Consider the following 144,179-nt stretch of genomic DNA (forward strand, 5'->3'; position numbering starts at 1 on the left):
AGAGTCATTGATCGGGTGCCTCCTGCAAGCCCTTGACTGGGGATCAAGCCCACAACCCGGGCATGTTCCCTGACTGGGAATCGAATCCCAATAGCCTGGATCCTAGGTCAACCCTCAACCGCTGAGCCACGCCTGGCCAGGCAACCCACAACGTATTTTAGATGACAAAAGGCAACATATATTTTTGGAGGGAGTAAAGTGGATGTTGTGAGTGCCCCTCCCTGAGTCTCCCAGTTGCTGGGAATGCAAGCTGATCTCAATTCACAGCTGCAGTTCCTCACCCAAAGTAGCTCCTCCTCCCAGAGACAGCTAATGAAGAGATGCAGAAGCCAGACTCCCTTGCCTCAATGGGGGATAATTCTGAAAAGCCTTCCCAGCTCCCCCTTAGGATCTACTGAGGCCTCAGTTGCAACTGTTTGGAAGGTAAACTCCTGCCCAATTCTGCCTTCCTCACCAATGTACTTCTATTTCCTGAGAACTATTCCAATAAACTTTCTGTCCTGACTCTGCATCTCAGTCTGTTTCCTGGAAACTTAACCTAAGACAAAGGAGTGACAAGATGCAGAAAGGCAGAATGACTTGCTCCTGCTATACTGATAAGCAAACATAGAGTGCTGGCAAAAAATGCATAAATCACATAATGCTGCCATTAAAAGAATCCTTAGAAGCCATCAAGTACAACCCACCCTTTTCCAGATGGGGAGACTGAGGCAGAGAACCAAAGTGATTTGCTCAAGGTATTACAAGTTAATTAGGTGAGAAAGCTTCAATCAGACTCTACACTGACTGATGATACCCCAGGCAGACAATATTTGAGCATTTAATCAGCTCCCAGGAAACCCTGATAAAACATGAGAGTCAAACCAAACTGAGAATTTGGAATCAATACAAAGTGGCTTTTTAAACCCATCATCCATAAACAAAGCCTCATTGTGACCTGCTATAAGAAGCCATCTAACCTTGGGACAATAAACTATATAGAGAAGCCAGGTCTGAGTCAGGGGTGGTAGTGCACTTTATTAACAAACAAAACAGTGCCACACAGGCAAAAGTGTACTTCAATTGCAAAACAAACACATATGTATACTCCTACATGTAGCAATGGGGCACATTTCAGACAGAACATTAGGCACCAAGTTCACAATCAAACTAAAAGTAGTTCACAGTCCTGCAATATTTTTTCTTCAGTGTAGTATAAGTCTGTATTTATTGGTTGTGACAAAAAGGATACCTTTTAAAATCTAATTTTTTATGTTACAAAGGAACAAGGCCAACTCAGCCTTCAGAAGTGTGAAGCAGACACTTTAAAAGGGTGACACTCTATCAGCTACTTAAACTGACTCGTTTCTGTGGACTGGAGAAAAGACTTATGATATCTTGGTGTTGAACAATCTCATATAAGGTGGGAGTTCTCAGCTCTGATTTCATGTTTATATACATCTGGACTGACATCTATTTTGATAATCTGTAGCTTAATAGGGCTTTTCTAAGAAGTTTAAGAAGAGGGCAATTGCACACTCAGGAGTTCTTCAACATTCAAGAATTGGATATGCTATCAACCTGATTACTGTTTAAACTTGCCAGTTAAGTTTTTCCCATAAGGTGTATCAGAACCAAGTTAATCAGTAAGTGAACAGAAACAACTGAAATAGATCAGGGATGTGATTTCTCTAAGCCGTTTGGTATATGTGGTACCTCCTTATGTATCAGAGTACTCAAGACATTGCCAAAACTCCTAAGTTAGCTAAAACAATTTTCAAATGAAAGGTAAAGGTAAAAAATCTTGCTCTTTGCTCTTAGGATAGGCAAAACAAATACCTAAAATCCTTACACCAGGGTCACGACTTAATTTTGAATTTATGATAAGGTTAATTATGTAATAAATGGATTGGTTTCCTTTGGCAACCTTTAATTCTCATTCAATAAATAAAACAGATTATGTTAAGGGGTGTTAGGAGATAACTAGGATATGAAATGAAATGCTGAATATGGGAGAAGACAGAAGAAGCAGTGGACTGAATAGCTGTAAAACAATTGTGATATTTTGTAGAGAGTCAAACACAATGGTATCAACTATTATAAAAGCATAAAATAATTGAGCATAGAATAAGTGACCTGATAAATAAAATTAATTTGAGTCTAGCTTGTTTAATAATGTGTAGAAGCATGTTCTTGAAAAATTTTACTTAAAACTGTTGGCATATAAAAGAGTAAGTTTCAGCTAGCTAGAAGCTTCATTTCAAATGAAATGTTCATTCATTTATGTTGCCTGATAGGGTGTTACTGTCTATCCACCACCTATGTACCTGAGTCCACTGAATCTTCTCAACTGCTTTATTTGATCACATCTGTGTTGATATTTCCCTTAGATATTTATATTAAGAAATGAAGTGTTTTGTGGCTGAAACCTTTGGAAGAAGCTTTAAAAGTCCGATGGTTTTTAAAATGGGAAAGACATGAGGTGGGCACTGTTCTGGGTCCACATTACTCCTTAGAGAACTTAGTCTTCATATGTGAAATCACTCAATTTCATGTCTTTTATAAATCTTAATAACTAAGGCAAGTGAATTTATAATATAGAGCCCTAATTCCCTTGCTTTATCTGATAGTCTCAACAAATAAGAAATTTTTAATGTCTATTTCAGTTATTTGAGAGAAATTGGTATGTTAACATTTACTCTAAGGTAACTATGTTGAAGACATATTTAAGTTAACAGATCTGTCCAATTCTACTATGGTCATAGGAAAAAAGGAAAAAATATATGCCACTAGGAGCTTTCAGACAGCCAGGGTCTACCTAAAAAAAATGAAAATACTGCTTTACTGAAATTGGTAGAGAATGTTATCATCAATGATGAATGAAGTTATGTCTAGCCATCTTCCAGGAAGAAGAGATGATGCTTCATGTAGAGCTAGTCAGGGAGGCCTCATGGGGAGAGTCCTGGCACTAGTTCACTCTGCTCTGCTGGGGAGCTGCACAAAAGTCACAGAAAGTCAATTTAATCATTATGCCTTGGAAAACACTGTCCTCTTTAAGAAACAAAATGAGAAAGTATACAGGCAAGCTAATACTGAGACTACATGTCTAGAAACTGCAGGAATTAGAAGTGGTCAGGAGATAACTGAGGCAACTACCTACAAAATGTATTCCCCCACCCACTGGTCTGGTCTACCTCCACTGCTTTCATGTACTATTCCCTCATCCAAAGTGGGAGCTGCTTACCTCAGGAATCTGTGAGTCCCTGGACTCTGGAACCTACACCTCACCATTTCCTAAAGACTGAAAAGATCAGTCACAAGCTGGACCTTCACCTATTCAACCTCTACAAAAAGTTAAACGCTTCATTTCTGCAATCATCAGGCATTTTATGTTAAAGGGGAGAAAAACAGGACATAGAAGTTGTTTCTGAAGGGCACTTTAACTTGAAATTAAGAAACTGATCACAAAGTTTTATTCCACCAATCAACAGGAATTAGTCTACACAGACAAATAAGACAGAACATGCTCTTTACTGATTTTAATGAAGTGATTCTGTGAGTTGTTTTTACTTTAACACAGACTAAATAAGGGGTTATATCCAGTGCACTTAACAATAGTCTAATGAGACACAGCCATTAATTTGTCAACATTTTTCCTTCTGATGGTAATGGAAAAGAGTAAGCAGGGAGCATACTTTAGGGTCGTTCTAGCAGCCTAAACTTATATGCCAGAAAACACAGGGCAGTTACTGATGTGGAAAATCCAACAATCTTCATCAAGCCTGGAACGGAAGGGAGGTTTCTTTCCCAGAAGGTGTGCGTGATTTCAGTAGCTGGAACATCCTAGATGATTGAACACAGATCATTAGCAGAAGATTCCTGCACTGACAAGGAGGGGCGAAACATATCTGTAAAATCAGTGCATGAATATGCCTTGGAGAGTGGCACCTACAATTACACCAGAGGCTAGAAGATGAAAGATATGAGTTTTTCATGTCTGGTTTTACTGGTCTAAGAAGAAGTAGTTGCCACAATTACCTCCGATTCAGGCTCTTCAATGTCTTGCTTTGTCACCTTCCCCAGAGCATTCAAAATCTGAAAGAAAGAGGCAATGGTACTGTGAAATGAGGTTCTGTAGTCTTGACAGATTCCTGCCCCGCTGGACACAGGTGAGTCCTCTGAGTGCAATAAGGGGCAGAGAACTAGACATACAGAATTATCAGTGTCAAGATCTAGAAATGCCAGATACCAAAACCACTGCTGGACTGAAGAGGGAGGGTGACTTGTGTTTCTCCCTTACCGATCTAGCTGCTCGCTCTCCAGCTTCAACAGCTCCTTCCATGTATCCGCTCCAATGTGTGGCTGTCTCCGTTCCAGCAAAATAAATCCTGCCTACTGGTTCACGAATCACCCTTCAAGGAAACAGAGGTCACACAGTTACCTGAGAAGGCACTGAGGATTAATGAGTTAATTGCTGCCCTCATTTAACCCAGAGAAGACAGGGTAACTCAAATTGTTTTAAAAACTTCCATGCGACTCAGCCAAAGGTGAAAGGCTCCTCCTTGTTTCCTGGACTTGCATGCAAGGGTCTGAACTTTCAAACCAGAGAGGATCAGGCTGTCGGATCATCAATCGGTAAAGGCATCGGTAATTGGAATATAAGAGCATGCATTAAATCCACCGTCAGATTTATTTGCTGTATGTTTCCTGTTTTTAGTCCATTCTGCTCCCTACACTGTCTTTCCAAAGGAGTGCATTATGCATGAGATCACATCTGATTGCAGACCCCAGCCATGCAGGCACTCCTGGGTTGTCAGGAGGAACTGTAGTGGTGAGTGGGAAGACAGGGAGATTAAATGACTTCTGGCAAAACAATTCTTGAGGGATTATATGTCTGTCTCGTTAAAAAACAACCTCTCTACAGTTAGCATCCATGAATTTATCTGGAGACTGGCTGAGGGCAGGGGGACATTCTCTTACAAAGAGGTCTTGCGAAGAGAACCACAGAAGGGCTGGGCTGAATGGGCAACTGTCCTCTCTTACTTTGTTGGCTTTGACTCCTACCATGTCTACAGCCATTTATAAAATCTCCTAAACTGCACATCTCTACCTCAACCCACTGTCATGCCTTTTTCCAGTTCAGGAATCTTTGGCTTCATCTATTCCCGATTCTAGTCTCATCTTATAGACATCTACTTTGACTTCAGAACTACTTCAGTTAATCAGTACTGCTATCATTAACAAGGGGTATTTGATTCAATTAATAAAAAACCCAAATAAACAAAAATAGCATGTAAAGAAAGAATTAATAAATTTTTCTTCTTTCATTGACAAATGTGACCTTCATCTAACTCTCTAACTCTGTTTCTTTGGAAACCTGAGAAGGTATAAGGCCATCAATGTTCCATGCAATACTGCTTATGCTAAAAATGTCTCCCCCAGCCCCACAATGGTAAATTGCATCTGTGCTGGAAAGACTGGCATGAATTGTAAATACCTAGTAGGAGGCTATCACTCTGGGCTTCACTGAGTGTGGTGCCTCTTGTGACTGGGCATGTCCTTTGCAGGGACCCTGGATACTATGCTTCTGAGGCTGTTACAAGAGACAATGGGTCCTATTGGGCTTCTAAGCCAAGATGGACCCCCCCCCGTGTGGTTGTCACCTCCTCACATCTTAGCTGCATAGAGTGGGGATGCCTCCCTCTGAAGATGAATATATGATACTGCTCTGCTGGCAAGACATGTTTAGCCCATGTCTTTCTATGTAGGCTGGTGCCCAGAAGCCTAGAAGTAGTTGTGTCAGACTTAATGTCTAACTGAGCTCAAAAAGGCCCCTTGGAGAACACTGCAGCTTGCAGAATTCTCAGTTGTACTGCTGACATCTGAAATCCTCACCAGTGTTCTGCTATTGTTCTATGTGCTGACAGCTATCGTTCTATGTACCAACATTTTCCTATGACATACAGAAATATACAAACTGACTACTTAACACATTAGAAACAGGAATGCTGACTACTAGTTCTAAAATCCCCATTGAACTTTGCTTATATTGTAAGTTTGGTGCATGTCTTGTATCATTTGGTATAGTGTCTGGGTAGTACCTTCCATATTGAGTCATGATGCCAGGAGGAAAGTAGGCGGTGTAACAGCCCCCGGAGTACTGTTCTTCGCACCAGTTCTTTTCTTCATAATGCACTGGCTGAAGTTCAACAGGGAGAACATTCCAAAGGAAAGACAAAGCTGAAATTCTACTGGTCAACAATGAAGGATCTTGTGTATTTTACTTTAACAAAATGTTTACACTTTTTTAAAAAGGTAGACCTGTTTTTCTAGCACATTTAAGGAGAAACATGACAGAGCCAAGTAACTGTCTTTTGTGAGTTATTATGTATACTTTGAGTTTCTCAACCTCTTGACTAGGGGAGATATGAAGTATTCTAATATCTGGACACAGGGCATCTGCAGGCAGATTCTGAACTCTTTAGGCCTAAGTCTACACGATACCCATCAATAATCAGGTTCTGGAAAGGTCTGGTCAAATCTCTGAATTCTCTAAGTAACAGACTTTACTTCCTCATCTACCAACACATTATTGCTGAAAAAAAGGGTGGAATGGAGGAGGTAGAAGATAAGTAGTGTCTAAGAAAGACTTTTTTAGACCACTGGTCTAAGCTAGGAAAGTGAATGATAGGAATTCTGATAAAAAGGGGAGAATTAAAGATTAAGATGTTTCTCAAGGGACATGAGAGAACCTTCTCTGATTTCCCTAAAACATTCTGCAAATTTATTTTTGAATAGTTCAGAGATAATCCCCTAAAAGAGTGCTAAGCTATCTGGTAGGATCTTGCGAAATCATTTCATTCTCATAATTACTTTCAGTGGTGGATTGAAAGCACTGAAATTCCTAAATGAGCTATGAATTGAGTCTACAAATGGAAAAATAAATTAGTATGACTTTGACCTGGGCAGAGAGTTTAGATTCAGTTATACTGTCAAGTATATACTGCAGTGCCTTCACAACAAATGATGATATATCTGGGATTTTATTTCACAGCAGTCAGCTGATTTTGACAGGAAGGCAGGCCCTTGGTTCTGGGAACTGATCTCATCCACCAGGGAGATAATACCTGCAGCTCTAGGCTCTGACTACAAGTGGCTGCCAGTTATTCAATGAACATTTAAACAGCCCAAGGAACCACTGTATCAGAAATTTCTTGCACCTGACAGCAGCTTTTAATGGCCTTCTGTGATTGCTGAAGTTAATCTTCCAGTAAGCATATCCCTTTATACTCTTTTCATAAGATTGTCAGAAAACTAGAATCTGCTTTGCTTTATCATTTACAGCAAATAGAGCAGAATCTGCCATATATTAAAGCTGGGCATTCTTACTTGTAAAGCTTCTTCAGATCCCAGTACTTTGGAGTACAACTCACAGATTATTTTCTTTCTATAAAAAATAACCAAAAAATATTAAGGAAATAATAGCTGATGAGTATAGAATAAATGCGGTGAGTTCCAGGACTCTTGCCAATGAACCAGATTAATCAAGGAAACATTAAAATCAATCACCTTCTGTAACTACACAAAATGAACAGTTCCATGAATCCCTGCACTCCAATGAACTATGCTTCAATACAGTTATTTGATTTGAAGATTCAACAGCATTTGTTTTCTTTTTTACATGTTTGCTTCTCTTTCATTACCCAATACCATATTTATTGAAGATTAAAATGAGAAACATAATTTTCAGTTAAATTCAGTCATTTTAAAAATTGATTCTAAGTCACTTTCCTGTAGATTTCTAGAATAATTCTTATTAAAAGTGTGTAGTATGTATGATGGTGTCTTTTAACTATCGTATATTTATATTTTACAGGCACTACAAACATATAAAGCTCATTTAATCTTTTAAGCATAACATAAAATATGCTAGACCAGGAGAGACTTATGGTCATTCCAGTCTAGTAGTCTGTCACTTGAGAGAATGGTTTGTGAACACAGGACTCCAAAGGGCATCTGGGGAGTGGGCATGATGTGAAGTTACCTCAAACACAACTTTGGCTATCCTCATAATTCCTTATGCAAATGACTAGCACAGAACACCAACACACAATACAATATATGGATGATGTATTATAGAATTGTATCCCTGAAACCTATATAATCTACTAATATCATCCCAATAAATAAATGCCACAAAAATCAATAGACTAGTTTATCTAAGCACTTATTGGAAGAGATAGATTTGGAACTCACAAACACTCCTGGTGAAATTTAAAAGTTCTAATTTACTAAACTCGTCCATTTTAGAAATGAATGGTTCTATTTCAGGATTTGTTGGAATGGGTTCACACTATGCAGTTATATACTTTTGGTATTTGCCTTCTTTAGTCTTTATATAGTTTAAATATTGAAATTGCTCCAAAATATTTGTTATAAGATAACAAGCAACAGGAAAAAGAGTTGCTAAAAATGTGGTGAAGGGCTTAATTCAAATCTGTAAGGTAAGCATTAAAAGCTAAAGAGACAAATGGCCAAAAATAGGAGGAGCAGGGGAGGGAGGGAAGGAGAGGCTATACTTACTAGTAATAAAACAGATTTTAAAAGATGACAATTTTATGTTGCCAGTTACTTTAGAAAATATTTTTAAAACATGTCCCCAGTGTCTCTAAATAATATTGGACAAAATTTAACCTTATAAATTTATCTGAATGCTCATGTTTGCACCATTTATATAACTCTCAGAACTTCCAGCTTGTGGATATAGTGTTAAGGCAGGAGAAGGAGGAGAAAGAATTATAAACAGTATTTATTGCCACCATTTTACCACAGAAGGTTTTAAGGGAGAGACAAATGCCACTCCTGAGGTGATGTCACGCAACATTAGGTGGCTATTTGAGTTCCAGTACAGACAGAAAAAGTTTGTTTTCCCTTCAAGGAGCTGTTTATACTACAGATCAATAACCATACAGGAAAGGCAGAACTGGAAGAATTCTCAAAACTACTGTCCTCCTTTCTCTGCCTAATACAAGCTCCTCATTCAGAGATAAGAAGGTCGCGGCTCAGTGTGTTGAAGAGAGTTGTTCCACATCATTCAGCTAATTAATGACAAGGCTGAGGCTCAACTCTGCTGAGCATTCCACCTGTAGTAAGAGCTCAATAAAAATTTATTGAAACAAAATCATTCCTCAGCCTAGAATGGTACTCTCTATGATATAGATAGAGAGGGTTGATACTTACCTACTTGACATGAGGTTACAAGGAATAATGCTAGCATTCTGAGTCAATTAAAAAGCAAAAGTTTTGACAATCATTCTGAAAAGCTTAATGAGGTTTAACTTATTTTCAAGACATATAATAAAATATTTATTAAAAGAGAGTAAAACTCAAAATCTAATCAACCTACATTGCAGACATTTTTTCATTCATGAATGATAAACCAGTTATAATAGAAATATAAGTCATTATTTATTATATTTCATATTATTAGTTAAATCAAGAATGAGTTCATACAAATATATCAGAAAATGATCTTCCCCATTCCTTTTTCCTGTTAAAATTAAAAAAAAAAAAATTGGAAAAGTACGTAATACAAGGATGTTGGAGCAATGCACTGACTGATTAGTTGGGCTCTAAAAATGATAGAACATATTTTAATGATGGCCAGAAAAAGTCACTGTGTAAATCATTTTGTAGCTGAATTTACCGACTGGTTTCTAAACCTGACTGCTCATCACAATCACTTGAAAAGTTTGTTAAATAATATAAATACTCAGGCCCCACCCCTAACGTACCGAATTTTAAACTATCAGCCTCAGAAAAAGATATTTTCCAAACATTCTTTTTAAAAAATTTAAGTATAGTTGTTATACAATCTTATATTGGTTACATCCATTTCAGGTGTACAGTGCAGTGATTTGACATTTTTATACCTTATAATGTGATCACTCCACTAATTCTAGTAATCATCTGTCACCATGTAAACTTATCCCAATATTATTGACTATATTCCCCTTCCTCTTTATAGAGGTACCCTTACCTCTATACCCCTTCCCTCTGGAAACCATTCCTTTGGTCTCTGCTCATATGAGTCTGTTTGGTTTTGGGTTTGTTTATTTGTTTTAGATTCCACATATAAGCAAAACCATGTGATATTTGTCTTTATCTGTCTGACTTATTTCACTTAGTGTAATACCCTTTAGGTCCATTCATGTCGTCACAAATGGCAAGATTTCATTCTTTTTTATTGCTGTGTAATATTCCAGTGTGTGTGTGTATGTGTGTATGCACACCACATCAAACATTCTATGGAAGATTTTGATGCAGTCAGTTCTGGGGACTGTTGCTCCAGTCAACGGTTCAGACTTCTAAAGGTTTTGTCATATAAAAACTTTTGAGAAGTTCAGATACCATTTGGAATTATAACCAAATGTCTACACCCAGGCTGGTATTTATTTTATTATTAACAAGGAGGGGAAGCAGGAAATCCAAAAGAAAATGTCAAGCTTAGTGTGGCATAATGAAAGAAAGTATGCATTAGATGCTATTCCTGACTTTGTGATAAGCTAGATGCGGAGCCTTGGCCAAATCATTCCCCATCACTAAATCCACAATTCTTCTTCTATCAAGTGAGTAGGTGAACACTAAAGTAGTTCCCCTTCCTGACATCAAATCTCATGGTAGCTCAAATAAACTAATCCATGTGCAAATGTGGGTACTTCTGCAGCCTTTCCCTGACTTCCATGGTCATCCAAGTAATTCTCAAAGCAAGGGCTGCTAGTAGATTTGCTGTTTAATGTTTAAATTAAATGCAGAGAGAAGTATACATTGATGTGTGTATTGGTCCTCTTCAAAAGCTAGCAATTCCCAGAGGTAGCTCCCCAACAGTCAAATGACTGTATCCAGATATAATTTTATTTGAACAAATGCTTCCAAGGCAAAACAAAACAAAACAAAAATACAATAATGTGGAAAAAGAGAAAAGGAGAAATAAGGAAAAGGCTGTTGTCTTTAAATTATTTTATGCTAGGAAGCTTTTGGGAGAAGGGAACAGTGCATGTCAGAGAACCTTAGTAAAGGGATAATGATCTTGCAAGGTGATTTGGACTGAGTCTAAAACTTTTTTCACAGCTAACACCTTTATGACTTTTCTCCATTCATCTTACACAGAAACACTGACCTCTCAACCACTATAAAATAAAAACAAATATGTAAAATTAAATTAATATATGCTTATGGGTAAGTACTGTCAAGGGGCTGTAGCAAAATACAAAAGGTTGACTTATTAAGATTTCAAGAATATTAGTGAATTATTGTGTTTTTCATAATGCTATTATATTATTAGTGTAACAAGCACAATATAAAGCTAACCTGCTGCATGTATTTCAGAAATAAATTCTTACCTTTGGTCTTTTTGGAGTTTAGTTAGGTGGATAGCTTTTCGAGCAAGAATGAAGCTGGAAAGAGAGGTTACATTTCAACTATTAGGTGACAATGGTTTATCTTAAGAGTTGCCTCTTCTTTTTGAAGTGTTCTTGCCTCCACCTACTCAGCACTAATGAAATCTCTCACATCCTCTCAATATTTACCTCTATTAGAAAAAATGTCATCTTTAGCCTGCCTTTAGTCTGCCTCTGTATCCAAAACCCTTGCTAAGTTGTGGGCTTCTAAATGACAGGTGGCATCTTATTCAATATTTTACCCCAAAAATTTGGCACAGTTTTTGTCATATAGTAAGAAATCAAATGTCAGAAAAAATTAATGTTGCATAAAATGATTATCCTGGTAATGACTATTGCCTTCTGTAAAATACTTGATAAAAGCTGTAAAAACAAATATAAATAAGTGTTTGTACTGGATGCCATAGTAAGCCACCCATATTCCTCTTCAGGACCAACCACTCATTACCTACAGCTCACAATTGAACCTTTCTCCAGCAATTACACTCTGCAGCAGAAAACTGACTGCCTCAAGATCCCCTGCCCCTCCCCAGAATGACTAGCTCAGGAGTGCAGTGGGGTACCAAGGCCCACTCTCTTGCCTCAGTGCAGGATGCCTTTGAAGGATCATTCAGCTCCATAGCTCACTGTGGGATGTCAGGCCTCCATAGGATCAACATTAGAAACCAATCTCTCTCTCTCCCTAATCCTAAATTTTTGCCTTCCCCACAGGTAGTGATCCCCAGAGCACTTCCCAACAAACCTCCTGCACCCAAATCTCCGTCTCTGAGTTGACTTCTTGGGAAACTTGCCTAGCACATTCCTCAAATTTAGTAATTTAGTAAAATTAAGTTATAATCTGTCTGCTTCCCTTTAAGCAAATACATTCTTTTTTTATACTGATATTACTAATACCATGTATATTTAAAAAAATTAAATGTGACAAAAAGTCCTTAGTTATATTATACTATTACTAGAAAATATATTTTTTAAAAAAATTCTAATGAGCTAAGGTTCAACTAGGTTATATCTCCATTTAAAAAAGTTTAAAAATTGTATTTTTTTTTTGGTACTAGACAAAAAAGACAAGTAAATCAGGACTGAAAATGCAAGGTCTAAAAACATGTATTTTGTCCTCTCTCTCACCCCCAAATTAAATTGTTTCTCAGTTTGATTGGCAGTTCCTTTAGAGCTGTTATTTGAGATCATTCTGGGAAATAAAGACACAAAAATATATCTGTGTTAATCCAGAGAATGGTATTTCAGAGAAAGTTGTAGACTGTTTAAGAAATTTGAACTATTGTACTTCATGGGATATGATCATAATTTTGCTTAACACCTTATGTTATGGCTTGCTAATAATGATTTTAGTTAAATTTTAAGTTTATCAAGAATCAGTCGTTTTAGACTAAGTAATTATTTCAATGAAAATCAATTATCTGATGAAAGATTAAATAATTTAGCTGAAAACCTCTTTAGATCTTGGGTGCTTTTTACAGTTCCTTTTCTAAAGGGCAGTTAGTGTTGGCTCTTTCTGTCGAATCTCAAGTTGAGAATGAAATAACCTCTTAGATCTACTTTAATATGAACAACTGTCCTTTAGGTTTTTTTTGGTGTTTTATTGAGGAAATCAAACACCCTGGCTTTGGGTTGGGAACATTTCACAACTCAAAAGTACAAGTTCCTTTCTAGCTTCCAAAAGGCACTAATTATCACAAATGCAGTACTGGGCAATTAATACTCCTATCGTCAAGGTTTTCCTTGCCCAGAGCAAAGGGCAGGGTGGAGGCAATATAGTTTCAAGGCAAGAACAGGGTGGATGAAATTATCCAGATAAAACATTTTAGAAACTGCATAAATAACCCCATTGCTTTATGGAAAGTTTCTGCCACACGTGTCATTGTTAATAAAGCATGAAGAAAGCCAAGAAGGGCAGATGCTACAATATCTAAATCCCAGGGCAAGAAGAACATCTATGTTCTTCCATCAACAAGTGGACTGATCTTGATTGAGTCTTCTAAAATCTCTATGTTGACCTCCTGCTCTCCTTTGGCATATAGAAGGTGATGCCAAACTGCACAATCTGTATCCTTTCCTGCCCACGGTGGTTAGAGATGAGGAGGATGTATTGTTACTGTGGCTATTATGTTGTGAGTACTTGCCCTTCCCAAGGAGGCCGATGTTGTTTTTTATATTTTACAGCCAGAGAAGTGGTTACAAAATGCTCTGTTGGCAGTCTGGTAGCCCAGCCTGTTTTCTAAGTCCCTTGGGTCATGATCTGGTCCTTTTGTTTTCGTAATTTCCCTCCAAAGATGCAATAAGTATGAGTTCAATTCTCTCAGGGGGAAAGGGAAAAATCACTGGTCCCTAAAAGTCACTTGACTGCTATATATGCTGTGCTCTTTTGTTGTCATGTGGTAGAATAAATAGCCCTTTTGTTTGTATAGCTTTGAGGAGGGCTAAAAGACATGGCAACTGGGAGGCTGTGGCACTCCTTAGTAATCTGTGGGAGCCTCGTTCCCTCTCTGGACTCCTAGTTCTCTAAGGGCAGAGCAGCTGTGTGTGGAATTGGGAGGAGAAGAGCTCTCCTCTTCCAGGCACAGAGCTTCTCCCTGGACCATCCCTGGTGAAGGACAGCCATGGAGTGACCTACTAGAAAAACTGCCATTTACTTGAGGCCTAGCTCTGCTTCAAAGTACACTTCCTAATTGGTCATCAGTCTTATATCCCAGGGAAACAATGAACATATTAACATTTCCTATGTAGCAATGTTTGGAATGGAGAAAATGATAAGTCCTAGAAACCCTAACTTTGGAAGATTTTACAGGATAAAATAGTTCTCATTCCAGAATGGTTGTGGATACTCTGACTCTAGGCAGAGTTGTCTACCACACCACCTATTTAGTTGCTTCTTTCACTATCCTCAAGATATAAGTTCATGGAGGAAAAAATATATGGGCACAAATTCAAATGGTGTCAATTTTAGTAAAGCTTTCCAGTGTTCTTGTGCTAAGTACAAAATATTACTCTAATATTTTAATACGTGGAAACATGATATATTTCTATAGGGTTATTTATCATTGCTTGAGCTTGATTCCAGAACACTATGGTCTCCCAGTGTACACACCAATACACCAACACCATTTGGAAAATGCCGATCACCCAACTCTAACTTACCCCATGATAGCAGGCAGTGATCCATCTGGCTTGGTGTCATCCAGGGTTATCGAAATGGGAGCCTCCTCATCTTGGATGATCATACAACCACAGTAGTCTTAACCAGAAGAAAACCAATAGGATATTGAAACTGACCTCATCAGAGATTTAGAGGAAAATTTCCCTCTTTCTCTCTCTCTCACTCGCTCTCTGTGTGTATGTGTGTGTGTGTGTGTGTGTGTGTGTATAGCTAAGGGAATGACAAAGCTTAAACTATTGGTCTTTGCCCCAACCTTAGAATCTATTTCCTATCAAATACACACACTTGACTATACAAGATGTCTGTTCACCCAGGTACATGAAAAATGATCCATCTTGATGACCTTAACATAAAGGTCATGTATGACAAATGCATGACTAAAATTTTAAGATGATCTTGGAGCCTTGGAATACGTAGGGAAAGAGGGGGTGTGTTAGAGAGAATTACCCCTATGAACTCATGGAAGAAGTGGCAGGAAAGAATCCTCTGAGTATGAGCAGAAAGCTTATCAACAATAGTCACCAGATCTGCCCAGATCTTGCCTTATTTAATCCTCACAATAACCTGAAGTAGGTTTCATTGTTACCATTTTACACAAAGAGACTGATACTGAGAGGAGTGAAGTATCACACCACAGGCCACACAGCTAGTAAGCAAGTGAAGCCCAGGAATGTGTGAATTCAGGGCAGTGCTCTGTCCATGTTGCCTCTTTGTCTGTCTCTACTCATGAAGACTAAGTGGGAGGACATATGCCAGGAGCCAGGGTAATGGTGGCCTTGCAACTAGTGGGATCTCTTCCTTCCCTTTCACTGCCCGCAAGTGTTCTTAGGGTCATTTTGTGTTAAGAGGGGATATAGGAAATGAACAGACTGAGATTTCTGCTCCTTTCTCTACCAATTTGAAACCACTTACCTTTATGTCTATTCAGTGTCTAGTATAATGTTCCTAAAAAAATGTGCAGTTCCTTCACTCAATTCAATTTAAACATGAATAAATGCAGCCTACCCTTCTTCTTCCAAAAGGCTTCCTTGTAATACATCATACACTTAATGATAGCTCCCATTGGAAGACGTTGCACTAACTGGTTTCTCTCAGATGGCAGCTCTGGATTAAAGTGAATCTTGGCCGTCAGAGTTGGAGGGATGGCACTAATTACATATTTGCACTAAAAGACACAAACACAGAATACCACCTCAAACGTGAGTCAGAATGTTTGAAGGGTGTGAAACATAATATATATAATTTTGAGTGACACTGAGCAGTAACACCATATGAAATGAGGCCACAATGAGTCAAAAAACAAGACAGGTCAACCAAGGCTGGTCATTTGGAAGAATGAGTTGGAAACATGCCAGCATTAATTACGGCACTGCTTGGATTATATTTGGTTAGAAGCTACAGAAGACACAAGGCCTATTTAATATATGCTCCTTTTGACGAGACTCAATTACCTCATAAACGTCATGATTCAATGTCTTTATGATGATGTTGTCACCTGACTGGTCAACACAGGTAACAGGTTGACTTAGTTTCACTCTGTCCCCGAGGCGGCGCATTATCAGTTCACTCACTTGACCAGATCCACCTACGAACTTCCGTTCCTATAGGAGAAGGCAGGCAGGAAATATTATAGAAGCCCAAGAAAGGAATATAGTATTTGCTACTGCTTAGAAAACCTCCAGAATGTCAGAGGCCATACCTCCACCCTCTGTACACCTAACTGTTGGAAGAACTCATTAGGTCAGAAGCAAAGTCTACCAAGAGACCTCAATTATCATGCTCTGCAGTTTCTGGCAATGAAAAGCAGATACTAGTTTATAAAGTCACAGAATCGAAATAAATGTCCTCCTATACCAGTGGTCCCTTGACTGAATGCAAATATCAGCAAGTCTGTGGGCTTCAAATGCCCAAGAGTTCAGTGTATGGAGGGAACCCTGGGAAAGGGCTGGTGCTGTGCTTCTCCCAAGGGATATGGTTTCTTTTTGTAAAAATTAATTATGTTTTCTAGTTTTATTGAAATGAGGATACAGTTTCTAACTTCCCTTGGCTTCTCAAAGCCCTAGCCAAGGGTTGTCCAGGCAGATTAAAATGTTTTCTAAACGAACAGGCTCAAGATGCTCTTGTAAATCATCTAACCATCACCCAATGATGTTCTAAGCATTTAAATCTCAGATATTGAGTAAGTTTTTGCAAAATGTCTAAAAGTTTCCGTGTGGGGGCAGAAGGGTGAAAACTAAGCACCTGCTTATTTCTCCAGACATTGTTAAATAGTTCTCTTGAAGAGCCCTATAAGACCATGAGTGCTCTGCCCCACTGAAATCTGCTATACCTACCTTGGAAATGGTTCCAGCTTGATCTCAAAAGGTAAGTCCCTAATACAATGCATTTTGTAAGAAACAGGCATATACTTAGCCTGTTGCAGAAGATTCTCTGAATGGTTAGAAATACATGTAGGTAGACTGAAGCACAGCCCAACATTTGACAGTTAGGTACTTCAATCATGCTCCTCTAGAAAACCTTGCATGAGCAGCCACACAGTGATTTTTCAGCTTCTATAACTAGCTATTGTTCTAATGACACCACTAAAGTTCTTTATAAAAATATGCCCATAGTAGTTCAGACCTAAGTTCATGATCTGTATTTCCTCAAGAAACTGACACCATTTAATTTCGAATTTGACCTCTGTTTTCTAAGACTTACTTTGAATTTTAGTATAGTGGAAATGAAAAGACCATGGACTATTTTCAGCTTGTTCACTGTCTACCCCTCCATGTCTAGCATTGGTTGAATTAAAGTATTAAAGAGTAAATATATAAGTTCTTTATAAAGATATTGTGACAATTGTTTGAGAATCATAATATGAACTGTGCTTTCCAAAAGGTTGTGCAGCATTTGGCTAGAAGTACTTTGGCTCCTCTGAATAAATCAAGATACCCCAGAAAGTAAAATATAGGTTTAAAGGAGTAATGTGTTATTTCTGCCTGTAAGTAAAGAAAAAAATGAAACTGTCTTGCATTTGCTAAAGCTAAGGGTCAAAGAGCAATAACTCTTGGGGATACAAGAACAATTTGGGGACTTTTGGATATCTCCTAAGGAGAAGAATAATTCACTTAGCAGAGACTCTACACCTTGTACTGTGGAACACAGCAAAGTTAAAAGTAAACTTTTCTTGCCCAGCCAGGCATGGCTCAGAGGTTGAACGTCAACCTAGGATCCAGGTGATTGGGGTTTGATTCCCGGTCAAGGCACATGCCCGGGTTGCGGGCTTGATTCCCAGCCGGGGGCGTGCGGGAGGCAACCGATCAATGACTCTCATCATTGATGTTTCTCTCTCTCTCCCTCTCCTTTCCTCTCTCTGAAATCAAGAAAGATTTTTTTTTTTTTAAAGTAAACTTTTCTTAATTAAACCTCATCCTACTGAGGCATAATATTCCTAGGAAAGAGAGACCCATTTTCTTTGTAAACAGGAGAACCTTGAAACAATCTCAGAGGCTGAAAAATTGGAGAATTAGGATTCTGGCCTCACTACTGGTTTGCTGTGCATCCACCCAATCAGCTAAATGAGCCCATAATGGAAGTGGTATGCAGCCAGGCAAATTCTAGTTGGCAGTTAAACTTTAGAATCCAAAATGTAGAATTTACTATTGAAAGACTGGCCATAAATCAATATGAAAATTAGAAGAAAGAAAAATAACTTCCATTCTATAATAGTTAATGAAAAAGAATAACTAAGTTACAGAATGAGACAAAAAAGCCTTATGTCTAGAGCACAAGTGACTTTAAGTACAATAATTTTACAAGTACAGTAATCCCCTCTTTATATGTGCAGGATATGTTCTAAGACCCACATGGGTGTCTGAAACCATGGATAGAACCAAACCTAATATATATTATGTTTTTTCTATACATACATACACACACTTTACAACTTCTCTTTGGCATATCTGAATTACCAGTATCAGTACTCTTGCACTTGGGGGCTATTATTAAGTAAAATAAGGGTTACTGGAACACAAGCATTGTGATACCACAATAGTTGAGATGGCTACTAAGTGATTAACAGGTGGGGAGCATCTACAGTGTGGAGACATTTGACAAAGGGATAATTCATGTCCCAGGCCAGAGTGGGAGGATTCGAGATTTCATCTTGCTTCTCTGAACACTGCACAATTTAAACTTGTGAATTGGTTATTTCTGGAATTTTCCATTTAATATTTTCAGACTGCAATTGACTATGGATAACTGAAACCACTGAGAGAAAATCCATGGATGGGGGGCAACTGTACTCTAAATTTTTGGAAATTAGTTATTTCAGTAATTTAGCTCTCCCTTACATAAATAGCTTAATTTTACCTACCTCTAAAAGGAAAGAACTGAATTCTCAAAACCAAATTAATTCAAAATGAAACATTCATTAGCTGTGAATTTATCTTCAGGAATAAGGAAAATAAATTTTAAAAAATTGTTTTTGGAACAGTTTTTTGAGGTCATTTCAAGCTGCTAATTATTCATGTTCAAAATACAGAAGCAATTATTACAACACTGATCTGGGTGAGGGCAAAAATCTCAAATTAAGTTATATTTGCAAAAGGACACTCCATACCTGGCCCCCATTGGTAACTGAGAATATCCGAGTGGTTCCACCGCACTGCTTCACATACCACAAGAACCATAGGGCAGAAACCTCATGAGGCTCAGAGGTCACATTGATGTTCACAAAGAGATACGCAAACTGCTTAGCAGTCCTGGTCACAGAACAAGAGCAGATGTCAGAGGTAGATACATATATACTTCATAGGATATCATGGTTTTAAAACACAATTTAGTACGGTTAGAAAATATTTCTATAGCTTTTGAAAAAACAACTCATGAACTCAATTTCTGGAGGAATGCATATTTTATCTCTTGGGGAAAATAAACTTTCCCTTTGTTTTTAGGAAATTATGAGTTAGCTTCAAATATGCTAATCCCAGTGCATTCTAAAGGATCAATATGCTACTCAGGGGTAAATAAGGATATCTGTTCTCACATATTTGAATAACCACACTATATTCTCCACCTCCACTGCCCCACCCTGGCCCAGGCTACCAATGACTATCACCTGGGTTACCATGGTGACTTCTCATGGTTATCCCTAACTGGTTGTCTTATATTCACTCTTGAAGCTTCTTTAAATTATAGCCAATGAAGTATTTTTTTAAGAGAGAGAGAGAAAGGATGGGAGAGGGAGAGAGGAAGAGAAACACTGATGTGAGAGTGGAACATCCATCAGCTGCCTCCTGCACAATCCCCAAGGGGAATTCAACCTACAATCCAGGCAAAAGCCCTGGTCAGTGTGGCTCAAGGAATTTCAACCTACAATCCAGGCAAGCGCCCTGGTCAGTGTGGCTCAGTTGTTAGGCATCGTCCTGTGCATCAAACGGTTGCTCAGCTTTTATAAAAGCTGTTTGTTGTTCTCTCCACCTGGGAAAGAACTTCTCCAAACCATCCACTCTTCATAACTCCCACCATTCACTATGGCTCATTCCTGGAATATACCACCCTTCACACCATTCATCCTTTCAGGTCTGCACCCATTCACAGTGTATAATTCTTGAAAGATACCATCCCCTCACACCATCTATGTTTCCCCCAACATACCCCAACTACTGTAGTTTATTCCTGGAAGATACCATCTACAAATGCCACCCATCTTTTATGTCTCCCCCTAATCCATTGTGACTCACTCTTGGAAGACACCACCTCTCTACACCATCCCTTCTGTCGCCCTCAGGCACTGTGGCTCATTCCTGGAAGATACCATCCCCCACAGAATCTCACCTTCTTGTATACCCCCATAAAATGTGGTTTATACATGGAAGACACCATCCTTCTACATCTTATATCCTTCCTATCTCCCCCGCACAGACACTGCAGAGCATTCTCAGATTATACCACTCTTTCATAGCCTCTCTTTTTGTACCTCCCCATCCACTATGGCTTATTCCCGAAAGATACTATCCCCTCTACTATCTATCCTTCCTGTCTTCCTATGCACTGTGGCTTATTCTTAGAAGATACTTTGTACTCACATCACACAATCTTCCTGTTTCTCTCCCACCCCCGTCATTGCAGAAAAATACTATTCTCTCATTCCTGGAAGATACTTTCCCATGACTTTATCCAGTCTTCCTGTATCCCCTACCCCATTCATTAATTCATTCTTGGAAGATACCATCTGCACACAACATCCATCTTTCTTGTCTCCTTCCCATCAATTGAGGCTCGTTCCTGGAAGATACCATTCTACCAATGCATCTATCCTTATTGTCCCCCATAACCCATGTACTGTAGTTCATTTTTAGAAGATATCATCCTCCCACAATGTTCATCCTTAACCATCTACCCCCATCTATTGTGGCTCATTCCTGGGTGATACCACCCTTTTACACCATCATCTCTTCCTGTCTTCCCCAACCCCTATGGCTTATTCCTGTAAGATACCATCCCCCTACTCCATCCATCATTCATGTCTCTCACCATCTACTGTTGCTCATTCCTGGAAAGTATCATTTTCCCATACCATCCATCATTTCTGTCTCCAACCATCCACTGTGACTCAATTTTGGAAGATACCAATCCTCCACACTATCTACCCTTCATGTCTTTCTCCAATGACTATTGCTCACTCCTGGAATGTGGCATCCCACCATATCACCCATCTTTTCTGTCTCCTCTCATGCACTGAGGTTCGTTCTTGGAATATACTATCCTTCACACCATACACTATTCCTATCTACCCCTAGTAACTGGCTTGTTCTTGAAAGATACTATTCAAACACACCATCCATCTTTCATGTCTCCCTCCATCTACTGTGGCTCATTCCTCAAATGTACTATCTGCACACATCACCCACCTTTCCTGTTTCTCCCATTTACTGTCACTTATCATGGAAACACACTGTCTTATACTATCCATCTTTGCTGTCTCTTCATCCACTACAAAACATTTCTAAAAGATATCATGCCCACACACCCTTGACCTTTCCTTGTTTCCTCCCATCCTCTTTAGCTTATTTTTAGTTGATGCTCTAACTTTTTGGTTTCTGTTTAGAGATTGCCTCATCAAAGAATACCTCCTTTATTCTCTGACATTTTAGGTTCACTGTTACAGTCACTCTCCTTGCATTATGTAATTTTGTCTGTAATGCCAGTATTCTGCTAGAAGAATGTAAACTCTATGAGGGTAGGGGCCTTGTTTAACAAATTCACCACTCTTCCTCAGTGCTTGGTACAGTGCCATCACATAGCAGCCCCATATGGTGACTGAATAATCTGTAAGTAACTCAGCTAATAACACAGATTCTTATTGAAAACATTATGTAGTTTATATTATTTGTTAAAATATACTAGTGTGCCTCCAGTTTCATATTTTTGTATCTATATGGAATTACTTTAATGTCTTTTCAAATTGCTTCTATAGCTGACTGCTATATAATCTGGAAACATTGGTACTTGTTTTATTGCAAATCACACAACCTTTTCATTAAAAAAAGTTCTACTTCATTCATCTACTTTCTTCCTATGTTTTAGTTTCATTTTATGTTCAAACCTGCTCTGAAATCTCTAAGTGCCCTCAATGTTGTTACTGACTGGAAAATCATTAGGTTTCCCTTTAACTATTTTCCAATAACTTATAAAGAAAAATTCTGCAGTTCAAGATAAGGTAGAAAGAATCAGAATGGAATTTAAAAGTAAATTTTAAATAGTCAAGATTACTGTGTCCAGCAGATTTTATCAATAAGTTCTTTCATCGTAATTCTGTCCCATTCTTCAGCATGTGGGGCACTCCATGGTGCATCAGCTGGAATCTGCAGAAAAAGAAGGGCTCATATTCAGATGTGATGGTTACTTCCCACTGCCCTGCCAAGGTACCCTAAGAAGAACCTCTGAAAGCTGGTCTCTCTGTGCATGTTGGAATATGTGATTGGCATACAATTCAATGTATATTTATAGTTAGTGATAAGTTTGGGATGGATAGCATTTAGATTCTATTCCTTAATGCTGTTATCAGAATAATAATAATATATAAATGCATGTATAAATATGTAACAAATTAATATGTAATATGTATATGTAAATTAATGGTCTTTGATGATGATAATTATTATTATTGAAAGCTAACACCCATTTTAAGTCCCCAATTTAAATTTGACAGTGATGTTACAAAGCCTGAGACTAAGTAAAAAACTTTGGAGAAAAAAAATCTTTCTCTTCTTTACTACTAAAGTGGCATCACATATGGGTAAGACACCTATAAGTAGGGTACCTGGTGAACATAAGTCACATAGATTCTCAATGGCAGAGAGTGGAAAGCACACAAGCATTAGTATTAGGTGGATGTGGGTTTGAATCCTGGTTCCCTTGCTGTGTGGTCTTGGGGAAATTATGTAACTCCTTGGCACTCATTTTCCTCATTTGTAAAATGGAAATACCACCAACTTTGCAGAGCTGTTGGGTGTATTGGAAATGATATGTTTCATTATCCAGAGCAATGTTCCCTGTACCATGGAAGGATACTAAACAGTTGCTATTGTTATTTTAGAAATAGGTCCTGTGCAAGCTGAACACAGAGTTTACCTCCTTTCCCATGTTATCCATTGTCCGCCACAAGTTGTTGTAATCCAGATATGCGATGGGGTTCCAGACTGGAGGGAAGGCACCCCGAAATGGGTAAGTTTTCCCCTGTAACATAAAAACAAAGGATATGCATAGCCCATGGACACAGGCAATAGTGTAGTGAAAGCCTGGGGTGGGGCAGGGGCTGGGTGGAGGGAGGCAAATAGGGAGAAAATGGGGGGACATTTGTAATACTATCAAAAATAAAAATATATATATTAAAAACAACAACAAAACAAAGGATAATGCCTTAAATGAGGATAGCATTTTAAAACCTTAAAACCAACCAATCTAAGTAAACCATTTTCAAAGTAGTATGATCCTCTAGCAGGGGTAGGGAACCTTTTTTCTGCCAAGGGCTATTTGGATATGTATAACATCATCCAAAAGCCATACAAAATTATCAACTTAAAAATTAGCCTGCTATATTTAGTCAAACATTTCATTAACTCACCCCTAATGTGATGGTTGGAACTGCTTCTCTTTGGTGAGGCCTTGGGAGGGCCAGACCAAATGATTTCATGGCCCTATATGGCCCACGGGCCAGATGTTTCCCACCCTTACCTACTGTATCAAAAGCAACAGATCTAGGTAGTTTTTAAGGCCTTATTTCCTAATTTAATCATTTTTTCTTTAAAAATAAAACACCTTGCGAATCTTCATAAGGTCAAAACATCTACTAATAAAATTTTGCATGAAATTTTGATGTTTTATCAAATAAAAACATTAGATATTTGTAGAAAGCCTACTGTGTGCACTGCACAACATGAACAGCTGTGTTGGATTTGTTACAAAAGGGCTAATACAAAACTCCTGACCATCAAGGCAAGGACAAAAGACATAACAGCATTTGCATTCATGTGTGCACTCTTGCAAACGTGTGCACACACACTCCAATTGAGTAAAAATATATGCAGCAGTAAGTGACAAAGAAGTAATTTTTTCCTCCACAGTAAAAAATTCAGACAACCTTAGCAGATTATGTGATCTGACTTCTTACCTGAAAATACTATGTTGTAATGCTGTAATACTTTTTGAGACTCCAAATTCTTTATCATCATTACCACCATCATTACTAATATTTATTAAGATCTTTTTCCATTCCTGGCACTGGCCTAAGCTCTTCATATCCATTATCTAATGTAATGCTTACTCCAATGCTGAGAGGCAAGCACTATTAATATTTCCATTTTATAAATGAGAAAATTAAATCCTGGGGATATTAGCTAGAAAATAGTAGGATGGAAATTTTCTGTTCCCAAAGCATTTGCTCATATACATTAAATTTTCTGGCCTCCCATACGGTTGATGAAATGTTGAGATAGGCTTGTTTAGAGACATCTTAAACTTCCCAACTTTTCAAAGAGAACTTTAAAATGTGAAACTTATAAATCTTCCACTCATATATTTTATAATTCTAAAGAGTAAAAATGGAGACTAAAGAGCTCTGGGGTATAAGACGATCAATGAGAAAATAAGGTCATCTTTGGAAAGTGTTGAAACATGTTCTGAGAGAAATGGGCAGAGACATGTTACCCAGAACACAAAAATAGCTATGGAAAGGGGAGAGAATGAAGTTAAGTAATAGCTCATGGGCAATCTTCACAAGAGCTGATTCTTGTTATAATTTTTCCCTTAATTAAAATTGGGAAAAATATACATTTTTCCACTATAAGATGAATTTATACTCAAGTTAACAGTCTCATAAAAAACTCTTCTTTGCTTTTAAAAATTATTTTAAAAAATGAAATATGCTCAATCATCTGGGGGTATTAAGGAAAGTATTATAAATATAATTCAACAAAAAGTGTCCCACATTCCTAACGAAGTTCTTCTCAGGACAATGCCAACCACAGTATGATTTCGTGCAAGGTGTTAAAGATCCCATGAGCTTAGCCTTGTTAAACAGAGGTGGCAGCAGAAGTGAAGAGTTCAGCAAGAGAGAAGAATCTAGCCTGGCAATGTTTTTTAGGAATGGGAGCCATGGAATATTATAAGAAAATCGTAAAGACTCACCATGACATTAATTTTTATCTTGTTGACAGAGGCACCACGTTGATAAAGGGATTTTATTAGTTAGTTTCACTCTGATCATTTTCTGGCTTCTCTGCTCTTATTCCACAGAAAACCTACATCTGCTAAAGAAATGCATATATGTGGAAACAGTTGCCTACATGTCATCTTTTCCTTTCTCACGAGCCCCTGGGGGGCTTATTTCCTCCATGGCCTGCTTCTAAACTAGATAACTCTTGAGACTATTTTTCACATGTGTGAATCTCCAAAGTAGTACAGTGGGAGGGCCTTGAGATGTCTGTTAGCTAAGAACTGCCTGCTAACAAGATCTCAGCCTCTTAAATGTGATGTTATAGTTTTCTCACAAAGGTGTCAGAAGTTTCTCAGTCCTAAATCACTTATCAGCAGAAATGCCTTTACAACCTAAAAGAGTAAGGCAGGAACTTCAGGAATACTTCCATACAGCTACTGCTCTTTACAAATAAAATGAAAAAGCCTTAAACAAAGGTCAAGTTCATTTTGTGCCTATATTGTACTCTGAAACATTCCTACTCTTCTATAGTGGCCTTTAATCTTTAAAGGATAATGTCTTTGATACAGCAGAAATTGTTGATGTCAAGTAGAACACAATGTCCTTGAAATTGTGCCCAAAATACCTAAGTCCCTTTGAGAAACCACAACTGCAATCTACTAATGTTAATAATAACAGGAGACAGTTGCCTGATGATGACAGTTTATAGCTCCAAGGTTACTCTTTATTGTTGGTCATATAAGATAAGCCAAGTTTATAGTAAGCAAGTAACATGTACTGATTAGCATGTTAGTTTTCATCTCTCTCTATTTTTATGTTTTAGTTAAACAAAAGGAAGTGAGTGTTATTAAAGAGTATCATAGGCCACCGAGGAAAGCTGCCAACAATTTTTCTTTAATTGCCTTGAACATAAACAGATATGTTCTGGAATGGTTTAGGAACATGTCTGTCCAACCCATACGAATTCCTTCTAGTTCCACTGTTTTGTGACAAACCTATATGAGAAATCTTTTAGTGGTTTATTTTCTATAGTTCTTAATAATGTTTTAAATAATAATCTAAAAAGAGATCCATTAAATAGAATGGCAGTATTGTGTTGTATTAATAATTAATAAAATAATTTCCTTCCTTTTTCCAAATTCAGGTAGCCAAGCTCTCTTCAAACATACACACTTCTACTCTACCTTGAAAAAGCCATCATAATCAACGAAAAAGAAATCTATACCATTGGAATGTGCTGGTCTCCCAAGTCTTCACCTAGTTCCCAGTCTTTGCAAGACCCTCCCTTCTCCCACCTACTGACTCCCCCAGGGCCCAATCCCCAGCCTTTTCCTTTTCCTCTGCCCAGCCATTTCCCCAGGGAACTCATCCACTATCTGGGTTTGTTATTAAAATATTTATACACTGTTATGGTTTGCATTTTTCATGTCCCTGCTCCCTCTATGTTTATGAGTACTATCCAATTGTTATCTACAACCCCTCCCTCAACTTCAAGCACTGGCAGCACATTCCTGAATGTCTGTTCATGCCCTGGTATTGCATCTTATTCTCAGCCCCTCTTCTTAGGACTTGCACAGCTATCAGCTTGAGGTGTGCTGTCCCGTCTTTGGGAAAAAGAACTATTGAACTCAGGTATAAATGATGACACAGCATCAAGAATGAAAGGTTTTACGTAAATTGTTATGCCATCTTTCCCAAAGGATTCTCATTAGATACAGAAATTATAAACAAAGCAATTATGATAGAAATAATATGAGTTCTTCTGGAGACTGTTGAGTACATAAAGATAATTGACAGAGCATTTTTAACAGCTTTAAGATATCATTCACATGCTCTATAGTTCATCCATTTAAAGTGTACAATTCAATGGTTTGGGGTATATTCACAGAGTTGTGCAACTATCACATCTAATTTTATAACATTTTATCACCCCAGGAAGAAACCCTTACTCATTAATAGTCACTCTCCATTCTCTCTGCCCCATATGAAGAACTGCCAAACTATTTTTCAAAGCAGCTGCACCTTTTTACATTACCACCAGCAGTGTGTAAGGGTTTTAAATCTCCACATCCTCACCAAGACTGGTTATTGTCTATCTTTGTTATTATAGCCATCGTGGTGGGTGCAAAGCAGTATCTTATTATAGTTTTGACTTGCATTTCCCTAATGACTAATGATAGCCAAAGTTAAATCAGGCTTGATGAGTGGAAGGTCATGTTGTTGAACCCATCCTTGTTGCCATGACACTTTGCATGTGGGTCCACTAAGAAAGTGAGTGTGGAAAGAGATGGTGTGATGGCTTTATACTGTGTCAACTTGTTCAGGCTGAACTGGATTTCCCAGGATTTTCTTTCCTATATATTTCTGTTTAGGGTAGGTCACAAGAGAGATTCTTATGAGAGATTTAGAGAGCAAAAGTGAAGCAACATTCACATTGTTGCTTATCTCATCGCACAAGGTGCCGATGGCACTTCACCATTTTCTACACTATTAAACTGATTTATATACATGTCTTACTTTCCTAACTAGTTTCAACGCACCTGAGAAGGACTATGCCTCACACATGTTTATTATCTCCTACACTGCCTCATAAATACCAAGGTTCCAAGAAATGATAAAAGGTAGTATGGAATTCTTGCTTTTATAGCCCATCTCATATCACATTTAGCTCTCCCACGCCCCAGAAAGCATCCAGTTTTCTCTACGCAAATGGCTTTCTCTTTTTCCAGCTCAGACCAAACCTTCTAATGAATGCTAATTTAACACTAATTTTTATATCAATTCCACATACATGCCTTTTCTATAACAACCATAATCAATACTACCATCAAACTTAGTAGAATTTACTATGTGTAAGATGCTGAAGGGAAAAGAAAAATATGGATGACTCAGTTCCTTAGGGAACCTAAATCTCTAAAGACATTTCCTTTGTAAGCATTTCTCAATCCAATCTTTATGGATAATTATATGAAAGTGGGTTCCATGGTCATAAACTTGGGAAATTCTAACTTATAGTTAATTAGCTTTAATTTTTAATTTTTTTTTTTTTTTTTACTGCCAATCCTCATAGGACTCTTAATTTGCTAATGCACATCTTGGACTCTTAATTTGCTAATGCACATCTTGGCCCTCAAAGATAGAATATGGAGCACTTCCAAAATTTATCTGATCAACAAACTCCCTCTTTGGCAAAGAACTTTTGGGATTAATGTTGCTAAGAAAATACTCCCTTAAGCATTCTTTCTTCATATTCTGGTTGGCACTGGCTGAGGCCTGGGAAAACACAGGAAAACATGGGATAGAAAGAAGAGCTGAGATAACCAGAAGACTTATTTTCCAAATGCTACAAATGGAAATATATTCTCATGTGCAGCGTACATCATCTCACAACAATGAGTTGAATACGAGACATAAAATAAAATCACTTGCACATCTACCTAAAACTAAAAGTGCTCTGTGCTGAGTCTCGGGCCTGGACTTCTGCCCTTTGGAATTGGGCAGTACAGAGAGAAAGCGTGTCAGAACAGGCCAAGAGGGTCAAAGGGTGTTAACTGAGTGCATTTGCCTTGTGCATCCTGATGACTGGGCATATGCAGCCCTCACCTTCTACTGGATGGAGTTACCTCAGATATGGCTACTGTGATCATGATGGTGAAGACACGATGAGGACTTGAAGTGGGAGGGAGGATGGACCAGGAGCCATGAGATTCTTAGCACAATCTTTCAAAAATTTGCGCATCAGAAAAGTATTTATTTTTAAATCTACAAATTAGGAAAAGTCACAGATACTCAAGATTTCTTTGGTGCGTGCCCAAATAATTATGATTAGCAATTTCACCCTTGTCTGTGCCCCAGGGGCTACTTTTATCAACCACTGCTGGTCAGCAAGTGTGAGCCAATAGTGATTTTTTCCCCCCATCATCTCTATAGCCTGATGCTTTTTCAGAGACCTTTTATCTGCTGAATATGGCAGTGGAAACTAGGCCACTGGGTACTTTGGCAAAAACATAAAATTAAATCTCAGCCTGAGGTTTACTGTGTATAATTTGAGCCTGACAAATTATATGAGAGCTATGGGAATAAAAGGAAATGAACTAGTAGTTCAGTAATTGTTCTGTTTGTTTGAAAAATCTAATATGAGGAAAGTCTTTTAAATGAAAAAGACTCAGTTCCACAGCTTTCAGGATCAAAGTGTTCATTACCTTTAACTATAATTAACACTCATATTTTCTGTGATCTCACCTAGAATTATTTTCTTCTGGTTGCATTAAACTCAAACACAAGCAAAAAATAGGATGAAATGCTATGAAAACAGTACTAGACTGCTCAAATACAATGTATCAACATTATTACCATTATTTCAGTTTCAAGTTCTGTGTTTGCTAAGGTTAGTTATCGACTAGATTTTTTACCTTTATCTGTCTGTCTCTGTCTCTCTCACACACACTTCTGTAGGACCTTGAATCAAATACTTGTACTCTAACTTTTTTCCATCTCTAAAGTAAGGATAACTGTTACTTAATAAATTTCTGAGGTCCAACAGGTTTTCAAGTTATTTGTTCACTGATTTTGACACAGTAGTGAAAACCTTTGGAGCCCATACCTAAAAGAGAAGGCTATATAGCAGCATCGGCCCTCTTAAGTAGAAGGACAGGAGAATGGCAGAAAAGGTTTTCCGGCTAGGTCAGAATATGCTCACAGGACAATGGAACTTCCATTCTTCAGGAAGTGCCCAGCATGGAACAGGTATGGAATTCACGGGACATGAGAAATTTTTTTAAGGTTTCAACTGTTACAAAGCTATTCTGCAAAAGTTTGAAAATTCCAGACCAATGATTAAGCCTTTTGGTTTAGGTAATGTAGGTGCATGCTCTGGGGTGAGGGTGGTGGCTTCAGAAGGGGACAATAGAGAAGGAGTAGAAAGCAAGAAGTGGGGAGGAGGAGATTTTAACTTCAAACTGGCAACTACACTCCAACCTGAAATGTCAAAACTTCCAGGAGTTGGGTTATCATGGAGACAAGAGCAATTTCTCTTGAGGAAGCTGCTTATGTAATGTTTTATTCCATTCACAAGGTTCTTTTTGCCATTAGCCAAAATGTTGAGGCCCCACTTGAGGAGGTGACTGCAAAGTTTCACAATCTAGTGAGAGAAATCCTTTGTCTGACCTAAACCAAGGCAAGAGGGTGACTCTAGACTACTTCTCAATGAATGGTTAGAAAACAATTTCTGTAGTAATTAACTCACTATTAAACATGAATGGAAGGAAGATGAAAAGAGTTCTGTGGATGGATTATGGTAGCACAACAGTGTGAATGTACTTAATGTCACTGAAATGTATACCTAAATATGATTAAGATGGTGAATTTCTTACATGTACTTTGCCATAATTTTTAAAAAAATTAATGGAACCAAAATATTTAATAATTAACCTGAGTTTGCTATATATTGGGCTGTCACTTCAACTGAGTAGAAGCTTTTTTTCTCTTAGAAACTAAATCAGAGATTAATCCCTGGAAGTTTAGGGGGGGGGGAAGAAGCCTTTGAGAGAAGATGGCTAATGCTGACTTAGTTTTCTAAACAAGGCTTTAAGAGTAATTTTTCATATATGTCTTTATTATGTTGAGATATGATCTCTCTACTCCCACTTTACTGAGAATTTTTATCAAAAATGGTTGTTGGATATTGTCAAATGCTTTTCCAGCATCTATTGATATGATCATGTGATTTTTGTCTTTCAATTTGTTTATGTGATGTAGCACATTTATTGATTTGTGGATATTGTACCAGCCTTGCACTCCTGAAATAAATCCAACTTGGTCATGATGTATGATCTTTTTAATAAATTGCTGGATCTGAAATGCTAATATATTGTTGAGGATTTTAGCATTTATGTTCATCAGGGATATTGGACTATAATTCTCTTTACTGTGTATGACAAACATGCAGCCAATATCATACTCAATGGGCAGACACTAAAAACATTTCCCCTAAGAACAGAAACAACACAGGGTTGTCCGCTTTCACCACTTTTATTCAACATAGTACAAGAAGTCCAAGCTACAGCAGTCAGACAAGAAGAAAAAATAAAAAGCATCCAATTTGGAAAGGAGGGAAAACTCATTATTCACATATTACATGATTTTGTACATAGAATACCCTAAACACTCCACCAAAATACTACCAGATTTAATAAATGACTTCAGCAATGTAGCAGGATACAAAATTAACAGCCAGAAATTGATGGTATTTTTGTACACTAATAATGAACTCTCAGAAAGAGAAACTAAAATAACAATCTATTTGCCAATGCAACAAAAAGATTAAGATACTTAGGAATAAACTTAACCAAGGAGGTAAAAGACCTGTACTTGGAAAACTATAGGACGCTGAAAAAGAGACAGAGGAAGATATAAAAAAGTGGAAGAATATACCATGTTCATGGATTGGTACAATTAACATCATTAAGATGTCCATACTACACAAAACAATCTATAGATTCAACAATCCCTATTAAAATACCAACAACATATTTCATAGATCTAGAACAAACACTCCAAAAATTTATATGGAAACAAAAAAGACCCCAATAGCCACAGTAATCTTGAGAAAGAGGAGTAAAATTGGACAGATCACAATACCAAATATCAAGCTATACTACAAAGCCACTGTAATCAAAACAGCCTGGTACTGGCAGAAGAACAGGCATATAGATTAATGGAACAGAACAGAGAACCTAGAAACTGACCCAAGCCATTATGCTCAATTAATATTTGACAAATGAGGCAAGAGCATATAATGGAGTAAAGGCAGTCTCTTCAATAAATGATGTTGGGAAAATTGAACAGGTACATGAAAAAAAAAAATGAAACTAGACCACCAACTTATACTATACACAAGAATAAACTCAAAATGGATAAAAGACTTAAAAGTAAGTTGTGAAACCATAAAAATCCTAGAAGAAAACATAGGCAGCAAAACCTCAGACATCTCACATAGCAGAATTTTCACAGATATAATGCCTAGGGCAAGAGAAACAAAGGAAAAAATAAACAATTGGGATTACATCAAACTAAAAAGCTTCTGCACAACAAAAGAAACCAGCATCAAAATGAAAAAGTAACCAACTATATGGGAGAACATATTTGCCAATGATACATCTGATAAATGGTTAATTTCCAAAATTTATTATGTACTCATACAACTCAACAAAAGGAAGACAAACAATCCCATTAAAAAATGGGCAAAGGACCTAAATAGACACTTCTCCAAAGACATACAAATGGCCAAGAGACATATGAAAAAATGCTCAGTCACTAATCATCAGAGAGATGCAAATTAAAACAACAATGAAGTATCACCTCACACCTGTCAGAATAGCTACCATCAATAAATCAACAAAACAACAAGTGCTGATGAGTATATGTAGAAAAGGGAATGCAGATGGTGCAGCCACTGTGCAAAACAGTATGGAGTTTCCTCAAAAAAATTAAAAATGGGACTGCCATTTAACATGGTGATCCCACATCTAGGAATATATTCTAAGAATCCGGAAACAGCAATCAGAGAGAATATATGCACCCCTATGTTCATAGCAGCACAATTTACAATAGCTAAGATCTGGAAACATCCCAAGTGCCATGAGTAGATAAAAAAGCTGTGGTATATTTATGCAATAGAATACTTTGCAGCTGAAAAAAGGATTTCTTACCCTTCAAGACAACATGGAGGGACTTGAAGAGTATTATGCCAAGTGAAATGAGCCGGTCAGAGAAAAGTAAATATCACATGATCTCACTTGTAGGTGGAATCTAATGAACAAAATAAACTGACAAACAAAATAGAGCCAGAGACATGGAAGCATGCAACAGACAGATTTCTCAAAGTTCTCAGAGGAAGGCGGGGTGGTGGTGGGGATTAACCAAAGAACTTACATGGTTATATGCATATATGCATAACCCATGGACACAGGTAATAGTGTGGTGAAGGAGGCCTGGGGAGGAGGGGCAGGAGTGGAGAAGAGGGGTTCAATGGGGGAAAAAGAAAAAAAGGAGACATCTGTAAAACTTTCAACAATAAAGATAAATTTAAAAAATAATAAAAATTAAAAAGGAGTAATTTCTATCACTAAGCTTTCCTGTGACCACAAGTAAATGAAGTCATTTTAAAATGGAAGGGAAGCTCTAGTCAGCTTACTCAGTGGTTAGAGTATCACTCGCCCCCCCTTAGACTGAAGAGTCATGGGATTATTGAAGTCAAGGGCACCTTTTAATTGTAGGCTCAATCCCCTATCCCAGGCCTGGCTGGGGCGGTTCTGGAGGCAACCAATTGATATGTCCCTCCCCCTCCCTTCCACTCTCTCTCAAAAATCAGCCTGGCCAGTGTAGCTCAGTGATTGGGCATCAACCTATGATCCAGTGGATTGCAGTTGCATTCCAGGTCAGGGCACATACCCAGGATTCGGGCTGGATCCCCAGTAGGGGGCATGCAGGAGGTACCTGATCAATGACTGTCTGTCCCCATTGATGTTTCTATCTCTCTCCTTCTCCCTTCCTCTCTCTGAAATCAATAAAGATACATAAATAAATAAATAAATAAAAGCCTGGCCTTAAAAAAATATATATCAATGGAAAACATATCCTCGGGTGAGGATTAACAGGGAAAAAAAAAAAAAGGAGGGGAAAACAAAAGGAAGTTACTAAAAACTATTTTTACAAGCTATATCAAAGTGAAAATAAGTAAATATTTTTAGCCTCTCTGCTTTTAAAAATCTATATATAATTGTAATTTAGAGAGAAAACAAATAATCCTTCTTGCATTACCTCATTTCTACAATCAAAACAAAATTCTTTATCATGAGCACAGGCCCATTACCACTTGCCTGTCCTTACCTATTTGTCTTTTTTCCATCTTTTACTCTGATTTATAAAAATTATTTTAAATCCTCTTTTTCTTTCTTTTAAAAATCAGGCAGAGTATAATGGCATAAAATAAAATACTCATCTTATTTGTTTGTTTGCTTTGTTTTTGTTTTTTAATCCTCATTGGAGGATATTTTTTCCATTGCTTTTCAGAGAGAGTGGAAGAGAGAGAGAGAGAAAGAGAGAGAAACATCGATGTGAGAGAGACACACCAATTGGTTGCCCCTTGCACGCACCCTGACAGGGCCGAGGATCAAGCCTGCAACTGAGGTATGTGCCCTCGGCCAGAATGAAACCCGGGACCCTTTAGTCCACAAGCCTATGCTCTAACCACTGAGTCATACCTGTTAGGGCTAAAATACTCTTATCTTGAACATACTTTGACTAATAAGTTTACATAAATAATTTATTAAAAACTATAGCCAACAATTCCAAACCATGCTCTAGACCTCTGGACTTAGTATTTTAGCACAATAATAAAATCCATCTGTAGTCTTCAGCCTGCTGAGCCTAATTTCTGTGGCCTGGGGGTTGTTCAGGTGTCAGGTGCTCACTGAAGGCCAGAGGGGCTCCATATCTGTGACTCAGGATCTTCTCAAGAGAAGAGAAGAAACCACTCTGGTGAATGGTGCCACTTATGGTTCCCAGGCACACACCTCACCCCTTAGATCCACAGGAGCCCCTACTGCCAAAGTAGCAGGTAATTTTTGTCATGTCTTGGAGCAGTTTATTAGAGGTGTTCACAAGGCGACTTTCTGCCCATAGAATAAGGAACAAAGTTCTGTAGCCCACAGAACACTGAGCTTAAGAGATGGAAAGCTTCACATTGGCTCCTAAATTCTCTGAGTGTCTGTTTTCTCATCTGTAAAATGGGTAGGATAATGCTAATTACTTCATAGGATCATTGGAAAGCTCAAATGAGATAAAAGATGTACAATATAGGCACATTACAGGTGGAAGGCAATACAAATGCATGGAGTTAGAAGGGATGAATTTAGGTGATGAATAGAAAAGAGACCAAGACATGATAAGTAGCATTCCTAAAAGTACCTAAACAGCTTTGATTTCTTGAGTTTCCTACTGAGAGGGGTTGAAAGTAAAAGTACAACTTTCTTTGAAAACAAAAGAAACACCTTCTGCAAGCTAGTATGGAAAGGTGTTAAAAGCAGCTTTAAAATAAATGTCCCTAACTCTGCTTGGGTGACTCAGTTGGTTGGAGAGTCATCCCGTACACCAAAACATTTGGTCCCCGGTCAAAGCACATACTTAAATTGTGAGTTTGATTCTAGTTTGGGTGTGTATGGGAGGCAATCAATCGATATTTCTCTCTTTCTCGCTCTCTCTTTCTTTCCACCCCTCTCTCTTCCTCTCTCTAAGCACGTCCTCAGGTGAGGGTTAAAATAAATAAATAAATACATAAATAAATAAATATCCCTAATACAAAAGAAACACTATTGTAAGCAAACAACAACAACAAAACACATCCTCTTTAGATTCCACATATAAGTGAGATCATGTGATATTTGTCTTTCTCTGGTTTATTTTGCTTAGCGTAAACTGATGAACAAAATCGATCCAGTGACATGGAAGCATGGAACAGACTGAAGAATCTCAGAGGGAAGGTGGGGGTGGGTGGGTAAGTGAGGAGAGATTAACCAAAGATTTTATGTGCATATAAGTATAACCCATGGACACAGACAATAGTGTGGTGAAGGCCTGGGGCAAGAGGTAGCTGCAGGGTGGAAGGGGTCAATGAGGGGAAAAAAGGGACATCTGTAGTACTTTCAACAATAAAGATAAATTTAAAAAAATACATCCTCTGCTTTCCACACAGTCTATTGGCTAAACCAAAGTTCACCTCTTAGCAAAAACAACAACAAATTACTTAGCATTCCAGCACACATATTCTGAAAAGCCCTTGATTATAGTCATTGGCATAGAAAACTGTAGTAAATAGCTGTGGGAAGAATAGAATAAATACAAAGAAAAAATGCTTGATGAGCTGTTACTATCAGGAAAGCCCATGTTGTTTCAAATAAATCCTTATCAAACCATTCTCTAAAAACAAATGTGTGATACATATTTATAGCCTCTAATTTTACTTAGGATGTAAAAAGCAGGGAAAAAGTCAGAATGCATGAATATGCCAATTTCTCCATCAAAGTAGCTTCTGAAAAATGCCTTGCTCCATCTCTGGCAGTGCTCTCCATATCCACCCCTACCTGCATTATTATGATCTGAGGGAAGTGATGGGGGAAAAAATCAAGCATTTCCTCCTTCCTCCCCAAGACTTGGCACTACAAAATTTAACAAAAAGTTTCCATAACACAATGAAACTCACTCATAAAACAATCATAATAATGGAGTGTTTTATTTACTAATGCAAGTAATGAATCAATGAATCCAAGAGGCATTCAAGTCCATATGCTTCCCCTACAACATCCAAAAATAAAAGAACCCTTAAAGAGGATGTTTTAAACTTATCTTAGCTGATGCCACTTCAAATCCACCTTTTAGGTTAAAGATACATGATTAATTTATATGAATTTCACAAATCAGAGATAATCTCCCAAATAAAGCCATATCAAATTCACAAAATTCTTAATATCTGTTTACTGTCAAGTTAAGAACCTTTTATGTAATAATAAGGATCTACTAAATCAGAATTAGAATAGGGATTCTATTCACAAGATTCATGAAGGACAAAGGCAGAAATGTTAGCTAATATTTTTTTAATCCTCACCTGAGGATATGGTTTTTTAGATGGCAAGTTCCATATGAGCAGAAACTTAGATCATGTGCCCAATACTGTATTTCCAGCCTGGAATGGCATCTGGTCCAGAGTAGACTGCTTCAGTAAAATAGATGGTCAGATACCTTACAATGAGTATGTGTTCAGCCAAAAAATATTGGAGGACCAGAATACTTTATTCAGGACCCCAAGTTTTCCTAGGCCACATATTGGGATCACGAAGAACATGTAGTCAGGTGGTAGGCAGGCTGTTACTAATTATATAGTCTTGTCAAATCACTTTACCTTTCAGGACCTCAGTTTTCTCCTGTGTGAAAAGGGGATAACCATGCCTGCCCAAAAGGGTGGAGGTAAGTGTTTAATGAGTTGATGTATAAAATTCACTTAGGTGTTTATTGTGAAGCTCCAGGAAAAAAAAATAAAAAAATCTCTCAGGACCTGAAAGTTAGGGAGGAAGAGATTATAAGCATGAATCTGATCAGATTCTAAGATAATCAGCTTCATTTGCTTCCCAATTGGACTTGAGAGTGAATTAACATGACTATTTAATTAGTTGAGTACAGAGGATTTGGCCTCTCTTCCTATATTAAAAGTACTAGTACACATAATAGTACTCAATATGTTAGCTGCTGTTATTCTTCCTGTTATGATTTACCAGTCCAGAGAAACATCATGCTGTGCAAAAAGAGAGGAAGTAGGAAAGCAAGGGAATTTTTTCCTTCTTGATTGTGGCTTATTGAAGCCAGTATTCCTAAACAGTTTTTTATACTTTCTTCATTCGTTTGTTGACCTCTGAACCCACAGTTTTTCTAAAGGCTACTGGTTTGTTTTTCCCTTGTGTCACTGCCAGACTCTCCCAAGCATCCAAAACCAATTGGCTATCAGTTTCCCAAGATTTCTGACCTCTCTGATTGGGCATTGGTGTGTATACATCACAAGTATCCTCAACTCCCACCTCCAAAAGACCTGAGAGACATCAGACGCACATAATTGCCTGGTTTTTAGTGGGGGACAGCTGTGTCTATGGAGAAGTGATGCTGGCATTAGAATGAATAAATGACCCCTGCCTTAGTAATGCTAGTTCCAGGATGTGGGCTACAATGTCAGATTGGAAAACTGACTTCTCAAGACACATTTCCAGACTCCAGCAGCCCTGTATTTGGCTTCACTAAGAAAGAATAACACTGGCAACAGCTGCTGTTTCTTGAGTGGACATCAGCATTTAGAGTTTAAACAATCATTTGTTTAAACAGTAGGAAACTGCACAACCAAGCTAGACTTCACCAGAGTCAAGGTTAAGTACAGAGGAAATTATCAAGGTGTGTAAAGAAATGTCAGGTAAGGAGGAAGATGAATAAGCCAGAGTCTTAAAAAGTGGCCTCAGACTATTGTGTTCCTTGGGGCCTTAGAACTGCCTCATAGGGCAGCTCCCGACCCAGGCAGGCAGATTATCAGGTGCCTCAGTCTTTCTATGGGTGGACTCTGGACATAGTCTGGCTTCCCTGAGCCCAGAGTCCATGTGCCAGGGATGAGCCCTGGGCACCCCACAGTCATCGCTCTGTAATCCACTTACTCAGTGCAAGCTTGTCCCGGTATATTAAAAAAAAAAAAAAAAAAAAAAAAGAATTGCCTCACAGGTGCCCCAGGGGCTGCCAGGGGCTGTGTGTGTTTGTGTGTTTGTGTGTGTGTTTGTCACAGGCACTCCTCCACTCCAAAGAGGGGAGGAAAGGAAACAGAGCTTCCCACCCCTATTCTGGTTGGACTGGGGTTGGGGCCACAGTGGGTGATATGGAAGAGAGCCAAGTTGAAGCATGACCCCTTGTAGTAATTCCAGGAGTCCACAGGGATTTTTTTAAGATTGAAAAAATAAAAGAAAGGCAGAATACTACTTTAAAGCCAAGAGCCTATTTTTATGATCGCTTTGAGGAAAAAAATCCTCAAAACCAAATCAAACATTTTTCCAAATACAATACTTCCCCATTGGTCCCTTGAGTAAAATATCAGGCTTACCTTGACATATTGTACAACACGCTCGTTCACGTTCACTTTGTAAGTTTTTAAGCCCAGCTCCTTAGATAACCTTAGGATCCTGTTCTGGGTGGGTCCAACATAAGCCCCGCCAACATCTACGTAATCAACATGTTTATTCTATAGAAAGAGAAAAAATGTTCAGAAAACTTTAGTTAAAACTTGAAAAATAAGTTTATCTTATAATAAAACATGTTTTTTACAACTTAAATGTGCCCTACATCTTTCTGATATGTTGCAACTGAAAACAGCAATCCTTTCTCTTTCACTCAAAGACTATGCATAACCCTCTATGATATTTATCACCAAGCAATGCCCATTTGCATGGTTATTGGTGAGACTGATTCAACAATGACATACATAAAGAAAAAAGAACACTTTAGTACATGTACCTGCCAATCTAGAACCTTTTTAAAGCATTTAACTTATTTTATATGCTTTACTTTGGGTTATGTTGCTGGAGAAGTCACCCAGGGATTTATTAGGCCTAATTCTCTTATTTCCAACAGATGAAATCTTAAATCAGTCCACACTGATGGATTCTTGATCTGATTTTAAAACACTTGCAAGGAAGAATGCATCATAGGAAAAGAGTACAAAAAGGTATTAAAAAGATTTATATACCTAACAAATTAGTTTATACACTTGCAAGGATTTTTTCTTAAACTGAATTTTACTTTAGCCCTCTTAAATGTAGTTCTACATTTTCCCAGCTTTTTAATTAACACATTCCCCAATGACTTAATCAACAAATTAAATATTGTGAGTTATAACTCCTTCATGTGTTTGTAATAACTTCTTATGGGTCTGTTTCTACTTTGTTGTTTATACCAGTTCTCATTCATGTTGCCTCTTCTCCTTGTTGGCCTGATTATATTTTATCGCATGCCACTCATTGAATTTGAAAAAAAAATATGGAAAAATTTTAATCCTGGGAGGATGATATCTTTCTTATAAACAATTTATGTCTGCTTCTGCCAACACCTAGGTTCATTAACAATACCAGATAACTTTATTGCATTTTCTGTGCTGGAACGATTTGAAGCTAGGCTGAATTGCACACATGTCCTAGTCCTTTTGCAATTTACCCTTAGAACTAGGACACAGTCCAACCCAAAGGACAAGGAATTTACCAACACTTCCCTCCATACACACTTTTCTGGACTCTGGACTTGACCTTTAGTTGCCCTAGCTTTTTAAGACTTTTGAAAATACTACTCAGCCTCTTACTTGCTTCTTCAGTGATAAGCAAACTCCTCCCTCCCCACCACACTGGTAGGGGGAAAAGTGGGTCAGTCTTTTCCTTCTGGATGCAGAAAGGTAGGGACGATTTACCTAATCTGTTATTTTCAGAATATTGTCCAGTATTATTCAACCTTGACTTCCTAGAGTAACACAATCTCATATTATATTATTATTGCAGAAAATGCTTTGCTAACTTTTTGTTTAAGATTCTTGGATCTAAGTTCATAAATGAGATTGGGATCATCCCATGATTCTCCTTTCTTCTATAGCCCTTGTCCATTTTTTGCATTAGAGTATTACTAATCTCATGAGTTAATGATCATACTTCCTTCTATTCTCTAGAAGTGTTCGTACATAAATTGAATGATCTCTTCTTTGAACATTAAGTAGGACACACCTGTAGAGCTATCTAAGCTTAATGTTTTCATTGTGGGAAAATAAACTACAGAGTCAATTTTGATAAATTATATTTTTCTTATGATATATGCATTTCATGTATGTTTCAAAACTATTGGTTTAAAGTTCATGACATCCTCTTATTTTTTACTACATCAGTGGTTATATCTGCACTTTATCCCTTTCATTGTATATTTGGGATATCTCTTTTTTCTTCAAAAATATCAGGCACTTTTCTATTTTTAATAAATCTTTTCAAAGAATCAATCTTTGTTTATTTGATCCTCTTTATTAAGTATTTTATTATTATTGTTTTATGTTCTTTTTCCTCTCTTTTGATTTATTACACTTAAATTTTCTAACGACTTCATGCTTAGCTTATTCATATTGAGCTTTTTTTCCCTTTTATATTTAGGCTATAAATTTTCCTCTAAGTATTATTTTAGCAACATCCACAACTTTTAGTGTTTCCATTGTTGTGCAGTTATAAGTATTTTCAAATTTCATTACACTTTCTCTCTAAATCCATGTTTCTAAAAGCTTTATTGTGTTTTAATTTCCACAGATAGAATGATTTAGTTATGTTTCTGTCATAAGTATACTGTGGTCAAAGAATGTGGTTTATATGATAACAATCCTTGGGGCCCACTTTATGACGTAGCACATGGTCGACTTTCAAAGATTTTCCTGCTTGTAAAGAACATATAGTCTATAAACTTTATGCATATTTTATACATATCCATTAGAATAAGATTAATTGTGCTCAGCCTTTTTTGTGTGCTTAATTTATTATAAGCTTAGAAATGTATGTTAAAAATCTCCTACTTTATACTGCATTTATCGTTTTTTTCATTTCATTTTATTTTGTTTTATTTTGCTTAATTCCTTCTCCTTTTTCACTGGACCCTGCAACTCCCCTTCCCTCTGACAGCTGCCAGTCTGTTCTCTATCTATGAGTCTGTTTCTATTTTGTTTGTTAGTTTATTTTGTTCATTACCTTCCATATGTAAATGAAATCATATGGTATTTGTCTTTCTCTGACTGGCTTATTTCACTTAGCAGGGCATTGTAAGGACACTTGCTTTTACTCTGAGTGAGGAGAGCCATTAGAAGGTTTTCACCAGAAAAGTACCAAGGTCTGACTTAGGTTAGAAAGGCTCATTCTAGATGCTGCACTAAGACTTGATTGTAAGAAGCAATAGTGAAAGCAGGGAAATCAGTTAGAAGGCTTTTGCAGTAATTTCCCCTTGAGATGATGATAGCTCCCACCAGGTGGCAGCCATGGAAGTGGTGAGAAGTGTTGAATTCTGGATATATTCTGAAGGCAGAGCCAAAAGAATTTCCTGACAGAATGAATGTTGAGCATGACTACACATTTTTTAAAAAGTTGCCATTTTCTGATATGGGGAAAGTGGAATAGTGGAATTGATGAAGAGCAAAAGTTCAATTTAGATGTATTAAGTTTGAGATATCTGTTCAACATATGGGAGATCTTCAAATTTCTAACATCCTTGACACAGCAGCATATGTATTTTATTCAGCATTTTACTTCTTTCAATGGGGAGAGTTAATCAGGGTTTCCATTCTGCCATAATACCAGAAAGGAAGTATTCCTTTCACCTCTTATTCTGTCCCTCATATAACTCTTACATTCCCTTTTACTAACTATTGGTGCTGTCCTCCAAACTTTCTCTAGTCTCTAAAAACATATTTTTTCATATATGAAGAACAAAACTGGTATCAGTACTCCAATAAATTCTTAGGCTTTAACAGACAGCAAGAGAACTCTTGGGAGTTTTGAAACATGATGTCTTTAGAACACTGATACTATCTTTAAAGTAAATAACCCTAAATGAAACAGTAAAAAATGTGAAAGACTTACAGAATGTTTCTTTACAAAGTGGAAACATTCTAAAAGAGGTGCCCCAGGTTCAGTCTGAGGATACTAGAACTATAATACCATATTCTGCTATGTTGCACTTCAGTCTTTAGGGTCTTTATTTTAATCTTATTATTCAGCCTTTGAAGAGGCCACGAACATGCAACCCTATTAGAAAACAAATACACTATGCCTGTGGTAGCCCTGCAGGCATTTCAACTTCATTAATTTGATTCTGAAGAATTATAGATGAATCACACTAGAAAAATGGGGAAGTTCTGAACTAATAAATCTATCTGAACCCAACTGCCAAGTGACAATACCAAATTTGACAATTCAGTACTTAAAGATCCAGAGTAATTTTTATGGCATCTCCTCCCCAAGTAACCCTAGTTGATTATGTTATTAGAAGCAATTAAAATAATATTCAATTCAGTTTCTTATTAAATACCATTTCTGTCCTTGCTTCTTAAAGCCCTTTTCCCCCTCCTATTCATTTGAAATCTTATAAATGTTAAATTCTAGCTTCCAAGCATTTCAGAGTTTCTTTCCCATATACCTAAGGGGAGTTATAATATCATGATCAATACACAATAGTTCCTGTATAGTATTGACATATATAAATTATGCACCATGAAAAAGCAGCCTGGGGCAGTACTATGTTAGAATTCTCATTTTCCTTATACAAAGAAATTTGTTCTTAACTGAAAATCTGCAACATGACTAATGCTCCTATTTAATAACCAAAATGTTTTAGAGATAAGAAAAGTAGGACTAAAGAACAACTTAATAACTAGCTCCTAAATGAAGGAATAGTGTCCAGAAAATGACAGGACAATCATATCTAATAAATTTGTATAGGCTGAACAGGCAGAATATGCAGTTTTTCTTTTGAACTACAAATACTTGCCTTTAATTAGAATTTGAATTGGAAGGGAGCTTCTAGTACATTTAGATTGTATCTCACTGCTCAGATGAGAAAACTGAAATGTAAAGTGATAATAGGACTTACCCAAGGTAAGACAGTGTGTCAAGCCAGTAAGAGGCCAGAATCCCAGTCTCCTCACTCTGAGACCAATAGCTTCCCAGTGGGTTACATCTGAGGAAGTACTCAGAAATTCTCCAGATAGAATTAATCTGGATTTATAGTAATTTAAAGCAAGCAACCAAACATACATCATAGATTCTGTAGTATCCCCTGGAAAAATGCAGACTTAGCTTCAGCACATCTGAGGTAGGGCCTGAGATTCTGCATTTCTATCAAGCTCCCAGTTGATTCTGAAGCTGCTGGCCTACATGACACTTTGAATAGCAAGGCTACAGAGCACTGTTAGAGATGAGCAAAGTGAAAATAGGCCTATAATATATCCCTATACATCTAAAAAGGTAAAAAGTGAATCACAGAGGGAAGCATAGCATGGTGTGACTGAAACAGCTGGTATAATATTCTAGTTTAGGTGTTCTTGGTTGGCTATTCCATATCCATTCATATTCCCTTTCCCATGCCTGCACTTATTATGCATCCTTAAAATGTTAAATACTTGCTTTCCCAGGCTCCCTAACAGCTAAGGGTAGCTATGTGCCCCAACTCTGGCTGACGGGACCCAAGCAAATGTCTGCTGGGGTCTTCTGATAAACGAAAAACTTGGTTGCAGGTAAGACGTGGGCTACCTCTTCATGCTCTTTCTTGCCTTAAATGATAATTTGATGGTTAGAGAGGCAGCAGCCATCTGGTTACCACTAGGCAATAAGCCAACATATAAAGAATGATCTAGCAGAAAGACTGAAAGAGCATAGCCTTGATGATTAAAGCTGTACCCCTGCACTAGCCTGGACTACCTACTACCAGACTTTTTATGTAAAATAATTGAATGTTTGTATTGCTGAAGCCATTCTTATTATCACTGTATAAGCCATTCTGTTATAAATCGGATACATATTCTAATTAGAAAGGTGATTCCTCTCCTTCAAGTCACTTCAACAGTTCAGTTTTGTCCTTACGGTGAACCCTCAGCCTTTAACACTCTATTTGTGTGCTCTAACAAAGAGTCTCATAAATGACCTCCTAACTGCCAAACACAAAGGCCTTTTCAGTCTTCATCAGGTATCAAATGCTCATGGTATTTGACTGTTTCTCATCCTTTCCTCTTTCCTTTGCTGATATGCATCGCACTGCTCTAGTGTGGTCCTCCTCTGCCTCTACTGCTCCCTCTGGCCCCTTTGCCTCTGCTCCCCTTAAATCTGCATGCTCCCAAAATTTCCATGTTTGGTCCTATTTCCTTCCCACCCTATGTCCTCCCATTGTGTACTTTCATCAGCTCCCACAGATTCAACCACCTGCAACCATTTCATTGAATAGTAGTAAACAATAGTTAGCATGCATTTTTCCAGAATGGTGATGTAAGCTCAAGCACAGGCGTACGTTGGAGAGATTGTGGGTTTTGTTCCAGATCACAGGAATAAAGGGAATATTCAATAAAGGGAGCCACACGATTTTTTGGTATCTCAGTGCATATAAAAGTTATGTTTATACTATACTGTTGTCTATTAAGCATGTAATAGCATTATGTCTAAAAAACAATGTACATACTTTAATTCAAAAACACTGTATTACTAAAAAGTGATAACTATCATCGGAGCCTTCAGCAAGTCATCATTTTTTGCTGGTTGAGAGTTTTACCTTCAACTTGTAAAAAACACAATGTCTGCAAAAGTGCCATAAAGCAATGCATAATAAAACAAGGTATTCCTGTATAAAAAGCAGTGATGCAGTGAAAAGTGGGTTTCTTCTCATGTCTAGCTGACCCTACCTGAGCAAAAAGTGTCTCTGGTAGCAGCAGACCTCTAAGGGAACAAGGACCAAAGAAAAAGGTACGCAAAAATATGCTGCGTTTGTTTCTCCTTACTGTAGCTACCCTTCTTTTAAGTTGTGAATCCTTGGATAAATAAATAAGGAACCTATACTAAGTGTACGTGCGTGCGTGTGTGTGTATGTGTGTGTGTGTGTGTGTTATGGGTGTATAGTTACTTTGAGTCCAGTCAAACCATAACCCAACCTGAGATACTACGTACTCTATTTAGGTCTATAGTATGGAAATTATGACACTGTACTAAAGTTATTTGTTCATGTTTGTGTTCTTCATTAGAATGCAAGGTCATGAAAGTCAGAGGATATCACTCTTTTGATGAGTGCTTCTTGAAAAAAAGGGAGACTTATTGGATGGAGTAGTTTAGGACTATGGAGCACAAACAGCTTCACTGCGTGAACTCTTGAGATCTCTTCTAGCTCTGTGTATTCCAATGACATCACTTCTAGTTTGTGTGAGATATTATATCTAAGTATTTAAATCACTTACTCTTACGGTGTACGTTCTACCTCCAACTCTGTCCCGGGCTTCTAAAACCAAAACATTAACTTCATGTTCAGCTAACAGTTTAGCAGCAGACAATCCTAAAAGGACAACATAATTAAGGAACATATTAACATTTAAAAATGGAACATCCAAGATTTAATCAAGTCTACACATAAAACTAATGGAGGGCATCATACACAACCCCCTGATTTTACTGTCTTTCTAATAAATTCTGACCACACTGTGATTGATCGAGCCACCAATTTTATAATCTGTCATGCATATTATATTATCTATCAAACTTTTATTATCTATCATAAGGTTGGTTGACAAGGTATAATAATTTTTAAAATATAGTTTTTGTCTTTTGATGATAATCAAATCATATTTAAGAGAACTTAGTGAACCTTAAACTAACCATTATTGTGCACCTCTTCTAGAAATCCTAATTGTATAAACAGAAGACTAAGTTTTTCTGGATACTTCCCCTGGCTACACCTTAGTATATTTGTACTTTTCTCAACATAAGCCCCCCATGGTCACCTACTATGATTTAATATCTGTATTACATACTTGCTAGATCATGTTTTCCCCACTAGATTCAAAGTTACTAAAGAGAAGAATCATGCTCCATATTTTATTCATTCACTTAAAGCTGAGAATGTTTTCACCGGTAAATAAAAACTGCTATAAAAGATTGATTTTAAACCAGTATAGTAATACTAGAAAAGTAGAGAAAATGTTGTGGATTAACATTGTATCAAAGGTGCATCCTATCAACATAACTTATCTCTGATGTTAATGTGACCAACTGGCTGAGGTAGTGTTTGCCACGTTTCTCTACTGTAAAGTTACTCCTCCCCCCTCCCTTTCCATGCTATACTCTTTGGAAAGAAGTCTATGCACAGCCTACACTTAAAAAAATACAGAAATAGACTGATGGTTGCCAGAAGGGAGGAGGGTTTGGAGGACTGGGTGAAAAAGGTGAAGGGATTAAGTACAACAAGTTGGTAGTCACAAAATAGTCCCAGGGATATAAAGTATAGCATAGGGAATATAGTCAAGAATATTGTAATAACAATGTACTGTGCCAGGTGGGTACTGGAAATTTTGGGGTGGTCACTTTGTAAAGTATATGATTATCTAACTATGTTATACACCTGAAAACAATACAAAATAATATTGAATAAAAACTGTAATTGAAAAATAAAATTTTAAAAAACTGGGGAGTTATGTTCCACTTTCTTGAGGGTGAAGTATGGACATAAATTATTTAGAATTCTTCAGCTTAGGAGATTTGTCTTCTCTCCTATTTATTTATTTGTTTATTTATTTATACCAGTATGGATTCATAAAGAGCTGTTTTATATTTGGGATATAATCTAATACCATGTTACTTATTTTGTTGCTCAAGTTCTTCCAGCTTTGGTCACTGGAAGCTCTTTCAGTTGCCTCCTGTGTTGCTTTGACATGCTCTCATCATTTTGTGTGTATGTGTCTGTGTATTTCCTTAATTTCTGGTATTATAAGATGTTCCAGTCTCATCTTGTCTCTCTCTGTCCTAGCCCTAGAATCAGTCATTTCTCCAATGAGCCTTGGTTTCTTTTAATGGTTCCTTTTATTATAAACCAAGATCTGGGCTCCAGGTGTGCCCCGTTGTTATTGGGGTGTCATTGCTTCTAGGCTCTCTCAGCTCACCGAGTTAGAAAATATGTGTATATACATTTTAAAAATTTACATTTTTATGCTTCTAATGCTATTTTATACTTAGTTATCTTTATACTCTTATTTTAAAAATTATGAAGCAGACTACAGAGATAAAAATACTTCAAGAAGAAAAAACGTTAGTGAGAATATTAGGGTAAAAGAGAAAAAAGAATGACACCAGGAATAAGATTAGTAAGATGATACAAATGACACCTAAATATTTATAAAAGTGGTTGAGGAGACGAACTATTGTGATTTTTAAAAATACTAATTTGACAGTTCACTTCTAATGGTATATATCCTAAAACAAAAAAGAACTGCAAACATTTTGTTCAGTAATCATTTCGTTGGTGCTAGTATTGGTATTGTTATTTTGAGGCTATTATGTATGTGGTATGGAATAAAGGATCTGACTACATTCAAAATGCAAAAACTGAAAACAGGAAAATAGTTCATAGCAAGGCAAATTTTTAATAATTTTGCAATTTAAGTGTTTTTTTGAATATGTTTTTATTGATTTTAGAGAGAGAGGGAGGGAGAAGGAGAAATAGAAACATCGATGGGAGAGAATCAACATCAATCAGCTCCCTCCTGCACACCCCCTACTGAGGACGGAGCCCCGAAACCCAGGCATGTGCCCTGACCAGGAATTGAACCAGTGACCTTTTGGTACCTGGGTCAACGCTGAACCACTGAACCACACCAGCTAGGCTCAAGTTAAGTGTTTTAAATAAGTATGGTGAGTTTAAAACAATAAAATTCCACTCCTGATTTCTCTCTCTTCAATCATTTAGATTTTACTGAAACCTAAATAAAGTAGGTTAATTGATTTACTAGGGAGGTTAAAAAAAAAAAAAGAAAGTCTGCTAAAAGCACACCTCATTTGAGAGTTCAGGCAATGGTAGTCCTGGTTATTAGATCAGGGGACCCTGGGTGAGAGTATGCAGCCAGCTTTGGGGTTGCCATGGCAACCTCAAATCATGCTCCAGCTTCTTAAAGCCACTGCCCTTGGAAACTCGCTTCCCAGATTCTGCAGTGCTTCCAGTATCCTGAGATGGCTACTGTCCCCGTAGAAATGGTATAGGAAATGACTTAACCCACATAGTGAACCTGGAGAAGGAGTTAATACTATATCTGCAATGAAGCCTTCAAGGAAAAGGTCCTTTGCTTCCTGGAATACAAATCTCAAGTGTCCTGTCACTGTGGAACCTAGCTTGACACTTACTTTTGCCTTCTTTACATCGTCCGGGGTTTTTCCTTAATCATACTTATGCTTACAATGCTCTATTTTAGAAAAAAAGAAATTGGTCCGTTTCAGTCGTGTCACCCTTTCCAGTTAAATTTCTGGTTTTTCTTCCACAACAGATGATCTAGTGTCTTCCCTTCCTCACCAGAACAAACCTTGAAAAGTAGTGTATTCCTGCCCTAGCCAGTTTTGCTCAGTGGTTAGAATGTCAGCTAGTGGGCTGAAGAGTCCTGGGTTCAATTCCAGCCAAGGTCATGTACCTCGGTTCCAGGCTCGATTCCCAGCCCCAGTAGAGAGGCAACCAATTGATGTGTCTCTCTCACGTTGATGTTTCTCTTTCTTTGTCTCTCTCCCTCTCTCTCCCCCCCCCCCTTTCCACTCTCTCTGAAAAGCAGTGGAAGAAATATCCTCTGGTAAGAATTAAAGAAAAAAAAAAAACAACTAGAGTATTCTTCAAAAAAAAGTCCAGTGACCCTACTGTCAATATAGACAAATGATATAATCATCTGACACACTGTCCCTGTTATCCTGTTTTCTTTTTCTTTTTAGCACACACTGCCACCTGGCACTTTATAGATATTAAAAGTTAGCAGATTCTAAATACTACTAGTATATTTTCTGGTCTTTCGACCAGTATTATACTTTTTAGCAAGAAACAATAGAGAATATCATGTGCACACACATTTGTTTTGTACATACAACCATTCCTATCTATCAATCCATCCATCTATCTGTATATCCATCTATATTTCTGCTTCCTTTCAGAAATAATTCTCTGCTTTTGAAAATGCCAAATCTTCTAATCCCTTTGATAAACCCAAAGACAGTGTTGTCTCAAATGATAAATAGATAAAAACTAACAATTAACTTCAATTTGGCCTGAATTGGACAGACTGTCTAGACAGCCTTAATTTATTTAATTATTATTCAGCATTCATCTTCACTTTAGATAAATGGATCTCACCCAAGTTAGGGAATGCAATTAGCCTTTAATTCATTATTTTCCCTATTCTTTCACTGAAACTTAAAATACAACAAGGGCGCTCCACACTGCTATCCTCAGATTCTGCACACTAAGACGCACTGTGGTTTAAAGCAACAGATTCCAGAATGTTTTATGGAACACTAGTCCTCAATAAGCTCCAGAGAAAGTATCAATGTTCATGGAAGTTGGGATATCTCATGCTGTTTCTCCTTCTGGGAAATGTGGGGTGCGCCCTGATAAGTCCTACAGTGAAGACTCCTGTTTAACTCAGCACTTCTCTATCCTCTGCCTTTAAAGAAACAAAACAAAACAAAAAAACATATCTCAAAGCACACTTTGTGAAAGCTGATTTCATACCTTAAAAGACTGTTATATTCACAGTAATGAACTTCCTTGAGCAGGTTCCCAGGTGAAGCTGCTAAGAGTATTGGAAAAAAGTTTTAATGTAGCTTTGGCTTATGCTCTGCTGACTCTCCTAGTTCTTTCTGTTTATTCTTAAAAGTGGCATATTCTTCAACTTTGATATTTGTCACCACCTTGGGATATGATGTATATAGTATGCAGCATATTAAACTTTAAAGTTAATTTTCTATTATTCAGTGAAATGGTCTCTGGCAACAGAATTCTCACATAATTGCATGTTTCGATTCTTGGACTGAATACTCTGAGGACAATAAAAAGTATACTCAAACATCAGTTCACACTGACGTTTTAGAAGCAACGTTCAAGAAGTAGGAAAACAGAGAGCAAAAACCATAAATTTTGCTCTAAGGCACATAGTAATCACTCAATCAAGAAATATTTATCAAATGAATGATTAAATGAATAAATGTACGAATACATGCAAGAAAGGAGGCTTTCGTTTAAGTCACAGGTCACAGTGAACTCATTTAATCTGGAAAGGGTTACCTTAAAGGTCATCTTTATACACAAGAATAAACTCAAAATGGATAAAAGACTTAAATGCAAGTCGTAAAACTATAAAAAAACCCTAGAAGAAATCATAGGCAGCAATATCTCAGACATCTCAAGTAGCAATGTTTGCTGATACATCTCCTTGGGCAAGGGAAACAAAGGAGAAAACAAACAAATGGGACTACATCAAAATAAAAGGCTTCCGCACAGCAAAAGAAACCATCAACAAAATGAAAAGGGAGCCCACTGTATGGGAGAACATATTTGCCAATGACACATCTGTTAAAGGGTTAATTTCCAAAACATATAAGGAGCTCATACAACTTAAAAGGAAGACAAACAATCCAATTGAAAAATGGGCAGCCCTAGCCGGTTTGGCTCAGTGGTTAAAGCGTCAGCCTGAGGACTAAAGGGTCCCGGGTTTGACTCTGGCCAGGGGCATGTACTTTGGTTGCAGGCTCAATCCATGGCCCCAGCTGGGGTGTGTGAGGGAAGCAGCCAATTGATGTGCCTCTTTCACATCAATGTTTCTCTCTCTCTCTCTCTCTCTCGCTCTCCCTTCCACTCTCTCTGAAAAGCAATGGAAAAAATATCCTCAGGTGAGGATTAAAAAAAAAAAAAGGGGCAAAAGACCTAAATAGACACTTCTCCAAGGTAGAAATACAGATGGCCAAGAGACATGTAAAAAAATGCTCAATGTCACTAATCATCAGAGAGATGCAAATTAACACAACAATGAGGTATCACCTCACACCTGTCAGAATGGCTACCACCAACAAATCAACAAATGACAAGTGCTGGCAAGGATGTGGAGAAAAGGGAACCCTCGTACACTCCTGGTGGGAATGCAGACTGGTGCAGCCGCTATGGGAAACAGTATGGAGGTTCCTCAAAAAATTAAAAATGAAACTGGCATTTGACCCAGTGATCTCAGGTCTTGGAATATATCCTAGGAAACCTGAAACACCAATCAGACAGAACATATACACCCCTATGTTCATAGCAGCGCTGTTTATAATATCTAAGATCTGGAAATAGCCCAAGTGCCCATCAGTAGATGAGTGGATAAAAAAGCTGTGGGACATTTATCCCATGGAATACTATGCAGCTGTGAGAAAGAGGGATCTCTTGCCCTTTGGGACAGCATGGATTGACCTGGAAAGTATTATGTTAAGTGAAATAAGCCAGTCAGAGAAATACAAGTATTACATGATTTCACTTATATGTGGAATGAAATGAACAAAATAAACTGATGAACAAAACAGATCCAGAGACATTAAAGCATGCAACAGACTGATATATTTCAGAGGGAAGCTGGGGAGGGCAGGAAGAGATTAATCAAACAACTTATTTGCATATATGTATAGCCCATGGACAAATGAGAGTGTAAGGAAGTCTAGGGAAGGGGGTGGGAGCAGGGTGGAGGGGGCCAATGGGGAAAATAAAGAGGAAATCTGTAATACTTTCAACAACAAAGATTAAATCTAGGTCATCTTCATTACATTTCAGAATTTATCCAAAATCCATAGCACTTCTGCCAAGCACTGTTTCCTCCATGAAATCCTTTCCTTGTCACTCATTTACTGCTTCCTTCTCTGTATCACCACTGAACCCCTGAACCAAACTCAAGCACCAAGAGCACTTCAGGCTCATGGGATCCTATGCCACGTGGTCACTGGATAGACAAATGAACTGACAGATAAACTAGAGAACTTAACTCTTCCATTTGGGTCCAAATTTTGTCAAATGCTTCAGTGACCAATGATCTTTATAAGTCATTACAAATGTATATTTAAATCAGGAATGTATACAATCATGCACAGCATAATGACATTTTAAAGGTGAATGCCAGGCAGCACATACCATGGTGGTATACCATCCAGGTTTGTATAAGTACACGCCATAATGTTTGCACAACCACAGAATCACCTAATGATACATTTCTCAGAACATATCCCCTCTGTTAAGCAGCACATGACTGTATTTAACATGAATGGCTTCACTTCACTATGTAAGGTCTGTAAATACCAGTCTTAGAAAACTACTTAAAAAAATCATATCAACCACCACAGCCTTCCATTTTGTTCACTAATGTTTTCTCCTCAGATTATTTCTTTTTAAACCATTTCAGGTTCACTGTTCTAATTCTTATGGTTTTAATGTAGGAAATGCAGGTGCCTTATATTTCAGACTGGATGTCTTGATATTTTGTCATTGTCTATTTACAAATTCACTATTAGTAACTGTCTAATGACCTAATAAATCCTTTGAATTCTTATTTTTCACAACTTCTGTGAAGTCTCAGTATAAGCCCAAAATATTTACACTACAGGGACAGTGACACTGAAGAGGTTTCCATAACATCAGATGTTGGCCTGGTGTAGAAAAAAAAAGTCTAGCCAGGCCGGGTGTGGTTCAGCGGTTGAGCGTCGACCTAGGATCCAGGCGATCGGGGTTCGATTCCCGGTCAGGGCACATGCCCGGGTTGTGGGCTCAATCAATGACTCTTTCATCATTGATGCTTCTATCTCTCTCTCTCCCTCTCCTTTCCTCTCTCTGAAGTCAATAAAATATATTTTTTAAAAAAAGTCTATGCATAAAAATATGCATGATTTCTGTGAAAAGGTAGTACAGCTTTCATCAGATATCCAAAGAGACATTTGCTCCAAAAGGTTAAGAACCACTTTTCTAAACTATCCAAGCAATCACTACACATTATCCTACACATACTAGGAACAATTTTTCAAAAAAGAAGTAAATTCTTTATATAAAGGACATTTGACCGAATAGGGTGCCCCATATTTTTAATTTAAATGTTCATGAATCAGTAACATTACATGTAATATATTCTAAAGTATAAATTAGTGTATAATAACAGTCACTACTAGGTTTTAAATAATGAAGCCTTAAAGTAAAGCAATAATAAGGTTTACTATAGTTCTATGAATGACCCTATAGAACAAGCCAAGGGAGGCAGGGCACAGAAGGAGCATTGTCCTGACAGTCAATATTTTAGGAGTCCAAAGCCAAGTTATACCACTAAGAATTTTGTGGCATGTGGTAATTCACTCGACCCTCTGAATCTCAGTTTTGGTACTTTTGAGCTTTTACAGGCTGCAATTCTATGACCCTTGAACATGGTTAATATGTAAGTGAACTCTCAAAGCTTATTATCTGGTTTTTATGTTCTTACTGACACTCTTACCTAATCAATTGATTAAATATTGTTACAAAGTGGGGTTTTAATTACTCTGGCCTAGCAAGGAAGAGAAAAGGGCTTTAACTAAAGCTCAGAAGAGCCATGGAGAAAGTATGAATGAGCACCTATAAAAAAGACCAAAGTACTGATTTAAGTTAGTGTAGGATGTCAATACGAGACATGATGAAAACCATTTCCAGAATACAACACGGAAGAAAAAAATGTTGAGGAGGAGTCTGAAAGAGAAAGCTGAAGAAACAGACCTTTAGGAAGCTGCTAATTATTAAAAAAGACACTGGAAGATATATCACATAGAACTTAATCCAATACCTAATTTTACAAAATGGCAAAACTGTGGTTCAAAAATTTTAAGCTGCCCTGATTCATAATGTTAGACAACATAATGAGGAATACACTGTCCAAGGAAAATACAAATTACTGGTAAAACTATGAAACATTTTTTCAAAATACAAAGATAAAACATTCCTAACAATCAACTTGTTTCAAACCTTACAACATTTAAAAATGTAATTGAACTTTTCAAAATTCATTTTGTGCAGTTCTAATAACTCAAGGTTAAAATTAAAAGTAACTGTCATGAAATCTATCCAACTTATATATATGAAACTATAGTCTTCAAACAAGTGCTGACTAGATGTCTATACTCTTGCAACCCCCTGTATGTGATATAAAACATAACTTAAATATTTCCAGGTACACTTGAATACAAACACTGGCAAGATTTGTTATATGTAAAATGTTTATGTCACACCTGCACAAAGATTGTATGACCCAGTATTTGCCAATAGTAGGCTTCCAAATTTCTTTTTCTCAACAATTTGTCTCTGTGGCCCAATTATACTATAGTTATACTATAATTACATTATTATATTACTGTTAAATGAACTTGTCATATTATCTGAGGATTATGTATAGATTCAAATCAATTAGTTTTGGCAAAATGCTAAAAGTGCCCATTAAATGTCAGATAAACCCAAAAGCTCATTCAACCATGATGATATCAAAAAAATCAGAACCCAAATAAATGTAATTCTTGTATTCTTTGTTCAACATTAAAAAAAGTTTATACAGTAAAAATATGTTTATTTTTGAGAAAAACTGCAAAATATGGGCAAAGAAGTATCCTAAAAGGCAGAAAGTTAATGTCAGCCTGCACTGCTCAGAGTATCTAAATAACTAAGGCACCTAAAAGAAGTAGAATTTTTTAATGTAAGCTTTTCTTAATCACTGTAAAACCACAGATATGTGCTGCCAAGTTCTGGGTTAAAATGCCTAAAATGCTCTTGGCAGAAATGATTCTTCAGGGTGAAATATTTCAGCAAAAAGGGAAATTGTGGTATGTTGTGGACTCAATTGTCAGAGTTCAAAACACTATTAGTCAATCTTCTTGCAAAATGGCTTTTCTGTCTCAGTACAGAAAGATTCAATCCCTGCTGATTTTACACAGCATGGAGTTTAGGGTGGCTAGTGTTCTCATTTCTTTTAGTGGAGCTCAGTTCATAGATTAAAGTATAGGTGAGTTCTCTATTGCTTAGACACTATTTGGAAATATGTCTTTCTACATGACACTTAGAATTTCATTTCAAAAAATATGAAAAAAGCTTTTTAATCAGCCAGGACTATCCAGTGTTATGACTAAAGTGTTTTCACTGTGCACTCACTAACCATGCACAGCTCACCCAGGCACAAAATTCATGGGCAGATGTGGTACACAGGGGTAATCTCAATGGCTACCAGGACCACATCCCTAGAGGCACAATATGCAACTATTTTCCATCCCTGGAACTCTTGCCATGGGCTTAAAATTAAACACTGCTCATGTATGGATCACAGTCTCATGACTCAGTATCTGAGTGCCTCTGGTCTCAGCTGTTTGGTATGTCTTTATTTTATCCTCTTATCTCTACCTGTTAAAGTCCTACTTACCTTTCCAGGTCCCAGCACTTTATTCATATTCAAAATATTAATATTTCCCTCACTGTATTAATGTCAATTATTTTCCTACTTGATTACTTCTTGCAAGAGGATGGGGCAGGACCCTACTTATCCATCTTTTATACCTCTTTTCTTGTGATCTAGATAGTGTCTGGCATATGGTAGAGGCTCCCAAAGTGCTTGACAGAGTCCAGGAACCAGAGACACCTCTACTCATAATGAGCTGCTTTTCCTGGATGTGTTCAAAGCTACAGACAGATAATCACTAAGGAGATGCTATCGAGAGGATTAAAATTTTAGGTGATTGGACTAGATGGATTGCCATTTAAAAGCCCCTTTGGCCCAAAGACTCTGAAATATGCATCGTCCCTTGGTAGTGGGCTTTTTCTCTCTCTCCCTAAAGAGAGCCAATTCAGAAATTTAGTTAGGGGCAGATTTTAAAATCTTATGTGACTGGGTTTCTGTCATGAGTTGTTACATTTGCATCAGCTCATGAGTAAGAACTAGCATCTAAAATCAGTGACTGACCCATTATACTTAAAACAACACCAAGAAATAGAGAGAGATTAACCAAAGAACTCATATGTATATATGCACAACCCAAGGAGAGGGACTGGGGTGCGGGGTGGGACAGGGTGGAATGAGTCATTGGGGAGAAAAAAAGGACATCTGTAATATTTGAAACAAAAATAAATAACAACAAAAAGAAATAGAGACAGAAAATAAGTGTGAATTGTTAGATATAGATTATAAACTCTACAAGAGGAGAGAAAAATCAATGGGGAGCTAGACTGATCAAGGAAAGGATCCTTAATCAGGTATTGAATAATAGAATGTAAGTGATCATAGAGAAGCACTTCCATGTTAAGAAAAACAAAACAGGGAAGAAATGGAAGGACAAAATAGACCTGCTGTAGCACTGAGGATAAGAGAGCAGTGTGATTAAAGCTCAAGTCAGTATTGGGGATAGTAAGAAATGCTACTTGTTCAACAATGTGGAGCCAGATAATTGGAGGTGTGGAGGAGAGCTTGAAGGGCTGAAAATAGACCACTGAAGGTCTTGCAGAAGAGCAAAGTGGTGAAAGGAGTGTTTAAAAAAACTAAATCTAGGAGGACAGTGAAGGATGGACATGAGGGGAGAGCCCAAAGTAAAGGGTAGCCACTGGGGAGAAGGTCATAACCTAGTGAGCTGAAGGGGTCAAGATTCTGTCCTGAGGAAAGAGGTGTCACTGGGAATGGAGAAAAGAAAGAGCCTGAGAGGAGCTAGAAGGATCTTTTGAATAGGTATAGAAAAGGATGTGTCAAAAATGATGGAAAGGTTGGTGGTGCCAAAGAGAGTCAAGGAAGTGAGGAAAAGAAGCTGGGTTGGAGGGCAAGGAGTCTTTGGGACATGTTAAATATGAAGTAAGAACAAGACATTCAAGTGTGAAATATCCAGGAGCATATAAGCTATGAGACTGGATTTTGGAGGAAGAAAAGGATTCAAACTGGGGACTTAAGAGCTTTCTATAGATAAGGGAAAGGTGGAGTCCTAGAATGAGAGAGAGAAGGTGCATAAGAACTCAAAAGTGATGAACAGTTGAAACTTGAGGCCATTTAAAAACAAGAAGTTCACAAGAATATGGGCACAATCGAAGGAATAGAAAAGGAGCAATCAATGGGGGGGGAAACCTCAATATCCAATAGTGTCATAGAAAACATGAAAGGAGTTTCAAATAAGACATGTTGATAGATGATGGATGATGGATAAGGGCCAGAATATGTAAAATATACCATTATGCTACTTACAAATGAGCAGGGGTTTTCCCCCTCTTAACAACTAACATACTATATAAAATTATTTAATTGGTGAGTAGACAGAAACAGGAATTTTGTGGCTGTGAGCTACATTCTGTTTTATGTATCTTAATGACAAAAGACAGATATTAAGATGTTGTGCAGTCAAACATATACAGAAGGAAAGATAATTCTGCTAAAATGGAGTTGATTTTGAGGAATGTCATTCAGAATTTGTACTCTTCTGGGAGCTCTTTTGTTACATAATAGGAATACTGCAGATGATAAGTACTGGCCATATACTATAAGTATGTGAGTAGCATATTAAAATGTACAAGTCCTGGCAAAAGTTATAAGAAACATTCAAAAGCATTTACAACTTATATAGGGACCATCAAGTCACTCATGGGATACTGCTAAATGCACACAAAGATGATGTGTTTGAGTTTTCAAGAACCCTTGGGAAGTAATGCCTCTCTCTCATTTGCTTATGAAAGACCCAGTCTGTGTGCAAGGTTTATCCAGAGCCAGACTTGCATTGGTGAACCATCTGGGAAGACATCATAGCCATAAGGCAATGTTTCTGGTCAGTTTTTGTGTTAAAAATTACTCAAATCTGACTGATAAGAAATCATATGAGAGGAAGCCCAGTGCCTTTTCCGTTGTTACTGATGGACTGGAATCTGGGTTCTGGAATAGGAGTGTGAACTCCTGTGTAAGAAATGCCCTTTACTTCCCCCAAATGTAAATCAGCAAATAATTAATAGCAACCAGGGACAGATCCAGGTTTTGAGGGGCCTGAAGCTTATAGAATTTGGGTGCCCTCCTTAATTAAAAAAAAAAATGCAAAATTACAAATACAACATTCAGTACGAAGCTGGCTATTTATTTAGAATGAGAACCAAAAGGGACCTGCTGTTTTAAGGTCATAAAGCGTAAGGGTCAGTAACTGCATGATAAAGGAAGAAAGAGCAGGTAATCAGGCAGAGGAAAAATAAAAGATAAAACTCTGCTGAAGAAATACTGGAGCACAGAAAAAGAAAAAGACAAGAATAATATCCCAGAAAGAGCCCTGAATTGAGAAATATGGATGGTATGAGGATAGGAAAGGAGACAGAACTCCTAATCAATTTACCAAACACATTCTCATACTTATTTTCCAGTGAACAACAATCATATTGCTTCTAGGTTTTTGGAAATATCAGTCCACTGCAGGCATTCAACAAGTGTTTGTTGAGTGAGTGAATGAATGAATGGAAGCAAGGGAAATACTTCTTTCCAAATTTTTATTTATTGATTTTAGAGAGAGGAGAGAGGGGGGGGAGGAGGGAGGGAGAGAGAGAGAGAGAGAGAGAGAGAGAGAGAGAGAGAGAGAGAGAGAGAGAGAGATTTATTTGTTGTTCCATGCATAGGTGCACTCATTGGTTGCTTCTTGTATGTGCCCTGACTGGGGATGGAACCCGCAATCTTGGTTTAACAGGACAACACTCTAACCAACTCAGCCACTCAGCCAGGGCTGGGAAATATTTCTTTTTCTTACTCTTCACCAGGATCTGCTTTCTTCTGATGCTCCAACATACATGCATGTTTTTGCTGGCACTGGCAGGAGTTGTCAAAGCAACAGCTTATGCCAATCTCTTTTCTGGTGATTAAGACTGTTTATCCTCCACAGGCCAAGTAAAAAGCTATCTTCACCCAAACTTAATTTGTAAGCATGTTCAGAATCTCCTCAAAAGGATTATACATAAAAATGGCTTCTGTGAGGCTACCCTACTTACCCCCTTCCTGCCTTTCTCCCTCTTTCTAAATCAGGTCCTACAGGTATACTTCAGAAATTATTAACACCCTCCTGGGTTGTGGACAGATTAGTGTGGGATTCTATCTAGGTTTGAAACACAATTTGTAAATTTCAAACATACCAATTATAACAACATAAGTGACAATTTTAAATACCAGTCATGATGAGGTTTCCAGAAAGATACTGAAAAGCTTCATATATCACTCCATTGGTCAGCTAGCTACAAACCCAAGCCAGGACCAGGGGAACCCAGGCTTACCAGCTGGCTCAACATAGGACAGGATTGGGGGTGGTGTGGGAGCTCTTATTAAAGGATATAAGCAGGACATACCCTGACATTGACCCCAACTTCACAAAAGGACCCTTTTGGGCAATAACTGCCCTACATCTTCCTGCAAATTCTAAAAAAAACCAGTGGGAGTAGGTTAAAACTAAAAGCCCACCCCTCTTTTTCTTTTTGTATTGTTCTTTCTCATTGAGGTAACATAGGTTAATATTATATGTTTCAGGTATACAACAGTATAATCTGATATCTGTATACATTATATTGGGTTCACCACCAAAATTCTAGTTTCCATCTGTCACCATATATCTGAACCTTTTACCTTAACAATTCTTCCTCCTTCCTCTTCTCTTACCAAATTTTCTAAAGAAAGGCACTTTACAAAGAAAAGGACAGGAATAACACTATTACTGCATCGATACTACAAAAATCCGTATACTGATGTCCTTTGCTTGTTTAGGGATTAGAAGTGAGACTCTTAAATGGGAGAATATGAATTAGCCACTTCCCGGCTAGGTGATTTGACTCTAAACGCCTCAGTTTCTTGATTTTGTAAAATGGAGGCGACTATGTTACCCACCCGACAGGACTGCTGAATAATGAGAAAATCTACATAAAGTGCTAAATAGAACTGCACAGCAAGAGCTAATTAAATGCTAGTATTTAATAGTAGTAATAAATAATTTTTCCTGCCTCTCGCAGTTCACACCACGAACAAAACTGGCACAACCCGCGTTTCTGCTTTGCTCTGGCTGGGGCAGCCACTGTTGCACTCTCGAATACACAATGCACGAGAGAGATCCCCTCCCTCCCCAAATGCCAGAGCGCTACTGAAAATCCCCTACTCTGGGGCGACCAGGGACCCTCAGGCTACCGCTACGGTTCACACTGACCTGAGATGCCACCTCCTATCACGACTACGTCGAACATTTGGCCTGAGAGGCTCGCCTTCTCCCGACTCGCCATGCTCTGGTTGACAGTCTCCCCTGGCGTGGATATAGGAGAGAGGCTGGCCAAGAGCTGGGAGGACTCTTCTATAGACTCTCCTGCTGAGCCCCGGGGCGGAGCCGATTCTTCCAAAGATAGCTGGGCGGAGTCCCGCCCTGAGGGCGGAGCGGATACTTTTATTGATATCCTGGGGGAGTCCCAAGGCGGATCCAGTTCCTCCACCGAGATTCGACTGGTACTTGGCACTGAGCCCTGGGTGGACACTCTTGCAGACATTTGGGAGGAGTTCACCAGCGTAGGAGGTTGTTGTGAACGCCTAAGGGGGCGGAACACTGGGGGCGGGCTGGACTCTGGTAACAACCCTCTGGAAGAGCCATAGACTTTGACAGCTTCTTGTACTGAACTCCGTGGGGTGCTGAGCGCTGGGGGCAGGGGGGTCACCTGAATGGACGGTAGCGAAGAGCTCAAGGACATGACCGGTTCTTGTACCGAATTCCTTGCGTTGCTCAGCGTTGAGGGCGGGGGGGGCCCCTGAACGGACACTAGCGAGGAGCTTAAGGACAAGACTGGTTCTTGTACTGATTTCCTTGCGGTGTTAGGCACTGAGGTCAGGGGGGACCCCTGAATGGACGGTAAGGAAGAGCCCGAGAAGGGGACAGATTTTTGTACATGTACTTGGGGGGAGCGGGTTACCGAGGTTTCTTGTAATGACACTCGGGGGGTGTTATTTGGTGCTGCAGGTACTCGAACGGAAAACCGGGGGTAGTTGAACAATGAGGGAAGGGAGTAGCCATGTCCAGATATTTCTGAAGTGCTACTGGGTGCAGAGCTTGGTACCAATACCGTGAGGGAGCCGGGCATTAAGGCCTGGATGGATCCTTGTACCGATCCTCTGGGGATGTTATTAGATGTAGGAGGTTCAGTTACTGTTACCCAGAGACTATCGCTATCCAGGATGGAGTCGGGGGCAACCGCCTCAGAGGTGCTGGAGACTGTGTCTGAAATGGAGGTCCGGCTAGGCAGGCTGTAAGTGCGAAAGTCCCAAAGGCCGATGTTAGAGTTGCTATCAGTTCTTAGCCTAGTCTCGGGACCCAGCTGGGAAGGGACGCTGGAGGTCCAGGAGTCGTCCGCATCGGGTGTGGAAGTGTTCGACTGGTGGCTGGAAAGCGAATAAGAAATGGTTCGCCACTCAGATACGATACTGGACTCGGATGTAGAGGCCGGGGCCGGGATCTGGGCTGAGGCGGGAACGACTCCTGGCTCTCGTTGAGCCTCGGGCCTACTCCCGCTGCCGGTGCCGGTGCCCTGAGAGGCCTCAGCGTTGTGTAAACTCATAGTTCCGGGGCGGCTGGGGGTTGACATTCTCCTCTCCTCTCCTCCGCCCCGCCCCTAAGGGCGCCGGCCTCTCAGGCCCGGCTATTCCTGACCATCACTCTCCGAGGCTAGATCACCAAAGACCCGACATTGTTGTGGCCTGGCTCCGCCTTCCGCAACTGCTGCGGGCGCGCGCGTGGGGCATTCTCGCGTTCGGAGTGGTCTAGTGGCCAGGCGAAGCCACCGCGGGGGGGGGGGGGGGGGGGGGCGGTGGCGCTCCTGCTAGATTGTGCTGGTGGCTGAATGAGAATATGGGCGTGGCCGCGTAAGGGTTTCAACCGGGTGCTTTTATTCTTACAGTTTAACTAAAAGGAGACTGGGCCAGGGTAGGCTTAAGGAAGCGGGTACTTTAAGGAAGTGGACCTGGATAGTAAAGTTGCAGGCCTGCCGCTCCACTTGGTTTGGCTCCTTTGTGACATCACAAGGGGCCGGGTGAGGTCTGCGCAGCCTCCTACCCTCCTTAGCGAGGGGGCGGGGTGAAGTGATAACAGTCACTGGGAGAGATGTGGCAATTACCGGTTTTCTGTGAGTTTTTTTCAAGCCGGGTTGCTTAACCAAAATTGAAGCAAGTAGTCGAGAAAATTAAGGACTCAGCTATCGCAGATTAAGCGGGATCTGCAGTTTAAAAGCGAAGGTCAACGGATGGCTAAGGTGCAGAAACAAAACAAAACAAAAACCACACGTTTCCCCCTTACTGAAAAGAGGAATATTTAGAGCGCATATTTAACTGTGCAGCCAGCCTCTTGTCTTGCTAGTTTTGTCCCTTAAATTTCCACTCTTTCTCAATAGAGCTGAGTTTGTCATCGGTAAACCCTCAAAAATAGGTGGAATTATGACTTGGATTCAAAGTAAATAATGAGAACACTAGGAAATTAACTAATATCCGTTCCCACCTATAAACATATCTCCCACCCACCCCTCACCCCATTCTGTATCAAACAACATCCTGCTGAACAAACTGTAAGGAAATATTGATTTATTCTTTTCTTTATCTAGTTTTAAGAGTTTTTATATAGATTTATTGTTTTCTTTATCCAGTTTTAAGAAAAGGAGTTGAGACTTGTGACTAAGTAGTCAATTTATCAGTAATAATATATTTATTAGCCATTTCATTTTCTTCTGCAGTGAATGGTCAGTTAATGCCTTTCTGTACTTCATTTCTATAAGTGCTTTAATAATATGTTAACCCATCACCTGATATTTTCACTGCAAAGAGTTTATTCCATTTTATACTTTAGTATTGTTTATGGTATTTTAGATATACAGAAAATTTAAGTTTATGTGATGTGTGTATATCTATCCTTCAGTGCTTTCGTCCATTGTTTTTAAACTTAAGAGACCTGAAGGAAAAAAGTCCATCTTCTTTTGTTTTTTGATGGTTTGATATTTTAAATTTAATTATTTAATCCTAATCCAGTGGTATGTATTATGCTATATGCTGTATTATGAGGATCTGAATACACCCTCACAAACCCAAATAGTTAACCAATTATCATAAAACTGTTGAAAAATCCTTCCAGTCTCCACAGTCTTGTTTTACCTTATCTAATATAAATACTGAGATCTGGTTTTGGCCATCTCTTCTGTTATATTGACCTGCTTATTCTTGCCACTTTGCCATCAATGCCACATTGATTGATTTATTGTTGCTCTACAGTAGACATTAACAGATGGAAGGATTAGTCTCTTCCAAAAACTGTTCTTTACAAATTATTTATGATGTTCTTACATACTCTTTATGTAAATATAGTTTTATATATTTAAATGAATTTTAGAATTATTTCATCAATTAAAACCTGTCTTGGTTAATTTAATTAGGGTCATAATTATTCCTAAATATTAATCTAGAAAGTTTATATTTGGCAGTTTTATTTAACATCTTTAAAAGAAATGTCTTTATTTCCAGAATACGTGTAGGACACTGTTTTAGTTATCCCTAAATTAAACATTTTTTTGTGGATAATATGAGTCTATGTATGCATGCAAACACATGCATAGGCATGCATGTATGCATATATGTGTGTGTAGTATCTATCATGAATCCTTTCAATTTGTGGAGTTTTAATTTGGAGTTCTTATTAATCCTCATGCTAGAACAGTTTTCTTCTACATGGATTGTTGTGCCTGTTTTATATTATTTTTTCCTTAAATAAGTTAATATTTATTCTGTTTGCTCTGCCTCCCTTTCTTTGACTCACATCTGTTTTAAGTGGTTCTGAGAAACACCTATAATTATGTTATTAGAGCACATTTCTATGTCTTTTATCATGTTTGTCCTTTTCCTCTGAATTCTGAGAGAGCTAATCAAATTTATCCTTCATATTTCTGATTTAATTTTTGACAGTTCTAATTCTATTCTTTACTGCTTCTACTGCAAATTTTGACTATGCCTTTTCAGTTTAGGATTTTGAACATTAAGTTCTTATTTTATTCAACTCACTTTTTATTTGTGCCATGTATATCTCAATGTATTTTCTCCTATGATTTCCTAATTTCTTTTTACAGACACGGAGTTTTATGCATTTTTCTGGGGACATTAACAGTTTTTGAAAATGCTCTTCTTTGTCTACAGACATGTATTGCCCTCTCATACACTGCTAGCTCAAGTCAAAAATGGTGCAACCCCCGTGGAGAGGAATTTGGTAATATCTAAAAAAATCACTTAATACATTCACTCCTTGACCCAGCAGTCCCACTTCTAGGAATTTAACCTAATGATACACTTCCACAAAAAGGAAAAACACATGTACAGTGTTATTTGTTGTGGAATTATTTTTAATAGCAAAATATGCTAAACAATTTACACGTCTACCCATAGGAAACGTTGCATAAACTGTTATGTCTACACAGTGAAACAATATACAGCCAAAAAAACAATGAAGGTGGTCTCTATGAACTGATATGAGTGATTTTCAGAATATAAGTGATAAAATCAAGGTATAAAAGAATATATGACATATATGTATATATATATATTTGTATGTGTTTGTACTTTTGTCTAAGAAAACTATTTAGTTATATTTGCAAAAAGAAACATAGCAAGGATAAATATTTGGAAATCAGTTGCATTTTTAAAAATTGATTTCAGAGAAAGGAAAGGAGAGAGAGAGAGGAAGGAAGAGAGAGAGAGAGAAATAGGTTGCCTTCCCAACTGGTATTGAACAAGCAAGCTGAATAAGTGCTCTGAATGGGAACTGAACCCACCACCTTTTGGTGTACAGGATGATGCTCTAAACAACTGAGCCACACCAACCAGGGCTTGGTTGCATTTTTATATACCAATAATGAACTAGTCAAAAGGGAAACTAAAAAAAAATCCAATTTACAGTTGCATAAAAAACCAAACTAGGAATAAATTTAACCAAGGAGGTAAAAGTACTATACTCAGAAAATTATAAGATAATGAAGAAAGAAATTAAAGAAGATACAAATAAATGGAAGCATATGCCATGCTCATGGATAGGGAGAATTAACATCATTAAAATGTCCATACTACCCAAAGCAATCTATAAATTCAACACAATTCTTATCAAAATACCAATGGTATATTTTATAAAACTAAAACAAATAATTTAAAAATTCATATGGAACCACAAAAGACCCCAAATAGCCACAGCAATATTGAAAAAGAACAAAATTGGGAGCATCATGTTACCTGTATGAAACTACACTGCAAAGCCATAGTAGTCAAAGCAGCATGGTACTGGCATAAAAACAGACATAGATCAATGGAATAGAATAGAGAGCTTAGAAATAAGCCCAAGCCTACATGGTCAATTAATATATGACAAAGGACGCAGGAACATACAATTGGGGTAAAGATAGTCTATTTAATAAATGATGTTGAGAAAATTGGATAGAAACATGCAAAAAATGAAACTAGACCACCTTCTTATACCACATACAAGAATAAACTCAAAATGGATTAAAGACATACATGTAAGACTCAAAACCATAAAATTCCTAGAAGAAAATATAAGCATTAAAATTTTTGACACTTATGCCCAGCTTGTTTGACTCAGTGGTTAGTGTTGGCCTGAGAACTGAAGGGTCTCAGGTTAGATTCTGGTCAAGGGCACATGCCTCGATCCATGGTCCCCTGGCCCTAGCCAATCAATGTGTCTCTCTCACATCGATGCTTCTCTCTGTCTCTCTCCCTTCCACTCACTGTGAAACGCAGTGGAAAAAAAATTCTAGGGTGAGGATAAAAAAAAACTCAGACACTTCTCTTAGTAATATATATTATTTTCTGATATATCTCCTCAGGCAAGGATAACAAAAGAAAAAATAAATGAATGGGACTACATCAAATTAAAAAGTTTTTGCATAGCAAAAGAAACCATCAACAAAATAAAAAACAACCCACTTAATTGGAGAACATATTAGCCAGTGATATATTTGATAAAGGGTTAATATCCAAAATTTATAAAGAACTCATACAACTAAACATGCATAAAAACAAACAATCCAATTAAAAATGGGCAAAAGAACTAAATACACACTTCTCCAACAAGGACAGGCAGATGGCCAATAGACATATGAAAATATGTTCAATATCACTAATCATTAGAGAAATGCAAATTAAAACCAAAATGATATATCACCTCACACCTCTCAGAATGGCTATCAGAAGTAAATGAACAAACAACAATTGTTGGTGAGGATGTAGAGTAAAGGGAATCCTAGTGCACTGTTGGTGGGAATGCAGACTGGTGCAGCCACTGTGGTAAACAATATGGAGTTTCCTCAAAAAATAAAAAATGGAACTGCCTTATGACCCAGCTATTCCACTTCTGATAATATATCTGAAGAAACACAAAACACTAATCCAAAAAATATACACACTCCTATGTTCATTGCAGTGTTATTTACAATAGCCACAATATGGAAGCAACCCAAGCATCCATCGTTAGATGATTGGATTAAAAAGTGGTGGTACATATATACAATGGAATATGACTTGGTCATAAAAAATGAAATCTTACCATTTGCAACAACATGGATAGACCTAGAGGGTATTATACCAAGTGAAATAAGTCAGAGAAAGAGAAATACCACATGATTTCACTTATATATGTAATCTAGAGAACAAAATAAATGAACAAGCAAAATTGAAACAAACTCATAGACACAGAGAACATACTGATGGTTACTAGAGGGGAGAAAGGTTGGGGGACTGAGTGAAAAAGGTGATGGGATTAAGAAGTACATATTGGTAGTTACAAAATATTCACAGGGATGTAAAGTACAGTATAGGGAATATAATCAATAATATTGTAATAACTGTGTGTGGTGCCAGGTGGGTATTGGACATATTAGGGGAAACACTTTGTAAGGTATATGATTATCTAATCACTATGTGGTACACCTAAATTAAAAAAAAATAATTTTGAATGTAAACTGTAATTATTATTATTTTTTTTAATGTTTTTATTGATTTTAGAGAGAGGAAAGAAGAGGGAGAGATAGAAACAGCAATGATGAGAGAGAATTAGCATCTATCAGCTGCCTTCTGCATGCCCCCTACTGGGGATAGAGCCCGAAACCCAGGCATTTGCCCTGATTGGGAATGGGTTGAAGCTCAACAACTGAGCCACACCAGTCAGGCTAAACTGTAGTTAAAACTAAGGTACGTGCTCTGGCTGGTGTGGTTAAGTGGTTAGAGTGTCGGCCTGTGCCCGGAAGGGTCTCAGGTTTGATTCCTGGTCAGGGGTACGTACCTGGGTTGCAGGTTCAATCCCCGGCTCGGTTTGTCAGGGCGCATGTGAGAGGTAATCAATGGATGTGTCTCTCTCACTTTGATCTTTCTCTCTTTCTTTCTCTCTCCCTCTCCCACTCTCACTAAAACTAACTAACTAACTAACTAACTAACTAACTAAATAAATAAATAAATAAATATCCTCAGGTGAGGATTAACAAAAAAAATTAAGAAAAAAGGAAATAAGAAGGGTAAATCATAAATGTTGAAATGTGTGAGAATGGGATGGAGGGGTTAGGGATGGGAGTGAGGTTTCTCTGAGTATTCATTTTAAAATAGTGCAATTCCAATTAGTGGTCTTCATGGATTCAAGTAAGCCTTCATACTAACAAAACTACCATGGGCCACATTTGGCATCAGTCTGCTGAGAGAGATACAGCTTGATAGCAGTGTCCAATGTTTATCCTCCATGAGAGTCCTCACAGTAGCAGATCATAGAGCTGTCCAAATAGCCGTAGTTTAGCTATTCTCTTTCATCCCCCAAATGGTATTTAAGGTACAAGGGAACAAATTTTACATCGGCAAGTGTGGAATCTAGCTTAGAGTAGAAGTCTTATGCTTCATAGCAGTCAAAAACTTTTGTAATCATTCCACAGACGAAGTATCCAGGTTCCTCATATGAGTCATAGCCAATTGTAGCAGTTGCCACACCTAGGGCAGCTCAAAATTCGGGCATTTGCATCAAGTATTTATAGTTTATTTACAGTTTCTACCAGCCCAGATGCTATTTACCAATCAGAGGGCACTTTTTTGTCATAGGTAATTGTTGCCTCATAAAATTGGAACAATTTGAACATCAAAAAGAATTATGCTAACAACAAAACATTAATAAAAGGTTTTAGTCCATTGTGTTTTGTCAAAATAAGGAAGTTAATAAAATATAGGGAGAACGGATTTTAAAAGTTATTCTTTACAGAAAATTATCAGATAGTAAATATAGAAAATTTCTTTTTAAAAACACAATTTTCAACTCTTGTAGTAATTGATTCAAGCAAGGATATCAACAGATGCCAAAAATGTCCAGTGAAAGGTTATTGTAAACAGTTTATGCACATGGCCTCCAAGTATTACTCCATAAATTATTTTATGAATCATAAAGGAGAAAATACATTTCTTTACAGTTAAGAGATCTGATAATCACCTTAACCAGATGATCAAACTTAAGATCACCAGTCATCAATATCTAATATAATATGTTCTTTGGTGTGTGGCAATAAATACACAACCTCTCTTATGTAATATTCTTACCAAAAATGTCTAACTTGAGTCTAATCATGAGAGAACAATCAGACAAATCCAGATATAGGACATTTTACAAAACAACTGGCATAAATCCTTAAAAAAAGTCATTATTTTCAAAAACTAAAAGGCAAAATTAAGAGAATAAAGGGGCATAATGACCCTGATGTCAGGTGGTAAAAGTGCCCTGAATAAAGATCAAGCACAGCAAGGGGAAGAAGAGTAATAGGGTAGGTTTAATATTTTGTATAAGGTTGTCAAGGAAGGCCTTTTTCATATGGTGATATTTGATTAGAGATGTCAATAAATTGAGGGGCAGAGCCAAGAAGATATATGAGAAGAGCATTTCAGGCAAAAAGAGAGCAAATAAAATACCCAAAGCTAGAAATATCCTTGACTTGTTTGAGGAATGGCAAGGAGACCCACAATGTTGGAGTGGAGTGAACAATGGAGGGAGTAGTAGTAGATAAGTGTATTGAGGGGGTGGGCAGATCTTATAGGACCTTACAGACTATGCTAAGATCTTTGGATTATTTTTTTCTTTGAGAGATGGGAAGCCATTCAAGGTTTTGAGAAGAAGAATAAAATGATCTAACTTTAAAAGGATAATCCTAGCTACTTTATGATGGAGATACTGTTAGGGCTCTTGTCCTTGAATCTGGGTGATTTGGGACTACTCTATACAATAGTTTGGTGGAAGTGATATTATGCATCTTCTGAGGCTAAGTCACAACAGGTCATGAAGGTTTCACCTGATTCTTTTGGGATGCTTGCTCTGGTAGAAGTTGGCTACCACGTAAGAAGTTTGACTGAAGTCCCCATACTGGAGAGGCCCTGTGTTCGGCATTCTAGTCAATAGCCTAAAATGAGCTCACAGCTGATAACCACCAACAACTGTTAGGTTTGTGAGTGAACCATCTTGGACCGTCAGCCCAGTTGAGCCTTCAGATGACTACAGCTCCAGCTGACACCTGGCTACAATAGCATGAGAGACTCTAAGTAAGAACTGCCTAGCCAAGTCCTTCCTCAAGTCGAAACCCACAAAATTGTAAGCAAAATAATGTGGTGGTTGTTTGATACTACTACATTTTGAGGTAATGTGTTATGCATGAATAGTAACTAGAAAACCAGGTGAGAGATGACAGTGACTTGAACCTGGGTGGTAGAAGTGGAGGTAGCTAGGTGTAATCAGATTCTGGAAATATATGGAAAGTAGAGCCTACAGAATTGGGTGTGGGGTGTGAAGGAAAGAGAAGTGTCAAAGATAAATAGGTCCACTAGGATAAGCAAACGAGGCAATTTTCTCAGGTGCAAAGTTTAAAGGGCACCAAACACTGAGTAATCAAGATAAGTAATATTTCAATACATTATTTTTAAAAGTCAAAATTAATGCAAAAATTCATGATGAACCAAATATCAAAATGTTAAAGAATCAATAATTTATTTTTTCTTTTGCCTTCATACTGCAATATGGCTAGGCACAGCACTACTTCTGGGTGTTCCCAATATGCCCACTCATTGGTTTTACTCATTTGAGCAGGTAGAAGATGCATATGGGACACTCTATTCAGCTTCCCTGTATGCATGCCATCATTGCCTACAAGCTTTCCTCAGCTTCTCAGGTGACTGGGGTTCGTAGGACATCCTTTTTAGATTTTTCACTGACCTTCCCCCTCTTTTCTAGAGCACTTGCATGTGAGTCATAGGAACCATTTGAGGGCTGATTGCCTGCAAAATCAGTGTCTTTGTGCTATTTCTGTAGTGGCAGACACTTGCCTAAAATATTTAACACAAGATTGACAGATGCCAAATCAGTTTCATAACTTGTACCTGCTCACTCTCCTCCAGTCAGTATTCATTCTTCCCCACAGGAGCACAGACCATGTAGTCCCAGGGGCCATTATTTCTCTGAAAGCAAGAGGATATCTCCACCTCCCTCAGAGCTACTGCATCTAGCCACTATTTGAAGAAGGGCCCCATGAGAAAAAAAATGCACACACGAATTAGGATGATTTGAAGAAGGTTTAGTAATTGGAATATTTACCAAGGTGTGGGCAGAGTGCAGGGAGACCACGAAGGATAGTGAAGTACCCCTGAGGAAGTAATAGCAGAGCTGTTACCACCTTTAGACAGAGCTAGAATAAATGGAATCTGAAAGGACAGTCCTATGGAGGACCATCTTGAGAGGAATTGTGTGCACTGGTTGAGGGACACAGTACCTCCCGGAGACTCACAGGGAAGGAACCATGGAATAAGCACCCTAAACTTACTCCCTTTAGCCTGTTACCTCCCCATTGAACTCTTCATTTGGACAAACTCAACCAGAAGTCAGAATATATGGGGGCCTGTTACAGATAAGAAGACAGCCTCTCATAGCAGAAAGCAGTGTGTACAAGGGTGGAAAGTAGATCTAGATGGGTAACTGGAGACATCCAGCACAGGTAGCTTTCAATTAAACCAAGACTATGTACTAGATACCTTGTTTTCACAACAAAACATTATCTTTGCCATTTTCAGGCCTTGTCTCAAGAACCTATGGATCTTTTAATAAATGTATTTTGACTTGCAAGCAACCTAAGTCCCTAATTGTTTGCCATTCACTCACTATAACAAATTTAGCTAGCAAAAACAAAATCTCTAGATGTTATCAAGTGGTATCTGCTAAATCTATAGGGGACAGTAAAATCTATATTAATTTTCACTTCCCAAACTCTTAAATAACTTGCTGTTTAAAGTCTCTCTTGATGTGTTCTATCAGAAATGATGTTTTAAGAGTGCAGTGAAAGGTTCTCTTACACCTAACTCCTGGGAGAGTGGATTGGTACAAACTTGATAGAAAAAAATTTGGTGATGTATATCAAAACCTTAATAATGTTCACTCCTACTATTATTTCTATTTCTGGAAATCTTTCATAAAAATACAAACACAGACAAAAGACTTTATGTCCAATCATTTTTATAACTCCTTCCAAGAAAAGAGCCCCTATAATTTAGAATAACTAAACATGCAAACAATAAGGAAATTGATAGGAATATGTAACAAATACACCAATGGAGATCATATAGTCTTCAAAAATTATATTTATAAGGATTTTTTTTTATGTCATGAGGAAATTATTAGTCTATGTTTGAGTGTCATGTACTCTCAATAGCATAAAGCAAAATGTATAGGATGGAGAATCACTGAAACATTAAGCTAAAACTTTAAGTTTTTATTTTGAAATGATTATAGACACACAGGATGTTGCAATAATAGTGCAGAGAAGTCCAGTGTACCCTTCTTCCAGCTTCCCCCAACAGTAACTTCTTACTTAACTATAGTGCATTATCAAGACTAGGAAATGTGCTTACATGGATTGGTACATGCTCACCAGAATCACTGAAGTTATTTCTGAATGATAATCCATATAGGCCCTTTGCAATCACACTTGATTTATATGTATATTTCAACTGAAATGCTAACACTTCAATTTTTAAAATACTATAATTTGGTAAACTCCAAGTAAGAGCTATAATCCAGTTAATTGTATTGCCAATGACAATTTTCTTGTTTGGTTCTCCACTCTATTCTGCACTCCACCTCCTCTGACCACCAACACACACATTCTCTGCACAAACAAGAGCAGTACAATGTTTCATAATTTTTCACTATGCTGCTTCCTGGGCTTCATTATCCCTGTATATGAATTTTTGCCTGGATATTCTCTATTCATTCTTCTAGACCAAATAATTATCTCTTAATGAAGATGGTACAGATTGGGTTCTCGAAGATGCAGACACTGAAATGAAGCTAAGAATACAAAAGGTTTATTGGGAGTTAGACCTGTGAAAGGAAAAGGATAGAAGCAAGATTGTGCAGGAATTGGCAGGAGGCAATGAAGCCTCTGCCCTCCCAGTGGGCAAAGGGTACCCATTAAAGAGTTGGGTGTAAATGGCCAGCCCAGAGTACCAGTGCCTTGGTCAGTCATTCACTGGTGATTGCCCTAAGAAGACTGCTTTGCTTAGTCATTGGCTTGAACTTCTCCAGGAGTATTGTGAAGTTGGCTCTAAAGCTGAGTTACATTCTGAAGGAAATCACAGCTAGAGGCTGTCAGCTAACCACTCTCCTCACTTCTTGGCAGAGGGTCCTTCCTTGGAGGGGGAAATGAGTGGCATATCCCCATGCCTGACATAGCACCCAGGACTAACTTCATGGGCATGTGACCTGTGCAGTTCCACAGGGCCCCATGTTCAGAAGAATCCTGCTTTTGTTGTAATGCCCTGCTGTCACTGTCTTGGAATTCTTAATAATTTTGTCTTTGAACTTGTGACTTGCAAGTAAACCCCAATGAGACAATGGAACATGCATGTGAACTGAGAAGATAAGCCCAAAATACCTGTACTCTGTTTTGTTGCCTCATTTGCATGTTGCATTAGTGATGCCCTTTTCAAACAAGGGATTTGCATTATCATTTTGCACTGAACGATGTGAATTATTAAGCTGGTCCTGACAGTAGCCCTCCTCGACCAGGCTTCACTCCTGAATAAATGACTATCCCCTGATCCTACATCTTCTACTCTAAGTACTACATCTTTTACTACAAGTAATATAAATATTAAAATTTCCTGTTCATATATCTTGCCACCTTAGGCAGTACTGATTTTTTTTAGTATACTCAGTCTTAAAAACCATAAATGCCAAGCAAGAACTTATGCATTGTTTCTGTTCTTTTATCTGTCTTTCTTCCTCCAATCTTCCACCCATCTTCTATTCCATTGTAAATTGTTAAAAAAACAAAATTCGACGGAGTGAATTTTAAAGATCTTATTGGCTTTATTCAACAACATGAATTGGGCAGCATCCAATCAAGCAGATAGAAAGGAGGTACGAGGAGCTGTACAAAATGAAAAACTTTTATAGGCAGAAGGGAGCAGGAAAAAGGAAGTTGTACTAGTAAAAATAAAAGCAGACTGGTTATTGCAAGGCTACTTTCCTTTAGGAAATCTGTATGGCAGACTGCCTAACTAGTGCTGATCAGACAATTTTTTATTATGTGTAAGACTCCATTGTGGGAGAGCAAAAAACAGTAATAAAGTCTCACGGTGGTGACATGGGGTTTAGCATAACTGACTCCATTTGGGGCCTGTTGCCTTGCTTTTTAACAAAATGAAAGATCACTCTAATTATCTTTGTGGAAGAGACAGTTATCCCCCAATTTGTTTTCCATTTCTTCCTGAGAAATAAAACCCACAGTTTTTGCTGCTCAGAATAAAGACCATAATTTCCCAGCCTCCCTTGCAGCTAAGTGTGACTAAATCCTGGCAAATAGATATAATTGGAAATGTCATGTGAAACTCATAGGAAGTTTTGTTAAAGGGAGGGATTGTCCTTTTTTTCCTTCCTGCTACTGGAATATAGACTTGAAGGCTAGAACTTATGTAGCCATCTGGGACGATTAGATAAAAAGGGGCTGGCAGAGTAATAAACAGGAGTTTCTAGACTTCTTTTATATGAAAGATACACTTTTTGTTTGCTTGTTTAAGCCACTACTATTTGGGGTTTTCAGTAACAAGCAGCCAAACTTAATTCTTCTGATATAGTTCTTTAAATGAATATGGAACAGTAAATGTGTCTGCTGTTGCCCTGCTCGAGAAGGATACTTCCAACTGTTCCTATTTAGTTCCATCTTACCAAGAGCTGAAACACTCCTTTTATGCCTCCCATTCCCACCTATAAGTCAAGAGTGTTATGAGGAAGGGGACTTATAAATGTCCAATATTTTGGAAAGGTGGCTTGTTCACAGGTTATGAGTTGGCAGGGGTAAGAGAAGGGGAATCCCTTTTACTCAGCACTCTGGTTATTGTGACAGAATATTCATTCCTCACATTCTTCTGTCCTTCTTCTACCATTTGGCCATCTCTTTCCACTCTGTCTAGACTTTGTCTCCTCTAATCTCCGAGACAGGAAAAATTGACTCACATTTCTGAGACTCTTTATTTGACACAAAAGTTAAAAGTTTCTTTGAATATTTTTTATGTACCTTTATTTCATCTTCAATGTAGACTGAAAGAGTGAAATTGGCCCTCAGTTTACCAGTGAGAATGAAGAGGGGGAAGGGGAAAAATAGAACACAATCATAATAATAGTTTGAAATATAGCTCCATTGTGGAAAGGAACTACACTGATTATCATGGTCAAATCCAATGATAGTATCACGGAGATATGATATGTATGGGTTGAATTAAATTCTCAAAAGAAACTCTCAGACAAGAAAAAATATAAATGTATGTGGTTGAGTTCCCTACTAAGTGACAGGTGACTAAAGTTCGGAGCAAGGACTGAATGTAGAGAAGTGAAATGGGAACAACATTATCCCAGCTGCTCAGCAGCTGAAGTTGAAGTTTTTATCCTCAGACCACAGGAGCTGCTGGCCCCTTTAAAGAAGTTCTCCAGTGACAGAGGATCAGGGAAAGATACGGCTTTCTAAGCACATCAAAATTATTTCTTTCTCAGACTCTGGTCAGCAATAATATTGAATCAAGCCCTTTGAATAATTTTGTAATGCTGGCTCTGGCTGTCTGCATCAATAGCACCTACAGGGGCCATGTCTGACTTTTATAAATGCGTTTACTCTTCCCTTCACCTAAAGAGAGTCAGAGAACCCTCTGATTCATGTGGCTCTAGGCAATTTGAAGTCCAGGGTCGTCTTTAAATCATCCCTTTAACTTTCAATATTTTAAGACAGAATTTGAACAAGAATGATTAAAAAAAACAGGCAGTGCTCTCATTTGAACAGATAAACAATTAAGCTCAAATCAGCCTCACTTAAGAATTGCAGCTCCAGGCATTCCCACTGACTGGGACCAAGAAGGCAAAGTAAAATGGTAAGGTAAACAAACAATTATCTACAGAATTTGATCAATATAGAACTGGAAAGCCAGGCAAACAAGACCTTTATTAAAAGCATCATCTTAAGAGGGACTTGAATTTATATACCAGATAACTACTTTCAATTTTCTCAATTTGTTTTTGTATAAACACTGTTCAAAAAGAGCTGAGGGCATGTGCTGGCTATTCTCCACTTCTTGCTCCTCCACATTGATTTTCCACCCTTCTCTGCTCTGCTCTGACCCCCATGGAATACATAGCCTTGATACTCCTGCCTTTTAGCTTCTTGTTGTGTTGTGCCATAGGGGTAAGGGTTGACAAGAGACTGAAGGGCAGGAGAGAAAGGTCAGGGCAATTACGTTATTACCATCGACATAGCTCCCTATTTAGATAAGATCATGGCCATGGTTGCCTTCTTCTAATTCCTATCCTGCCATCTTCCACAGCTTCAGCTCTCACCTGGGATCCCTTAACATCATTTCCTTCCCATGCTTCTCACCATTGCTAGATCCTGCATGCTTCTGCATCCTTTGTTGGTTTCATTAACCCAGTCCATACTTTTGTAAATATCTCCTTCTTAAAAAGTCTATTCCACAATCCCAGCTAAGCTTGTCACATGTTTCTTATCAGGATCCTGATAAACAGTCAACTGCATCAGTATGACCTACTGATATGCAACAGTTTGGAGCTAAGTTTACTTTCTACAGTGTATTCTTTTCTTGAATGAGTCCCTTAAATATATTTCAAATATTAGGTTGTAATCACAGTGTATATCCATGGGTGAATATACCATTCGAAATTTACTGAACTGGAAAAGAATGTTTAAAAAGAGAAGGTGTGACTTGACATCTGTATCAGTCATAACAATCCTTTGTGTGAGGGGGAAAATTCTTTAGAACAGTTTGGATTGGTGAGTATGTGCACAAATCAGCCTCACTGTTTTCATTTGCTTTGTGGACCTAATAAAAGATGCAGAGCACCAATGTCCACAAAAACCCTTCCAATTTACATCTGTGATATATTAAGATAATTAAAAATCATTTCCCCAGGGGGAAATAAAATCTGAAATAATCATTATTACAATAATTTTTTAAGATCAGAATGACATATGGACATCAGAGACAAAGCAAGCAGAGTTATGGATAAAAAGACACAATCAGATATTAAGCAAGTAGCAGAGTTGCCAGGCACTATACGGTCTCCTGACCAATTCTATGTGATTTAAGAGGGGAGGGATCAGGAAAGGCTTCGCTATTGTCTCTGAACATGTAGTTTAGTATATAATGGGGACTTTCACAGGACACTCTAGCAGACCCAATGTGGAGGGTGTAAAAATGATACCACAGATTTTTACATTAGGGGTTCTTAACTTGGGGACAACTGCTAAAATTTAAAAGGATCTGTGAATTTGAAAAGGAAATGTGCATCTTCATTTCAACTAACCTCTAACTGAAATGAGCATTTCTTTCAATTATAAATGTAAGTAACATACCATAGTAGCATTAGCAGTACCTGTGACTTTGTAACCAACAAGAATCATAGGTATTGTCATGTCATATAGTACTTCTTGTAGCTATCTTGAAAATCCTTTGTACTCCTCACGACAATTCAAAATTAGTCACAAAGCCCACTGCTATACCTTGGTATTTAATGCACTAATAAAGAATCACACATATTATTGTATTATAAAAATTTTAATACTTTGATAACTGTTTCAATGTAATTGGTTTACTTTCTAATCTTAGATATTTTACATTATTAATTTAGAAACATTATTATCCAGACTGCTGAAGGATTCATGGCACAAAAATCCTTAAGAACATGTGCCTTAGACAACCAGCTCTGACTAGGAAATCATTGAATGTTTTCTAGTCTCTATTGATTTTTAGGTCCCAATGACTTCTTTAGTCATTACCCTTTGAATGATCAGGATAGGTGTTTGACTTCTGTTGAGCCTAGGGGTTGTAACTTCCATGGAAAATATTCCTAGGAACACTGTCTCCTGGGGATAGAGGAATTTATTCTCTATTACTTTTCCTGTTCCCATTAAAGTGTAGCAGAATATGCCACATGAAAATATTTAAGAAGATGGGAATGGCATAAGGACATTCACTTTACCATAAAGATTATTTTGAGCTAAAGGCAAATGAGAATCAATAGATGGAAAATGGAGACTTCCAGAGCTTTCCACATCTGACTGAAAGCAGAATCTTCTGAGAAATGAAGATTGCCATAAATCCTCACTGCCATGCAAGTTTTATAAACATGAAGAAGATGGAAAGTTAGCACTAAAATGGAGCTGCAGAAATAATCCCTATTTTCCATTAGTTTCCACCATATATTTACCTTCTCCCAGTTTGCTGCAATTGGAAGCCTAAACCCTTTTTCCTTTGTCTTGTCACATCTCTACAAATTTATTTGTTTTGTTAAGGTATTATATAAACCCAAGTTCTTTTTTTAAATTTATTTTTATTGTTGAAAGTATAACATATGTCCCCCTTTTCCCCCTACTTTGCACTCCTCCCCCCAGGCCTTCACTACACTATTGTCTGTTTCCATGGGTTATGCGTATATGCATATAAATTCTTAGGTTAAACTCTTCCCACCCACACACCCACCCCAGCCTTCCCTCTGAGATTTTGTCAGCCTGTTCCATGCTTCTATGTCTCTGGATCTGTTTTGTTCATCAGTTTATTTTGTTCATTAGATTCCACATATGATTAAGATCATGTGATACTTGTCTTTCTCTGACTCTTATTTCATTTAGTATAATACTCTACAGGTCCCACCATGCTGTCTCATAAAATAAGGGATCCTTCATTTTATAGCTGCACAGTATTTCATGGTGTAAATGTCCCAGAAGATGCTTGATATGATGTCAATCTTCTTGAACTTGTAGAGACTTGTTTTGTGTCCTAACATGGGGTCTATCTTTGAGCATGACCCATATGCACTTGAGGAGAATGCATATTCTGCAGCTTTGGGGTGAAATGTTCTGTAAATGTCAATTAAATCCATCTGGTCTAGTGTGTCATTTAGAATCACTGTTTTCTTGTTCATTTTTAGTCTGGAAGATCTATTTATGTGTTAAAGTCCCCTACTATGACTATATTTCTGTCAATCTCTTTAAAGTCTTCCAGAAGTTTTTCCCTTTTTTCTTCAGCCTGTGTGATTCTTTTGTTCTGAGGTGGATCTCTTGTAGACAGCATATATTTCAGTCTTGTTTTCTTATCCATTCAGCTATCCTATGTCCTTTGATTGGGGCATTTATTCCATTTATATTTAAGGTTATTATTGATAGGTACTTATCTATTGCAAGTTTACTTCTCTATGCCTATGTTTCTTGTTCTCTGTATTTCAATTTCTTATTAAAGCAGTACCTTTAACATATCTTGCAACGCTGGTTTGGTGGTGATAAACTCCTTTAACCTTTTTTTTTTTTTTTTTGTCTGGGAAACTCTTTATTTCACCATCTATTTTGAATGATAACCTTGTTGGATAGAGTAGTCTTGGTTTCAGATCCTTGTTTTGCGTTACCTTGAATACTTCATGCCATTCCCTTCTGACCTCTAGAGTCTCTGATGAGAAATCGTATGACAGCCTTATGGGAGCTCCTTTGTAGGTAATAGATTGCTTTTCTTTTGCTTCCTTTAAGATTCTCTCTTTGTTTTGAATTATTGGCCTTTTAATTATGATGTGTCTAGGTATAGGCCTCTTTGGGTTCTTCTTGCTTGGAACTCTCTGTGCCTCCTGAACTTGTGTGACTTTTTCCTTGACTGGGCTAGGGAAGTTCTCTGCCATTATTTCTTCAGACAGATCCTTTAACCCTTGTTCACTTTTTACCTCCTCTGGCGTTCCTATGATGTGAATATAGTTACGTTTCATGGTGTCCCACAGCTCCTTTAAACTGCCCTCCTGTTTTTTAATTGTTTTTTTCTTTTTGGTTCTCTGATTGAGTGATTTTTTTTCTACCCTGTCTCCTAATTTGCTTATCCAATCCTTGGCTTCCCTTAATCTGCTGTTTATTCCTATCAATGTTTGGTTTTGGTTTTGTTTTAGTTTTAATTTCTACTATGTCATTCTTAATTTCCTTTATAGTTTCCTTTTTTTTTTTTTTTTTTTCTCATGCTGTTGAGCAACCTTATGGTCAGTATTCTGAACTATATATCTGATAAATTGCTTATCTCCATTTCATTTCTCTCCTGTTCTGGGTATCCTTTTGTTCTTTCATTTGGGGCTTGTTTTGCTTTTTTATCTACCCATTTTGGCTGCCTGTTTAGATTTGTTTCTATGTAGTAGGTAGATTTGTTAGGACTCCCAGTCTTTCAGGTGGTCTCTGGTGCAGGCCTATATCAGAAGCCGTTTTTGACTGGCCTTGAGTACCCTGTTTGAAGTTTTCCTCACTTCACAGCTTGTGGTTCCTTCTACTGGGGCTGGGTGTGTTTGGGCAGGACCAAGATGCACACCAAAGTCTGCTTTTCCAAGCTCTGGGTTCAGGAACAAATAAGGCAAAGACTCAAAGCATCGAGAGTCTGTTATTCAGTCTCTTAAGGAGCCACAAGTTGTAGAAACTGCACAGGGTGGGGTGAGAGGTTTTCCAATGGTTGGGGCAATTGCTTCCCCGCAGGCAAAAGCTGCCTGGCTGGCAAAGGTCTGCCTGAGAAAGATGTCCTCAGCAGTATGGGGGAATGACTCAGCACGGGAATCCAGATGGCTGCCCTCCAACCTCCATTCTCAAGCCAGCATCCCTGGATTCTCTTCACACAGCTCCAGTTCACTCTGCCCTTTCTCCACCAGAGCCCAAGGTGAGGGGCTGCATACAAAACTTTGTGTCTTGGCAGTTTAAGAGGGTGCCTGCATTTCCAGCCATCTCTCCTTGGCAGACAGAAACCCTGCTGCTTTTCTCAGCCATATGTTATGTGGACACCCTTCTCAGTTCTGGTGCTCTGGGCTGCAGAGCTCAGCTTGGGGTTTAGACCTCAGAGTCCTCAGTGGGAATTCAGATCGCCCTCTAGACCTTCAGCTGCTGCCTGTGCGATCCTGACCAGCCCTCTCACACCTCTGCACTTCCTACCAGTTTCTATGCGGTCTCCACTTTTTGTCCATGGTTATGATTGTGCTCTCCAGCTAGTCTTCAGTTGTAGTTGATTATTCAGGATAGTTTTTCTATATTTTAGCTGTAATTCCAGCTTGGCCCTGGGAGAATGTCAGTGAAGCTTCCACTTAATCCACTGCCATCTTAGAATCTCTAAACCCAAGTTCTGTCCACTCTTTGAGTTACTCTTCACTGAGTGCTCTTATGTGTGTGATTGATGCATATGTTAATAAACTTATGCTTGTTTTATTTCTTATTAATTTGTTTTTTGTTAGTCTAATTTACAAGGCCACAGCTAGACAACCCAAAATGGGTAAAGGGAAGAGAGTCCTTTCCTTCCTGAAAGCATTTTGAAAACCTCATTTGCCCACAATTGAGGAGCAGGTGACAAAACTGCCAAGTTTAATAGGCAAAAGTTATGGTTGGCATATAAATTTCTGCTGTACCAGTAGAAATAGAAATTAGCCATTTCAACATTTAGTCTAAATTTTTTTGTGCCCAATTAACTTTGGGTTACATGTAGTCACTACTGCAGGGAAATTTCCGATTGTTACAAGAATGCTTTCACCTTGAACTTTTATTAACAACGTGAATTGTGTATTTATCTCTATTTGTATTGTCCAGCTTCCCAAGTGGATTGCACAATTCGTATGACAGGCACTATGTCTCATACCAGGAAATGTACTTACATAGGTTGTTGGTACATGCTCACCAGCATCACTGAAGTTATTTCTGAATGATAATCCCTATGAACCATTAGCAATCATCCTTGACTTATATACATATCACTATCAAAATGCTAACACTTCAGTTTTTAAAATATTGTCATTTAGCAAAATCCTAGTAAGAGCTATAGTCTAGTTCATTGTATTGCCAATGTCAATTTCCTGGTTTGGATCTCCACTCTCCTCTCCACATGCCCTAATCCCCAATACACACACACACACACACACACACATACACACACACATTCTATGCACTAGCAACAGCAGCACAAGGTTTCATAACGTCATCCCTTTATTTGTGCTGCATCCTGGGCTTTATTCTCCCTCTATATGAATTTCTGCCTGGATTATCTCTCTTCATTCTTCAAGGCTAAATTAATAAGTATTTCCTTATGAAGCTATATCTGTCAGTAAATGTTGTGGGATTCTAGTTTTTTCAAGGATCTAACCTTTCTAGGCAATCCAGTTTCCTTTCTTCCCTCAGACCTTCAAATAATCATACTGAGGGTCTTTATCCAGTCCTCTTATCTCTTTTTTTATTTTTTCTCTTTATCCTCATCTTTTTGCCTGTTTCACACTTGTGTTACTTCCAACACTCACCACTTCCAACCATGTCAGAACTTTTAGATCTGAGCCTATTTTTTCCATTTACACAAGAAACATTAAAAACAAAGCTTATTTTCTTCATGTCATCTCAAAGCCATTTGCCAAGAGGATCCAGAGAAGATTTAGGGTGAAATAGCAGTTCCAAAGCAACCTCAGGGGGAAGATATATTTAATAGGATTAATTCCTTGCTTTGAGGAGGAAGGCAGATTCAATAGTCCTAACTCACTTAGGATATCTGCTTCTGTAGTTGGCAGATTAAATTAGGAATGGCAGACCACTGAGGTCTCTGGCCTTTGATATCTCTTTCTCTTTCTATCTACTTGGCTCTAACCTAAGTGAAATGTAAAATCTTTTAATTGAGTTTAAGTTTTGAATACTAATGGATGTCTTAGGAAATTGGTCATTGGTGGAGTTTTATTAACAGAAGAGATTCTGCAGGATGATATGTGTCCTCACATGTACTTCCTAGCCACATTTTCTTGCCTATCTAATAGTCTGCAATTTGTCAAGTGAGTGTGTGCTGTGCATTCTAGGGGCTTTTTAATTTTTATATCTCTCTGTCTTGGATGGAGAATTTTAGATTATATTTAAACCAGGATTTTATTTGCTCAGTATTCTACTTTGTTCTCCAAAAATCTCTGAGAAAAAGATTGTATTGTTGTTGATATTTTTCTTTTCTGTTTTTCTTTTCTTTCTTTTCTTTTTTTATTATTTTATTATTTTCTTTTTTATTTTACTAAATATATCTTTATTGATTTCAGAGAGATGAAGGGAGAGGGAGAGGGAGAGATAGAAACATCAATGATGAGAGAGTCATTGATTGGCTGCCTTCTGAACCCCCCTGCCCCACTGGGGATAGAGCTCCCAACCCAGGCATGTGCCCTGACCAGGAATTGAACTGGGATCTCCTGGATCATAGGTTGATGCTTAACCGCTGAGCCATGCCTGGCCAAGCATGTTGTTGATATTTTTGTAGACTATCTCTATCTCTCCCATGGGTGTTATGACTTAGCTAATAGAAAGTTACTTAGTGACTGTCCCTTCCACAGGATTCTTCCAGGTCCACTGCTGGTATTCCTTATGTAGCTCCCAGGGCTATTCTTTAACAACAACAACATGATATGTAAATTTTATATCCATTTTTAAAGAAATTCAGTCATCATATCTTAGTTTTAAACAACCTTTGTTCTATTGAATATTTTTCCTTTTATCTTATTTATATTTATTTATTTTTAAGGGTGTTAATGAGGTATAACTGACATACAACAAACTGCATATATTAAAGAGTATAATTTGATACATTTTAACATATGTCTACACATCTGAAACAGTCATCACACTTAAGCAAATGAACATACCCATCAACCCCCAAAGTTTCCTTGAGCCACTTTGCCATTTTTCTCTCCTTATCTCTCTACACTTTATTCCCAGGCAGCCACTGATCTGCTTTCTGTCACTCTAGATTAGTCTGCATTATCTAGAATGGTGTATACATGGAGCCAAACAGATTTTTTTTTTTTTTTTAAATCTGGCTTCTTTCACCCAGCATGTTATTTTGAGATCATATGAGATCGGGCACATTCATGGTGTTATGGCTGTACACGCGCATGTTATTCTGAAATTCATCCAAGTTGTGTGTGTATCAACAATTCATTCTTTTTTATTGCCAGTATTTGGTGTTTGTGGATAATGGATAATTGTGGATATACTGTTGGGGGCAGAGATGTTGATCGTACGCTGTTAACAATGATTGTGAAAGGAGGGGGAAACCTAATAATAATAGGACCATAGTTGTTTAATGATTATTCACCTTACTAAGTAGAGATAAGAAGCTTTCCTGCTACCCTGGGAAACTGAAAGATGTGCTGCAAGAAGAAAAACAGAGCTGTAAAAAGATGAGACACCTTGGGGCCTGGATGGGTCCATTGCTCAGAAAAGAAAATGCATTTTGAGAATGGACAAAGGACAACATGCGCTTTGATTTGGTTGCTGTGCCTGGAATCTTATCCCCTCACTAGGAGTTTACTTCAGGAATGCAGACCATTCTCAGGTCCTACGAACTGGCAGGACTGGGTTTTAACACCATTGATAATTTACTACCTTGTTATCGCACTTCAAGATCCTGGAAGGAGATACACAGGCACTAGACCCTGTAGTGATCCTCCCACTCTCCCCCTCTCCCTTGCATGCAGCCTTTCTTCTTTATTCCCTATATAATCAACTGATCAGTAAGAAGGGGCGGAGCAGATTTTATGTGGAGGACCCTTACTGCTCTCCCATTTTGCCGGCAATAATGGAATAAACACTCAAATGTGATTCATCCTTGTCTCTGCTTAATTGATTAAAGTAGCGAGAGGCAGCCCAGACCATTGTGTCCCCACAATTTGTTCACCCACTCACCTCTTGATAAACATTTTGGTTGATTCTTGTTTTTGGTTATTAAAAATATAGCTGCTCTGAACATTGACATACAAGTCTTTGTATGGGCTTATGCTTTCATTTCTCTTGGATAATACCTGATAGGGGCACTTATAATTTCCAAAGATTAAGCACCTGAATTAATCTAAAATATAATTATATCACTTATAAATTATAGAATACATATACTCATGTGAACAAGAGTTTAAGTTTCTTTTTCCTTAAGTTTCTTTTCCTAGGCCTTTACACCCATACATTGATTATTCAGTACAAAGCAATTAAGGAGGTGATGCAGCTGTGGACAATGTATCCGTGAACAGGCATGGTCAGGCCGGCCCAATCAGGAATCAAGATATCATCTTAGTGAGACATCACCAGATGACCAAGAACAATAGCTGATGCCTGTGGGCCTACAGGACTGCACAATAGCTGCATTCTGTTCTCAGCCTCAGTTTATCCCATTTCCCATTATAACCTTAACCCTCAGGCCATTCCTTAAGACAGGTTTTAGATGCTCTTATGCAACCTGTCTTCTTGTTTGGCAGGCCTTCTCAACAAATGCTCTATATGATTCATTCCTGCCTCCCTTGAATTTGATACAGTGACAGGCAGCCCGAACCTCACTTGGGTTTCCTGGTAACATTTTGGTGACTCCACTGGGACCCTCCTCTGAGCCCTAAAGTAAGCCTCTTCGGGGAGTGCCAAAGGACTCTGGGTGGTTGCATGGACTTGGGAGACTTCGTGCAAGAACCTGTGGAAACTCCCTAGCAGCTGTAGTTATTTAATTTGGGGACACCCCTTAAGCACTTACAAACTTTCCCAATTGCCTTCACTGTTGGTTGAATTGGTGTTCTCATTGTGTGTCTGTTCCGATCTGATCTGTAAGTCCTGGGCATTGTAAGCTAGGAGTGGCATATTTAAGGTACCTTCTGTTTTTGTTTCTGTTGTTTGTGGGTGTTGTATAACTTAAAAAGCATGGAAAATACACTGGCAAACCCACCTGGCAGCCTGCTGGGCTGCATTCTGGTCAACTTATGCTTCTGTAACCCTGTAAGTATGGGCATCTGTTGTCTGTAGTCTGTTATCTGTTGTCTCCCATCTGGGGTGAGCTTGGCCAGCTTCTGGTTGCACGTGGCCTCTCACAGTCCTTGCCTGGTTTCTGCATCCAAGTCTGATCTGTTTTACAGTCGAGATGTAGCCCTGTGTGGTGCAGGGCATTCGGTCTGGTGTTCTTTCTGGCTGTGCACAGTCTGTCTGTTGTATGTCATCTGTCTGTTGTGTGCATTTGTAAATATTGTATATTAGGGTAGTTTTACCTTGTGTAACTTTGCTTGTAATCTTGCTTAAAATTTGTTTAAAGATGGGAGCATATCCCACTTTGCTGGAGTCCCCAGCTGCTTGTGGTGGGCTGAACCCAGAGAGGAGGAAGGGGTTGCAGGAACTTGCTACCCTGCTCTCTTCTCAAGGCATCAGCAGCCTGAAATGCTTAACTAGTGAGAGTTTTGTCTGTCTGCAATGTGACTTTGGTTGTAGATTTTCTTTGTTTGCTTTGTCTTTTTAGGGACTTAATCCGCTCTTCGCTGTTTGTGAACACTAGGAATACTCTCTGGTGCCTGGGCTTTGTGCTGCTTAGACCTAAGGTCTTTTGCTGTGCTGCGTTAGTGTGAGATAAAGATTCTAAGGCTACTGTCCCAGTCCCTCCTTTTGAGAGTACTCATTCATTTACTTTAGGAGTTATTTTGTTTCTGTTTTAAAATAGGATAAGATCTCTCCTAATGTATAAGATTTCATATTATTATATTCTACTCAGAAAGAAAAACATGGGAAATAGATCTTTTTAACTCTCCCCCAAGTTTTTCTCCCAGGGGGGCCAGAGCTGCTGAAATGCCTTCAGGTGGAGGGAGGGGCCACACCCACTTTGTAAAGAAAAAAAAAGATATTTTCACTTTAAGGCCCCCAGAGGCCTGGGAGTTACAAAATTTGCCAAGAAAACACCTTAGGAAATAATAATTGGCTTTAAAATCTCATAAGGTTATTAAGACATAAAAATTAGATATAGCCCGGCCGGGCATGGCTCAGCGGTTGAGCATCGACCTAGGATCCAGGCTATCAGGGTTCGATTCCCGGTCAGGGCGCATGCCCGGGTTGCGGGCTCGATCAATGACTCTCTCATCATTGATGTTTCTATCTCTCTCTCTCCCTCTCCTTTCCTCTCTCTGAAATCAATAAAGACATATTTTTTAAAAAATTAGATATAACTAAAATGAAGAGTTTTTATAAGGCTTTTCAGTGATAATTATAAATGTCTAAGCAGTTTTCCAAAGTCTTTGTTAACTTAAGACTGGAGTTTTGCTGGGTTAAGTAGTAAAAATTATTAAATATCTAAGTATTTTGAAATAACATCATACTGAAATATTAATTGGTCTGAGTTTGCCTACTTTTGGCTTCTTATTACAGAGAATCTAGAAGATGGATTTGAATCTGTTAATGAACACATCTTGCATTTTATTTGAAATATAGCTTTAAAAAATGGGAATGTATTGCTAACCTGAAGAATATTAATAATTAAATGTCATCTAAAAATTAAGGATTCTAAGAGTTAAGAATTCTAACTACTGTAACTAGAAAGAACTTATATAGTTTTAGTAAAAGAAGGCATGAGGTATAGAGATACATTTTATAGAAAAAAAAGAAAATAAGTTACTTTATTTCTGAATAGGTAAGAAGGTTTGTGAAAGTTGTAGAAAGGTTATAAAGAGAAATCTTAAAAGGAAATTATAGGTAATCTGAATAAGAAATTTAATTAAATGAATCTAAAGTAAACTAATACAGATTTTGTTTAGTACTTTTCCAGTCTGTTAAAAGGGAAAAAGTATTTCCTGTATTTGCCTAGGATAAAAATAGTTTTATAAACTATTGATATGGTTATACATTATGTTATATTAATCAGGTACTTGATTACTAAAAAAAAAAGCCATCTTCTTAATCATGGGAACTGAAGTTTTACTAGCCTATGTTTGTGTTTAATATCTCTTGTCACTTTGAATGAATAAATACTCTAATACTGTTTCATAATAATAATGATGATATTTGATCTTTTGGTCAAGTAAGTTTGACAACCTTCCCAGGGTTTGAATTTTAAGAAACTTTTTTTAACCCAGAATTGGCTTTAGGCCATCCCAATAGGCCCCAGAATGCCTCAAGGATTTTGTTTTCTCTCCTTATGGAGGAAAAGCTTATACTTAAGGTACATGGAGTCTCTGTCAAGTAAAGAAATAATAACTATATTCTATTTATATATACATGTTACCTAAATAGATGTAAAAATTTTCAGGAGTCTATAAATTCTAATATACTTTCATTTATAACTTTAATTGTTATTCTGGAATATTGTGTTTTGTAGAAAAAACAGGATTCCATGTCAATTGCATTATAATCAAATCCATAACTGTATCATTTTAAATTTCTTCTTATTATATAGAGACAGCCACTGTTTTGTTGTAATGCATTTGCAGAAATGTCACATCTTTTGAGGGATCCATAGAAACAACTCTGACTTATTTTAAATTACATATCCCTGAGAATAAATTTTCAGATCATCTCCTCTGAACTGGATGAGAATTAGTAGAACTCTAAAGAGTATCTGAATTTATAGAAGTACTGGCAAGAAAAAAATCAGGAGAAACAAAAATTGATTACAGGACTGAATGAACTGAAAATAATTATAGTTTTTGTAACTTTTGTTAAAAGTATTTCCGATTTCTAATCTTTTTGTTTTTCAGACATAAGAAAACTTGTTTCTTTTCTAAAAGCAATTAGGCAAATTGTATTTTTTCCCCTATTTGATCCCTCCAGAATTTGGCAATTCATAACGAGTGAATTTTGGCAATATGTTTCTTTGCATGAATTCAATAAGACCAGTTTTTAATTGTGGCTTTATTAACCAAGACTTAGACTGGAATATCATGTCTGAGAGAGACATGCCTAGACTCTGGGTGTCACCAGAAAGCCTCACAAAAACAAAGACTGACTTTTAAGCCAATAAGAGCACCTTGGAGAAATAGCCTGGTACCTTGCTTGGTCATATGGTTCATGGCAGTCTTTCCAGGTAAGGGACAAAGGTTGCTTTACTGGGAGCTGGCAAGGAAAGACTCTCAAGACATTTTAGGGACCTCAAGAACTTGAGGAATTCACCCAAGTCTATAGGCATTGCTGGCAAAACCTGATGGCAACTAGGTAGCTGGCTTCTTTGCCCTGAGGGACTAATTAAAGCTCAATCATGAGATTCCAGCAAAGCAGATTTTAAAAAGCCTTTATGGTCAAGTGCTATTCTTATTGGGTTCATATAAATAATCAGGCCAAATTGAAACTGAATAATACAGTAAAGAGATTGGTTTTAAGTGGGCTCTTTAGTGAAATGAGGATGATTTTAGGGTGAAAAATTGTTTCAATAGGGAAATATTAGTACCAAAATGTTTGTTTGTTTTTATGTTGTTTTTCCTTCCACCAGATCATTTGTCATAATTCTTGTTGTTCTAGCTTTGCCCCAATAATACTAATATTTATAACACAGTTTGTATCCACCAAGTTACAAGCCCTACTTGTACTCAGGGAAAACCACCTCTAAATACACTGCCACCTCCTTTTGTGCCCAGGCCTCATTGCCCCTCTGGCAGAGAGCAAGGACCTCTTGGCTCTGAAGAAAAACGTCACTCCCTTTCAGCAGGAAGTAGCTATAAGAAGAGACTCTGTGCCCCTCTTCTCTGAAATAATTTAGAGCCAAGATCCTTGAGGGGGGTATAGTAGGCAGTCAGACAGACATGAGCAGAGCAAGGACAAGGGGCCAGGTACAGAAGGTTATCAGGGTGGAAAGCCCCTGGTGCCTAGCAAGGGACAATTTTAGCGTAGGGTGGGACCTCCCCATCAGGAGGGCCTGTATTAACATACCACTGGTCATGTGGTTTGGATCCCCTGACCTTTCCTCCGTAGAGAAAACATCTAAGCCTCAGGAAAGGTTGAGAGCCAAAACTATGTCAGGCGACTCACCTGCATTGGGAGCAAATGCTACCAATTGCCCTGTTGTTGTTGAAAGGGGTCATACTATGTTTTCTATTAAAGCAGCAGGGGTGGCTTCCATAGGAGAGTGTGTATACTTTACAGCATATCCAGGAAACTGTTTTTGTCTTTGAAAAATCAGCAGCAATTGAACTGTTCAAAAGAAAATTCCTCTATATCTTATGGATATAGGCATGTTCACCTTCCCCCTGGTTGGTTCTTGCTCTGTGGTTTAACAACATATTCTTATGTACCTATGAATAGTGCCGGAGGCCCGTGCACAATTGGACGCTTGACTGTAATACTGCCACAGAAGCCCTGTTCCCACCAGAGGTGCTGTGAACTCACACTAGGTGAAAACTGCGATGGTGAAGTATATCTCTTTAACCAGGCTGAATATATCTCTATGGCTATATTTGTCACTCCGGTAATGGTAGGATGATTGAATGCTGAAGTAACTAATTTGGCTTGTGCTATGATAAAAGCTCTGAATTCTACCTCCCAAGCTATAGCGGTTATGGGTCAGGAACTAGAGCAAGTGAGAGAAGCAGTCCTAGAAAATGGAGCAGCCATTGATTACCTATTACTCAGACACAATTAGGGGTGTGAAGATTTTAAGGGTATGTGCTGTTTTAATCTAACTGATAACTCCAAACTCATAGAAATTAAGTTACAGAAAATCAAGGGTAGTTTTTCCCATGTTACACAAAGGCAAGGCTTCTTTACTAAGGAGTTTGCTGCCCTGACTGACCTCTCGCTTACCCCAGCTGGACTGAGATAAAGGAAGCATTCCTGGTAATTTTACTTTTCATATTCATTTGTCTTATTTCATGTTGTTGTCTATAATGTATGCCTCTCTTCTCCAGCATCTGCCAGTTTGTCTTCCCCAAGCCAGACAGGTGCCACGTGGCAGAAGCAAAGATTTTAGCACTACAGCTATATGATAGATTTAAGAATAAGATTTAGTATAGTATAAGGTTGATAGATATCAACTAATTTACCTAACGAGAGGGAGAAATGATAGGGGCACTTATAATTTGCAAAGATTAAGCACCTGAATTAATCTAAAATATAATTATATCACTTATAAATTATAGAACACATATACTCGTGTGAACAGGAGTTTAAGTTTCTTTTTCCTTAAGTTTCTTTTCCTAGGCCTTTACGCCCATACACTCCCCTTGTTATTCAGGACAAAGCAATTAAGGAGGTGACACAGCTGTGGACAATGTATTCTTGAACAGACATGGTCAGGCCAGCCCAACCAGGAGTCAAGATGTCATCTTAGTAAGACATCACCAGATGACCAAGAACAATAGCTGATACCTGTGGACCTCCGGGATTGCACAATAGTTGCATTCTGTTCCCAGCCTCAGTTTACCCCATTTCCCTATATAACCCTATCCTTCAGGCCATTCCTTAAGACAAGTTTTGGAGGCTCAGATGCTCCCTATCTTCTTGGTTGGCTAGCCTTCTCAATAAACACCTTATATGATTTAATTCTGCCTCTGTTGAATTGGATACAGCGACAGGCAGCCTGAACCCCACTGGGGTTTCCCAGTAACACACCTACAAATGAAATGGCTGTATTTTGCTGTAGGAATATTGTTAACCTTTTAAAAAATGGCCAAACTGTTTTACAATGTGGTTGTACTGCTTACATCTCTACCAGTAATATATGAGAGTTCCAGTTCCTCCATATCCTTGTTATATTCTATTGAATATTAAGACTATCTCCTTGGCAAAATGGACTTGCTATAATTGCACCTAAAGAGAACAGCTTAAAGGCTTTTTTTCTGGTAGAAGAGTCCAGGTAAATCTGCATTTGAGATAGATAAATAATAATATTGTTCTAACAAACGTTGCCTGCTCTTAAAATTCAGTTTCCTATTACTCTCATATAGAAAATAATATCCCACTGAGAAGAAATAAAGGAATAAAATTTAAGTATAAAAAATAAGAAAACCATTGACTTCACATTTCAATAGCTAAGGTATTTTAACACATATTAGGAAAAATTTTTGCAAGTGTATATGATAAAAGCACATATGATTCATTTCTCACCACATTTTTTTTTTTTTTTTTGGTTTAAAATGTGAAAATAAACAAATATTCAAAGTGCTTGAAGATAAACATATTTCTTGGTAATATGTAAGTAATTTTTCAAGTATTGCTCTGGTAAAGGAATAAACTTTTATATGTATCAAATTCATCCAAGACAGTGAGGCTAAGGAAGTAAGTCACAGACCAAGTTATCTGATGAGGACTTCTTCCCTCTAGAATTATTGTTCAAAAAATGCAGAGAAATACAATAAGAGCATTTTTGTGTTTTTAGTACCTCACTGTAGAATTTACTCCAGAATAGTTGTGTAAAACATAAAGCCATTACCTTGACTTCTGGCCGCACATAGTTCAAATAACACGGGGACTAACTGGTTTATGATGAACTATAGCTCTTCTCAACAGACAGCTAACACCCGTAAGGCACAGCCTCCCTGCCAGAAAGTCCTTGGGCTTTCCTGTTGATGGCTTTATGGGTCCAGTAACCTTGAAGCAAAATCCCTTTGGTAGTTTAGCAAATAAAGTATTTTTACTGCCTTTGCTAGAGCAAATAGAGTTAGGGCAATGATCCAGGGCTTTGGACTGTTTAAAAGCTCTGAAATTCTTGGATGCCATTCCAGAATGGGGCAATGTTTTAACCTGCAACTGTATTATGCTCTAATCAAAGTTTCAATGAACCATTCTGTTGGATTTCTAGAGAGAACTGATGTAAATGAATCATGCCCAACATGATAGGGATCATCTTAAAATTAAGTAAAACTGATATAAACTATAATTTTTCAGTATCTCAAATTGTTGAGAGAAAAAATATTTTAAATGCAAGATATAATTGTTGAAAAGCAATATCAGATGCAAGAGAAAATTTCTACACAACAGCTAAGAGGAAATACAGAATGTATAGATCTTCTTTCATTTAGCATTAAGTTATGAGAATTTTCTAAATTTTTACTAATTCTTTGTAACCACTTTTTTTGATTGCATAACAACCCATCAAATGTATATATTGAATTATTTAATGTGTCACATTTATTTGTTTTCATGTTTTTGAAAATTGAATTAATGCTGTTATGAAAAAATAAGAACAAAGGTTTTCCTATATTTGGAATTTTTAAAATATAGATTCCAAGAAATGTAATTACTTTAACAAAGAATATTAATCTCTTTGTTTTAATATGAAATGCTGAAGTATTTACCAAAAAGACTGCCAATTTGCACCCCATTAGCAGTAGTAAGAATATGTTTCAATAAAATCTCACTAGGGTACGACATTTTATAATTTTCTAACATATTTGTTTTAATTGTATTTTATATTACTAGAGATCATTTGTTCTTAATATTTGCTTGCTTTTGAGTTACCTACTTATACAATTAAACATTTATCTATTTTAAATCATCCATGCTTTTATTTATTTATATAAATGAGCTTCTTAGACATTAAAAATATCAACCTTTGTTCTATCCATGCAGAATTTACCACAAACAAAAACTTAGCACTTCTGCTTGGGTCGCCAGTTCTAAAATAACCATACAATGAAACATAACTAAAACTAAAACTAAGTCTAAGCTAAATCAGTTTTTAAACTGCAGTTTTATATTAACCTCTTTTCAGTTTTTCATTATATCACTCCTAAAACAATATTCTAAGGAAGATATTTTCTGCTGTATTAATATTTTAGCTATTTGCACTCAAGGCCTTTGTCTCCCAAACTCATAATAGCTTAAATATTTTATTGGGGATTGTTTGAGGTCAGCTTCCTATAAAATTGATTCTGAGTCAAAGCTTAGTATATAGCTTAGTGTAGAGGAAGTGTATTCAGTATCATTTTCAGGTTTGACATCTGTGGAGAAGTGAAGAAAATCAGAGCAAGTGGAGGTGAACTGTGCTATAGACACAGCAAAGGTCTTAGTTGATCTCCCAAGGAGCTCTGAAGCTGGAATGGCCCTTTGGAGTTGTTATAACACCCTGAGCTAAGGGTATCAGCCTTCCCACTCCAATCTTGACCAGTCATTGGATGAGGTCTATTCCTAAAGAGGGAGCATGACCTTGAGTTAGTTGGCTCTTTTGGGCTTTTGGCAGTTCCTGGACTGGGATTCAGCTATCAGTCACCAACATTCTTGGAAGCTGGAAAAATGAGTCTCAGTCCTCAAGGTAGAATCTTGGATGATAGATAATAACATTTGCTACAAGACTTAAAATACTGGCAAGAATTGCAATTCTTTGGGGCAAGTGATTTCTTCTCTGCCATATCTGCTCTTCCATGGGACTGAGAGGTTGAGTGTGGCTTTGTTCAACCTAATCTGGTCTCAGATCTTCTCTCAGTTCTGGGCCTTAACTAGTGCTTTACCTTAGAACTTTGGAACAAGTTTAGGTTCTTCTTTGAACTTAGAATTCCCATTTATGAGACTTACATGGGAGCTCTGTAGTTATGTAGGCTTTATGTGAATTACACATACTTACCTTACTGGCCCAAGAAGAGGCCTGCACCAAAACCCTCCAAATCTGATAGGATTTGGAGAAAATTGACTTTCCAAAAACAGCTTTATATCAAACTGGGCAGTTTTCCTCTAATATTCCACACCCTCACTCAATCTGGGCCAGATAGTACTTGATTGGACCATAAATCAATTAGTCTTGAACTTGGATATGGAAAGAGTGGTTAACCAGGCATTGGCTTAAATGCTTCTGTCAGCTTTGAGGTGAAATTTCTAAGCCCTAACAAAATAGTCATTTTGCGGGATAATTTCTGTTTATATTTGTTACTATCTACAACCAGGAAACAGGTGTACAGAGGTCCCCAGAAATAAAAGATGGCTCTACTCAGAGCCTAACCATATTTATGGTAACACTCAATGAATACCTGTTGAAGAATCATAATTTCATTGCTCAAAAGAATGCCAAATGCCCTTCAAAGGAGGTGAGGAAGAGTCATGGGAGATGTTAAGGGGAGTCTTGAAAATGGGGCCACTCACAGGGCACCTTAACAGGCCCTTCTCCCTGAGGTAGCCCAACTGTATTGGCTCTGCCTCTTCTCTTCTGGATTGCCACTTCCTCATACAGAAAGTAGTAAGAAGCATACTGTATGGCTTCTGGAGTCAGAATAACTTGACTAGGCTTCTCCATGTGCAACTATAAAGAGATCAGGCAACGTTCCTGAATTTCAGTGTTCTAGTCTTTAAATGGGGCAGTAATCCTGACCTGGTTCTTGTGGTTGTTCTAATAGCATTAATGTATTGATACCTTATTTCTTGTGCATTATTGAAGCACAAAGTGTTCTGATTAAGTCAATTTTTCAGATAATAGACCCACCTAGTTTGCATAATGTTAACCATTTTTCAGTGAAAATATTTTAAAATTACTACATTATACGCTAGAAGTTTTTGAAAATAATTCACAATAAACATGATCTTTTTGATGACTTAGGCAACTATTATGAACATCACTTATTATACTTTGATATGACATGGCCCATATTTTTTTCAAGTTTAACTTTTTATTGAAATATAAATCCAGAGAAGTTCACAAACCACACAACAGGGTAACTGGTGCTGAAATAAACAAAGAGAATATTACCAGCAACTTAGAAGCCTGACTCATGCTCCTTTCTGTTCACTACCTGCACTCCTCCAAAAGAAACCATCATCCTGATTTTTGGCAGACTAGTTTGACCTTAAAGGCAATCTCACTGTAATTATTTTATTTAAGAAGAATTTATCATCTCTTTTTATATGCTTTCTCAACTTTATCTTATGTGTAATTCAGTACAGTTTCATTCTGCCTTGTTTATTGGTTAGTTATTTTTGATTAATTCATTTATTCAAGCTACATTTATGAATATGTGCTATATGCCAGCATCATTCTAAAAACTGGAGACAAGGCACACCTAGTCCTTGCCCTCATGGAATTTACATTCCAGAAGAGAAGACAGACAATAAAAGTAAACACATAAAATTATTAGAGATTGCCCTAAGTATTATGATGGAAATCAATAATGTGCTATGACAAGGAATAAAGTAGAATTGACAAAGAAGGTCTTTTTCAGGAGTGACATTGAAGTTAAGTAAGAGCCAGTCATGTAAAAAAATCAAGGAAAGCATGCTCTATGTAGAAGAAAAGCATGTTCAAGTGTTGTGAGTTGACAAGAGTTTAGCACATTCTAGTAACTAAGATGGGGCCCATGAGAAGGAGGTGTTTTGCACAAGAGGTATGTGGTAATGATGGATTTGGAAAGATGGGCAGGAGAACATTCATGTAGGGTATTTCAGGGCATGGTGAGGTTATTGGATTTTATTTTCTGAGCAATTGGAAACCATTGGAAGTTTTTACATATGAGAGGATAATAATCTGATCTATGTTCTAGCTACTGTGTGGAGAATGGATGGAAACAGATTAGAGTGGATATGGGGAGGAGACATTAAAGACTAGACAACAGGCACAAAATGGAGTCACTTCTGCTAAGACCAGAATCTCCAGACTGAGACTTAATTTGGGTTTTGGCTCTCCCAGAAATATAATCTTAAACCAGTGAATCACACCTCTCTCTCTCTCTCTCTCTCTCTCTCTTTTCCCCCACAACTCTCTTGATCAGCATTTACTTAGGTAATATGCTTGATAAATCCGTGCCATCCCTATAAGGCAAGTAACCTTGCAACAACCAATCCGCTTTTTGCTTAGTACAACTTCCTGGTTCCTCCTCCCTTTGCCTATAAAATTTCTTGCCTTGTATAGTTCTTCTAACTCTTCTCTATCTGCTAGATTTTATGCTGCCCAATTCATGAATCACTGAACAAAAGCAATAAAATCTTTAAAATTTACTCAATTGAAGTTTTATTATTTCACCAAACCTACTGCAATAGTCCAGTTGAAAAGTGCTAGTGGCTTGGATCAAGGTTGAAGGAGTGCCAACAGCATATGTCACAGATCTAGAATAAACACTGAAAATTTACATGGAACCAAAAAAGACCCCAAATAGCCACAGCAATCTTGAAAAAGAACAAAGTTGGAGGGATCACAATACCAGATATCAAGTTATATTACAAAGCCACTGCAATCAAAACAGCCGGGTACTGGCACAAGAACAGACATATAGATCAGTGGAACAGAACAGAGAACCCAGAAATCAACCCAAGACATTATGTTCAATTAATATTTCACATAGGAGGCAAGAACATACAATGGAGTAAAGGCAGTCTCTTCAATAAATGGTGTTGGAAAAATGGACAGGCACGTGCAAAAAAATAAAACTAGAACACCAACTTACATCATACACAAAAATAAACTCAAAATGGATAAAAGACTTAAATGTAAGACATGAAACCATAAAAATCCTAGAAAAAAACATAGGCAGCAACATCTCAGACATCTCTCACAGCAATATGTTTGCTGATACATCTCCTAGGGCACGAGAAAGGAAGGAGAAAAGAAACAAATGGGACTGCATCAAAATAAAAAGCTTCTGCACAGCAAAAGAAACCATCAACAAAACGAAAAGGGAGCCCACTGTATGGGAGAACATAGTTGCCAACGACACATCTGATAAAGGGTTAATATCCAAAATATGTGAGGAAATCATACAACTTAACAAAAGGAAGACAAAGAATCCAATTTAAAAATGGGCAAACGACCTGAATAGACACTTCTCCAAAGAGGACATACAGATGGCCAAGAGACATATGAAAAAAATGCTCAGTCACTAATCATCAGAGAGATGCAAATTAAAACCACAATGAGGTATCACTTCACACCTGTAAGAATGGCTGCCATCAACAAATCAATGAATAAGTGTTAGTGAGGGTATGTAGAAAAGGGAACCCTAGTACACTGATGGTGGGAATTCAGACTAGTGCAGCCACTATGGAAAGCAGTATGGAGGTTCCTCAAAAAATTAAAAACTGAACTGCCACTTGACCCAGTGATCCCACTTCTAGGAATATATCCGAAGAAACCCGAAACACCAATCAGAAAGAATATACTCACCCCTATATTCATAGCAGCACAATTTACAATAGCTAAGATCTGGAAACAGCCCAAGTGCCCATCAATAGATGAGTGGATAAAAAAGCTGTGGTATATTTACAGCATGGAATACTATGCAGCTATAAAAAAAGAATCTCTTATCCTTTGGGACAGTGTGGAGGGACCTGGAGAATATTATGCTAAGCGAAATATGCCAGTCAGAGAAAGACAAGTACCACATGATCTCACTCACATGTGGAATGTAATAAACAACATAAACTGATAAACAAATAGATCCAGAGACATAGGAGCATGGAACAGGCTAAGGGATCTCAGAGGGAAGGTGGGGGTCGGGGAGTGGGTAGGGAGAGATTAAAGAAAGAATTTATGTGTTTATAAGCACAAACCATGGATACAGACATTGGTATGGTGGGATCAATGCAGGGTAGAGGGGATCAATGAGGGAAAAAGGGGCCATCTGTAATGCTTTCAACAATAGATTAAAAAAACAAGGTTGAGGCAGTGGAGATGGAAATAGCAGTCAAATTCAAGACCTGTTTTTGAAGTAGAATTGACAGGGTTTCCCAGTAAATTGGATATGGGGTGTGTGTGTGTGTGTGTGTGTGTGTGTGTTCGTTCCCATGCTGGGGAGAGGGAGGTGGTGATAGATTGGTGAAGGAAAGAAAGAAGTTAAGGCTGATTCTTGCGTTTCTCCTAGGAGCAGCTAGATGAATGTAGAATGGTGAAACCACCATTAATGGGGGGGAGACTTGTTTTTTTTACAACTCTTCATAAAATTAAGACAATTTTTTTAAACTATTTTTATAAAAAATTTTCAATGTTCACATATTTACAGATGTCCTCCTTTTCCCTACCCTTTGCTCACCTCCACCCACCCCTGCTTTCCCCTCTCTTGGCCTTCACCAAACTATTGACCATGTCCATGGGGTATGCATATATGTTCTTTAGCTAATCCCTTCACCTGACATATCCTCATAGAACCTATTATAGCACAGGTGAATGTTTGTTTAAAAAATGAATATCCTTTAAGATCAACTGTTACTTTTATTACTGTCAATGTACTTGTCCCTAATAAATCCATACCTTCTAATCTTATGCGGCCTGGGAAACCAAATAAAATCCTCTTGACTCCCTGCAATTAAATCTACAAACTTTTATTAGCATTTGTACCAGTCCTTTCCTCATTCCTTTCATCTACAGTAGAACCTGTGCTCTCCTTTGTCTCCTTTAGTATTTATATAATTTCTGGCTATTTTCATTCCATCTCTCCTCCTTTCCTTCTCTGCCTCCCCCTACCCTTTTATTTTTAACACCTTCTTTTCTACAATGTCGTTCCCATCACAGTGTAAATGTGCTCATTTCTCCCATTAAAAAGACAAGGTGGAAAAACCTTTTTGTCTCATCCTGCTTCATCAATTGCTTATTCTATTCATTCCCATTTTCTTGTGCCCTCATTCTAGCCTTGTCAAGTCCTTTTCACAGCCAAACTTCTAGAATGAGTTGCTTATCCTTGATATTTTTCTTAATTCACTCCCACTCTTTAGCAATCTACATTCTGTCTCTACCACTCTGCTCAAACTGGTTTTGCCAAGTTTATCAATATGCTGCTTGTTAATCCAAATGAACATTTCTCAATTGTTCTTTTATTTGGCTTTCAACAGTGCTCAATGTTCTCTCCCTCCATGAAACATTCGTCCCTTCATTTCTGGAGCTCTATACTCTCTAGGATTTCTATTTACTTTTCTGGCATATCTTTCTCTCCCTGATTTTTTTCTACCTGTTTCTGGAGAATGTTTTCTTTCATGTTGCCCTAGACATCTTCTCTTATACTCCATGTCCTTTGACTGGGTGAGCTCCTTTACTCTTCTGGCTTTCTATACTAGCCACAGGGTGAAGATTCCCAAATCAGATCTCTTGTGTGCGCACTAGACAAGATATATTTGTCTGGCCCGGCCGGGCGTGGCTCAGCGGTTGAGCGTCCGCCTAGGATCCAGGCTATCGGGGTTTGATTCCCGGTCAGGGCACATGCCCGGGTTGCGGGCTTGATCAATGACTTTCTCATCATTGATGTTTCTATCTCTCTCTCTTCCTCTCCTTTCCTCTCTCTGAAATCAATAAAGAGATATTAAAAAAAAGAAAAGATATATTTGTCTGCCACCAAAATATCATAACATGCGTAGACACAATAAGCTCACTCAACAGGTCTAGAATAAAATTCTCCATTTTTCCTGTCATTACTGTTCCCCCACCTCATCTTAACGAGTGGCATCCTCTTTTACCAGGCTGAAAAATCACTTCCTACTGAAAGCTTTCTCTGATTCCTGTACTACTTTAGGTCTCCCTGCCATATATTCCCTTAAAACTTCTCCAATATTGGTGCTTATACTATTTTATTAGTCATTTATTTATCTATATCTCCATATACAATGTAAGATTCATGAGGGCAGAAGCTGTTTCTGTTTCGTTGTCAACAAAACAGCATAAGGATCTGACATATAGTAGATGCTCATATTTGTTTAAAGAATGAATAAATGAAATATGTTAAAATTGTAAATAAACTCAGAGTGATAGTAGAGGGCTCTAGTATGAATAAATTACATGTGATTTAGTGCATGAACTTTTAAGTGATTTAAGAGGTGAGGAAACGCATAAACTTTTTCTATGTATTGTTAGAAATTTTCTTCAGTATTCTTCTTCTTCTTATACTCATTAAAGAAAAAAGTTCTGGACCTGAACTCAAGTTATCAATATCCTGATTTAAACCATCACTTCCTACCAAAGTAGTTAAGCATTAAATAGATAACTTAAAATTCAGGGGGAAATATGCTGTTCTTTTAATATGCAACTTTCCTAATTGTTCTGGCCAGTTCTTTCAGTCTTAAAACTTAGTATTGTAATCAAAAGTAAATTTGGCAGTCCTCCCGTGATAGTCTTAAATTATTAAAGTCAATTTTATTATATTTTCCCATAATTGTTCACATGCATTTTTATTGTCTGATTTGTTTCTGTCTCATAGTGTGAAATAATTGAAAATGTATATCTATCTATCATCTATCATCTATCATCTATCCATCATCTATCTATCTATATATGCCTCTGGTTCCTGGTACAAAGCTCTTAAAACCCTTGTAATTTTCTAAGTAATGGGAGCACCAGCAGTGTTTTTCCCCCCATAAAATTCTGTTTTTTTAAACTTTATTTTTATTGTTGACACTATTACAGATGTCTCCATTCCCTCTTTGCTTCTCTCCACCCAGCCCCTAACCCCCTTCCCTCTGTCATCACCGCACTGTTGTTTGTATTTATGGGTTATGCCTACATGTTCTTTGGCTAACCCCTTCACCTTCTTTTATCCAGTCCTCCCTACCCTTCCCTTCTGACAGCCATCAGTCTGTTCCTTGTATCCATGCCTCTGTTTCTATTTTGTTTGTCATTTTATGTTGTTTATTAGATTCCACATATAAGTGATATCATATGGTATTTGTTTTTCTATGACGGGCTTATTACACTTAGCCTTTTTAAATAATGAGGCAATGCTTGATGAGCTCCTGGCTGGGAGCTATCCATCAGAAATACCAAGTTGTGACTATAAGTTTGGAACTTTCATCCCCATCTTCTATCCTCCAAGAAGGCGAGAAGGACTGAAAATTGATAAGTGATGCCTAAGTGATGAAGCCCCCATAAAAATTCCAAAGGTATGGGGTTTGAAGAGCTACCAGGTTACTGAATACATGGAGGTGCTGGGAGAGTGGTGCTCCTGGGGAGGTCATGGAAGCTCTGTGCCCTTTCCCATATACCTTGTCTCATGCATCTCTTCCATCTATACATCCATTTGTATCATTTATAATAAACTCATAAACAGTAAATAAGTGCTTCCCTGAGTTATGTGAGTCATTTTAACAAATTATCCACACCCAAGGAGGGAATTATGGGAACATCTATTTATTGCTGGTTGGTCAAAAGTATAGGTGACAACCTCGGACATCGAATTGGCATCTGAAGCAGGGATGGGGTAGACTTGGTGTACTGAGCTCTTAACTTGTGGGATCTGACACTAAGTCCAGCTAGATAGTGTCATATTGAAATAAATTGAGTTATAGGACACCCAGCTAGTGTCACAGAGAATTGTTTGGTGGGGACAATCCAGCACATGTTTGGTGACCAGAAGTGTCAGAAGTGAAGTGTCCTGTGTGAGTAATAAAGAAAGGACACATAGGACAAGTGAGTTTTTTTTCTACTCACTTAACAAGTCATAGAGTTGAAGTGAGAAAATAAATATTAAAAAATTTAATATTAAGTGATAATTGCATAATATTGGTGGAATATCATATAAAAACTGTAATGTAAAACCATTAATTCCTTTAGAGCTCAAAAATGTGGATTTCATTTCATAACCTTTATTTTCTACATTTCCTACATTAAAAAAATCTTTAAACATGTATAAAAGAGTTATTGCAATATGAAATCTCTGTTTAAAAACTACAAACGCAGCTCTATGTGGCAATATTTTTTCACATAGAAATCCTTGAACCATGATCTAAATACTCCAGCTGTCACTGCTTTTATGGAATATATTTTCTAAATATAAGACAATTATTAATCACATGATGGGTGCACACATACTGCAAAAATGTATGGAAAAAATGAGACAGACATATGTATTCAGCATTATAGACATGTCAAAACTTGGCATGTTGATATATTTCTCTAAAAACATACAGCAATAAAAAAATAATCTCAAAATTAAGACTAATCTTGAAAGTTTAGGATCTTGGTCTTTCTCAGTAACTTATAATAAAGCAGTCCTGCATATACACATATATAGCACACCATTAATAAGTACATCCTTCACCTGGGATTAGATATCTTGGCATATTAAGGTATGAGTTATCCATTTCTGAAAACTTCCTAGGAAAGCCTAATCACTGGCAAACAAAATAATCTTTAGTTTTCTTATATTTCAATATTCTTATCTTTGCCAAATTCTAATGTTAGTCTTATGGAAACCTTTCTCTTCTGACAATGTATTGTTCACTGACAAATTTACTCCATGATACTGTTTGGCAGGGAGAGAGAATAGAACATGGCTTACACTGTTTATTATACTCTAAAACTAAATTAATTCCACCTGCATGATTACCTTAGGATATGTCTGTAATAAGTGATTATGCTTTACTTATAACTTCTGAATAAAGATAAATTAATTAATGATCATCTACCACTAATATATTGGTTACCTAATGCCGCATAACATGTCACCTCAAAATTTAGTAGCTTAAAGCAATAAACTTTTATTATTTCTCAGTTAGCATGGGTTAGGAATCTGGGTGAAGCTTAGCTGTGTCCTCTTCCTCAGGGCCTCTCATGAAGCTGTAATCAAGGCATCAATTGGGGCCACAGTAACTTTAAGGGTCAACTGTAAGAGGAGCCACTTCCCAGTTCACTCATGTAGTTGTTGGCAGGATTCAGTTCCCTGTGTACTATTGGACTGGGGGCCTTAGTTCCTTCCTGGCTGTAGGATGGAGGTCCTTGTGTTTCCTGTGTTGTGGACCTCTCCATAGTGCAGCTCACAACATGGCATCTGGCTTCATCAGAGCAAGCAAGCAAGAAGAACCAGAAAGTGTGAGCAAGGCAAGTCGTAATCTTTTTGCTCTCATTTCTGGGAGGATTCCTTATCCATATTTTCCAAACTTTGTATTCAGCTTTAAAATTTTTGCTGTATTGTTTTTGAGTTCTAATAACTTCTTTTGGTTGTTTTCTGAATATTCCTTCTGTTATAGTGTCCTAGACTTTTTTATGGATGCAGTATTTTCTAACTTCCTGAGGACATCGATATTTAAAATATTAAAATATTTGTATTCATTATGATTTAATTACAAAGGCAGAACCACAAGGATGGATATACTTGTGTGCGTGTGTGTGTGCGTGTGTGTGTGTGTGTGTGTGTGTGTGTGTGTGTAAACCTTTGTATCTGATGCTAGAATGTGAAGTACACAGGGCAGGCAATCAAGAAGGAAAGATAACTGTAAAACTGGGAAGAGAAAATGCAGGCTGGAATCCTACAAGTACAGACTGAAATCCCTGTCAGTTTTTGTTGCCCATGAGAGTAGTGTGGGTGTTCTGCTTCATCATGGATAAAGAATGATATAAAGTCGTTGATAGATTGAGAACAAACAGTTGATTTAGTCTGAGATATTTACATTTTCAGTAAAAAGCTTTCACCTGGATAGCTTAGTAAGGGAGCTTCCAAATAAATAAAGCTTAATCAAGAGGCTTTAAAGCTCCTTTGAAAATGAATAAAATCTACAGAGTATATTGAGGAAGGGGAGCAGAGACTGTTAGCTTTAGTACTATATCCCAAAATTGAGGCAGAAACCCCACAGCAAAGAGAGGATAAGTAATCTTATCATCTTAAGGAAGTAATTAGCTGAAAGCCATCTAGCACAAAATACCCTACCTAGTAAAATATACACAAAAATCTTTTACAAGGATCCTCTCCTTAGGTTATCATTATGGACCCTCAGCAGGAGCATTACACTACAAGGGTATTAAAGATATTGCTAAGCACCACTAGGTCTGCCTAAGCAGAAACCCCAGCCAGTAAACAGATTGCCAATATGTGTCAATGAGAACTGCCTACAAATCAAACTGTCAGCATTTGTCCCACATGCCAGTGGAGCAGCAGATGAGCTTTCTTGAAAGGAGAATTTGAAAGAGGATAGAAAGTACTAACAGTCTGTCCAGTAATAATAGTTTCTCCGATATTCCTCCTGAGGCCCTCTAGGTAGACTCCAGAATCCAGTTGATGTTGGAGGGAGTTAGGGGTGAGACAGGCACTGAAAGGCCTTCAAAGCTCTTTTTCCCCTTCTCTCATGGACAGAGCTCTGCTCCTAGAAATATTCTTCTTCATCACCAAGGAAGCCATTTGCCAGAGCACAAAAGCAGCCTGGGTTGGATGCTGCCTTACATTCCTGAATTGACTTGCAGAGGCTGTGCAGGTGATAGCAAAGACATATCCAGCAGTCGGAGGCCAACCATCATCTTGTGGAGCACAGTGCTGGCAAACAGTAGGCTTTTTTTGTTAATGCACTTTTTAAAAATTTTTTTGAAATAACTTTAGATTTAGAGAAGAGTTGGGAAGATAATGCACAGAGGTTCCACATACATACTCTTTACCTAGCTACCTCTAATGTTAACATTTTACATAACCATGTACATATATCAAAACTAAGAAATCAAACTGGGTATAATACTATTAACTAAACTACAGACTTTATTAGGATTTCATCAGTTTCTTTCCATATTTGGCTATTGATGGCTATGATTTTCTAATAGGAATACCACTAAGCCAAATTTAAAAGGGAGCACATACCTGTTTGATAATGTCAAAAATGAGCCCCAGGTGTCAGTATTCAACCAGCAATTCTGGAAGCCAGTCTATATAAAGAGAGTAGCCAAACATCATTTAAGTTTTCTGAATGTTGTCAAGGTAGGTAATTCTTTCTTCCTCATAGCATTGGCCTTTTGTTAGGCACTGTAGCTCTTTCTCTAGTTAACTTCTATTTGCTGTTTTCTTCTCATGTCAACCACTGGTATTTGGGAATTAGTGGCACAGTGGAGTAACAAAGTGGTTTGTTAACCGTGAATTAGAGCAGAGAGCCAATTTTACTTTATTCTAGATTAAGGTGAAACATGTAAATTTTGAAGTGTAGTCAATATGTCAGAATTGTAACAAGCACTTGGAAGTAAGTACTAGTAAAGTGATTTAACAGAGACATTTTTCCAGACTCTTGATTTTTTTCCTACTTGAAATTATCTTATTTTTTAAATAAAGTTAAATTTCTACATCTAAATCAGGTGTCTGCCTTTCAGTTCTAAATTGAAAGCCCTGGCTGATATTTAACTACTTGGGACAGATAAGAAACCAGACATAAAAATTTGATTTGAGGTAACTTGTTATTTAGAGACTACATTGCATGGGACAACCATAGATCATATAATTTGAGATGCTCTATATTCTTGTCCATCTCTCTTTTTTGTCCCCTCACATGTTAATTTTCTTCTGAATACAATTAAATTTCAGTGCTGGAGCTGTATATTTAATCAGAAGGATTTCTCAGGAAACATTCTAAAAAATTCTAAAAGTGACTCATTACTATTTGTAAATTATCCATGTCATGTTAGGACTTATCTTAAAATTGGCACTATCTGGTTTTCTTCTTGGCATTAAGACTTGCCTGAGAGGGATCAGAGTCTTGGTGCATCAGCAACTATAACTTTACGCTTTGCAGTGCACTAGCTTACAAAACTTTTCCACTTTTTTTTCTCATTTCATCCTTAGGTAGCTCAGTAAGATCTGCACTTCAAGACTCAACAATTGGAGCTTTGCATGTGTAGTTGTGCAAGGACACAGACCCAGTAAGAGACTGAGTTGGGATGAGACTCTAGGTCTATTTATTTTTCCTAACCAAGCAAGTTTTTGTTTTTGTTTTTTTTTAAATATATCTTTACTGATTTCAGAGAGAGGAAGGGAGAGGGAGAGAGAGAGATAGAAACATCAATGATGAGAGAGTCATTGATCAGCTGCCTACTGCACGCCCCTGACTGGGTGACGGAGCCCACAACTCAGGCATGTGCCCTGACCAGGAATCAAACCTCGATCTCCTGGATCCCAGGTCAATGCTCAACCGCTGAGCCACGCCCTGCCGGGCCCGAGCAAGTTTTTGATCTTTATTCTAAACAAGCCTTAGGTACTGCAGTACTACCCTTCATGGTCCAGGATTTTTTGTATGCTTGCTTATCTCTAACAGTAGAAATGGCCTCAGATTTCAATAATATTCAAATATCGGTGACTCTCAAATGTGATTGATTATTCTGTGGTTCTGAAATTGGCTGGCCAAAACTAATCTAATAATACAGGGTTTTCTTTATTTAATTAAATCATAAGAGAAGCAGTAATAAAGGGCTTTCTCAAATTATCAGCAGGGGTTATCACTTTTTATTACTTTAGCTGTTTCTAGTGGAAAATTTTGGTGCTGTAGAATAACTAGAAAATCTAGTTCTATTCTAATCGGACTGACCTTGCCTTTTCTGGACTTTTGATCAATCAGTTGCCTTGATAACTCTTCCCTAGTCTAACTTCTGTTCATTTATGAGTTTGCCTTTCTAACATGGTTAGGACTCAAGAGGGTTTTTTATCTTGGGTTTCCTCATTTGTAAAGCCCTAATGATGGCAATTTTTCCTGCTCTTTGTACTTTTAGAACTCTTAAGACCTAATCAGAGTTAGACAAAGACTTAATTTCATAAAAACACTTGGCAGAGAAATCATGGGCAGTGGATAGGCCTGCTTAGATATACAGTAAAAATTAGCCTAGAATGAGAAAGCAAAAATCTGCCTTGCCATTTATCAGGTCTGGATAACAGATACAGATAAAGCCAGCTGCAAATTACCAGGAAAAACATTTCTCTCCAGGTCATCACAGCTGTAAAGTATCATAAAAACCTCCTTTTAAAAGGAAGCAAAATATGAAAATTTCTCGTTTATTTTATAATGCTAACATTAATATGAAAACCTGTAATATAAAAAGAAGGAAGGAAAGAAAGGAGAGAGGGAAGGAGGAATTAGGGAGAAATAATGCTATAGAACAATATCACTTAATTGAAAATAGGCCCCAGAAATATATCAAAAGAAAGATATGGTATGAATAAGGGACCAGTGTGGTTTAAGAACAGGAAATCTATCAACCTTATTCATTAAAGAAGCAAATTTAAGGAAAAATCATGTGATATAACAATATTGACTAAAAAGGCATTTGATAAAATACAGCCAGAACTTCTTTAAGTCACTACTTTTTTTTCATACTCACTGAGAAATTTTGTTCTCTAAAATAATAGACTTCAGAAATGTAACTGAAAGCAGATCAGTAAGATGAAGCCCTGTGCTTTTGCCTGCTATATCTGAGTCTCTGTGACAGAGAGAAGCAAATAAGGGGTTTTAGGACACAACATTCTACATCTACCTTAACTTTATCATCTCCAAGTACACAGGAGCTTGGGACTACTTCACAGTGGACACCTGATGTTGATGTCTTTACACACTGCCTTGTTTTGCTTTTAGCCCATCATTTAACAAAACTCCACCTTACCCCTAAATTCTACAATAACTACCGTTTCTTTTGGTGAGAGATGCCCCATGGATCCTCTGTTGTTCATTCTCACTCATTGCAATGTGTCAACAAACCTGACTCTGTTGTTCTACAGGTTTTTCCCTGGTGGTTTGAGGCTAATTGAACTAAAGTAGATGACCAAGGGATTTTTCAGTTTTGCTCAGTGGTTGGAGCATCGGCCCCAGTGACTGAAGGGTCCTGGGTTTGATTCCAGTCAAGGGCATGCATCTCAGTTGCAGGCTCGAGCCCTGGCCCTGGCTGGGGCTCATAGGGAAGACAACCAATCACTCTTCCCCTCCCCTCCCCTCCCCTCCCCTCCCCTCCCCTCCCCTCCCCCCCCCCCCCCTCTCTCTCTTCCTTTCACTTTCTCTGAAAAGCAATGGGAAAAATATCCTCAGGTTAGGATTTTAAAAAAGCCACCAGTGCAAGACTCTTTCTGAAGGAAAGAGAGCTGAGTTGGTCAGATGTTGGCTGTTTGGGATTGTTTTGTAAATTGTTTATGGCCAAGATTTAGGGTAAAATGTAGCTTACCAGGGCCTCACTGTCATTTGCAAGTAGTTCCTCCCCATTGCCCATGCACAATTGACTCAATCTTCCACTTGAGAATAAGGAAGAAATTCAGATACCTTTATGCTGGCATTCTTCAACAAACTGCTTAGTCTTTGGTACAACCTGATGAGAATCTTCAGTAATCAAATGAATTAATCTTTGGAGGGACATTTTCACCTGTGACACAGAGCACTTATGAAAAGCAGCCTGACCTGATTTTGGACCAAACAGTCTTTCCTTGGCCACACATCCCATGACTGTGAATGTTAAAAAGCTAAAGTTCACGGCTGGCAATCTCTTTCGTTTTCCACCTCTGTTCTGCCTCATTTCTCATCTTAGGTGTGCAAGTCAGGAAAACAAAGTAGAAAGTTTAACTGTATTTATTTTTCTTCATTAAGTTTCTCTAAAAGACTCTGATACAGACTTGGCTTTATACTCACAAGTGATTTCTTCTACCTCTGAAACTCCTCAATGCTAATCTAAAAATACCTAAGCAACTAGCTGTGGAGAAAGTTGAGCCTAAAATCACTGTGTTAAGTCATATCCTTTAAGGTATTAGGGACTTGATTTGGCCTGCAAAGATCTTGACTTTGCCTCTAAATTTTTGTGCTACCTTCTTTCTGACTCAGTTTCTTAGTCTGTGAAAGGGTAGATTGTTTCATTCTGTGTGCATAAGCTATGTTGGATTCTGGAATTTTTCAGAATTTCCTATTTGGTTTTCAGAGGTTCCCTGGGGCTCTGTGACAGGCTTTGCTTTGCCAAGTTTTTCCCAGCTGCATGAGTACTCTTTACCATATCAGGGTGCTGTGTGGCTTTAGCTCCATTTGAATCTCTCTGGGCATTACATAAGGCTACTCTTTCAGGCACCTACAGGTAACGATCAGTAGTTTTATCTCAGAATAAGGGCTCAGCTGAGCTGTGGCTATGTTATGATAGCCCTTGGGGCCTAAAATCGGTTGGAGTAGAAGAGACCTACTGGGCAGGATAACAGTGAGGGAGTGGGAAAGCTGGTTGTATATGGAGCTGAAGATGACTCATAGGCCAAAATGGCACCTCAAGAAGCTGGATACTGTTGGAAGCAGATGGAGGCCTGGACTAGTAAGCGACAGTGTTCATGCTGTGTCAAATTCAGATATAAGAAATATTAAAGGTGGATTAAAAAGTCAAGTTGCCAAATCAGATGGAGGATAATCCCCTCTGTTCACAAGGGTAACTAGTCCAAAAAAAAAACCTAGGAAGTCCTGAGCAATAGAGCATGTGGATATGATGAAGCTAAATGTAACGGTGGCAGCTGGGGACTTCTAGATCCTATGATATTGGGGATACCTGGGAAGAGCTGTCAGTAGTATATGCTAGAAGGATAGAAGCTGTAATTGGTGTGGAAGTGATTTTTGTTGTTGTTAATAAAATAGAATAATACCATTTTATTTTTTAACATTTTTATTATACATGCTGTATTCATGGAAAATCAAGACCTTTTAATGAACTCAAATTAGATATAAATTATGTTCAATGAACTGGTTATAAGTCATGTTCAGCATGAGAACAGTTAAGCTGAAGCTTTCTTCTCCTTGTGGTTGTCATCATTTTCTTGATTTTAGCAATAACTTTCCCAGGATTCAGCCCTTTTGGACAGGTCCTTGTGAAGTTAGGGATGGTGTGGCAGTGATACAGAGAAGGGGTACTGCAGTTTGTCCAGGCGCCCCTCCATGAAGTTATCTCTGGAGTCATCCAGCTATAGGCCTACATAAGAACTACAGGTCCCAAATATTTGTCTCCATTCCACCAGAAGATAAGGCAGCTGGTGCTGCAGCAGGCACAGAGAATGCACTCATACAACCCATCCAGTTTCTCTTGATCTTCTATGGACTGCAGATACTGCTCACCTTCCTGGGATTCATCCTTCTTCAAATAAATCTCAATGGATTTGTACTGAGCATAGAAGTTGCTCAAATCAGGAACAAGATTCCTTATCACATACATATGCAGAAGAGTGTAGAGTTTTGCAACTTTGTTGAGGTTGGTGTCAATCCTTTGGGTGTAAGCAAGAGTGTTGCCTCTATTGATGTTCATTGTACAAGAGCTATAGGTACCTTCTCTGTATGATCTTCAGAAGGCCAAGGTAGCATCCAAAACCATCGGACCACATTTATTTAAATCAATTTCATAACTTTGCATATGAGGTTTATCTCCAGTTTTGTCTGGATCCCACTGGTAGATGGCAAATTTCTTGATTCAGGGTGCTGTGGCTGCATTTGTCTGGACCCCTCGGCAGGCCTGCAAGCAGGCTCCACTGAGGAGTGTGGTTGGAAACCCGTGTCTCAAGAAGACTACAACCACTGCCGCCATCTTGGCTCCTGATGTCCAGCTCCAGCCCTTAACCCCCAGGTCGCTCTCCAGCAGCATGCCGCAGAATACTGCAAGGCAGAGACAGCAACGATGTAGGAGCCACTGAGTGGGAGGAAGCTTCTGGTTTCCTGGGTGAAAGGAGGGAAGGCAGAGAAAGCCTACCTACAAGAGCACGCACTGTTGCTGAGGAACTCCAGTGTGGAATTGTTTTTGGTGTGAGCAGTTGCTGGCTAAAGTAGAGTAGGTACAAAATTCTTGTTATTTGTGGGAAATAAAATGGCATGGGTATTCCTCAAACCCCACTAATGTACCTTAGATGTTTGAGAGTAATGTTGCAGCAATGTACATGCAGACTTCAAGAACCTTGAGTTTATCCTCAAAATGTGGCTTAGGCTAGAAATAAAGTGGTTTGGTACACAAGTTATGAAGTTTTACTAAGCAAGGTGGTGGTAGCTGGCGTAAATGTGTTACCTGTGTTAAGCCTAAAATATGCCGTTTCTTTGACGATGTCCTCCAAGGTAGTGCCACAGGAGCCGTTGGAAAATTTATATAAAATCCAGAGATGTTCAGAACTTGGAAGAATGAAAGTTCTTCAAGTTCCTACACATTGTTCTATGCCAAATCCAAGTGTCAAAAAGAGTTTCTCAAAGGTTACCTATTATGTGAGCTATAATCACCAGGTATCAATATTCCAGGTGTGTCAGCAGGAAAGAGTTAGCACATGCCTCTTGGAGCTATTGATTCTACCTGAAGCACGATCCCAAGGAGACAAATACCCAGGTAAATTTTCCTAATTACATCCATAGCCTTGTATTTTGCCCTTGCTGTGGGTGGTCATCCATTCATTATCCAAGCTAGATTGTTTTCCCTAGGCTCAGTAGCAGCCAGAAGCCCTTCCTGAAAGCTGGCAAGGCTGGGAGTATCCCAGAAGTACAGTTTAATGAAGATCTGTGATCTTCAGATGTGAAGCATCAAGAGCAATTAAAGAATGGGTAACACACTGATCTTGCTGATGTATCAGAGGTTGAACTTGCCATTAGTTAAGTCCTGGAACAACCCCTCCTGTAAGTTAGTATCATCAGCAAACTTAGCTTGTCTGGCTTCCAAAATGGAGTCTCCTTTTGCTATGAGCTAGCTCCTGGGAATTAGGCCAGTTGTATGAGTATGGAAAATTTAGAAGCAACTCCCTTGTCTCTCTGTTTGAAATATTTCTAGAGATGGAGCTCCTATAGCATGAATATGAGGAGCAGGGCACTGTGGGACACATGCAAAGGTCTGGTGACATAGCTGAGAAAATGATTGCTGGATCTTGTGGTGTTGAGATTATATATTGATGAGGTTAATATCTTGAAGAACCCCAATGTGAAAGGCTCAGTAAAATCAGTAAGGTAAAACAGAAATCTGTTTCACAGTAATGGTCTTGTGAGATATTGCCCCACCCCTAGCAAGGGCTTTCTGTTAACAAGTGGCTTACATTTTCTGTTGGACCAAGCCTTGGTCCACAAATCTGCTAATTCTCTTTAATAAACCATCATGTAGGACTAGAGACAGATTCACTTAGCCACACTGCTCAGAGGGAAAAAATGAGCATGGGAATGGGAAATATAATGTAGGGTCCTGCTGGTCAGTGTCTACTACTGGGCAAGGGTGCTTCTTAGCTTCAGGGGAAAAAGTTTTCTGAACCTGGGAAACCACAGTGTTGCAGCCCACTTGTAGGGTGTGTCCCATTTGTGGGTGCTAATGTCAACATGGCTGGCTGCAGGATTCCATTTCCTGTTCACTGGAAGTAATCAGGAAGTATGTATGGGGGAGTGAATGTAGCTGACATCCAGCCATTCTCATATCTACATATTTAGAGGCTGGGCAGCCCTTTGGGTTTGGTCACTGCCTTGCACACCTTCGTGCACCTTTTCCTGGGCTTAATAATTGGCCCAATGCCATTGTTCATGCATATATATGCATAGAGCACATGTCTTACAATGAAAAATCCCATGACTTTTCTGTGGATTACCAGATTTTGTGACTAGAGCTGTGGATCTTTCTCATGTTCCTCCTCCTTGGTAAGATGGGACCTGAAGAATGTTGTTTTTCTGTTCCCTATGAAATTTGAATTCTTTGCGTCTATATTTAGTTACACAGAACAGTTGGACAAGTAGGTAGACTTGATGGGATATAGTCTAGCATGGTATCAATGTGAGCACTACAGCATCAAACTAGTTACTACTTGAGATTATGGGGCTAGTAGTTTTGACCTGGTGGATTCTCTTCAGTCCTGGCCTTTTCAGAGACAGCTCTGAGTTGCAGAGCTGTACTGTCTTCATAGGAGCCCTAGAATCTGAGAGAATGGTTTAATCTGACCCAATAGATCAATGAATGGGCCCTGTAATGGGAGAAGAAACTCTGGTTCCTAGTGCTGCAGCCTTCCTTCAACTCTAATTTGTTCACCTACTAGGGGAAGCTTATAGGGTTGGAGCTATCTTGGAAGAAGGAGTTTTGGCATCCTGCTCAGACTCTGGGCCTGGGAAATGACCTGGTCAGTATAATAAGTTTGGACATGTACCAGACCTTGGGTTTAATGGACCATTGGTTGGCTACCTCTTGAATTCTGCACTTGACTGACACAACTCCAATATCTATCCACAGAACAAATCTTTCTTTTTAAACTGAGGCCAACTGGTTTTGTTTCTTATTTGGCCAGGTCTCCCAGAGGTCTGTTAGATTTCTTGTTGGAGTCTCTCATATATGAAAGACCTCCTGATGCATTCATCATATCACCTATGTAATCATTTGCCTGCTGAGGCCAGGAAGGATAGCCTCTGCTTTATAGAATCCCACCCCTTTATAGTAGTGTTCCATTACAATACCCTTGGCAGTCTCAAGGGTACCCTGTTAAATTTGAGGTTACTGTTGGTAGAATCTGCTTCTAGGAAGACAACTAAGCAGGACATGCATTCAGAAGGAGAAGCCCATTTATATGGGAAGCACCAGGTACATGTCTGCTTATGTCTGATTCTAGGAGGGTGGGATGTAGGGGAGTAAAGGGGCAAGTAAGGAAATGGAGAGAAAGATGTCTCAAGCTGAGCAAGGGAGGTAGTTGGATTTATTTAAGAAACAGAATAAGCAAATGTTAAAAACAGAAATCAACCGTATTTATAGGCTTTAGCAACCAAAAAGAACAGCCAGGAGTGGCTATTACTGAGTCAGGCAACCAACAAACATGGCATAATACATTATTCCCAGGATTTAGCATGAGTACTAGTTCCCCCAAAGTTTACATTCTACACAGTGAGATGACACATATATGTCAGAATGCTTAGAACCAAGTGCCATCAGGACAAAACAGGGTGATGTGGTTGGGGATAATGATAGCAGGGGTGACTGTTTTAGTTAAGGTTATGAAGGAGGCCTTTCTAGTGTAGAAACTTGAATGAGAAGAAAGCAGTAGAGTGAATACCTGGAGAATGGAAGGGTTTACTTTTTGTTTGTTTTGGTTTTGTTTTTAACAGAACTGTAAGTTCAGAGGAACATAAATGTGGCCAGTGTGGTTGAAGAGTTTTGAATAAGGAGGAAAGTGAAAGGAAATAAGGCAGACAGGGGCTAGATTACATAGAGCCTTATAGTTCATGGTAAGGAGTTGGGATTTTTTTTTTTTAAAGTATATTGTCAATCCATTGTTTTAAGAAGGGGCACAATATTTGACATAATGGTAGAAAGGTCACCCTGACTTGTATAGGGGTGAGAATGGAGCAGGATCAGTTAGTAGGATTTAGCAGTAGTCTATCTGGTAGTGGTTGCTCAGGTGTTTATGATGGAAGGTAGTGAGAAGTAGATCTATTTTTGAAAACTTTGAAGTTTGAACTTCCATAACTAATGATGGATTTACTGTTGGATGAAAGATGAATTAAGGGTAACACAAATTTTTGACCCAAACAACTGGGTGCGTGGTGATATTGGCTGATATGAGTAAGACTAGGTATGTGTGTATGGGGGGGGAGGGTACTGCATGGGGATCCTGAAGAATTCTATTTTCAGTGTGTTGAGTCTGATATGCCAAAATATGAGAAATGGCAGACTACAAACTCTTTGAGGTCAAGAACAGTTATTTGTATCTCCTGTGTCTAGTACCTGACACATAGCAGGTGTTAAAATGGTTGAAATGGATAGAAATACTAATTTTATTTTTTAAAAATTTATCTTTATTGTTGAAAGTATTAAAGATGTCCCCCTTCTTCCCTCATGACCCCCTCCACCAAACTCCCACCCCTTCCCCAGGCTTTCACTGAATTTTTGTGTGCCCATGGGTTTTTCATACAGGCATATAAGTTCTTTGGTAAATCGCTCCTCCACTCTTTTCCCTGTGAAATACATCAGTCTGTTGTATACTTCAATGTTTCTGGGTCTATTTTGTTCGTCAGTTTACTTTTTTGTTTTTCTTTATCTTTATTGTTGAAAATATTACACATGTACCCTTTTTACCCCTCATTGATCCCCTCCACCCCTCACCCATCCCACCCCCAGGCCTTCCCCAGACCAGCATCTGTGTCCATGGGTAATGCTTATAAACACATAAGTTCTTTTATTAATCTCTTCCCACCCACTCCCTGCTCCCCACCTTCCCTCTGAGATCCCTGTCTGTTCCATGCTGCTGTTTCTCTGGATCCATTTTGTTCAGCTTATTTTGTTTATTATATTCCACATATAAGTGCTACCATGTGGTACTTGTCTTTCTCTGACTGGCTTATTTCACTTAGCATAATACTTTCTAGTTCCCTCTATGCTGTGCTAAAGGATAAAAGATCCTTCTTTTTTACAGCTGCATAGTGTTCCATGGTGTGAATGTCTCAAAGCTTTTTTATTCGCTCATCTACTGATGGGAATTTGGGCTGTTTCCAGATCTTAGCTATTGTAGATTGCGCTGCTATGAACATAGGGATGCATAAGGCCTTTGTGATTGGTGTTTTGGGTTTCTTAGAATATATTCCTAGAAGTGGGATCACTGGGTCAAATCGCAGTTCAATTTTTAATCTTTTGAGGAAACTCCATACTGCTTTCCACAGTGGCTGCACTAGTCTGAATTCCCACCAGCAGTGTACTTTTCTCCACACCCTTGCTAGCACTTGTAGTTCCTTGATTTGTTGGTGGTAGCCATTCTGACAGGTGTGAAGTGATACCTCATTGTGGTTTTAATTTGCATCTCTCTGATGATTAGTGACTGAGCATTTTTTCATATGTCTTAGCCATTTGTATGTCCTCTTTGGAGAAGTGTCTATTTAGGTCTTTTGCCCATTTATTAATTGGGTTGTTTGTCTTCCTTTTGTTAAGTTGTATGAGTTCCTTATATATTTTGGATAGTAACTCTTTATCAGATGTTTCTTTGGCAAATATATTCTCCAATACAGTGGGCTCCCTTTTCATTTTGTTGATGGTTTCTTTTGCTGTGCAGAAGCTTTTTATTTTGATGCAGCCCCATTTGTTTATTTTCTCCCTAGTTTCTCTTGCCCTAGGAGATGTATCAGCAAACATATTGCTAGGAGAGATGTCTGAGATTTTGCTGCCTATGTTTTCCTCTAGGATTTTTATGGTTTCATGCTTTCCATTTAAGTCTTTTATCCATTTTGAGTTTATTTCTGTGTACTGTGTAAGTTGGTGGTCCATTTTCATTTTTTTGCATGTACCTGTCCAATTTTCCCAACACCATTTATTGAAGAGACTATCTTTACTCCATTGTATGCTCTCGCCTCTTTTATAAAATATTAATTGACCATAATGAAGTGGGTCAGTTTCAGGGTTCTCTGTTCTGTTCCACTGATCAATATGCCTGTTCTTGTGCCAAGACCAGGCTGTTTTGATTGCAGTGGCTTTGTAGTGTAACTTTATATCTGCTGTTGTGATCCCTCCAACTTTGTTCTTCCTTCTCAAGATTGTTGTGGCTTCACCCCATTATTGTCTGTGTCCATGGGTTATGCATGTATGTATATAACTTCTTTGGTTAATCTCTTCCCACCCTCCACCCCCTTCCCTTTTTCCTCTGAAATATGATCGTCTGTTGTCTGCATCAATCACTCTGGATCTATTTAGTTCATCAGATTCTTTTGTTCATTAGCTTCTTCTTAAAGAAGACCCTTCAACATTTCACGTAATACTGTTTTGGTGGTGATGAACTCCTTTAGTTTTTTCTTGTCTGTGAAGCTCTTTATCTGACCATCAGTTCTAAATGATAGCTTTGCTGGGTAGAGCAATCCTGGTCGTAGCTCCTTGCTTTTCATCACTTTGAATATTTCTTGCCACCCCCTTCTGGCCTGCAAAGTTTCTGTTGAGAAATCAGCTGGTATAAAAATCTGCAATATAGATTGCATGTCATCATTACAAACAGGCTATCTCTGAAATATCTATTTGTATCTTTAAGTGTTAAATGCTTTTCATACAGAAAAGCCAAAGGCTTCATCTTTTCCTTTGCTCCCAACCAAATTGTCAATATTGACCGTTTCAGTGTGCGCCATTGGATTGATGTAGGAAAAAGCCAGAGGCTCATTGTCACTAGCTATATTTCAGTGTGGCATTTTAAAAAACGCTGCAGTGATACTTCTGCCCTTTAGAAGGTGTGTTCCTCTCTTCAGTTGCAGGTGGAGGCTCTGTGAGGTTTTTTTTTCTGCATGGACTGCTTTGGCAGTCTGAAATGTATATAACAGTCTAAAATAAAACACATGAGAGTTCCAACAAAAGAATTTTAAAGATGTCCATTTTAAAACAAACTTTTGATATAAAAATGTACCTGAATGAATTAAATAACAAAATACATTTTAAGCACAGACAAATTAAAGTTTAAATACTTATGTGTAAAAACTGCTTAATTTGAATCGGAGTATTAAATTGAGGAGGTCTTTGGGCAAGAAAATATACATGCCATATCAGACATAAAATCATTTCTGATTTTGTTTGTTTCATGGATACAAGAGTTAAAAATTTTCAATTTCACAAATATATTATTTCAAAAGGAATTAAAACTTTCCTAATTCACATTGCAAGGAAAAAACACTTATTCTCCAAGATTTTTTGAATTCCAGCCATGCTGAAGTATTCGCAGTAAGGTCAATAGGCTATTTTGTAACTCAAAAATAAAGAAATAACCAAATTTTTACAATGGGCAAAGGATTTGAATACACACCTCTCCCAAGAAGATATACGAATGGCTAATAAGTACATTAGTCATTAGATAAATGTAAATCAAAACCACAATAAAATACTACCTTACACATGCTAGGATGGCTAAAATAAAAATAGACAATGTCAAGTATTGAACGGATATAGAGAAATGGGCCTTTATACATTGCTGCTGGAAATGTAAAATGGTACCACTGCTATGGAAAAAAACTTGTAAGTTCCCTAAAATGTGACATACAGAATTACCACATGACCTAACAATTCTACTCCTAGGTAAATATCAAATATTTAAAATATATGTCCACACAAAAATCTGTACAGTAGGGGGAGGGAAGATGTTGGCACTGTGAGAAGAAGCAGAGTGTCCCTGCTCCCAGCCACGGACTTGATTTACTCCTAAAATACAATGTAACCAGCTTGGGAAAACCAGAGAAACATACTGGAGTGGACACATTGCGAATAGGGAGCACTGAAGAGACATCATAGAGTCTGGTAAGGGGGGGGGGGTTAGAAAGCGAGAATCCCCCCTGAAGCCTGTGCTGGGCTCTGTGCCCCTGAGGCTTAGAGGTTGCACAGCTCCCTCCACATGGGAGTGTGGACCCCGCATCCAAAAGCAGGAATCTCAAACCCAGAGTGGAGGAGAAGGGAAGGAGCGTCCTGAGCGGAGGGCAGAGGGACCCAGGGGAGCGGTGTGCCTGGGAGGAGGGGACGGCGCCTTCCTAGGAAACAAAGTTTCTAATGGCGGCCTCAACCAGAGTCTAATGATCAGGGTGCTGACCATAAGAAAGGCTTTCCCAAAGTGTGTGGCACTCGAGTAATAAGGGACCAGAGGTCTGCACTGAGCAGCCACATACATGGACCCTCTGCCTTCCTGTAAGGCATTGGGTTGGGCCCCAGAACGCATTTAATCTGTGTGGCACAGGGAAGGAGAAGGGGAAGAGAGCCCTCCAGCCCTGAGCATCCTGTGGGGAGATTCTGGGATTTTTGATTAGCCCTGAGGGGTGCTGTGGTGGCATACATGGAGCCACCCCAGCTTTATTGAGATCAGCCGTGCAGGGGAGCTGCGTGGAGCTGACTTTGGGTCCCCTCCTGCTGGGTACCATGGCACACTGCAGTGGAACCTTGCAGGGTGGATTCTCTGCTTGTGTGTTGCTTTGTGCATTTTTGAGTTTTTGATCACTGAACTGCCTCCCACCTTCTTGGCTTGCATCGGATGGACAGACCAGTGAAAGCTGGGATTTGTGTCTGCACAATAGACTGTTTGAGGGGCAGGCCTGGTGCTACCAGCCAACGAGATCTGGGAAGGGAGGGGCAGAGCATCCCTGCCTCTCCTGCAGCCTGGGGGCACCATCCCCAACAGGAAAGGGGCTAATTTAGCTCACTGAGGCCCCAGATACCCCCCACAGGGCACAGTCCTGAGGGGGAAGGGCAAACAGCTCACAGGAGGACATTGTAAGAATAAGACTCTCAGGGACTGTTGTTTGGGAACTGGAGGAAACGCTGAAAACCCCTGCTGGGGGCTGAGCAGGCAAAGGGTTCACTGGAATGTTTTTTAATTGAACCCACTGAGCCCAGGCTGCGGAAACTTCCCATACAGAAAAGGCAACAGACTGAAATCAATCTGAAACTGCAGCAGGCCAGAGCCTGGGGAACTGGAATCCGAAGATAGGGCAGGGATTGAGGAGCTGGCTGTGGAGCAGAGACTAACTCCCTCACAGTGAGTGCTTGACAACGAAACCTCTAAGTAAGTGGAGTGATATCTGAAGCTACACTAGCCATCCTGCACCCTAAAGACTCTACAGAAGACTCTGGAGTAAGACCAGGCCACTACAAGGTTGGAAAATACCTGACAAGAGGAGGTGGCCCACAGAGAGCCTCAGATCAACCAAATACCTAAGGACACCAGAGCCAAACCTAGACGGCTCCTCACATTGGGTGAAACACAAATACCTCCCAGAACGGAAATCAGCACACAAAACAGTGAGCCTCAGACAACACAAGCTGCCCAGAAGAAACTCACCTAATTGACTGCCTTTTCTTTTTTTTCCTTTTTCTCTTTTTCCCTTAGGAAGAAGAAGAGAAAGGGAAAAACAATTTTTTCCTTCTTTTTAAATTTTATATATATATATATATTTGTAATTTTTTAAGATTTTTAATTAATTTTAATTTTAAAGAATTTTGTTTGCTTAACTTGTTTTAAGTTTTGTTTCTTTATTCTGTTTTGTTTATTTGCATTGTTTTGCTTTATTCTTGCTTCTACTATCAAGACTTTCTTGATATTCCCTGCTTCATTGCTGGGGCTTTATCATTATAACCAATAAGTTTACTGCTTTTCCCTATAATTTCCCCCAAATCTCTTACTGGACTCCCTCCCTGAGTGGGCTTTATCTCTCTCTCTCCTCTCTATCCATTTGCATAACTTTTTTTTTTTGTCTTTTCTTTTTTCTTTTGTTTTTCTCCCTTCTATCTTCCTGTCTTTTTGTTCGATTGTTAGTTTCTGTTATTCTATTTATTGTATTTTTATTTTTTCATGTTAAACTGTTATCCTATTCCGATTCTCTCCCTTAATTTGTTAATTTGTTTGTTTATTTATTTTTAAATTTTATTTTTGTTTAAAATATTACAGATGTCCCTTTTACTCTCCAATGATCCATTCCACCCCGTCACTTCCCCCTCCCCAGTCCCTCTCCCCACCATTGTCCATGTCCTTGGGTTGTGTATATATGCATATAAATTCTTTGGTTACTCTCTCCCCCTGAGGAGTCTGTTCCATGTGTTCATGCCTCTGTTTCTATTTTGTTCATCAGTTTATTTTATTCATTAGATTCCACATGTAAGTGAGATAATATGGTATTTGTCTTTTTCTGATTGGCTTATTACACTTAGCATAATAATCTCCAGGTCCATCCATGCTGTCACAAAAGGTTCCTTCTTTTTTATGACTGTGTAGTATTCCAGGAAAAAAAATTAAAAATGGTAAGCACATGGTACTTAGCATATAGAATGCTTTCAAAAAATGCTGGCTATTCTTATTAGGGGGAAGGAACAATATAAGAGGTGGAGTCGTGGTCAGAAAAGGTCCTTGATGTTTAAGGCTTTAATAGGCACAGAGAAAAGAAACACTAAATCAATGTTTCTTGTATAAAAATTTAAACAAGCTAATGTATGCCTTCTTTGAGCATCTAAAAGGACTTTCCCACTAGATGGACTTTTGCTGCCATCTTCTGGTATCTTGCCACCACAAGCAAGACTCCTCAGGAAATTAAATGTAGGTGCACCTCCACTGTTGAGGTCGGGTCCAGAAGTGGAAGAGTAGACCTTGTTCAAAAACAAGCTGACCCCACTAGCCCTAGTTCCTTGATGGTCATAAAATAGGAAAAGTAAGTATTCCAAGAAGCAGTAAAATAAAATAAAATTGTTCTGGTCTTTAATTGCAAATGCTAAATCTTGATTTTATCCTATTATTATAGCTTTAATGAAAGACTAAATGGCTAGTTACAGCCATCTCTTTGCCTCTCCACTGACTACTGTTTTACTACTGCAAACATAGATATATACCGTATTTCTCTGCCACACTCAAGTGGTTGCATAAAGGGCAAGAACTTGGCTTATGAGTTTTGGTTGTTGTTGTTTTTTTGTGACAAAATATATATATAATTTACCTTCTTAACCATTTGTTAAGTGTGCGATTTAGTGGCATTAAGTACATTCACGTTGTGCAGCCATCACATCTCCAGGACTTTTTCATCTTCCCCAACTGAATCTCTGTCCTTATTAAACACCAACTCCCCATTCCCTCCTCCCCCCAGCCCCTGACAACCACCATTGTCCTTTCTGTCTCTGTGAGTCTGACTACTCCAGGGACCTCAAATAAGTGGAATCATACAGTGTCTGTCCTTTATGTCAAGCTTGCTTATTTATAGTTATAAAATGATAAAATTGACACAAGACTAGATTAACAGGAGAAAAAAATAATATGTGTGTACAGGAGAATCACAATATGGTACTCAGATCATAAAATGAGGCTCAAAGAAGTGATGGAACTAGACAACTTTTTATAATTTTTAGACCGTGAAACAAATTTATGAGAAATTCATAGGACAAAGAAAGTTAGTGCTTATTAGAAGGGAATCTAAGCAGGTTTGGATATTAGTGAGGAATCTAAACAAAATCTATGCTTGGGTTGTAAATTAGTAAAGGCATTACAAAGTTTGTTTATACATGGCTTTTTGACTCTGGATTGTATAACTCGAGTGATAATGCTGTCTACCAATCCTTCAGAAGCAGGGAGGGCACCTATCATGAAGATTTATTTCCTGCTTTTAGAGGGACAAAAGATAGAGAACTCTTTTTGCTCTTGCTGTTTCTCAGGTGATTTTAGTTCAAAATAATCAATATACCATTGTGGAGTATCTTGGGGCAACCTTCCCTTGGCCCTGACATCCTCAAGGTTTATCCATGTTGTAACATGTGTCAGAATTTTATTCCTTTTAGTGGCTAAATAATATCCCATTGTTCGCCTATAAATGTGCAGAAAATAGAGGAATATAATAAATTATTATTTTTATTTATATAAAAATGCCAGAGGAAATAGGCAATACTAAAAAGTGAAACACTGCAGATATAGTTAAATTCCCTTTTTATCCCCCTCCTCAATCCCATTATTTTTTCCTCCTTTCCCAAAGGTAACCACTGTGCTGAAGTTGGTGGGTTTTCTTCCATTGTATATTTTATTACATGCTTAGTTTCCAGAAACAAAATATAGCACTGTGCTTTTATGTTCACATAAATAGCATATTGTATGTGTCATTCTGAAGTTTGCTTATTTCACTCCATTGTTTTCAAGATTCATTCATGTTAGTACATGTAGCTCTTGTTCATTTAGTTTTTACTGCTTTATGCTATTTAAGCATATGCATATGACAAACTAACCATCCTCTTATTGCTGAATGTTTAGGATGTTTCCACTTTTTTGTTGCTGTTACAAATAATGCTGCCATGAACATCTTTGGAACATGTTTTCTTGAGCATAGATGTTTCCTTACGTCTAGAATATATACCCAGGATTAGAACTGCTGAGCTGCAGACCATGCACATCATCACTTTTACTAGATATTGCTAAATTGCTAATGGTATAGCAAAATATCACTTCAAATTTCAACAGTGTTTGAGAGTTCCTATTTTTCCACACTCTTGCCACCAATTGGCATCAGACTTATTAATATTTGACAATCTGTTAGGTATTAAATGTTACCTTATTGTTCTCATTTTCATGATTTCTAGGGGAGATTAGCACCTTTTCTTATGTTTATTAGTCATTTGGGATTTCTTTGCTATTATACAAATCCTAGAACTGGTTTATATTTTAGAAGTTGAAAGGGTTCTAAAAAAAAGTAGACCTCGAAAAGCTTGTGATGGGTGTTGACCTATTCACTTTCAGCAGCATTAAATAAGAAAACTACAATTCTATGTTTCATAGCTTTCTGCCACCAGATGCCAGCACTGTACCACAGTCTTAAAGTCCTTTGTCCGGAACTTATTTTCTATAAGATTCAAGATGGTGGGTCCTAATCACAATACAACTGTGGATTTCTGTACATTTATGTAAACAATTTGTAAAAATCAAATATACTTAAGCAACTGCTATTATCTTTAGAACAAAATTTCAAAGCAACTTAAGCTCTGAGTCTAAGTATCTAAGTAAGTATTAGATTTGTTTTCCACTGTGCCAATCTTAAAATTAGATGATAAAATATTAAAAGCAAACATCCTTTGAGTAATTATGTAATAGGAACTGTGCTAAGCACTTTCCACATGTTGCCATGTAATTCTTACTACACTTGTGTGAGGGGTTAAGTAAATTGCTCACTAGTGCACAGCTAGTGAAATGTCACGGCGAGGTCTTTCAACACAAGCAGACTGGTTCCAGAGTTTGTATTCTCCACTATTATGCTACTATGGATCTTAATATATGCAATTCTGCAGTCAACCCATGTCCAAATCCCCTAGGGAGTTTGTGCTTAGGGGTAAAAATAAACTTGAGCTAATAAGGGGGAATTCTTTCTAAAACTGTCTCCTTGTGGTATTGACACATCTGCTTATTTCTGAGATCAGCTATATCTTCTAATAACAAGCCTTTAAAAAAATGTTCCTCCTTTCAAAATCAGTTTCTGAAAAAAATAACCGAATTTTTTTTTCACTTTGCCTCTTTGCAAACTTCCTATGAATTTTACAGTATACAGGAAGAAAACACTTGTTTGCTAATGCTGCATGTGCCAGTGTAGTTTCCAGCAACTCTGTTCCCTTCTAACTCCCAAAATACTCCAACTTCATTTCTATTTTCTTACTGGAGGTGGGTACTCAGCTTATAATCATCTTTGCTAATTTTCACTAGTGATTGGGCTTCTTTTAGAAAGTTTGTGCTGCTGTGTAGAGGGAGGTAAATTAATGTTCCCTCTACCATTCTGAGTTCTTGGCTGAGACCTCTATAATAAAAGACAGATTAACAAGAAAAAAGCAAACAAAAATTTATCAATATGTAAGCTTCATGTATACATGGGGGATACCCAGAAAAAATGAGTAACTCCTTGAGGTGGCTTAGAATTCAGGCTTAAATCCATCTTTAACTAAATACAAAAGGAAAGAAAGGCAGGGAAAGGAGACCAGTTCTGGGTGTGTGACCGAGAAAAACACAGTAAGCAGAGGTAACATTTAAGTCCATGCAGATTTAAGTCCAAGCCTTCTCTATTGATGAGTCTCGTGTGATTTAGAGTTATCCTTTTCTTCCAGGTACAGAGAGGGAGACATCCTTACAAATGGAGATTTCCTTTATAAATGTAAATGCCCCTTAAGGAAGAGTAACTTCTCTATTTTCAGAGTTTTTCATGTGTCAAAGTAATTAGCTCAAATTAATCCTTATGCCAAAGAGGCATACTTTGAGGTGGCTTATTCTGCTCCCCTTCAGCTGTACTTTGGCAGAATGGTGATACTACTTCTCACAGTGAAACTGAAATTTGCCAGAAAAGTCCTCTTGGGCATCACTGCAAACATTCTTGGCTCTACTACTTGTTCTAGTTACTGCCATGGTGGCCAGTTCTGACCAGGCTTTGGCTAGAGGCCACCAGACATCCCCTGGCCCTAAGCCCACACTAAGTCCTTGCTTTCTGCTCTGGGGCTTTTCTGGCTCTGATTCATATTTTACAAGAGACTTAATACCAGTAGGATGTCCTTTGATCACAGGAAGATAGGAACTAATGGGCAAATGCTTCCCTCTTTTCTTCCCTAGACAGATAATTCTTAGACACATTTTCTCAGGTTCCTCAGAAGGTCCTGAGGATCAGTCATCAGTCACCCATTGAGTCACTACTGAGTCAGTAGTAGTGGCCAACTTGATAACATATCCTTATATTGAATTTCCCTCCTTCCATTCCATCACCTCTGCTCCTTCACTCCTATTCCTGAGTGGTATTTCCAGATAAACTGCCATGAGAACCCATGACCAAATACCACTAGGAATATACTTTCAATAATAATTTTAAAAGACAGGTTTGTTTAGCTTGCAGAGACAAGGGAGAAAACACTCCAGGAGCATCTTGGTAAGAGGGACTTCTTATAGGATGTGGGCTTGTGCTGGATGATCCTAAGGAGGATTTAACAAAGTGGAGACCCGTTCTGATTTGGATGTCATCAGGAAGCAGGGGCAATTCAATTGTTGGTTATTTTTCATAAATTTTATTTAGGGATAGGGGGATTAAAGTGGGGCTAGAGTTGTCATTAATAAGAAGCATCAGTCATTCATGTGAATCAGAAAAAGGATGTTAAGTCATGATGTGTGCATGTGTGTATATGTAAGTGTGTTGTAGAGCAGCCTTGTCCCTGTCACATTCCAAATACGTGGCTACAGAGTACTTGTCTTGACATTCTTTGTATTCTGTGAGCATTGTTTATATTTAGTTAGGAACATTATGGTCTAGCCATTAGCAGGTGGTTTTTCACTTTCTCATTACCTACTTATAAACCTTAGCCCAGGCCCCTCCAAATCAGAGCCTGAGAAAATATAAAACAGGCATTAAGGTGGGACTAGTTCCCTTTCTAATCAAGCAATCCTGCTTTTCTCTTGTACCTGGTCTGCCTTTGCACATGTTATTTTTTTCTGAGAATGCCCTTTTCTTGTGCCTAGTGAAAGGCCGCCTATTCTTCAATATTTAGCCTAGACATTCTTTGATCCATGCTGCCCTACTGGATTCCACTCTATGCCCAGAAAATGCTGTGTCTACCAATCTGATTGCACTTTTCACATTGTTTTGCAATTTGGCATTCTGTAACAAGGCATGAGAGACAAAGCTGTTTAAGATCAGAGTATACATCTAGATCATCTTTATATTACAATTAAATTGGAAAATCATCTAAACAAATATTCATCAAAATAAGCATTTAATATTCACGAGGCACTAGATATGGTTCCAGGAATCTGACTACAAGCTAATCTGTTTGGTCAGAAATCCTGTAAGTAATGAAAACATCAGATTTAAATTTGGTAGCCTGATAGTCCAGAACATCTACCACTTGCCCACAAGGTACAATTCTTAGGCAAATTCTTCTATGCTTTCCTTATAGGATTATTCTGTATCACTTAAGCTGGTCAGCCTATTGTCCCTTCAGCATATTTGTCACCTTTTCATCTCAGTACTGTGCTTACAATATACCCTTCATGGAGAAAGAAGGCATTTTCATATCTTTCTGCCTTTTACCTTCTCTAGACATAACAGGTTAGTGCCATGCAGGTAGCAGATATGAAAGAATGTTTTCTAAATGCTAAGGAGAAATAGAATCATCTGATCCCAACTCTCAACTGTTGGGACACTTACCCCTCACTTTTTACTCCTCATTGTCCAGGCACTGTATTTTCTGAAATATGGGACAATATAATCTCTGCATGTGAAGTGATAATCTCTCTGTGAGCTTCATGTCTCTGCTCAGTGGAGTTATGAGGCACCAAGTTTCTTGTTCAGTGAGAGACCTAGAAGTCCCTTGAGAAATAACTCCTCAGAACAAACTGGATTGTCTTAAATATCCTTTTGAAGAACTACACCCCTGACTTGAATTATTGGAATAATTCTGAATATTAACATGTCTTGCCGCTCAGCCAGTCCTCCAGCCCCAACTGACCAATTCCTGAATCCTGAGGTTGAAAAGGCTTCAGGTAAAAAAGGGGTGAACAGTCACATTGAAGTGCCTTGGACTCAGGACTTAAAACAATGCAAAGTAACATTTAAAATGCAAAGGTGAGAGGAGAGAAATTGTCTTTACTTCTGAGGAAAATATAACCCAAGTACGGTGGGGCAGAGACACTGTATAACCCAGTGAATTACCCCATTAAGTTCTTTCAAGGGATGGTAATACCAGGGCCTTCACCAATGATGGTAGGTTTTTATAATCTGAAAAACATTGCCTCTTAAGGGCATGAGCAGACAGACATCTCAGCTACAGGGAAGCACAGCAGGAAGAAAGAGAAATGGCTGATGTCATGGAGTGGCAAAGAGAAATATATTTCCCAGGTGAGGTGTCCCTGAAGACTCCCAGAACAGTGCCTCCCTCCTTTCCTCAACCTCTGCCCAAGCCTAAAGATCCTCTTTTAGCAGGTATGGGGGAAAGATTTGGAGAAATATTGCTGATGATTGTGACTTGTACAATTCTATATTTAAATAGGATCCTCAGGAATCAGGACAGGTCATTTGAAAACAGAATCTGCCTTCAGGGGTTCCTGTTGGGGTGTAAAACATAGCTTCATATATTAATGTTTTCTGAATCATATTAGATGCAGGAAAACATAATGTCCCAAAACACAATGCCCTGAGCTTCTCTTGTCTTTTTATATTCATATTAGCAGAGAGTTCAGCCTTTCTCTCTAGGTTCACTTTTTTGTAATAACCCCAAGAACAGTGGTTTAATTAGTTCTAATGATCAACCTTATTGTTATACCTTGAATAAGAGAAAAACAAAGAACCTGCTTGGGACTCTAAAAGGTACCACTTGTCTTACCATGGAATTCAGTTCTGTCTCTATCAAGTGACCTTTGGTGATTGAACTGCTGTTCTTGATCTGTTGGTATTACCTCCCATGTTACCCATAATTATAGACCATCCCAGACTTGCCTGGGTCTCCAAATTATAGTTCTTTATAATGTTTGTTATTTAGCATCTCCACTCATAAGCACATCCTTGGATCAAATTCCACAACCAGAAGGAGTTTTGAGGCAGAACCTTCAACTAGCCTTTTCATAAATCCATAACCATATTTCCTTTCAGCATTGTATGTCCTGCATAGATGCCACCATCCCAGTTCAGTCTCTTTTTGCTTGCCTAAAGGTTTTATCATGGAGGCATGGCTACCTTTTCTATCATCAGGTCATAGCCAGAGACACCTCTAACCACCAAATAGGTTTCAATAATTTTGAGTCTCAGGAAATAGTTTGTGGTCTCAACCTCTTCCCTCATAGAAGGTTCCTAGCAAATTTTTCTATGGATTTCTCAGAAAACATCAAGTTTTATAATTAATGAAAATGGACAGGAGTTGAGGTATGACTGGGTGATTCTACCCCAACTATCAAGAGAACTAGAGCTCCAAATCTTCTTTCCAGAGCAACAAGTTTCTATCTGCCTTGCTATTATGCAGCCAGAAGGGAACATTTAATTTATTCCCTATAAAACAAGGAGGGTCTGCTCCAAGGCAATTTAATGTCTCCATTGCTATTCTTAGAGAAATAATTTCTTATAAATTATCAGGAAAAAATTCACCTTATTAAATACCCCACAAAATGTTCCTTTATTTTTTATGTAGAATGTAAAGGGGCCCTGGGAAGTTTACCAATTAATTCACTTTTGTGGTCATTGGAGTTGTTTGTTACAGGCTGCCCACTGTCCAGACACATGGTAGGATCGAAATTCCTGTCCATTTGTGGGTAGGTGGGACCATGTGACCCATTTTGGCCAATAAATTATGAGTTCTTATTAGTGTGAAATCCACTAGAGCTCTCCTTCTACTATAGCTACTGGCAATGCTCCAAATGGTAGCTTCTCTCTTGAATTTGAGGACAAAATAGAATAGAACCACAGCCAATACATGAAGAAGATGTAATGTGATTGAGCAATGAAACTTTGCTATTTCTATCATGGTCCTGATAGGTTCGGTTGTCATGGCAACCATGGAGGTGTGTTGTTTGGATCTCCCTTTAATAAAGAATTTGCTGATAAACTGTGAGGTGAGGGGTGCAGCTAACTGAAAGCCTCCAGCTGCAGCACCTTTAGGATCCATTGCAGCCTTTGAGCCAAGGTCACGCTCTTTTAGATAGCCCCAGACAGTGACTGAGCATGGTGGAGACATATTAGGACTTGGCTATTTCTTCCCAATGTGCGACTCTGCTAGAGGACAGTCTTTGCTTCAGTGCTCTCCGTTATGTCGGTCAGACTTGTCATGCCTGCATTGCATTCTGAGGCTCTGCCTGCCGGATTCAGCTTCCTTCCTTCTTTCCTTTCACAGGAGTCTTAGTGGCATCAGGATCTGAAGTCTTTCTATGTCTAATCCTGCCTTCTCCCCATTTATCTTTCACAAACATTACTCCCCAACACACATCTTTTACTCTGAACTCATTCTCAGTGTCTTCGTACCAGAGGACCTAAATTAATACCATTATGCTGTGGTAAAAGCCATCTGTTTTGTATACATAGTGATTAGGGCACAAGCACATGTACTATAGCATAGAGGATGCTAAGGCAAGGAAACTACTGGAAATGGGCAGGGATGAAGCAATATCCTTTAGGGATAACTGACAGTTACATTTAAACCATCCATGCCTAAAACTAGCAGAGTAATTTGAGAAGACTAAAATGGTTGGTTAGATAGTTGCCTTGTTCCTGAATGGGTTTCACCCTTTATTTGAAGGGGATTGCTCCAGCTTTTCTCATCAAGGTCAAACCCAACCTCTGTTCATTTAATTATCAGTGCACGTACTGTCTGTGGGCTGAAATGTGTGGGTGTTCACCACTTTCCCCTAACCCAAAGTAAGAAGAAGAATCATTTTCACAGTTAAAACAGAAAATTGACTCATAAGAATAAAGGATTAAAGCTCCTACTCTGAAAGTTTCCTATTTCAAAAAGCATACTGTGGACATATGTTTCTTAATAATGAGAAGAATCATTGTTTCCTCCACTCCTGAATGGTTATTATTTAGCTGGGAATGAGACCACAAAATAGGTCAAAAGGACATAATCTGCAGCATCTGCACATGGTGATAAAAACAATATGCTTTGGGTTTTTATAATCATTTTAGGTAGCTACTGTCTCAAGTATGATATGCCCTACAGGTTGTCCTTACTGACACTGAACCAGAAGTTATGGCCCCATGTTTAAGTGTTCCACAATTACCTTCCTCAGGATGTTAATTATCAACTTGGATTTCTCTCCTGTATGACTCAGTGGGCTATAATAGCCCTGATGGTAAATACCTATGGCAGGGCTGCAAAGCAATCATCTCCATAAAGAGGCACTGGATCACTAAGACAGAAATGGTCCCATAAATCCTAGTGCCTGACAGGTCTCAGGGAGGTACTCCCTCCAGCTAAGTGAAGTCATTTGGCAGATTCAGCACAATCTGCTTTACTGAACCAGCATTATATTGCTTTACCACAGCTGACTTATCTGTAGGAGAATATGTTTTGGAAAGAATGACTTTCCCTTGAATTCTACTTCTCTTATTCATTCACTGTTTAGTGTTTCAGTTGTGTCTTTCAGAAAACAGAAACTGAGATGGAATAAAAAGTGCAAGTCCTTGAATAACGTTGTTTTGTTTAACGTCGTTTCATTATAACATTGATGAGATGCTATAGGAACTTAACTCTTGCTTATATCAATTAGCCTATGATAAAATTGATTTTGTTATGTCATTTTGCTTAAAGTCACAGAATTTATTGATGATGTTAAGTGAGGACTTACTGTAGTTTATTGGAGGAATAAATGCCCATAAAAGATAAGACAGAGAAAGCAGGGTTGGGTAGGATGTTAAGCTGATTTCTGGGGACTGAGAAACAGGACTGGGCAGAAGAACTTCAGACCACGATGCATGTATGGCAAAGTTTTGGCCAACCCAGTTGGGACCTCCAGAGCAAAGGTAGCTTATTAAAGGAGCCTCACATTGGATGGAAATGACCAGGCTCTAGTGCCTCTGCCATGCTCATTTAGAAGCTGGGGCTTCCTGGGAAGCATGGTTATGGCTCAAAAGAAGGAAACTGTCAGTTAACTTCAGTTCTCACAGCTGAATGACATCCATCAAAGGGAGATCTAAGTGATGCACCTCCATGATTTTTACATTGAGTGTTATCTTTTTGTGAGTGCAAAATGGATTCATTTTTAGACTACCCTTAGGGATACTTAATGCAAAAATGATGATAGGGTGGTAAATATGACTTCACAGAGTCTTAAGGTCAGGAATTGAGATAAATGACAGTTGGGGGAAGCCTAGTGCTTTAGGATCCTCTGTGGCTCTACCACTACGAGTTGGGTAACCTTTCACAAGTCATTTCTTAACTTCTCTGAGCCTTGGTCTCCTTATAAATGAAATAGAAACATCTATATTGAGATATAATTGTGAAGGTTAAATTTCAGTTTAAAAAATTCTCTTTGTAAAGCACGTGCCATAATTTTTTAGTGCATCCTCTTTCTATTTTTTAGGTGAAAGTTCACCTTTAAATTAAGCCCAATTAGCCTGATTAAGGCCAGTTTGGGAGCTGGTGGTTCAAGAAGAGAAATGCCTGATAATTTCAGGGTTATTAAAATCAGATGTTTTAATAAGTATTCACATGTTGGGTTTCTTTCACTTGCAACCAAAAATTAGATAAGGCACAAGAGGAATTTATTGGCTTATGTAAGCAATCTGTAAGGCCAGAGTTAATAATGGATTCAGAAATAATTAGAACCAGGGATTGAAATGTCAGAGAATCCTCACTCTTCACCTTCCTTCTCTACTTCTTTGTTTCTGCTTTATTCTCTCAGGATATCCTTCTTTCCAAGGCAAAAAAATCAAGGGCTAATTTCCAAAGTGTACAAAGAACTCATACTACTCAGCAAGAGGAAGACAAACAACCCAATTAAGAAAAGCGCAAAGGACCTAAATAGACACTTCTCCAAAGAGGACATACAGATGGCCAAGAGACACATGAGAAAATGCTCAACGTCGCTAATCATCAGAGAGATGCAAATTAAAACCACAATAAGGTATCACTTCACATCTGTCAGAATGGCTGCCATCAACAAATCAACAAACAACATGTGCTGGTGAGGGTGTGGAGAAAGGGGAACCCTGGTACACTGCTGGTGGGAATGCAGACTGGTGCAACCGCTATGGAAAACAATATGGAGGTTCCTCAAAAAATTAAAAATGGAGCTGCTGTCTGACCCAGTGATTCCACTCCTAGGAATGTACCCTAAGAATCCTGAAACACTAATCAGAAAGAATATATGTACCCCGATGTTCATAGCAGCACAGTTTACAATAGCTAAGATCTGGAAACAGCCCAAGTGCCCATCAGTAGATGAGTGGATAAAAAAGCTGTGGGACATTTACACCATGGAATGCTACGCAGCTGTAAAGAAGAAGAATCTCGTACCCTTTGGGACAGTATGGATGGACCTGGAGAATATTATGCTAAGTGAAATAAGCCAGGCAGAGAAAGAGAAATATCACATGATCTCACTTATACATGGAATCTAAAGAACTTAATAAATTTATGAACAGAATAGATTCAATGACACGGAAGCGTAGATGAGACTGACGAATGTCAGAGGGATGGAGGAGGTTGTGTGGGTGGAGGGGGAGAGAGTAACCAAAGAATTTATATGCGTATATGCACAACCCAAGGACACGGACAATGGTGGGGAGAGAGACTGGGGAGGGGGAAGGGATGGGGTGGAGTGGGTCATTGGGGAGGAAAAGGGACATCTGTAATATTTTAAACAAAAAATAAATAAATAAATAAATAAAGGCTCATATTTCTCTGTTGGTGAAGCTGGAAAGATGTATTTATGTGAATCATGGTACTGGTAGTGTGTTGTATTTCCTTAATTCTAATTTAGAGAATCCTGTTAAGAGCAATTCCCACCCAAATCAGATAGAGTGAGGGAAGGTAGAGCACTTTATCAAGAGAATGGTTTACCAAAGCCACTTCCTTGAAGGTCAGCACACTCCAACTGGAGATCACCATTATACCAGACTGAAGATGAAGCAGGCATAATTTCTGCATCATTGGTCATCTTTTCCTTTTTCCAGTCTAACCTTTAACAGTGAGCTGTATAATTAATGGTGGTGAGGCATACAGTTGGACTAGAAGCTATTATATAATTAAGAATAGTCATATTGTCTTTAAAAAAAGAAATTTAAAAAAATTCTTTCTACACATATTTTTGTTCCCATAAATTTACTCCATTTAACGGAAAGGATGAGGCTCAACTATCTGGTGGTATCCTAGGTTGGATTACCCAAGAAGCAGACAGTGAGGCAAGGATTTTTTTGTTTTTGGGATGATCACAGTGGTCACAGGTAGGGGAGTGGAGAAGTAAGATGGAGATGGCCTGGAAACCAACAAAGTGTACATTAATGACCAGGTTACTTACCTGTGAGCAGCTGGGTTTCAGTTATGTTAGGAATCTCTGTAAGATGGTGTTCTATATTAAGGGGCAAGGAGACTGCAGTGTTAAACAACTCTGTCTGTCACTGAAGGAAGGCTACTTCTGGGGATGTTTACTCCTTGGTACTTCTGGAGGTGTGGGTTTCAGCAGCTGGAGAAAGTTCTTAGGCACAGAGTTACAGGTTCCTTCACTTGTAGCTGTTGGGTTGGCATGTACTAGAATAGTGAATATATCATTTTTCTATTGTCACATAAATTATCCCCACATTTTGTGAGACATTAAATGTCCATTTTTTTTTCAGTTTTATTAAGATATAACTGACATATAGCTCTGTATAAGTTTAAGATATATAAAATGATGGCTTCATTTACGTATATTGTGAAATAATTACCACAATAAGTTAAATTCATCATCTCATATAAATATGGAAAATATATATTTTTTCTTGGGCGAGAACTTCTAGGATTTACTTAACAACTTTCAAATATACTGTACAGTACAGCAATGTTAACTATAGTGATCATATTGTATATTACATCCCCAGTACTTATTTATTTATTTTTTAATCCTCATCTGAGAATATTTTTCCATTGCTTTTCAGAGAGTGGAAGGGGGGGAAGAGAGAGAGAGAACAAAACATCAATGTGAGGGAGACACATTGATTGGTTGCTTCCAGCACACACCCTAACCAGGGCTGGGATGGAGCCTGCAACCAAGGTACATGCCCTTGGCTGGAATCAAACCCAGGACCCTTCAGTACGTGGGCCAACACTCTAACCACTGAGCCAAACTGGCTAGGGTGCACTTATTTATCTTATAACTGGGAGTTTGTACCTTTTGACCACTTTCATTCAGCTTCCCAACCCCTGACTCTGATAATTACAAATCTGATCTCTATTCTAAGTGTTTTTTTTAAGATTCCACATTTAAGTAAAATCATACAGTATTTGTCTTTCTCTGTCTGACCTTAGATTTAGCACAATGCCTTTGAGTTCTATCCATGTTGTCATCAATGGCAAGAATTCCTTCTTTTTTATAGCTAAATGACATTCTGGTGTGTGTGTGTGTGTGTGTGTGTCACACTTTATCTGTTCATCTGTTATGGGCACTTAAATTGTTAACATATCTTAGATATTGTAAATAATGCTGCAGTGAACATGGGGCTGCAAATATCCCTTGGAAACAGTGATTTTGTTTCCTTTAGATATATACCCAGAAGTTGAATTGCTGGATCGTATTGCAGTTCTATTTTTCGTTTTTGGAGGAAACTCCATACTGTTCTCCATAGTGGCTGTACAAATTTACAATTTGATAAACAGGCACAAAAGTTCCCTTTTATCCATACCCTCACATTTGTTTTCTCTTTTTGATGATAACCATTCTAAGAGGTGTGAGGTAATATGTCCTTGTGGTTTTGATTTGTATTTCCCTAATGGTTAGTGATGTTGAGCACTTTTTAATTTACCCGATGGACATTTGTATATCTTTTTTTTTTAATTTTATTTTTGTTTAAAATATTACAGATGTTCCTTTTTCTCCCCAATGACCCATTCCACCTGTCCTATCCCTCTCCCCAGTCCCTCTCCCCACCATTGTCCATGTCCTTGGGTTGTGCATATATGCATATAAATTCTTTGGTTACTCTCTCCCCCTCCACCCACACACTCTCCTCTATCCCTCTGACATTCGTCAGTCTCATCTATACTTCCGTGTCATTGAATCTATTCTGTTCATCTGTTTATTAAATTCTTTAGATTTCACATATAAGCAAAATCATGTGATGTTTGTGATTCTCTGCCTGGCTTATTTCACTTAGCATAATATTCTCCAGGTCCATCTATACTGTCCCAAAGGGTAAGAGATTCTTCTTTATAGCTGCATAGTATTCCATGGTGTAAATGTCCCACAGCTTTTTTATCCACTCAGCTACTGATGGGCACTTGGGCTGTTTCCAGATCTTAGCTATTGTAAACTGTGCTGCTATGAACATCGGGGTACATATATTCTTTCTGATTAGTGTTTCAGGATTCTTAGGATACATTCCTAGAAGTGGAATCACTGGGTCAAATGGCAGCTCCATTTTTAATTTTTTGAGGAATCTCCATACTGTTTTCCATAGCGGTTGCACCAGTCTGCATTCCCACCAGCAGTGTACTCGGGTTCCCCTTTCTCCACACCCTCGCCAGCACATGTTGTTTGTTGATTTGTTGATGGCAGCCATTCTGACAGATGTGAAGTGATACCTTATTGTGGTTTTAATTTGCATCTCTCTGATGATCAGCAATGTTGACCATTTTCTCATGTGTCTCTTGGCCATCTGTATGTCCTCTTTGGAGAAGTGTCTATTCAGGTCCTTTGCCCATTTCTAAATTGGGTTGTTTGTCTTCCTCTTGCTGAGTAGTATGAGTTCTTTGTACACTTTGGAAATTAGCCCTTTATCAGATACATCCTTGGCAAATATGTTTTCCCAGACCATGGGATTGCTTTGTATTTTGAAGCTGTTTTGTTTTGCTGTGCAGAAGCTTTTTAGTTGGATGTAGTCCCGTTTGTTTATTGTTTCTTTTGTTTCTCTTGCCCTAGGAGATGTATCAGTGAAAATTCCACTATGTGAGATGTCTGTGACTTTACTGCCTATGTTTTCTTCCAGGATTTTTATGATTTTGTGACTTACATTTAAGTCTTTTATCCATTTTGAGTTTATTTTTGTGTATGGTGAAAGTTGGTGGTCTAGTTTCATTTTTTTGGACGTATCTGTCCAATTTTCCCAGCACCACTTATTGAAGAGACTGTCTTTACTCCATTGGATGCTCTTGCCTCCTTTGTCAAATAGTAACTGACCATAATGGCGTGGGTCTATTTCTTGGGTCTATGTTCTGTTCTATTGATCTACATGCCTGTTGTTGTACCAATACCAGGCCATTTTGATTACAATGGCTTTGTAATACAGTTTGAAATCCAATAATGTGATCCCTCCCACTCTGTTCTTTTTTCCTAGACATGGCTGCAGCTATTTGGGGTTTTTCTTGGTACCATATAAATTTTCGAAATGTTTGTTTCGAAATGCTGTTGGTATTTCAATAGAAATTGCATTGAATTTATAAATTGCTTTGGGTAGTATGGACATTTTAATGATATTAATTCTTCCATTCCATGAGCATGGTATATTCTTTCACTTTTTTAAATCTTCCTCTATTTCTTTTTTCAGTGTCCCATAGTTTTCTGAGTACAGGTCTTTTACATCCTTGGTTAAGTTTATTCCTAGGTATCTTATTTTTTTAGTTGCAATGGTAAATGGGATTTTTTTTTAGTTTCTCTCTCTGAATGTTCAATGCTCATGTATAAGAATGCCATTGATTTCCAGATGTTGATTTTGTATCCAGCTACCTTGCCAAATTTGTTTATCAAATCTAGTAGTACTTTGATGGAGTCTTTAGGGTTTTCTATGTACAATATCATTTCATCTGCAAATAATGACAGTTTTACTTCCTCCTTTCCAATTTGGATACCTTTTATGTTTTCTTCCTGTCTGACGGCTGTGGCTAGGACTTCCAGTACTATGTTGAATAAGAGTGGTGAAAGTGGACACCCATGTATTGTTTCTGTTTTTACTGGAAATGCTTTAGTTTTTGCCTATTGAGTATGATGTTGGCTGTACATCTGTCATATATGGCCTTTATTATGTTGAAGTATGATCCCTCTATTCCCACTTTGCTGAGAGTTTTTATCAGAAATGGGTGCTGGATTTTTTCAAAAGTTTTTTCTGTGTCTATTGATATGGTTATATGATTTTGTCCTTCATTTTGTTTATGTGATGTATCACATTGATTGATTTGTGGATGTTGTACCAGCCTTGCATCCCCGGAATAAATCCCATATGGTCATAATGTATGATCTTTTTAATGTATTGCTGGATCTGGTTTTCTAGTATTTAGTGAGGATTTTATCATCTATGTTCATGAGGGATATTGGCCTGTAATTTTCTTTCTTTGTAGTGTCTCTATCTGGTTTTGGGATTAGGAAGATGCTGGCCTTATAAAAGGAGTTTGGGAGTTTTCCCTCCTCTTGAATTTTCTGGAATAGTTTGAATAGAATAGGTATTAATTCTTCTTTGAATGTTTGGTAAAACTTGCCTGTAAACACATCTGGTCCAGAACTTTTGTTTGCTGGGAGTTTTTTGATTAGTGCTTCAATTTCATTAGTTGTTATTGGCCTATTCAGGTTTTCTGCCTCTTCTTGATTCAGCTTTGGAAGGTTGTATGCTTCTAGGAATTTGTCCATTTCCCCCATGTTGTCCAGTTTGTTGGCATACAGTTGGTCATAGTATTTCCTTACAGTCCTTTGTATTTCTGTTGGGTCAGTTATTATATTACCTCTTTCATTTCTGATTTTACTTATTTAGGTCCTTTCTCTTTGTTTCTTACTGAGTCTGACTAAAGATGCATCAATCTTATTTATCTTTTCAAAGAACCAGCTCTTGCTTTCATTGATATTTTGTATTGTTTTTCAGTCTCTATGTCATTAATTTCTACTCTGATTTTTATTATTTCCTTCCTTCTACTTACTTGGGGATTTTCTTGCTGTTCTCATTCTAGTTCTTTTAGTTGCTATATTGGATGGTTCATTAGATCTTTTTCTTATTTCTTGAGATTGACCTTTAATGCTATGAATTTTCCTCTCAGGACTGCTTTCACTGTCTCCCATAGATTTTGGGTTGTTGTCTGTTCATTTTCGTTATTTTCCATGAAATGTTTGATTTCTTCCTTGACCTCATTGGTAAGCCATTCATTGTTTAATAACATGCTATTTAGCCTCCATGTGTTTGAATATTTTTGACTTTTTTTATAGTTTCATGGCATTGTGATTCGAGAAGATGCTTGATATGGTTTCAATCTTCTTGAATTTGTAGGGACTTGCCTTGTGCCCTAACATGTGGTCAATTTTTGAGAATGTTCCATGTGCACTTGAGAAGAGTGTGTATTCTGCTTCTTTGGGATGAACAGTTCTGTAAATGTCAATTAAATTCATTAGGTCTAGTGAGTCACTAAAGGTCTGTGTTTCTTTGTTGATTTTTTGTCTTGATGATCTGTCCAGTGCTGACAGTGGGGTGTTAAAGTCCCCCACTATGATTACGCTGCTGTCCATCTCCCCATTAAAGTTCCCCAGGAAATTTTTTATATATTTTGGTGCTCCTATATTGGTTGCATAAATATTTATAAGGGTTATTTTCTCTTGTTGGATTGATCCCTTTAGTATTATGTAGTGACCATCTCTGTCTCTTGTTATGGTCTTTATTTTGAAGTCTATTTTGTCTGAAATAAGAATTGCTACTCCAGCTTTCTTTTCCTTTCCATTTGCATGGAAGATTTTATTCCATCCCTTCACTTTTAGCCTGTGTGAGTCTTTTGCTCTCAGGTGGGTCTCTTGTAGACAGCATATATTTGGGTCCTATTTTCTTATCCATTCAGCTACCCTATGTCTTTTGATTGGGCCATTTATTCCATTTACATTTAAGGTTACTATTGATATATGTTTATTTAATGTCATTTTTCCCCTTTGTGCTGATGTACCTTTCTTTCACTATTCCTTCTTCTTCTTAAAGCAGTCTTTTTAGCATTTCTTGCAATGCTGGTTTGGTGGTACTGAACTCCTTCAGCCTTTTTTTGTCTGGGAAGCTGTTTATTTCACCTTCAATTTTAAATGATAGCCTTGCTGGATAAAGTAGTCTTGGTTCCATGTTCTTGCTTTTCATTACTTGGAGAACTTCATGCCATTCCCTTCTGGCCTGAAGGGTTTCTGTTGAGAAGTCAGCTGTCAGCCTTATGGGGGTTCCCTTGTAGGTCACTACTTAACTCTCTCTTGTAGCCTTTAATATTTTCTATCTGTCCTTGACATTTGCCATTTTAATTATGATGTGTCTTGGAGTGGGTCTCTTTGGGTCCCTCTTGTTTGGAACCCTCTGTGCTTCCTGAACTTGTGTGGCTTTCTCCGCCAACTTAGGGAAGTTTTCTATCATTATTTCCTCCACCAACTTCTCTATCCCTTGCTCTCTTTCCTCCTCCTCTGGTTCTCCTATAATGCGAATGTTGTTTCACTTCATGTTGTCGCAAAGCTCCCTTATAGATTGTCCTCATGCTTTTTAAGTGTTTTTTCATTTTACTGCTCTGATTGAGTGATTTTTTCTACCTTGTCTTCTAAGTCGCTTATTCTATCCTCTGCTTCATTAAGTCTGCTTTTAATTCTTTCCAGTGTATTCTTGATATCAGATACAGCATTCTTTATTTCTGTCTGATTTTTGTTTATGTTATGTATCTGTTTTCATGTTTTCCCTAAAGTCCTCGATCTTATCCTCTATTGCCTTGTTTTTCTCTTTAAGTTCCTTGAACATCTGCATCATCAATACTCTCAACTCTGTTTCTGATAACTTGCTTAACTCCATCTCCTCAAAGACTTCTTCTGGTGATGTTTCCTTTTCTTTAATTTGGGGGTTGTTTCTTTGTCTCCTCATTTTGGTAGGTCTTAGTGTTTGTATCTATATATTAGATATATTTGCTTTCTTTCAGTCTTGCGGGGTGGGATTTTGTCTTGTGGGTCCAGTGGAGCCCAGAGGTGCATTTTCCTTATACTTCTGAGCTCTTTGCTCTAGGCGTGTCCCTCTTGTGGGTGTCCCTTTTGTGGTTTCTTTATGTTCTCCTTTTGTGGTTGGGTCTAGATTGTCATTGATCAGTCTTTGGGAGGACTCTCCTCTCAGGTTGGCTAACTGTGTCTCAGTCCCAACCTCATAGTGTAAGCTGTTGTACGGGTGCTGTCAAGTCAGGAAAATACACACTAAACTTCCAAGGAACAAGGGGTATCTTACAAACTGTCTTGACAGTCACAATGAAAACAACCCACTTGAAAATGGAACTGGGAGAGTGAAGGGAGAGCACACACATGCAAAAAAAATATCCTAAAAAAAAGAAAGAGAGAAAGAAAAGTATTGATTAAAGAGATGTATATTGTTGTTAATAGTGGTGAAAATTTAGAAAATAATAATAAACTAAAATGTAAAAAAGAGAGGAGCTACTGGGAGAAAACATAGGCAGAGAAAAGATTCCAAAAGAAGGGCCAGCAAAAATTAAGGGTGAGAATAGGAATAAGATAATAGTTGAAAATGAGAAAATAAAAATACAATAAAGAGAATAAGAGAAGCTAACAATTGAACAAAAAACCAGGAAGACAGAGGGAGGAAAACAAAAGAATGAAATGAAAACAAAAAAAGGTAAAGAAAAAAAAGTATGCCAATGGATTGAGCAGAGAGAGATATATATAGCCCAGGCAGGGAGGTAGTCTGTTAAGAGATCTGGTTGAAACCATAGAGGAAAACAGTCAACTTGGTTATAATGATAAAATCCCAGTCGTTAAGCAGGGATATCAAGAAAGTCTTGATAGTAGAAACAAGGATAAAACAAAACAAAGCAAATAAACAAAAGCAAACTAAAAACAAGCTAAGCAAGGCAAAATTCTTTTATAAAAAAAGAAAAAAATTAGTAAAAAATGTTTTTGAAAAATTTTTAAAAAATTATTATAAAATTTAAAAAAGTAGAAAAAACTAATAAATTTTGCCCCCTTTCTCTTCTTCTTAAGGAAAAATGAGGAAAAAAAACCAAACAAACACAAAGAACAAAAAACAAAAACAAAACAAGACACACACAAAAAAACACAGAAGAAAAAAAGAGAGTCAATCAGGTGGGTTTCTTCTGGGTAGCTTGTTGTCTGTGGCTCTTTGTTTTCTGTGCTTATTTCAGTTCTCCTGGGAAGTACTTTTGTATCAGCCAATGTGAGGAGCCATCTAGGTTTGCCTTTGGTGTCCTTAGGGAGATGGCTGATCTGAGGCTCTCCGTGGACCACCTCCTTTGTCAGCTATTTTGCAACCTTGTAGTGGCCTGGTCTTACTCCAGAGTCTTCTGTTGAGTCTTTTTGGTGCAGGATTGCTAGTGTAGCTCAGGGTATCACTCTCCTTGGAGATTTCACTATGAGGCACTCACTGTGAGGGAGTTAGTCTCTGCTCCAAAGCCAGCTCCTCAGTCCCTACCCTGTTCTCTGTTTCTAATTCCGAATGCACTGGCCTGCTGTAGCTTCAGATTGATTTCAGTCTGTCTCCTTTTCTGTTTGGGCTGTTTCAGCAGCCAGGGCTCAGTGGGTTCATTTAAAAAAAAATTCTGGTGAGCCCTTTTCCTGCCCAACCCCCAGCAAAGGTTTTTAGTGTTTCCTCCAGTTCCCAAACAAAAGTCCCTGAGAGTCTTACTCTTGTACAGTCCTGTGAGCTGCTCTCCCTTCTCCTCAGGAGTGTGCCCTGCAGGTGTTTCTGGGGCCTCAGTGAGCTGGACCAACTCCTTTCCTGTTGGGGACAGTGCTCCCAAGCTATGGGAGAGGCAGGCAGGCTCTGCCCCTTCCTTCCCAGATCTAGTTGGCTGGTCGCACCAGGTCCAGCCCTCAAACAGTCCCCTGAGCAGACCCCTATCCCAGCCTCTGCTGGTCTGTCCCCCCAGTACATGCTGGGAAGGTGGGAGTCAGTTCTGTGATCAGAACCCAAAAATGCACAAAGCAACACAGGCAGAGAGTCCACCCTGCAAGGTCCCGCCACACGTGCACCAAGGCACTCAGCGGGAGGTGACCCAAAGTCAGCTCCACGCAAATCTCTGCACCGCTGATCTCAGCAAAGCTGGGGCAGCTCTACACGCAACCACAGCGCCTCTCAGGGCTGGTCACAGATCCCAGCCTCTTGGCACCAGGAGCTCTGGGTGGAAGGGCTCCTCCCCTACCCCACGCCATGCAGATTCAGTGCTTTCTGTGGCTCAACACAATGCTTTACAGGGAGGCAGAGGGTCCCTGTGTGCAGCTGTTCGGAGCAGTCCTCTGGTGCCTTACGACTTGTATGCCACACACTTTGGGATAGCCCTTCCTATGGTCAATACCCTGAGCGTTAGACGCCAGTTGCAGCCACCACTAGAAGCTTTGTTTTGCTAGGAAGGCTCCGTCTGCCATTAGAACCTTTGTTTCCTAGGAAGAAGTAGCCCCCTCCTCGTGGACTCTCCATTCCCCTGGGTCCCTCTGCCCTCCATGTGGGGTGCTCCTTTTCCTCTTCTGTGCTCCGGGTGTGAGATCTCCACCTTTGGATGCCGGTCCGCCTTCCCAAGGGGAGGGAGCTTTGAAGCCTTTGGGCTCGAAGCCCAGCACAGGCTTTAGGGGGGACTCCCCCTTTCTACACCCTCCCCTCTTACCAGACACTATGTTTCTTTAGTGCTCCCTACTCGCACTCTATCCACTCAGGTTTGTTTCTCTAGTTTTTCCAAGCTGGCTACATAGCATTTTAGGAGTAGATTTAGCCTGTGGCTGGGAGCTGGGGCATTCTGCTGCCTCTCACAGTGCTGCCATCTTCCCTCTCCCCATTTGTATATCTTCTTTGAAAATATGTCTATTCAAGCAAAGGATAAAATAAATGAATTAGAAGATGAGGTAGGAAAAAACCACTCAATCAGAGCAACAAAAAGAAAACACACTTAAAAAGAATGAGGATAGTTTAAGGGAAGTTTGGACAACATGAAGTGGAACAACATTTGTATCATAGGGGTTCCAGAGGGGGAGGAAAGTTGGCAAGGGATAGAGAACCTGGTGCAGGAAGTATTAACAGAAAACTTCTCTCAGCTGGCTAATGAGAAGGCCACATAAATTCAGGAAGCACAGAGGGTTCCAAACAAGAGGAACTCAAAGAGATTCACTCCAAGACACATCATAATTAAAATAGCAAATGTTAAGGACAGGAAGAGAATGGCTACAAGAGAGAGACAAGCAGTGATCTAGAAGGGAGCCCCCATAAGGCTGACAGTAGATTCTCAACAGAAACACTTCAGGCCAGAATGGATTGGCATGAAGTTCTCAAAGTAATGAAAAGCAAGAACTTGCAACTAACACAGCTTTATACAGCAAAGCTATCAATTAAAATTGAAGGTGAAATAAGCTTCCCAGACAAAAGAAAGCTAAAGGAGTTCAATACCACCAAAGCAGCATTGCAAGTAATGCTAAAGAGGCTGCTTTAAGAAGAAGAAGAAATATTGACAGAAAGGTACATTGGCATAAAAGAAAAAAATGTCATTAAGTAAGTATATATCAATAATAACCTTAAATGTAAATGGAATAAATTGTCCAATCAAAAGACATAGGGTAGCTGAATGGATAAGAAAGCATGAGACCCACCTGAGAGCAAAAGATTCACACAGGCTGAAAGTGAAGGAATAGAAAAAAATATTCCATGCAAGTAGAAACGAAAAAAAGCTAGAGTAGCAATAGTTACTTCTGACAAAACAAACTTCAAAATAAAGACCATAACAAGAGACAAAGAAGGTCACACATAATACTAAAAG

General features: G+C 38.3%; 1 protein-coding gene and 1 pseudogene across 2 annotated transcripts; both read right to left on the minus strand.

The window, feature by feature from the left end:
- Positions 1–991: 991 nt before the first annotated feature.
- On the minus strand, positions 992–62,128 carry LOC308551863 (amine oxidase [flavin-containing] A). Its single transcript, XM_081126597.1, has 15 exons — positions 60,646–62,128; positions 45,891–45,985; positions 38,997–39,134; positions 23,233–23,337; positions 22,372–22,463; positions 19,217–19,358; positions 16,065–16,214; positions 15,619–15,778; positions 14,595–14,691; positions 11,382–11,435; positions 7,369–7,426; positions 6,081–6,178; positions 4,280–4,391; positions 4,018–4,074; positions 992–3,822 (listed from the first exon to the last, which is right to left on the minus strand). The coding sequence occupies exons 1-15, from the start codon at positions 62,060–62,062 to the stop codon at positions 3,676–3,678; spliced, it is 2,922 nt and encodes a 973-aa protein (XP_080982723.1). The 5' UTR covers positions 62,063–62,128; the 3' UTR covers positions 992–3,675.
- Positions 62,129–110,139: 48,011 nt separating this feature from the next.
- On the minus strand, positions 110,140–110,939 carry LOC308550908 (succinate dehydrogenase [ubiquinone] iron-sulfur subunit, mitochondrial pseudogene; annotated as a pseudogene). The gene has a single exon. The product of its transcript is annotated as a succinate dehydrogenase [ubiquinone] iron-sulfur subunit, mitochondrial pseudogene (transcript).
- Positions 110,940–144,179: the final 33,240 nt, after the last annotated feature.

This window comes from Miniopterus schreibersii (genome assembly GCF_964146895.1).
Source record: "Miniopterus schreibersii genome assembly, chromosome: X".
Taxonomy (NCBI): Eukaryota; Metazoa; Chordata; class Mammalia; order Chiroptera; family Miniopteridae; genus Miniopterus; species Miniopterus schreibersii.

Coding starts and splice junctions, on each gene's coding strand:
- LOC308551863 (XM_081126597.1), bottom strand. CDS start 62,062: ATGTCAACCCCCAGCCGCCCCGGAACTATGAGTTTACACAACGCTGAG. Junction 4,075..4,279: donor GAGAGCGAGCAGCTAGATCG/GTAAGGGAGAAA, acceptor TCTTTCTTTCAG/ATTTTGAATGCTCTGGGGAA. Junction 3,823..4,017: donor TTGAAGAGCCTGAATCGGAG/GTAATTGTGGCA, acceptor TCAATCATCTAG/GATGTTCCAGCTACTGAAAT.